The sequence below is a fragment of the Glandiceps talaboti genome, chromosome 10, assembly GCF_964340395.1.
Source record: "Glandiceps talaboti chromosome 10, keGlaTala1.1, whole genome shotgun sequence".
Taxonomy (NCBI): domain Eukaryota; kingdom Metazoa; phylum Hemichordata; class Enteropneusta; family Spengelidae; genus Glandiceps; species Glandiceps talaboti.
The window spans coordinates 2,941,988-3,061,794 of NC_135558.1; the positions used below are offsets into that span (position 1 = coordinate 2,941,988).

Here is a 119,807-nt window from a genome sequence, read left to right on the forward strand (position 1 = left end):
AATAAATACACTCTGTAATTACATACTCTATGACAGTCCTAACTTGAGAAAAAACTATTTTGGAATCTTACTGAAGCAATCATTTGACTGACTACTTTATGTAGGCCAATTTAATAATAAACTTAGCTATAGGTATATGTCCTTGATTTCTTTAAATAATCAACCCTAGGTATATGTACTTGTTTTCTTTAAATAATCAACCCTAGGTATATGTACTTGATTTCTTTAAATAATCAACCCTAGGTATATGTACTTGATTTCTTTAAATAATCAACCCTAGGTATATGTACTTGATTTCTTTAAATAATCAACCCAAGGTATATGTACTTGATTTCTTTAAATAATCAACCCAAGGTATATGTACTTGATTTCTTTAAATAATCAACCCAAGGTATATGTACTTGATTTCTTTAAATAATCAACCCTAGGTATATGTGTATATGTACGTGATTTCTTTAGATGACCAACCCTAGGTATATGTACTTGATTTCTTTAAATAATCAACCCTAGGTATATGTACTTGATTTCTTTAAATAATCAACCCTAGGTATATGTACTTGATTTCTTTAAATAATCAACCCTAGGTATATGTACTTGATTTCTTTAAATAATCAACCCTAGGTATATGTACTTGATTTCTTTAAATAATCAACCCTAGGTATATGTACTTGATTTCTTTAAATAATCAACCCTAGGTATATGTACTTGATTTCTTTAAATAATCAACCCTAGGTATATGTACTTGATTTCTTTAAATAATCAACCCTAGGTATATGTACTTGATTTCTTTAAATAATCAACCCTAGGTATATGTACTTGATTTCTTTAAATAATCAACCCTAGGTATATGTACTTGATTTCTTTAAATAATCAACCCTAGGTATATGTGTATATGTACTTGATTTCTTTAAATAATCAACCCTAGGTATATGTACTTGATTTCTTTAAATAATCAACCCTAGGTATATGTACTTGATTTCTTTAGATAATCAACCCTAGGTATATGTACTTGATTTCTTTAAATAATCAACCCTAGGTATATGTACTTGATTTCTTTAAATAATCAACCCTAGGTATATGTACTTGATTTCTTTAAATAATCAACCCTAGGTATATGTACTTGATTTCTTTAAATAATCAACCCTAGGTATATGTACTTGATTTCTTTAAATAATCAACCCTAGGTATATGTACTTGATTTCTTTAAATAATCAACCCAAGGTATATGTACTTGATTTCTTTAAATAATCAACCCTAGGTATATGTACTTGATTTCTTTAAATAATCAACCCAAGGTATATGTACTTGATTTCTTTAAATAATCAACCCTAGGTATATGTACTTGATTTCTTTAAATAATCAACCCTAGGTACATGTACTTGATTTCTTTAAATAATCAACCCTAGGTACATGTGTATATGTACGTGATTTCTTTAGATGACCAACCCTCCATAACTCTTCTCTGCATATAAATATTGCACAACTGCCGCACTCCCATACATTGCATTGGCATATACCACAGAGAGATTGTGCATATACCTTCACACATACCCACATACAAATAATACATTTACCTTCACCTAGACAGTTTATCACTTCTACTTTGATTCACTTTTCTCATCAAAGATTTCACACTACTGCGATAATATACCTGTTTGCAACAATTCCCCTCCTCCCCCTCCCAAATGCTTATACATTAGGTACTACCGCTACCATTATATCAATTTGTAAAGAAGACAACATTAAAAGGACCAATCACTGCTATCATATTATATAGTATTTTCCACAATATTCATTTTCTGTAACTAACCAATCAGAAACCAGATAATGTGATTATCACCTGGCTGAGAGCTGACTTTGATACACTACTAAAACATAGTGTATACTTGCTGACCAATCAACAACTCATCTACCAGAATACAACATTGTGACTTGTCAGCTTGTCAAATATAAACAATGTTAAAAAGACTTTACAGTGTCTTTATTGACCAATCAGGATTAAGGGCCCATACTGTGTATTATTGACCAATCAAGATTATGGGCACATACTGTGTATTTACTGACCAATCAGGATTAAGGGCCCATACTGTGTATATTTACTGACCAATCAGGGTTCACAGCCCACTGACCAATCAGGGTTCAGAGCCCATACTGTGTATTTACTGACCAATCAGGGTTCACAGCCCATACTGTGTATATTTACTGACCAATCAATGTTAAAATGCCATACTGACCAATCAAAGACTGTGGCAGAATTTAGAGCACATACCAGACTCATCATAACAAGACCACTGGAAAATTGCATGTAACATTATTTAGGGATGAGTTTATAATTACTCAATTCGTAATCTTTAAAAGTTTTCAAAGAGAGATCAGTTTAAACTACCCAATAAGAGTTAAGTTTAGAACCATCCAATCAGAGACAAGATTTGATACATTGACCTAATTGATTCGTGGCCATCATGTGAAACTTTATAAACTTAGAGACAAATTTAAGAAAAGCTGGCAAATAAAGACTATGATATTAAAGAAATATACAGAAATATTTAATGAGTACCGTATAGTAGAATTTAGGGTACATATTACTAGGTATTATATTGGACAAGCAGACCTTATAATCTTTTAGTAAATATATTATATATGATTGTGCAATAATAGTAATAACCCATTGGTGGTTATAATGCATAAACTGTACTACGGAACAAGCCGAGTTTAGTTTTCACTTGGATGACACAACACCTTGATTAAACTATTATAACGATGATGTTATAACTATGTCCCTATTCTTAACCCTTGCCCATGTTAAGTCAATGGCAATGTTGGTTTCAAGTCAATATCTTTGCTATTATCCAATTTTGGGGGAAATGTTTCTTCACTTTTCACACACAACAGGGCAAGCGATTGGAGCCACCACCAAAAATTCCAAAGATTTTATTTCGTAATGCTTTCAATGGAATTTAAATTATCTTCTTGTATTACTAGCGCAGCTGATGACATACTAGAAGTCTCCTCAGCATCTTAACATACAACTATTGAATTAAGTAATCCAATGGTTTGTGTTTTGTTAGACTCTCTCACAGTCCTCGAAGCTTCGCATAAATAGCTAAAACTTGGGTTGTTTTGTATGTATCTACTGCATAATTGTACTCATAGGCTAGTATCCCAGTATCCCTAGCCCTGTACTGTGCGCCCTTAATCGATCACATAGGGCTAACATTTTGTTGATGTGTTAGCCCTATGTGATCGATGAGGGCGCGCAGTACAGGGCTAGGGATACTGGGATACTAGTATACATGCAAGTACAATTATGAAGTAGATACATACAAAACAACCCAAGTTTTAGCTATTTATGCGAAGCTTCGAGGACTGTGAGAGAGTCTAGTGTTTTGTCTGAATATCATACTTGCCTTCTGTCAATAGCAAAGGATGGTATTAAGTATATGTAGACTACTACTTACTATGTAACAAATATTACCCCAAAATCTTACAAACTCAGCCATAGGTCCTTTCAATAATCTATTCTTTCTCTTGTTCATCAATATATCCTTTCTCCTGATTCTCCTCTGTTGGTTCATCTCTTTCTTGAAGTTCAGTTTCCGGTGTTGTGTCACTTTCTGTATCAGATTCTTGGTGATGACGAGGCGGTATTTTGTTTTGGCGCTGCACTAATTCAGGTTCACCTCCATAGATGGAGTGTAGGTATGTCCACATATCCTCTGAGATCTGACCACAGTCTCCATCTATGACAACAACAAACAATCAGACATATGTAAGAACAAACAAACAAACAGATATATGTAAGAACAGACAGTCAGTCAGACATGTATTAGTATTACAAATCAAGCCTACCAACACAGGGTAAGTTAAAACCCAAAATCTGAATCTCACTTGCTGGCAATAGTACTATCTTATCAGTAGGATTAGACAGAATCAATATTTTGTTAAAGGCTGTTCTTCTCATCCAAATATTAATCCTAATCTGACATAGCCAGCTGCAGGTATTTACCAGGGTTCCCTGCCAAGTTACAGTGTAAGGTATGAAAGTGTATGCATGACCACGTATTTCCCAGGGTTCCCTGCCAATTTACAGTGGAAGGTATGAAAGTGTATGCATGGCCAGGTATCACTATCTGCCAGGGTTCCTTACCAAAGTTATAGTGCAAGGTATGAAAGTGTATGCATGGAAAGGTATCTACCAGGTTTCCCTACCAAGTTACAGTGCAAGGTATGGAAAAGTATGCATATTTTACCTGGCGAACCCCTTTGTAACTAGTGTTATCAAATCTTAGGAAGACCGTTGTAATATTGATACTTACCATTTTTACGATACCATTGTCCTCCTCTGTTGACAGCTATATCGGTGTTATCAATGGGACCAGGTGGTTCTGTCAAATAAATATATACATGTCTGTTACTAGGTGTATGTGTCTCTTACAATGTATGCTTGTCTGTTACTATGTGTACATGTATGTTACAATTTCGACAGTCTTACAATGTAGACATATCTGTTACAATGTAGACATGTCTGTTACAATGTACACATGTCTGTTACAATGTATACATGTCTGTTACAATGTAGACATATCTGTTACAATGTATACATGTCTGTTAATATGTAGACATGTCTGTTGCAATGTATGCATACATGTCTGTTACAATGTAGACATGTCTGTTACAATGTAGACATGTCTGTTACAATGTAGACATGTCTGTTACAATGTATACATGTCTGTTACAATGTAGACATATCTGTTACAATGTATACATGTCTGTTAATATGTAGACATGTCTGTTGCAATGTATGCATACATGTCTGTTACAATGTAGACATGTCTGTTACAATGTAGACATGTCTGTTACAATGTATACATGTCTGTTAATATGTAGACATGTCTGTTGCAATGTATACATACATGTCTGTTACAATGTAGAAATGTCTGTTACAATGTATACATGTCTGTACTATATACACATCTGTTGCAATGTATATAACTTACAATTGGCAAGTTGAGAACATTTAATTCGTGTGTACAAGCTATACAAAAGTTTGTCTTTCTAATATCATTACATGTTGTGTATTTATTTCCTTATTACAAGTTAGCATAACTTACCACGTTGCTTGGCTTTGACAAATGCCTCCCATTCTTTAAACCATGACATACTTAGAAAATAAATGACATTGGTGTCTTCTTCATGCTGGAAGATGTTGTTAAGCTATGGAGAGAAATGACAAGGTGTTATAGTATAGCATTGGTAATGCACACACACACATATGTACACATAGACAAACACACATGCAGACAGATATACATATACACACCACACGTACGTATACAGACAGCTATGCAGACAGATATGCATACACACATATATACACACTCACCACATGTACATATACATACACACACATATGTACACATAGACAAACACACATGCAGACAGACATACATACGCACCACACATGAGTATACAGACACACATGCAGATACATATACACACACATATATACACACTCCCCACATGTACATTACATACACATGTACAAGCTCAAGCACTCATACTTCAACACATACACATACACATACACATACACATACACATACACATACACATATACATACACAATCATACACATACACATACACATACACATACACATACACATACACATACACATGCATGCAAACACTCCTAATAGGACATACACACATAAATTCACTAACAGACAAAACTTCACTCACACACATGAAACGTACTTCACTTACAGACTACAAGACTATATGAAAAGTTCAAAATCATTCATGTCATTCCATACATGCTCTATTTGATGGAGTGAACCAAAGACATACAAATAAATCTTAAACAAACACTAAGCTGTAACATACTTGTTGCAAGGAATTACATGGTGTATGAAAACAATTGATAAAATACACATGCAAACTTAAAATTTGGCAACAATATTTTATTATTTGGAAGTTAGTAAGGAAAGACAAATGCTTTGAAAAGAAAGAAAAACAAAATACAAATGGAATCGAGAAAAATTTGAAGAAATTTATGGAGTAAAATTTAACAAAAACAAAAGAAAAATAACAAAAATCAGTGAAAATTAATGAAATTAAGTAACAGAAAAGGAGAACAAATTCTTAAATTCTCTAAATTCTGTAGACACTACCGGGGTACTAAAGATATTATATTTCATAAAATTGATGGCCTATTTATTCATAATAATTTATCTTTCATTACACAAATAATTCATTTTTAATAAATAAAAATATATTCACTGGCAGTTATTTTATTTTCAAGCAATGAACATTTACTGAAAATACTACTAACGATCTTTCTAGCATACTTTCTGTGATATGTCCTTTCCCTATGTCGCACTGTTCATCTATCTTGTAACAACCAATTCTATTTGCCACAAGGTCTTTAAAACAATGTTATTGATTGGTCAGATTGTAATGATGTCACTTTGAATAATTAATGTTCACGGATGAATATCTTCTATCCATATAAGTAATCAACCAAAAGACATCTTTGACAACAATGGAGAAATTACTCTGACTACAACTTAAGTTCATAAACCCCTTCAAATTTCCAAAAATTCATGTTATCATTCTCAGTAAACAAACACAATCATTCCATGGCCACACAGAGTTTCTATTTCTACAATTTACTAGTTTTCACCTTGACAAATGTATCCAACTCTTCTTTACGTCTTCTCTCTAGTTGTTCTAATTCAACCTGACAGGTTGGACAGATGTACAGATGATTAACAGCTGGACCACCTCCAAACCTAATGAAATATTGTAAACAATTTATACAAATAAATATATACAAGTAAACAAATAAACAATAAACAAGACAACAAATAAGTCTTCATAGAAGACATAACACCCCACCGCCTAATACCTTTATTTATGTGTCACTAAAGCATGGAATTTTTTTTCTAAAGTTGATGGGGCTAGTAAGTAAGTAAGTAAGTAAGTAAGTACCTACATACATAAGTACGTATGTACGTACGTACGTACGTACGTACGTACGTACGTACGTACCGTACATACGTACGTACATACATACATACATACATACATAGATACATACATACATACATGCATGCACGCACGCACGCACGCACGCACACACACACACACACATACATACATACATACATACATACATAAATAAATAAATAAATAAATAAATAAATAATTAAATAAAATCATTATATTTATCACCATACATCAAGCATTCTGACTGAGTAGTCACAGAGGGGTATGAAATAAAATAAAATAAACAATCCCCTTAATTTCTGTCATCTAACAATGTGTACTTCAGTTTACTGTAGAGGACCAATTATGTGTACTACAGAATACGATCCCATGTTGCTTCAAATTTTTTATATAAATATGCAATCAATAAGTCAGTTTTTAGAACTTTGTGTTTACATACCAGTAATATTGTACATGAAAAACTCAATTTTTATCTCTTATTTCTATTTGTACTGTTTTTAATATCAAACTGCAAATGTGGTGAGAATTTTTTTTTTAATATCTGGTCACTAAGGACATAATTCTGATGAATACATCTACTCACTTATTGTAGAGATATTCCCAAACTGGTTGTGGTAAAGAAATGACTAAATCATCCACATAGCTAGCTTTACTTGGTGGTACACCTAAATGGAATAAAATATAGTATATTACACAAAGGCCTTAAAGTATCGGTAGTAGTACAAAGGCCTTGTAGTATCGGTAGTAGTATATATAGTATATCAGGGAAGAGTCATAGTCAAAAATGCAATAAGGAACTTTTAAAAACAAGGGAAAATACAGTTTTGCATTTGTTGGATGTGCATTCACAAAAGCAATTGTATTTAGTATTTTGGGCAAATGACATTTTGTAGAGCCTCGGTACTTCATTTGCATACCTGGTACATGTTTGTTGTACAACATTTTCTTTTACTAACACTGACTTTTGAACATTGATGATTCATTCTCAGTATCTTGCATAATAACAACTTACAAGAAATCATAAACAAAATACAAAATTTAATATAAATCTTACCTCCATGTTTACAAAGGAAGTCGTTATTTGTAATTGGACCTGGTTCTGAAAAAGTGTTGAATTTGTTCAACCACTGTCTTGACACAAAGAACTGAAGTAAACTTGGCTGAAACAAAGAAAATACAAAATAGGTAGTGTTACTTGAATGGTGATTAATGAAGACCTCATACTGTTAATCAATATTTAATAGACTATGTCTAGATATGGAAGCCAATACTAGCAATACTAAAGACTGTATGGGATTATGAGACGAGACTATCTTTAGAAATGGAGCCAACACTAGCAATACATACAGTGCACTCTTGGATATGCCAAACATTTCTGCCACTTATTATCACTTTAAATATCAAAATTATCATGCCACATTTGACATATTTTGATTAAAGTTAAATGTGTGAGTAAAAGATCATATTATTGTTATGCTTTAACAGAACAGATCACCAGGCTTACCTCCTCTGTGTTCTGCATGCCTACCACTTTCTGCCTTTCTTTCAGAGCTTCAGGGGAATTCTTTCTGAAATTAAAACAAAACAAAACAGAGATATTAATTTAGAGTGGATAATATGCTGACAAATATTAACTTAAAGATATTCTTTAAACTCCAGTAATTTATATACCATCAAACTTACACCTGTCAACTTACCAATAGACATAGACCTTGTCATTGGTTACCATAGTCATGGACTTCAGAGATTTACATATCATTACAGTTACACCTGTCAACCTACCTATAGAACAGGACATAGGCCTCAGCATTGGATACTGTTGAGTCATGGACTTCAGTGACATACATATCATCAAACTCGTACCATTCTCCACCTATAAAGTTCTGACAGTAAGCTGTGTAGTGACCACCTGTACAAACAGACCACAGATTAGTATTATATATGGCATTGACTCAAGATAGTCAAATGGTTAGAGTGACTGACTCACAATTTGTAACCATAACTTGGCCAATGAGATGACATGTTATTTCAAGCAATACATTACAGGAAACCTCAATGTACGAGATGATAGGGTTTATCCAATGAGATGACAGGATGGATTAACCAATGAAATAATAAGGCTTATCAACCAATCAGATGACATACATGATGGATTAACCAATGAGATGACAAATAGTTTCCACCGATGAAAGGTTGTGTACTTACCACCAGCAGTTCCATGGTGACAGATAACACTGACTAAATCATAGGTAGTGCACTTGGACCCACTCTCTAAAAATACATCAAAACATGTACACAGTTAGACAATGTGGATTAAAGTGCAAATAAATATAGCTGAGCTCATGACATCATCTTTTATTACCAAAAGCTGTTTAAAATGTTTTAAACATAATCTTCTTAGCGTAAGTATATAAATATATAAATACTATTCTTGTGGTGTTGTTGTTGTTCGATTCAATATTTTGTACATGATTATCCTGATTTTTTCCATTGGAGGATTTGCAAAATCAAGTATATAAAACTATTTTTTCTTGACATCCCAGAGAAAATGCATCATCAAAACTTGTGTTCTTTTGACCTATCAGTAATATTTCTGTCAGTCTGCAGTTACAAAAAATCTTTATATAAACCATAACACCAAAGTAAAGCGTTTTCTGTATGTACCATACGTGTTTATAGCATCCATATCAAGTATAAAAGTACACTGTTTCATTTACTAATTCACCACATTAGAAAGGCCACATGCTAGGCCTGTAAATAAACCAATTGAAACAGTATACTTTTATACTTCATATGAATGCAATAAAGGGGGGTAGCACATAGAGAAAGTGCTTTACTTCAGCGTTACTTGTTGTAATTTCAGTCTTTGAAGTGTACGTATTTCCTGACGGGATACAGTTTCAGTATAATGTAAAAACACAGATTAAATTCAGAAAACTTACCTGGTGAAAGGAATGGTTTCATATCCAATCCTTCCATTGGGAATGACACAAAACTACTAATTTTCGAGGAATACATCATTTCATGCCGGAATCTCTTCAGATGGATACATAGTATCTCAGGTAACTCCATGACTTGGGACATTTTGACGCCATTACGTAACCTGGATGGAAAATTACCACAACTTATTAATCATATTTCAACTCATAACTTCAACAATTTAATTGCTCATCTCATTTCAAATTCAACAGAATCACTCAAATTTTTAAAACTATTTTTTTTACACTACATTTTGTCAAATCATCAACATTTCTAAAATTACATGTCAAACAAAGGAAACACATGATATAGAACAGTGTTCATCCAGAGTAGATAACACATACTAGTATGAGGTTTATGCTGCAGAATCCCATTCTATTCATATCCAAAACCTAACTCTACAACTCATTAGTATGAATACAAAATGTGTATGTATGGACTAGGGAGGGGGGGGGGCAGGGGGAAGGGGTCTGACACTGATCACTGAGAGGTGATGTTGATAGAAAACTAGGCACTAACACATGTATACATGGATTATTACTAGTTTAAACAGATCAATTTTGCATGGGAAAAATTGTCATGTCTTTGAACAATGAAACTAGAACACAATAAATCATGAAATGACTTACTTATTACACTTCTAGGGCTACATATTAGTGTTCATACTTTGTTTAATAAGCTTACATACCATGACATATTACCCTGGCAGTTGATATCAAGCCTTTGGTTTTCTAAGATAGACACAAACTAAACTATTGTTGCAACATGTTCATACAACAGTGATATAAGCTATTGACTGAATGTTGGTTTAATTACAGTCTCAGTAGGGAGGTGTCTCTGAAAACTAGTTTATTTAGAGTTCCATGAATTTGCAATGCTGTTTTGGGACTTCCAATGTTTACACTACGTTGATCACAATGGCACAACAGAGGAACTGCTATCACCCACTTTTGTAAGCTTCCACATTGAAGAACAATAGATTTAGTTTGTGTCTATCTTATTCTTAGTAAATGTGAAGGCTGGAATACCAGTGTTGTAATAATATCTATTTTATATAGGGTTTGGAAGGTGGAAAACAATAAATTATGAAGTAAACTTACTTTTTACATTTCTCACAGCTGTACATATTGTCTCCTTTCAAATCATCCGCTGCAAAGAATGCTGCCAGACAGTCTTCTAATGTAACATGTGGACCCCATATCCATCTAATCAAATAAACATCAAATATTACTGGATCAAAGTCTCTTAATCTCCTTTCTTCATATTCCATTTTGATATGCATATTTTTGAAATAAAAATTACCATCTTACAGTCTTGATTCACCATATGTCGAAAGAAGTAATATCTGGTATTGTTACCAGCTATGTATATTCAAGCATAACATAATTTGGTCTTATAATCTCAAAAGTTTCATCGTGGTCACTGATTGTGACCTTTGACACCAACACTGCTGAAAAATATAACAACTTTGTGTTCAGAATGGAAATCTTCTTTTCTAGGTATATAGGTAAATACAAGGCTATTTTATATACTCGGGTAGAATCTAAAATCAGACTGTCGTCGTCCATGAAATGCATTGAGTGCATGTTGATGTCTAAAGTGGTTGTTAAGAGTCAATATTATGGTAATTCCTCCTAGAGTTTATCAAGTCATCGTTCAAATGACTGAATACTAAAACCGTAGACTGTGGCAGACTGTTCCAAGTATTCTGTACAACACTTACCCTTTAAACCAGTCAAACATCCATGAAAACCAACCCTGTGTGTTATATGCATCTGTACAACTGCCAACCTTCATTGGTGTATTCTGTACAGCATGTATACGTGCTAAATCATCTTTGCCTGTAAAAGTTTTTTAAAAAAACATCAAAGTATAACATTATAAGTAAGAAACAGACCTTTCAGATTTAATATATAGATAGATTATTCTCATTGACACAAAGGATAAAGAAAACTTTATTTCTATCAAAGTTAATTTTTTTTCCAAACACAAAGTTGAAAATATTATTTATACCTGAAATGTTTGACAACACAATTCAGTCTTCATTATTCAACAGATTGACCCACAATTCGGAGTTCATGACCTTACTAACATGTGAGCATAATAAGGGGTCAAATGTCAAAGGTACTTGATTGTTATAGCAATATTTCACCATACAGAAGTTGTTCCAGGATGTTGCCTTTCTCCAAACAGATATACTAACCGTGGCACATTTATCAACATATGTTACATTGTGGCAATCTTAAAATAAACAGCAAGATTGCCACAATGTAACATATGTTGATAAATGTGTTAGTATATCTGTCTGGTGATGCTATTCAAAAACAAATACTACAGGTTGCTATATACAATATTTTCAGGATAGCTCATTTTAAGTTTAACTACAGAATATCATTTCCTTCCATCTGGTAGACATTTTTGATGAATGATTTCCTTATTTCATCTGCTGTGCAGCTTTGAAACAATGCCTTTTATAGGTAGCTATGTATTCTTACCTGGTATAGGCAGTGAAAGATAGCTGTGTATTCTTACCTGGTATAGGCAGTGAAAGATAAGTATGTATTCTTACCTGGTATGGGCAGTGAAAGATCTTGAAAAGTTTCTTTGGTACTTGATAACTGAAAGGAATAACACATGACTTATTTGAATGATTCCTAAAATGATGGTGCAATGATGCAAGAAGGTCTGAAGTACCTAACTTTAGACTACTAAGTTTCTATGTTATTCAGTCCTCAGTTACTTTTTTACATTAACATATTAGACAGATCAGAGGGTGGGAGGGGGTTGAGAGTGGGGGAGAGGCTCAGACTGGGGTTGAATACTTAACTGGTAGAAGTACATGCTAATACAATACAACAATCCTCTACCTATAATCCCCAAGTCTCCACATCAACTCAGTCCAATGGTTTCTACATTACTTTTTAAATATTTTTTTGCCAACTTGATATCTTACAGAAAGTTTGAGAAGACAGACATTTACAAGAAAAAACTGTGGAAGACACCTAGTGATTAGACACAGAGTTATTTGTACTCACTGTATCACATGTCAGACATTGCACTGAACTAAGTATCTTTCCATCAAACACATCAGATATAATGCTTCTATATGTGATCGGCTTTTTCTTCTTCCGGTTTCCTATAATTGAGATCAAAAGACAAATTGAAAATATCAACTCTCTATGAAAGATGTAGAACAATATCTATGAATCGGTATATCTTAAAATATACTTTATTACACATTTTATTTTCATTTTTACATTATAAATAATAACATCTCACTTGGTTATTTTATGTCCATACATGACTAAAATGTTAGTCCAAGGATGAAGCATATTATGCTATATTTAAGTTACAAAGGATACAAAATTTATCCAGAAAAGTTTGAATTTTACAAAATGGATCAAAATATCAAGTTATATGATTGATAAATATGACAATGGTGGGTGGGTGGGTGGGTGGATGGATAGATGGGTGGGTAGGTAGGTGGGTGATGGATGGATGGATGGATGGATAGATGGGTGGATAGGTAGGTAGGTAGGTAGGTGGGTGATGGATGGATGGATGGATAGATGGGTGGATAGGTACCGGTAGGTAGGTAGGTGGGTGATGGATGTGTGATGGAATTGATATGTGTTTTATATAAAGGACTAACAGACATACACAATTAAACACTGATAAACTAACCTTGTTCCATTCTGTTCACAATGCCATCCCTTGCCGGACTTATACTGTTTTTTTCATCCATAGTTTTCACAGATTCTGTAGATTTGAGTGGTTTCTTCACATCACTGGCCTCAGTTACATTCTTCATGTCACAACTACATTTCTCACACAGAACTCGCTCCCCTGATCCCCCTGGCAACGCACCATCACATTCCACAGCATCCTTCACTTCTGATTTACTTTTTTTGCCTTTACTTTTCTTGTTGTTTTTCTTAGCTGGGCTGCTAGCTTTGGGACATGCTCTGTCATTGATACAATGTTCACATATGTAAATATCAGATGGATTGATGACATCATGGACACCACTGAGGTCATGTGATCTTGCATCATCATCTGATAGGGTGGCTGAATCACGTGACCTTTGCCTTCTATGACTTTGAGGTGGTACATGTATTTGTGAGTCATCATCATCCTTTTCACTGTCTTTCAAGAAAACTGGTTCCTTCAGCTCCTCATGCATTCTATCCATTAAACATCTCAAGAATTCTTGCGTATCCTGCAAACAGCAAATTATTGATTATTTTCTCAAGCAAAGATTCCTGTAAACTTTTTGGGGGCTGAACAAAATTTAGCTAATTAATATACACATACGTTTGCTAAATGTGAGACAGACAGAGACAGACAGACAGACAGACAGACAGACAGACATACAGACAGATGGACAGACAGACAGACAGACAGATCAGAGTAAACTGATAAATATACAAATATGACCATTTACACACACACACACACACACACACACACACACACACACACACACACACACACACACACACACACACACACACTGCCTTTTAGCCAACAGGAGTAAAAAAAAATGTACTTCACAAGAAAAGAAATGACTAACTAGACACAGTAAGTTGAGGAAAGACAAATGAAGGCAAGTGAAATGTTAGTAGTCACTGTATACAGTAACCTACCTGTTGTGCAAATCCTCTAAACATTGGGTAGACAAGTTTCATACCATGAACCAGAGTTGAAGGTACCACATAGCTTGGTCTGAGAAAAGAATGTTACATTTTACATTAAGTTAAATCTTTGAACTCAATATTAATGATCTTCACATTGTATATAAAATCTGTCTAGTTGATGTAATAAATTATTGGCAAAAATAAATTGTATGCAAACATTGTTTTGCTGACCTTGTTATTAATACTGGTAATAGGTTTTATTCATTCTGAAATTTGTTGACTGGTCGCCACTGATGAGCACTCAAGTGCCTCAGTTTTAGAGCAGGGAGAAATGGGAGTATCCAGGGTAAATCTTTGTTGTTTGGTAGGTCAAACTAAGCATTACCCTTCTTACATACAGCCCTGGTCATTTTTTTATAATCAAACCAATCCTGAAGAGGTAAGAGGCAAATGAGCTAACTGCTTCATCACCAACAACCCTTTAATATCAAACTATAGAACAACCTACCAATTCTATTTAACACTGTCTCAATTCACATTTACATTGTCAACTTACCTTCTACTATCCCACATTTCCATTGTCAACTTACCTTCTACTATCCCACATTTCCATTGTCAACTTACCTTCTACTATCCCACATTTCCATTGTCAACTTACCTTCTACTATCCCACATTTCCATTGTCAACTTACCTTCTACTATCCCACATTTCCATTGTCAACTTATCTTCTACTATCCCACATTTCCATTGTCAACTTACCTTCTACTATCCCACATTTCCATTGTCAACTTACCTTCTACTATCCCACATTTCCATTGTCAACTTACCTTCTACTATCCCACGTTTCCATTGTCAACTTACCTTCTACTATCCCAATTTCCATTGTCAACTTACCGTCTTCTATCCCACATTTCCATTGTCAACTTACCTTCTACTATCCCACATTTCCATTGTCAACTTACCTTCTACTATCCCACATTTCCATTGTCAACTTACCTTCTACTATCCCAATTTCCATTGTCAACTTACCGTCTTCTATCCCACATTTCCATTGTCAACTTACCTTCTACTATCCCACATTTCCATTGTCAACTTATCTTCTACTATCCCACATTTCCATTGTCAACTTACCTTCTACTATCCCACATTTCCATTGTCAACTTACCGTCTTCTATCCCACATTTCCATTGTCAACTTACCTTCTACTATCCCAATTTCCATTGTCAACTTACCGTCTTCTATCCCACATTTCCATTGTCAACTTACCTTCTACTATCCCACATTTCCATTGTCAACTTACCTTCTACTATCCCACATTTCCATTGTCAACTTACCTTCTACTATCCCACGTTTCCATTGTCAACTTACCTTCTACTATCCCAATTTCCATTGTCAACTTACCGTCTTCTATCCCACATTTCCATTGTCAACTTACCTTCTACTATCCCACATTTCCATTGTCAACTTACCTTCTACTATCCCACATTTCCATTGTCAACTTACCGTCTTCTATCCCACATTTCCATTGTCAACTTACCGTCTACTATCCCACATTTCCATTGTCAACTTACCTTCTACTATCCCACATTTCCATTGTCAACTTACCGTCTTCTATCCCACATTTCCATTGTCAACTTACCTTCTACTATCCCACATTTCCATTGTCAACTTACCTTCTACTATCCCACATTTCCATTGTCAACTTACCTTCTACTATCCCACATTTCCATTGTCAACTTACCTTCTACTATCCCACATTTCCATTGTCAACTTACCTTCTACTATCCCACATTTCCATTGTCAACTTACCTTCTACTATCCCACATTTCCATTGTCAACTTACCTTCTTCTATCCCACATTTCCATTGTCAACTTACCGTCTTCTATCCCACATTTCCATCGTCAACTTATCTTCTACTATCCCACGTTTCCATTGTCAACTTATCTTCTACTATCCCACATTTCCATTGTCAACTTACCTTCTACTATCCCAATTCCCATTGTCAACTTACCTTCTACTATCCCACATTTCCATTGTCAACTTACCTTCTACTATCCCACGTTTCCATTGTCAACTTACCTTCTACTATCCCACATTTCCATTGTCAACTTATCTTCTACTATCCCACGTTTCCATTGTCAACTTATCTTCTACTATCCCACATTTCCATTGTCAACTTACCTTCTACTATCCCACATTTCCATTGTCAACTTACCTTCTACTATCCCACATTTCCATTGTCAACTTACCTTCTACTATCCCACATTTCCATTGTCAACTTACCTTCTACTATCCCACATTTCCATTGTCAACTTACCTTCTACTATCCCACATTTCCATTGTCAACTTACCTTCTACTATCCCACATTTCCATTGTCAACTTATCTTCTACTATCCCACATTTCCATTGTCAACTTACCTTCTACTATCCCACATTTCCATTGTCAACTTACCTTCTACTATCCCACATTTCCATTGTCAACTTATCTTCTACTATCCCACATTTCCATTGTCAACTTACCGTCTTCTATCCCACATTTCCATTGTCAACTTACCGTCTTCTATCCCACATTTCCATTGTCAACTTATCTTCTACTATCCCACATTTCCATTGTCAACTTACCGTCTTCTATCCCACATTTCCATTGTCAACTTATCTTCTACTATCCCACATTTCCATTGTCAACTTACCTTCTACTATCCCACATTTCCATTGTCAACTTATCTTCTACTATCCCACATTTCCATTGTCAACTTACCGTCTTCTATCCCACATTTCCATTGTCAACTTATCTTCTACTATCCCACATTTCCATTGTCAACTTACCTTCTACTATCCCACATTTCCATTGTCAACTTATCTTCTACTATCCCACATTTCCATTGTCAACTTATCTTCTACTATCCCAATTCCCATTGTCAACTTACCTTCTACTATCCCACATTTCCATTGTCAACTTACCGTCTTCTATCCCACATTTCCATCGTCAACTTATCTTCTACTATCCCACATTTCCATCGTCAACTTATCTTCTACTATCCCACATTTCCATTGTCAACTTATCTTCTACTATCCCACATTTCCATTGTCAACTTACCTTCTACTATCCCAATTCCCATTGTCAACTTACCTTCTTCTATCCCACATTTCCATTGTCAACTTCTGATAACTTTTACAGACTGCTGGTTTGGAGTCCGTCTTGACAAAACCACCACAGTCCAGAAAGAAATGACACAAAGGAGGACTGCAAAATACAATGTTAAAATAAACTATTATGATATGCTCTTATCTTATGTATTTGTCCTATTTGTAATATTCTTAAGGAGGTCTGAGTACTATAAATTTACTGTCACTATGTTGTCAAAAAACTTTTACTTTTACCAATGTTCAGCCATTAAGTTCAAAGGTCGTCAGGTATGCAGATGTTGGTGAAATGCTGTTTGTACATTGACAAACATGATATGCCAAGTCACCTTCACTATATATCTATCCCAAGTTACAACCATCATGTTAAATCTATCTTACATGCATGACTTCACAGTTCACCTGATGAAAAAAGTCTTTGTAAATCAAGTAAATTTCTGATCAGAAGCAAAATATTTCTTCCCACTGATACAAATTCTTGAAACTTTAAGTGCATGAGTACCAGGAAGCAAGGTGAGAGGTATGTCTCTGTACATCCATTGATGCTCACTGCAATCATGGGATATGTTGCTTGAACATGTCTAGTTTTTGAAAGCATGCGACCCTGAGATTCCAGTGTGTGCACATGAATCAGATGCCTTGCTAATGCAATACAGTAATAATGCAATGACTAGATATACATACCAGTTGGAGAGTGCTTGCAGGGCTGCATTAAGGTAACATGTATTTCCCATATTCTTCAATCCAGTAAGTCCTACAAACACAATACAGAGCAAATGAGGACAATAATAATAATAATAATAATAATCTTTATCTATACTGGATAGTTCTTTAAGCATATAAACACTTGTCTCCCAAGAAGTTCTTGGGAGACAAGTGTTTATATGATTAAAGAACTATCCAGTGTCCAGTGAGGGCCATCCCTCATGGGTTCATGTTAATGCAGGAGGAAACCGGAGTACCCAAGGAAAACCTGCATTGTTTGGTAGAGTCAAACTGAACGACACTCTTCTTACTTACAGCGTGGTAAATTTAATCGAATCCTGAATGGGGTTCGAACCCCGACCGCAGTGGTAAGAGGCAAGTTGTTTAACCACTCGGCCACCGACAACCCTCATTGAATTCAAAACATCTGGTTATCTAACAAATCACAGTGAACAACTCTATACATTACCAGTGTATATCAATACCAATCGATCATTTGTCACTAGACTATGTATCAGTAATGAATTATTGCAGACATCAAACTATGAGTAAACATGACAAAGGCAAGTATATGTACAACTGTGGACTCACCTCGTGGTTTAATGTTGTCATTGTCATCTAAATCAGAATCATCATCATTATCCACTGTTGATGGAGGAGGAAGAGGTGGCGGCAGTGATCTATACCTGATAGCGAAATAATAGCATATATGTCATGTTTTATCTTGAAATTCTAAATTGTCAGTTTTGGTTAAAAGATTTGTTTTATCAACTATAACAATACAATGCAATGTCCAAGTGTCTGTGTGTCTGTCTGTGCATGTTTGTCTGTCCATCCATCTGTGTGTGTGTGTGTGTGTGTGTGTGTGTGTGTGTGTGTGTGTGTGTGTGTGTGTGTGTCTATGTGTCTCTCCATCTGTCTGTCTCTGTAAATAGCTGTCCTTTCTTTCTGTCTGTATTCCAATCAATGTTTATTCGTAATCTCTCCGTATGTCCCTGTCTCTTACTCTGGCTTGCTGTCTCATTTCTCTGTATATACACATACTTTTTTATACCATTGACAGGTCATTATAGGGATTACTATCTTACCTGACTGTTGTTTGCTTTCTCTGTTCCAAGACAGTCTTAAAATCTGGGTAGTTATTCCTAGGAAACACTTCAGTTTCACATTCATAACACCACACTCTCATTGTGGTCAGATTAATGGTCAATGGATGGTCAGTTTTCTATGGACAAAACATAACTTGTCAGATTAATGGTCAATGGACAAAACATTGGAACAATAAGTAACACCTTCAAAGTAACATAACAGTAAAGGTTACTCTAACTACAATGATTTAATGTGATTACCACACAGTGGCAGGCTCACCATGGCAACAATTTAACATCATATTTACTAACAACAAACTAGCAACTGTTTGTTTTGTTTATATAATAATTAATCCTATTATGAAAACCTGTGCAGGCATTTATGGCCACATAAGTACAAATGTAATATCATATATTAAAGAAGCTAACACAACCTGAACAGTTTGAGTATACAACAATATGCAGTCTTTGATGATGATAATATCATAGCATTGATACTATTTACACAGTCAGCAGAACATCAAGGTAGAATGCACCTATCGATAATCTTTCATTTTCCCATAGAGTTAACATAATATTCGGCGGCCATATTGGATTCTAAAATGATTAAATTTTGATATCATTTTGATCTCTTTTTGAAAATTTGTATGATGACCCCTGACCTTTTCCCTTGACTTAAATCAGAATGGCTTGGATTATTATTGTACAAGGTAACAGCAACATTTTATGGCTTCATATCTTATTCACATACTAAGTTCACATTACATCATTTTACACATACTTTTTATGAAGCTTACCTTTGTATGGTCAGTGCTGTGATCAACAGCTGATTCCCCACACCCAACATATCCACATCCATCCTAATGAAAAGAAGAGGAAATGAAACTTCTTCAGCAACAACAAATATTTATTGTTTCCAGAATATGACTGTGAAAGTGGTTAGATGTTGCACAATGACAATAACAATAACAATAACAATAACAACAATAACAATAACAATAACAATAACAACAACAACATATCAACGTTGCAAACTCATTGTGAGAAAGGGTGTCACAAAAGTCAACAATAAATAAAATACATGAGTTCTTAGCCTACAGACTTAGCTATTTGGCCTGACAATGGCGATCACCTGAACAGCAAGTATGTTGTGTCAGATATCCAAGTCTCTGGGCTAACAAGATCTCTTGTACTACCACTTGGGATTTAGAAACAGACATGTTTACATTTGTAAAACAAATCACTTGTCCTTCAATCCTTTAATGAGCACAATGAGATTAGTAGTGTGGACACTAAAGAAGGCAAGTGAATTCAAATGAAAACTTATACTCACAGAATCACAAATTTGCTCTAAGCAAATCCCACATTTTCACAAACATCTCGTGAGCATCGCCAGGGGTGTACTACAATGGGCTATTCTCAAGTGTAGAAGTCTTATCAGCTGTAGTAATTTACAGCTGGGATTTTGATGCAAGAAAATTGATTTGTTTGAAACAAATCTCTGTTTCTACACCCCACATGCTTCCATGATGAACATACAAAATGTGAACTAGTATTTTTCATTAAACCATGGAAGATATTTTGTTTATAAAAAATATCAATCAACCTGTCCTAGTCAGTCTAAAGATAAAATGATAACGTATCAATCACCCTGTCATTGACAGTGTAATAAATGAATATCATACCTGTAAACAGGCCCATAGATTTGGTCCTCCAGCATCACATGATTTGCAGCTACCCTGTGGGATTGTAAAAAGACACGATAGGTTACAGTATTCATAGTAACTGTCTGTCTTGACACTATGAATACAAACTATGCTAAATAACACCTAAATAGAATCGTTTGTATTCTAAAACTGTTTTTGTGAATACTGTAATATTTTGTACAATCAATTAACCAAACATGTAATGTTTTATATGAAATATTGCATTTATAACAATATACGTAGTGCAATGTGGTAAACACTTGTCTTTAGTCTACTGAAGTTATTGACAGGATCGAACTGAATTATAATGAGAAATTGTTTGCTGTATTGACCATAATATTGATGGGACCTCGTAACAATGAACACCTCTTTCTCAAACTTTGACAATAATTTCAACAACAAAAGCTATCTCCTATATGTACATCTGTTTAGTAATTATACATACAATTGTTGTTAGTTGTTTTCTGACTGTGTAATCAGTGTTAATTTGAGCAACTACAGTCACAACATTTTTTATGATATGCAATTCGATCCTTTTGAAATTGAGTGGCTAGACTCGATTAGTTTTCCAAAAACTATTTTCTAGTCTCTCACCCACAACTTGAAATCGTTTTCCTTTTGGATGTTATCATTTATTTCTTTTCTGTATGTTTATTTCTTGTGGGGAATAAATTTCAATTCAATAATTAGATATGCATCACACAACATATAAAGTTGTAAAATACTATCTTCTCTAAATGGTTTATTTCTATGCTCAACCTAGCTGTGTTGACATGTTATAAATTATATACATTATATTGTATGCATATAAACTGTGCATTCTGCCATTGCCTCAGTGAAGACACACAATTGACATTTCATGTTGAAATATTCATATATTTGTACAACAATTAGATATTCCTTGGTATTTTCCTTCATTTGGGTATCTTTACAGCAATTAGATATTCCTTGATATTTTCCTTCACTGGGTGCGGAAAATGAGGAAAACACAAGTGGTGTACATGCAAGGGGAATTATTACTATGAGTCAAAGATGAGTGGTGACAAATCCCTTATGCCAAATATATTTTCTGGCTTAATGAAGAAAAACATTAGGAATTATATAGTTATACCCGCACAAGCATAATTCATGGAAAATTGGGAAGAGTTAGGACATTCTCACTTTGGACATTTTTTAGCACCTCAAAATAAATGACATAGCATTATTCTTTGTCATGACATAGAACATCCACTTTATTAATCCTATATTTTTACTCAATGCATTCAACTTGGCTAGTGTGTGTGTGTGTGTGTGTGTGTGTGTGTGTGTGTGTGTGTGTGTGTGTGTGTGTGTGTGTGTGTGTGGTAAAATTCCTATTAATCCTTACCTCAGCTTTCTGTTTGAAATCATCTTCAGTTATTTCACCAACTGTTGTTACATGGGGACAGTTACTATGTCCACTCATTCTTCTATGCCAATATTAGCTGTAAGAACAAAACAATATTTCCATTGTTATTATAAATTTACCTACTTTGGCTAAAGGCCTAAGTAAGATTAGGATTAGGATTAACATTTGAGAGAGATAAAAAAAAACACTTGTCTTGCTGAACTTACTGGTCCCATCACAGGGGACAGCCAGCATGTAATTGATTCACCAATCAATCTATTAATTGACTGATTATTTGGTTGAACAATAGATTGACAGAATGATTAATTTTTGTGGGGAAATAAAAAAAAAATGTGTGTGATATTGATCAACCGACTGGTTGATTTTTGTGGTGATATAAAACATTTCTTCCTTCTTTCCCTGGCTACCTTTCTCTCTTTCAGCTGTATCTCAGACCACTCTTTTCAGTGGTCTGAGGCTGTATCTCTCTTTATTGACTAAATAAAGTCATCTTGTCCATTCTTCTCCTCTTATCTGAATTAAAACATCCCTAATCTCAAAATTACAAGTGAGATCAGTTACTGCAACAATTTGCTTTTTTATCTCTTATCTTCTTGTAGATTATCTAAACAAACACTTTATGGTGTGTAAACTAGTATTAACTCCCCCTCCCCCTTGGGAGGGGGGGGGTCATTGCACATGCATTGAATCATCGGGCTATGACTATACACCTTTGAGTTCACTCCAAATACTAGAAGCTTCTTCATGGTGCTGATATGTGCTAATTATCTACTATTTAATAATATAATTATGCTTTGTGAGGTGCACCTAATGTTTCATTTTTAGAATCTTGAAAAACATACTTTTAACAGCGCGGAATGATCCCTGTGACTTAGACATTTGTGTAATTTTATCACATTAATACTATTTTATTTTAAATTTAATAGAATAAATTAATACGGCCAAGTAAATAAAACAAAATAATATAAAATGTAATATTACATGTGTACATCTGAGATATAATTGAATTTAGTTTTGCTCTGTATCGAGTCTATTTGTCCTTTGTGATAGGATAATGGCTGAATTTTTAATTATGGAAAAATATACCATCATATGTTAATATATCTCTTCATTAACATAACTATAAGGTTTTTAAAGTTATAATCCAGAAAAAATAAAACTTCGATGTTGAGGTGACATGAATATTGCTATGTTTATCAATATGACTGGTAAAATCACACACAATAACATTGATACGTTGTATCGTTACATTGCATATACATGTGTGTATGATGACGTATCATTCTGTTCTGGATCATTCGATGAATACGACGTTCACTTTCACAGACAATGAAGGTTCAAGGTTCAAGGTGAAATAACGAACTCTGCGATACTTTGGTTTAGATGTTTCCTATATTATTTGGTGACAAACAATACCTGACTCGGGCTTTGAAAAAAAAAATAATTTCTGCCGTTTCCGTAGAGAAAATATGGAAGGAGGTACGTTTTAATGAAATATCCATGTTCGTCACGTTCATTGTACAGATATGGAATAAACTCACCTCTGGAAGCCGTACTAATTTTCACACGATTATCAAGACCCGTGGAATACTCCTAAATACAGCGAATTATAAGAACAGCTTCATAATCATTCGAGTCATGCCAACAATCATGGCGAATTTCCTGAATTTGAAGTCACCGGTCGAAGGTCATATAAAACGCCCTCACATTCACAAGCACGAATCTCGTAAAAACAAAAGAAACAAAAAGGCGATAAATGAACACTAGTGATCAAGGCTATGTGAACAATGACTTTTCATTTGTTTTTGTTTGTTTTAGTACATATATAATATATTGAGTAATTTAAAGGAGATGGGGAGGGGGGGGGGGGCACACTACTCCAGGAAATACTAGTAAAGGTATTTTTTATTAAAGTTATTCACCTAGTTCTCGCTCGATTGCCAAGTAGCACCAAATTTTATAACGCCATTTTATAAACTCCTTTTCACATCTGAAAGCGGAGGAAATCCTTACTATACGTGCAATCTAAATCCAGAAGACAATTCGTTGGAAAGGCGTTCGCCCAGGAAAAAAAAACTAACGTAAAAGACGCAATAACGATGGAATAAAGGTAAATACAGGAAAAACAGCCTATCTAACATCAGATTTTAATCAGATTGCGTCGTGCCGTTCCTATCCGCCCTCATCGACCTCCTCGCACCTACTCTTCTCAAGAACTGTGACGCCAACTTCAACTTCAAAAGATTTAGGCCCATACTGTATTCGTGGGAGGGGTTGACCGATATGTGTGGGGACGCCCACCACGATATGTAACTTACAGACTACGAGGTTTCATAATAGTCTTAAAGCTTGTGCCATTTTTTAATTAACTTGAATACATTGGTCCATTTCACATACTGTACTAACAAGTACGTGTGTGAGTGTCTGAACCCAAGCCAAACTCTCATTTCGAGATTCTTATCTATATTGTCTGTGTCAGAACAACATCGAACATGTATGTAGTCTAGTTCCTATATATCATGCGTTACGATTGCTACCATCATCTGAGTGGAGATGATGGTATACTTATCGAAACGTGTTGTGTAGGATATAGGAACTAGACTAACATGTATGTATATGGGGTATCAAATATTAACAACCGTTACTAAGTATATGATGTATTGCTGTGACCTCTGGCAACTCAAAGCTATGACTTATTAGTATCAGTAAGGACTGTCCTCACATGATCTGTAGGCCAGCTGCACCAATTCCCACACTCCTGCACCTTTGATGGGGCATGTCAACGATAAAAGCTGTATTCTGTGGGGATCAAACAAGTTTATAATACCAGTACAGTACCTACGTTCGTCAATTCATACAAAATATTATAATATAAACACATCGTCGTAATATCAAGATTTATTTAGTTCCATGCCCTTCCATGATAATGATTGTCTCAAGTTGTTTGTTCCATGGTCGGAAAAAAAACACCCTTATTATATCAAACCATTTGAAGCTAATAGCGCAAACTAATCACACATAAATTTAAAATAAAAACTCGAAACTAAAGCAATTTTGATCAATAGCTATATACAATGATTGAGCAAAAGTAAGCTAATTTTTTCTGAAAGAAAAATCGTAAGGTAATACAACCTGAAAATAGGTTTTCCCGTCATAGGTATCAAAGTAGATAGCATCTCGTAAACTAAACATTATCATGCGTGTATAACTAAATAGTCATGCATTGGATGAATAAATATGAATTTACACAAGATAAGATAATTTGTTCATCGACAATTCCATCAATGAATTGACTACACGTGGACCAGTCATTTTACACACAGTGTAGTTCGTTGTTCTTCTTCTAGAATTCTACCATCACAGCAGTCGTCGTTGCTTCACGTACCAGTACACCAATCTTATGTTTTCTTGACGAATACATCATCAAATCAACACGATGTTCCAAACACACTTTATCTTAGTTTCTCTGGTTATTGTCAGCTTTCACTTAACGGAGTGTTTTCAAAGACCTCCTCCAGAAAAAGAAGATCCTTACAAATATAGAGCAAAGGGTAAGAAATGCAATCTTTACATAATAATAATACAACTTCACTCGTTTTTTGTTTCATTTATTTTCCTAATGATATTTTTTTTACATGACATTATGTATTATATCTATACACTACTAACAGTAATATGAAATTACATGTAATCATATCAAAGCTATTCTGATATCGATATAATTTCTTTCTTTTTTAAAAACAAACAAACAAACAAACCGACGTTCATTAGTAAGATGTGTATTAAAAGAAGTACCTTTAAGTAAACATATATATGCAAGGTATCTTACAAAATTGGACAATTAATGTAATGAATTAATAAAACCCATATGGCATAATGTAAACACAACTAACAAATATGATTTCTCCAGCTGTTACAAGTAACCATAATATGGTAGTCATTAGTACAAAATGTATCGGTAATTAATGGATTCTAGTTATTGATCTGTAAGGTTTCTAACAACACACATACACAGACACAGACACAGGCACAGACACAGACACAGACACAGACACAGACACAGACACAGACACAGGCATAGACACAGATACAGACACAGACACATACAGACACAGACACAGACACAAACACACACACACACAAACAAACAAACAAACAAACAAACAAACAAACAAACAAACAAAGACAAACACGCACAAACAAACAAACAAACACACAGACAGACAGACAGACAGACAGACAGACAGACAAACAGACAAACAGACAAACAAACAAACAAACAAACAAACAAACAAATAAAAATACAGAAAAACAAACACAAACACAAACACAAACACAAACACAAACACAAACACAAATACAAACACAAACACAAACACAAACACAAACACAAACACAGACACAGACACAGACACAGACAGACAGGCAGTTGAAAAAAAATTGAGTACAAGACTACGAGAGACGTAAATAGTCAACCTGACCTTATTGCCGTGTGGATGATTTTATTGTTTGATTTAAATCTATCAATTTTTTATGTCTTAATATTTACTATTGGGATTATTACAATGACCCACAATCTTTGACATACATTCATGCATATAATTCTACACACATGGCTGTTTCAAAATTACATCTTAGTACACGCTGATAAACTCACATTTATTATTTAGAGACTCTTGGGTTATAAAATTGCAAAAATTGACAATTTATATCTTTAGATAAACAACTCAATCTACTATGTTTCTTTGTTTGTCCTTTCAGGTCATATACTGACATCGAAAGATTTGAAGAAGATTCAAGAAGATGATATTTCATTCTGGTCGGGGGTCAGAGGTGAATATGCAAATACAATGTAATTTCTGTTTGCCAACTGAGGATATCATGACATTTGTTTGTCTATGTGTATGTGTGTGTGTGTAATTGTATGTATGTATGTATGTATGTATGTATGTATGTATGTATGTATGTATGTATGTATGTATGTATGTATGTATGTTGTATTGTATTGTATTTTGAGATCGTAATCTGTACAGTTAAAGTTTATAAATGTTCTGTAATCATAGATATGTCCGGTTTCCTCATGCACTAACACTAAATCCTCCACCTATATATGAATTGGGCAATGCCTGTGGGGATGGAAAATTTAATTTAAAAAAAGTTATAATTGAAATACATAATCTATTATATTAGATTCTGTTAGAGGTGGACTTCCAACAAAATCTTGAGACAGTATATGGAAAATGTGGTTATGAGATTATTAATTTTAAGAATAGAAATGCAGTTAATTTTCACACAATTCTTCTTCACTCAGATTGCCAAGATGTGTACGACTCAGGTCACCACGAAAGTGGAGTTTATGCCATCACACCAAGATTCAAAACTGGATCTTTGCTAGTGTATTGTGAGATGGATACAATCCATGGACATGGGTGGTTGGTGATTCAACGGAGAACAGATGGATCAACAGACTTCAATGCACCATGGCTTGATTATATGGGAGGATTTGGTGATATACTCAGTAATTTGTGGTTGGGAAATGAAAATTTGTACGCCATCACGAACGCAAATAGACGACAATATGAACTTTTAGTCGATTTGAGTGAATGGGAGGAGGACGGAGGGGAAGATCTTGAAGCTCGGTATAGTTCATTTCGTATTAGCCATGAACGGTACAGGTACAAGTTAAGATTAGGCAAATTCCTTGGCGGGGCTGCAAATGATTCACTAAGTTTTCATAGTGGCGGTTATTTCTCAACTAAAGATGCTGATTACGACGATTCGGACAAACACTGCGCTGAAAGATACCAAGGTGGTTGGTGGTTTAGATCGTGTATTGAATCCAATCTGAATGGAGTTTATCATGACGATTCCAACGCAGAAAGTGGTCGAGGTGTTTATTGGTATTGGCGCAAAAGTCGCTACAATTATTCCTTCAAATATTCCGCAATGAAACTGCGACCAGTTAAAAAATCCAGAAAATCACAAAAGAAGCGGAAAGATAAAAAGGTATCAGAGTGAATTTAAGAGAACACATTTGCTGGTTGGATAAAGCAGTCTCATCGTGCAACCCCATTGAGCAAATCAAACTTTCAGATTTTGTTATATTAGAATATGTTTGAGTTGACAGCTTTTTCCTGATTTGGGAATCTACGATAGAATAGAACGAATAAAACTCTGAACTGTGTGTATGGCGGTGTGGGGCGGGGAGGGGAGGGGAGGGATGGGGAGGGGGAGACGACTCAAAATCCAATCAAGTTGGCTAAGCTCTAGAAATTAGGGTATTGCATTAAAATTGCAAAAAGTAGTTGAAACTCGTAAACTGAGTGAGTTGATAGTCTTCATCACTGTATGTGTATGCACGTCAGTGTTTTTTTTTACCCGAAAGGCAAGTTCAAGTTCCATCGCGTGTGTGAGTAAGTATGTATTTGTATATATCACTATGTTTGCAAACTATTTGAGCAGATTTCCCCTTTCAGTTCAAATCCTACTCTACTCTACTCTACTCTACTCTACTCTACTCTACTCTACTCTACTCTACTCTACTCTACTCTACTCTACTCTACTCTACTCTACTCTACTCTAAATAAATACATAACCCATACATGGATGGAGGAAGGGATGGATGGATGGATGGATGGATGGATGGATGGATGGATGGATGAATGAATGAATGAATGAATGAATGAATGAATGAATGAATGAATGAATGAATGAATGAAAACATTAATTTGCTGAATTGTGTATGCTAGCAGTTACAATATATACAACATTGATGAAAACGTTTTCATCTGAATATATTTATTATATTTTTGTTAAAGAAAACGAAATTTCTCATAGTTATTACTAAGTTGTACATCAATTTTTAAATGTTATATAATAGAACCAAACTTCACCACACATTCATTTTGATAATATAATGATATGACAGTTCTTAAAATTTGAAAAAATAATTTCGCTATTGGTGGCAGAACTAAAAACAACGACAATAATCTGGTATATACATCATCACATACATATCGGCACAGACACTGGGTGATCACGAACCCTTGAAAGTCGAGCGCAGAGTCGAGCGTATATTGATCATGTATATTGATTGTTGAGCGCCCTCACATCATCACTTGGGATATCTCGGGTCAAAGGTTAATCAATACACGCTCAAATGAAAAGGAATGGAAAAGTACCTGCACCGTGATAGCTCGATTTGTGTGAAGTACTCACTACACGAAAAGTCGGCTCGCTGATCCCCTGTCTGGTAGATTCGCTTTGCATTAACAACGGTAAGTTCTTTGGTAATTTTTAAAAAACTTTTCCTTGTACATGTAAGCCGTTTGTGTCCGACATCCAGGGATTGTCGGAAGTAAAAGTGTATTTTATCCGCACAACTTTGCAACAACACGACGTGGCTTTCCGTTCGCTTGCAATGTCCTAACAGCCACGATATTTCACTCGCATGTCAGTTTTGTGCCGTGCATGCATGCAAGTGAGTGTATTGAGTCTGTGGAAGTTTAGCAGTGTGATATACATTTTCCCGATAGCAGCATCGGACGTGTACATGAAAAATGATAGGCGCACCATTTGCTTCATCTATTTGTCAACGTTACATCGAAAGACACTCTGTCAATATTACATTTTCGAACTCTAAATATTCGCATGAATCAAATTGAATTACGAAAAGGCCATACTATCATGTTCGAAGTGTGTACTTGTTACAGTCCAACATCGATGTCGAACGTTATTGATTTTTACTTAGACACTTGCTAGTAATATTATAACTTCGAGAAAGTGATTTTTGATATGCGATTGGGAAGGATAGAGAGTATAATTAATTTCATTTGCTGTTTTTGTAAGATTTTGACAAGGGTTTAGTAACACGTTTAGAGTACATTTACATGTAACACGTGGACAGATCCAAAAGTATCTTTCCGTTACATTACATTACAATTTTTACACTGTCGAAGTGCTTAAATTTAACACAGTGGTAACAAACGATTTCGAAATGACAATTTTAATGATTTATCATATTAAACTTACTGGCATGAAACCGTTAGATTTGTCCTTATGATTGTAAGTGACAGATTGTATAATAAAACAATAGACAGGCCAGCATTATCAGTAATCATAAGTTTATATCTCTTGTAACTTTTGCAAGGTTACACAATTTCTGGCATTGAAATACTAGACAATAGACAAACAAAATGAATAAAATCTCAGACGTTTGATCGTATTTGAAGGCTAAAGCTTCTGTAAGTTGTAACCGTTGAGTTCAGTTTCAAATGCAGATAACACTGACTTTTTTACACAACTAGAACTAGGTCAAAACTAATGGTACAGGTATTAAAACATAAGCCATTGGCACTAGATCTAAAACCAATTTGTAAAACTCAGGTGCTATCCCTACCTTTACCTTATGCAGTCCACAAAGTCAGCCTTGTAATGGGAATACAAATATGTCTTGTTAATAGTCAGTCCATTTTTCTGCTTTTTTTTTTTTTTTTTAAAAACCACCTCATTGAAGATGGGGACAGTCTGATTCAGGAATTGGCTAGATTTCGTAATTCACCCATGTTTAGTTCATTTATTGTTTTAAAAAAAATGTTGTTTGGGTTCTTGTCAATGACATGAAAACAAAATACAATACGACAATAAACGAAATCTAGCCAATTTCTACATCAAATTTTACATTGTAAAGAGTCTGAACTTCGCACTTTTGTTCTGTTCAATTTTACTTTTGACAAGTTTTAGTACAGTGATGTATGATTTTCACTTGGCGCTACTTGAGCTTTGACTTAGTTTTCACATTTCTTTGCACATGAAAAAAAGTGCTATTCTGGTAAAAGCCATCCTGCTTTAGTTAAATTGTATTCCTTCTGTGCGGTCTTTTGTAAATGAATAAAGATGTGATATTCTGTGTGGGCATAACAAAACATGAAATTTAAAATGCTGAATTTTATAAATGCTGGAATCCACTGGCATAAATAAAAAAATCTGCTCGCATGTTGCAAGCTTTGTCACGGATGTCTGTGACAGAGTTGTGTCCTAATCAGGGTAGCATGACATGGTGCTGTCATGTAATGTAATTGTTTCCTCCCATTGACTCTATTCTTTGAATAGTAGAGATAAATACTAAAACGTGAACTTTGGATATGAGTCAATGGCGCACTAGGTCGTGTTATAACTTATATTTGAATTAATGCAGCTCACGATCACTTGGTTCTCTTGTAGAAATTTGCTGCCTTCCTATTCACAAACTTGTATTTCATTTCTATTCTCCGAAGAAAGTCTTTCCAAATGTTAATTGCAAAGCTGACATAAGGAATTGATCAACAAATGTTCAAAACTTCCTTGATCAGGTGTTCCTGTTGAATAAGCGTGATCTCTCTGACAATTGAACAAAGTCAATTTATAAACAAATCTGAACCTGCGTCATAGACGATAAGAGTCTACATGATACAGAATGTCTTCACTATAGCAATGGTTAAAACAAATGAGTGCGATAGATCAAATATAGATTCTAGGCTAGAGTACAGATATATGTTCTGTATTGAAGGCAGGCATGACGATATTTAGGGTTTGTATAGGTCAAGTACCATATACCACATCTCCTTCAAGCTACTACTAGAACAAACCATTTATAGTTGATACTCGCCTCCTAACACCTTGCCCATAGCAAACCCCCATGATGTAATGGTTTGCTCCACCAATGATTCCTCCAGCTGCAAGGACACATGACTGACCTGTTCATTTGTAGGTCAGCCTACACTTGTGTGGATCCATGTATCGAAAACACGTACCCATAACCCAGGCCCATTCCTAAAGTTTATCTGTAGTTTAGGCCTGCTTGCTGGCAGGATTTACTACCACTAGTTTCCCCAATTCTCTTTCATGAACATGAAAGGGAATGACTTATAACTGGCCACAAATTTCATATAGATTGGATTGAAACTGTGATGGGATTGTTTGGAATATCAAAACTTGATGGTAAATAAGAGTCAGGAAGTGACAATAAGAATACAGGAAATGACAGTGGACTAGAATTACTCAATGCAAGTTATTAAATAATACCAGTATTATTCAATTCATAGTCATGTTACTCGTTAGTGTTTAGTAACATTCGAGTCTATGTGGTCCAGAAAAGCTTTCCATTTCCTCCTATCTTAGGTGAGAGATTAGCCCAGAATACAGTGACGTGAGGATTTTTGGATATTAATACTTTCCCTTACTACACTTGGTAATTTGCTAGCAGCCATTTACTTATGACGTTTGGCTAGAAAGAAGATGCAACTTCCTATTGGGGTTTAAATTTTTCCCGAAATTCCTATCTTAAGATGACGTTAGTAGTGTCATCATTCAAACCAACTCAGAGGATTGATGTATATTTAATTTTATCATTCAATTTGGGTTGCATGTCACTGCAGGAAATCATAATCTAATTGTAGATTTGAATAAATGGCTGCTAGCAAAATGCCAGGCATGGTAGAGGAAAGGTGCGAGCTAAAATTTTTCACTTGATTGGATTCTAAGCTAGTCCGGAGCTATATACATATGAATGTGCTTTTAGTACTCAATAGCCCATGCTGAAAACAACTTGATTTAGGGTACCTATCGAAAGTTTCTAAAACTCCAACTTGAAAATTTCTGAAAGTATCCTTCAAGTTAGCATGTGACTCAAATAACGCAAACAAAAGCAATTTACCTGAGGTAAAAAGCCAACATTGCCATATGTAGGATGCCTACGTGTTAACAGAGCTGATGATATGTATACAGACAATACCTGTAGGCTGTACTGACCATGGGATTACTTGCTGTGATTTAGAATGATGTCAATAGGACTAAGTAACCTATGATGACACACATATAGCAGACAGTAAGTCTTGCACGTAGTGTCTAACACTAGCTGACATATTATGTCCTAATCTGATTGTGATTAAACAAAGTTAGACCATTGGCTATCAGAGTTTTGCGAATGTTTGGAGCCGTGGTAACAAAACAAAGTGAAGTTATAGGTAAAGGTTTATTCTTGCCTGCAGACAGACCGACCTTTGTATGAACTGACTAACTGATGGCATAGGTACAGGGGGTCACTCATAATCAGCCCTATCAAAAATGTACTTTGATCGAATCATGCAAATAGTTGCAGAACATTGATAGTCATGTGAACATGAACATGATGAAGTGTTTGAAGTAAACTATGCAAATCATACACACGTACATTCACACATACTTGCATACAAGCATATACACATACACGTACACATACACATACACGTACAACACATACACTGCACACATAGCTCATAATCAGCCCTATCAAAAAATGTGCTTTGAATCATGCAAATAGTTGCAGAACATTGATAGTCATGATCCTCATGAACATGATGAAGTGTTGAAGTAAACTATGCAAATCATACACATGTACATGCACACATACTTGCATACAAGCATATAGTCATACACACACACACACACACACACACACACACACACACACACACACACATACACATACATACACATACGCTGCACACATAGCTCATCATGGTGACATTATCGTGATTCCTAATCCTACTTGCCATATTAGTTATTCCAACTATTGTGATTTCTTACAGATAAACATGACTGATGTCAAATCTGTAGTCGTTACCTTGGCAGCAGGCTCTGCCCTTGCCTTGGCAACAAAACAGTTACTGTCTCTCTATAACAATGGTACAAAGGTGGTTGCCAAACCCAAGAAATTTCCTCCAGCTTTTGGCCGTGAGATGAGAGATCAAGAGTTCTTGTTGGATAAGGATGCAGCCTTTGTCAACCACTGCTCTTGTGGTACAATTCCAAGACGTGTGATGGAGACACAAAGATGGTAAGTGTCGATTAGTACAATATGATCATCAAACGTTAATTGTGACAATGATGTTTTCAATAATATTTGGAAACCATGACAACAGGAAGGGATGTCGGGTAAAATTGACACCATAGCATGCTTCCTCTGTATGGATTGAAATTCATAACTCAAAGTACAACACAATAAGGGCCTAGCTAGAGGCTTGACCATTGCTGGCTTGAAAATTTCATTCAATATCAAGCCAGTAGGGCACTAAAGTCTCTCGGTGAGGTCCTAGCTCTTACCAAGTATAATGGCTACTCCACATGTACTAATCAGTATGACTTTCATACTTTATACATTTGGTGTGATGAATTAAGATAATAGCAAAACAGAATCAACTTACAAAAATGTGTTACAGTAAAAGTAAAATCTTGTGACATCACCTCCAAGTTAAATTAATGATGTGAAAAGTACTAGCTAAAGAACCTGTTCAGCCGACCATAGACGTGATACAATGTCATCCAGCAGTGTGTAGGCTTGATAGAAACAATAAAATTCTCATTTTAAAGTATAATAAAGTGAAAGGAAATGTTACAGATAGACTTAATTTTGTGTTTAATGATGCTTGACTGTGAAGTAATGTATATCATGAATTGAAATCAACTGTCAACTATAGTGGATACATACAGTGACGTAGGCAAGTAAGCCAAATTATCCAGTAGTGAAATAATTTGTAGATTCGGTCATACTTTTGGCTTAGTGGATGTAATGGGATGGTAAATATAATCTAAGATTTCTGATAAAAAAATTACAAATTTGTACAGTCAGATAACTTGGCTTAGTAGATGTAATGGATGACATGGTGTCTAGATCTTTGATAGAGAAATGAAGCTTTCAGTGCATGTATAGTTATATCCTTGGCTTTGTTCCACTACATGGCAGTACTCTGTATTCTCAAAATTCATTTATTAAGTACTGTGTTCTTAGCTTTAGTGCATACTGTATAGCTTCAAAACTTAAGTGTGGCAAATTTTACTGATATTGGCTATAGTTAATTGCACATAAAAAAGAGGAATTTTGCATTTAAATTGAAAGTGGGGGTTTGGTCATTTCTATTCATGTTTACACTTTTGCAGGATGTTGTACATATGAAATAAATATGACTCGTGTAATATGGTGAGTGTGGTTGTGATGGTCACTCTCAAGTTTCATACAATTTCAATAATAATAATAATAATAATAACATTTATAGAGCGCCAGTATAACAAATAGGGTTTGCTCAAAGGCGCTGAACAAAACTAAAAAGATGAAAGGAGTACGTACTGAAAAGGGATAAAAGTTAAAACGTTCAAAGTCCCACAAGTTCAAAGTTCATAGATAAAAGTAGCAACCAATGAAACAAATTAAAACTAGGCATACGCCTTCTTAAAAAGATGAGTCTTCAGTTTTTGTTTAAAAATGTCAATAGAGTTACAAAGTCTAAGTTCTGTTGGCAAACAATTCCAGAGTTTAGGAGCAGCATGTGAAAAGGCACGTTGACCGTAAGACTTGGTGTTAGCTGACATTTTATATGGAATTACATTTATATGGAATTTTTTTTCAATGGTATAGGCACAAGTGCTGTGATAGTCAATGAAGTTATTTTGAAAATGTTTTTATAGCCAATTTAAGCTTTGATCCATTGATTAATAACTTCTTCATTATTTGCCAGTAAAACAGATTGAAGTACAGATGCTTAGTGACTCCTTGACCAAATAATGAACAAGACTGAAATGGGGTTTAGTATTATATCAAAATGACATTCTGATCTTGTTGGTTTTCAACTGTAGGTTTGAAGATGAAGCAGAGAAAACACCCGACTATTTCTACAAACACAGAACAATAGATTATTATGAAGATGCCCTCAAGACTATTGGTGATTTTGTTGGTGCCAAAGCTGAAGATCTGGCTTTTTCAAACAATGTAACAACAGGTAGGCTAAGCCCCTCTCTCAGTCCACTTATACCCACCCACCCACCGACATTCATGCTGTGGACCTCGCCTAGTCCAATGTACTCAAGTTCATTCCAGCTTCTCGAGCTCCCCATCATTCAATTTATAAAAATAAATCACAGATTTGTATTGATCACTTGAATGTGGAATCTCATTATAAACCGACTTTGGGAGAATTAAGTGATGTGAGTGAAGGTGTAAATGGTAATGATTCCATATAGGAACTAGACTATGTGAGTGGAGGTGTAAATGGTAATGATACTGTATAGGAACTAGACTAGTGACGTGAGTGGAGGTGTAAATGGTAATGATACTGTATAGGAACTAGACTGTGAGTGGAGGTGTAAATGGTAACGATACTGTAAGGAACTAGACTATGTGGGTGGAGGTGTAAATTGTAAAGATACTGTATAGGGACTAGACTGTGAGTGAAGGTGTAAATTGTAATGATACTGTATAGGAACTAGACTGTGAGTGAAGGTGTAAATGGTAATGATACTGTATAGGAACTAGACTATGTGAGTGGAGGTGTAAATGGTAATGATACTGTATAGGAACTAGACTATGAGTGAAGGTGTAAATGATAATGCTTCCATATAGGGACTAGACTAGGTTTTGGTGTCAGAAAATGACAAATACAACACAAGGCATTGTGGGAAAACGATGACTTCACCATTCATAGTTTAACCTAATAGAGACATGAGAGAATGCCTTATGTCTGTAGTGTAGAGTAGAGTGAGCTTACTAATTTAATTAACCCTTTGTCTATGTTACAGGATTGTACATGATACCGTGCAATTCAGATTTATAAATATAATAAAACAGAACTCATTCAAGCATTTATTAATCATACATAACATCTTCTAACATGCCAGTGGTTAATTAACTTTTTTTTGAACTAATAAAAATGATTATTATAATTGGAGTCATGATACATAGCTCAATGATATACACTATTGATCTATGACCGCAAACTCCATACAGTGATCTATGCAGAATACAAGGTATTGACAGGTAATGTTTCAATACCGAGTGGTAGATACCTAATGCATACAAATAGAACTACTGTCCATTTTAATCTTTGGATATCAAAATAACCAAATGGGATATTTTACACCTGGTTTCACTTCTTGTGGAGCACTGTTTTCAATAAAGATGTATTTTGATTTGAAGATTATATCCTAAATATGTAAATGGAAATACTAGAGAAATTTGAAAAATACACAATATTTTACAACAGGCATTGACAAATTACACAGTGAGATTTTGTATCAAGTGATGTTCTCTGCATTATCAGAAGCCTTCATGGTGCATATATATTTTATCTGCAGGTTATCAATGAAGTGTAAAGATAAACAGTGTAGGGATGTCGAAATACTCGTTTTCATTATTAGCTATCAATCGAGTTCTGAGACCCAAAAAATTAGTCTAATTAAACTGATCAGTTGTGAATTATCTGTAATTTCACTCCACTATAAATGGAGGATTCTGAGATCAGAAAATAGCACTCTAGTAATGGTTAATTATTATGTTTTCATTTTCAGCTATCAATGGTGTTCTGAGATCCAAGAACTGGCAGGCAGGTGATGCACTCCTGATGACGAATCTGACCTACCCTGCTGTCAATTTCACTGGCTATGATGTATGTGGTGATGAATCTAAAGGTATGTTGGTGTGAATCAACCAAAGAGATTATAGACACACATTGAAATGCTTACTTTTAATACAAGACTTGCATTGCAGTGATATCACAAACACGGTATTCCACGGGCATTCAACAATTTTTTATAATGGAGAATTACCAGTACAGATGCACTAGTTATAGCTAAATTTTGATGTTACAGTATTTTAATATATTCAAAAGTTGTATGTTGATGAACACCATTCAAACATTACAATCAATCCTCACAGTTCAGCATACAGATCTATGAGGCTTGGGCTTCAGCTTGGTCAGTATAAAAGGTTACACACTGACCTACATGTAGGGAATGCATTACATTTGCAATATTGATTAGCCATAGGTTACTTTATTCTCTTGACATACATCTGAAGGTCAGTAGTGGTAGTCATGTATGTCTGTTTTTCAGTGTCAAAAGGTCACAGGAATAAAATGGCATTTATCAACAGCTGTAATGCATAAGTTTCATATTATCACATGTCTGTATATCAGTACATGGGTAAGAAGTTAATGATAAAAATAACAGGAGTTTTATGGAGTCATGGAGAATTCAAACCAACAACTAATAAAAAATTAAAACCAGTGAGGGACTTACTGTTTAGGATTTGAGGATAGGAAGTAATACAGGGTTCATGTAGTCATGGACATCCCAGACAGTCCAGGTATGTCAGACCCAGTGACACTAAAAGTTTGCGAGACAAAGTGTTAACAATGGTATAGGTAAATATAGTCAATATATCCTAACAGATCATTTTAGTTTATGGACATGTGTTCACTACCAATAGCTGTAACAATAATATTATCAAAACTTTGTTGAATCTTCTTTCCCCCAAGTAATATTTAAGACATGACATTGATAGCATTTAGTACTCCACTACTTAGAACATGGATGGATCAAAACATTACATTTCTTTCCAATTTATCGTTCCAAAGTAACTATATTGTACTGTCCTGTTGATTCTTGGAACCATGAACAATTTATAATTATTCTCCATCAAGAACACAATTGTTTTAAAATTTGTGGTCAAAGCTAGATATGCCTCAACAACCTAGTAAGTAATAAAATGAATTGCAGTATCACTAATGTTACTTGTAAAAGTCAGAAAATGAAGTTAGTCATAGCAAATGGTGAAAGTCATAAAAAGATGAAATGTAATTAGATGGGTTTGTGTGTCTGACAGCTCCCTGCTGTGATAAACTGAAATCTTGAAAAGGTTATTTTATTAATGCATCTATGAATGAATGAATTGGAAAAGTTAAATATGTCCATTGATTCATATTTGATTGATAAATAGGTAATGTAATTTTACATTATAACGAAATCACAAAGATTTCAGTCTGTTTGTTTATGACAGTTCAGTCGGAAATTAAACTTTTAATATCAAATGTGTCAATCATTTTTGTAACATTTTAATGTCTGTTATGCTTTTCTTTGAATAGTAAGGTTGTCAGTATTAATAAATAAAAGGGAAATTACTCATACAAATATGTAACCCTTTGTTCAGCAGTGAACTAATAGAATTGAAGTCTTAAAACTAAGGTGACATTTCTATTTCCTTTTATCCCTTTACTGTCATCTTGACAAGAAAACCAATTTCACAATTTCTAAATCCTGAAATTAATGTACATGTGTAACATTCAGTCTGGTCTAGTTCCTATATGTCACATTACGATTACTACAGAGATCATCTCCACTCATGTCTGGTGTGTAGGTTTGATAAATATGACAGTGATTGTCAATATTAGAATCATTCCTATGTAAATTTCACCTTCTGTTTCATCAGTAGCAGTATTCAAATATTGATGATACTAACTAGAAATAAATTAAAAGATATGGTAAGTTGGATATGTGAATTTTGGTCGATTTATTCAAAACATTGAAACATAATACATAGCAGGTCACTATTCAAATCGTCCTGAATTCAATAGCTTTTAATTTTATTGGGGATGTAATTACAAAACTGTCACTCACTTACTTGTTTGTTATAATTTACTTCCATGTACCTTGAAATATAATGGAGTTGTCCTTGAATATGTAAACATCCTTCATGAGAAAACTCAACACCTCATATAATGAATTACCCGTAATACAAATATTTTTGCTGAAAGAGATATTCCTATTTTTGCCAACCCATATGACTGTTTTGGTTAATATGTATCAGTTGAATCGAATACATATTATGATAATTTGGCAAAAAAAAAAGTGCTTTTTTTATCCGCAATAATCTCAAAATGACATTGTCTGGAAAATGCAAAGAAGAATCTTCAAAGTAATCCACAGTCTTCACCATTAGTGCTGTCCACACATCTTGCATACACAACCATTCTTGTAACTGAGTCAACAGCAACACATTGATGTGAAACTAGATGTAAAATGATAGGTTTCTGGATTCAAATGTAACTGTTGAATAAATAATAAGCTGTCTAGAGCTGTCTAGTCAATCTTAACATGAAATGATGCAAGTAGGAAATCGGAATTGTAAACTCAACAGGGATATCATGACAAGTCAAAATGTATTAGTGAACACGACAGGTACAATGTGTTGACATGATATGATTTGAGAATAAAACAACACATTATATGATATATATGATATATGATATAAAATAACAAAATACAAGAGTTTAGTAGTTAATTTTGATAATTTGATATGTATATGATTCAGTACAATATTTTATTTGGTATGTATTATATGGCATGCATTCTTTATTTCCATTTATTATAGAATGCACTTAAATTAATTGTAAAGAATGCACTTAAATGAATTGAAAATCATTTGGTATGTACTACTCATCAATGAAAACAAAAACAAATTGATTTTGAACCAAATAACTTGCTGCAAATAAAGACCGAGTTGAACCATTTCTAAGTCCAATTACATCAATGTCCACATTCCAGGTAGATTTAGATCATGATAGGTACATTGTATTTACTGTTGATGTCAGAATCACTGACATACTTGTACTATGCATAATTTATGCTATATAGTAAAGGTGCAATGGAATGTTCTGATATGTATCATGTATTCATGCTGTTATTTCCTATCGCCATTGGCAAAAATTCATATTCGGTATTGTTTGTTGAAATACTTGTGAATTTCATGATGACATGGTATATATGTTTGTGAGAAGTAACATCACAAAATGTAGTGGCTATTTTGTCAATTTTATGTTGTGAGTAATATCCTATATTACTTACTTAAGAAAACAAAAACAATACAATATAATATCTGCAATCAGTCAATGTACAAAATGTAACTGTACTTCAAATTTTATACTGTAAAGTTACGATTTAACTCTCTAATGTGCATAGTGAAAATTACATGTTATTATTGGCTCAGAATATCAAGACCAAGTCCCTGCTGTCTCGAATTGAGTTTATTAGAATGCAAGTAACGTAGGCCATGGATTCCAAGTTTTAGTGTAATCTGTCACACATGATGTAGTAGTCTTTCAACTGAAACCATCGCATCTTGGTTGTTTAATATTCCTAATACTACCCTGGCTATAATGAGCTAGTCTCTAATATTGCATTGCTAATAAAGGTATAGTAGTGTACAATCTTGCAATAAAGTGTCACACTTGATTAAGTAGTATCTTGTTTGTAACTTAAGTTACTACTGTATCAGATAAGAATCCCATGGCAATGGCAATGGCAATGATAATGATCATGGATTTAATCTAGGTCTGTGTGATGACAAGTCATCAGGATGAACCGTACTTCTTTACAAGAAAGTCTTTTAGATGTTTTACAGTTGACGTTGTGTTAATCATATCTAGGTCTGTGCGCTGACATGTCTCCATATTTTTTTTATATATGGGAAAGTTATGATGTTAAATTTGGCATGCATTTCACATTGTCACATAGTAGTTGTACAATATGTGTACAATACATGCATAAAACCATGTAGGTAATACAGAGTTATAGAAACACTCAAGTGTATACAATTATATCCTGAAAATAGCCTCTACAGAGATAATGAAAGAGGATGTACCAGAAGGGCTATCTTTTTAATTTGATTAAAAATTTGTATTGGATAAAAAAAAAAATCTTGTAGTATGAGTCACAGCATTACAAATGTAAAAGTTTGACATGATTCAATAAAATGAATGTTTATGTCTCATATACAATTTATTTACAGGTACCAAGATAGTGTATATGTGTATCATGTGTATTTAATAATATAAACTGTTATTATTCATAGGTACCAAGATAGTGTATGCCAAGATTGAGTTTCCCATCAAGAACAAAGAACAGATCATTCAAGTATACAGAGATATACTAGATGCAAACCCAGACATCAAAGTAGCTGTCATTGATCATATCATCAGCTATATGACATTTGTAATGCCAGTCAAAGAACTAGCTGAGTTGTGTCACAGTAGAGGTATAGAAGTCATCATTGATGGAGCTCACGCCCCTGGTCAGCTTCAACTGAATGTACCTGATATTGGAGCTGATTACTATGCCGGTAAGAATGTCAATCAAAACTGTGACTGTCAATCACTATGATTGACAGCTGTACTTGACACATAGCCATGTCAATAAACCATCATGATTTGATGGTGTGCGTTACTGTAAACCTGGGAATTTTTCGCTGAAGACTTATTTTCGCTTCTTTCGCTGGAAAACAAAAATGCAAATATAAGTAGTGACTAAAATGCCTTCTTCTGCATGAACACAACAATGTACCAGTCTGGTAATTTGTAAAAATTAGTCTTTGAGAACTAGCTGAAGATTGCAAAATAGCAAAATTTTGTAGTAGTGAAAACATGAATGTATGTGTACACCTGTTTGCACTGTTCATCGGCTGATTTACTTTGATCATATATTTGCTATTTCTGGAAAGCTAAACACACAGAAAGATATATCACTTTTTAGGAACATACATCAATGTGATTAACACTTCCAATTCCAATCTGCAGTATTAGAATTCCTTCAGTGAAAGATAAAAATATGGAAAAAAAATTTCTTGAACTTTTGCAGGAAATATCTACAAGTGGTGTTTATCTGGAAGATGTGCATTTCTGTGGGTGGATCCTAAACACCAGAAAGGTGTGAGACCAGTTGTTACATCTAATAACTACCAGAAAGGTTGGAGAAAGGAGTTCTATTACCAGGGAACTAGGGACTACACTGTCTACCTCACAGCTGGAGAGGGATTGAAGTTTATCAATGACATAGGGGGTCTGGTAAGTGATGTCATACAGTGACCTGAAAACTAATTGTAGATGAAATCAAATAATAGCTTTGGTTTGTAAATTTGTATTGAACTATGAGAGATGGTCATAGATGGTAATGGGATGATAGTGTGTCACAGATGGATTTTTTTTTATCTAAAAGTCTAGAGAGACTGAATCCATGTTATTTGTAAGCGTTGAAAATATTAAATATCAGAAATTGATTTGTGTATGCAATTCAACATTGCTAAAAAAAAAATTTTATAAGTAACCGCAAAATAGAAAAAATGAAAATTAGCTATGATTATGCTGTTTTCAGTCCGAATCTTCACATGGTTTATTTTGGTTTGTAAATTAAAATATGATTCCTCAATCCAGAGTGAACTTAATTCTGAATCAGTATTTCATACTAAATTCCCGTTTTCATTATTTCCCATCTTTGTTCCCATCTTCAGAATGCCCTGTATGGTTACATCACACCCTTGGTAGGATGGGCTGCTGATATGCTGACCAAGGCATGGAACACCCAACGTCTGAGTATTCCTGAAGATATGCGGGCACCATTCATGGTTGTCATAGGCTTCCCATACACCACTAGACACCCTATGACTGGAGAGGGCAGTGTAGCAATCATGAGAGATCTGTGGGAAAAGTACAAGGTGCAATGTCTTGTGAATGCAGAGGGTGGACAGTTCTGGTGTCGTGTTACTGGGCATGTGTACAGTAGCCAGGCAGACTTTCTGAGGTTAAAAGACGCTGTGCTGGATTACATCAAAGAGGAATAAACCGTTGACAATATATGATGAGATATCTCTGGAACTATAGATCATGTTTATCAACTGGTTAGGATTACTAATTGTAGCAAGGATGTAAACTGAAATCCACCATTGCATATCATACATATACCATTCTGCATAGTGTGAATGCACATGATTCCAATAGAAAAGTAAAATGTACATGTTCAAATACATGAACTTGAACATAGGCATGTATAATGTAAAGACATGTAATATATGCATTGCAACCACAACTCGCAATTATCCACCAGACAAATAAGAAAAAAACCCACATGATTGTGTGTGATAACACGTGTATATGCACATGCACACATGCTTGCACGGATGCAAGCACACACACACACACTTTTACAAGAAACAGAAACAGAAATAGAAACAAAAAGCATTTTTCAGGGTTGAATATGTAGGCTGAAGTTCGATGGAGGGACAGACCTTCACTATAGCAACTAGTACTATACAAATGAAATATGATTCTGGTAATTTGTCAACGTAGTGCTGATACCAGTTTTAGTCAAAATACAGGTTTGGGTTGCTAGCGAATGACTCAAAAGTTGACCCATGATGAATCATGGTGGAGGGAAAAGAAATCTACAAATTTTATGGTGCTGGATTATTAAAATGATTTTGTAGGAGATGGGTATTTGATTGGGTACCTAGTACAAAAGTACCCAGGTGCCACCAGGTGGTAAGATAAAAGCACCTGGTTTAGATATGGTAGTATAAAGTTATATGATATGAGAATCAAAGATGGCTTTGATCTTGTCATTACTGTGTATTTTTTGTAATATTTACATTAAACTGATAAATACAAATATGTTGTGTACTATACTTCTTGCCAGTATATTCACTTTTTTTACCATTTTACTTAAGAAATACCAGTAGATATTCAGTTTTGAACCTCGGTATACAAACAAGCAAGTGTATGAGATATTTCATTGCATTATAGACTCATTTGAACCCAGAGAATATTATAACTTTAATGTACTTGATACAACCCATAACAACAAAGTTAAGCATTTTCTGTATGTGCCATACTTGTTTATAGCATCAATATTAAGTGTAAAAGTAAACTATTTCATTTGCTAAGTGACCACATTAGAACATTAGAAAGGCCACATGCTGGGCCTGTAAATAAACCAATTGAAACAGTATACTTTTACACTTGATATGAATGCTATAAACGAGTGTAGCACATAGAGAAAGTGCTTTACTTCATTGTTTCTTGTTGTAGTGTTACTTAGATGTTAAATCAATTTATTTGAATGTGTTTCTTTAGATTTGCAGAACTATTTTCCCTTTTGTCAAGTGCCTTAACTCTTAATTTGTTTACATTATTTTACGGTGAACAGAACCGACTGTATAGTTACAATCTATGTTCTGTAAAATGGTTGAAATCAAAGGATACTAGTATATTCATTTTTGCTGAATATCACATTCAGCTGTCCATCTCAGAATTTATGTCTCTCTATATGGATATGATAGAAAGTTTTACATGAAAGTCAAGTAAACGATTCTAAACTATTTGTAGCATTCGTCTTGCTATGATTTAGACAGGGAGGCTTGCCTACTCGTATGTTACTACTTATACAAATGAATTATTTCTTGTATTGAAAAAAATATTACTTTTATCTGTACAAATTAGAATTTATATGAATGCATGTGAAATGTAGTTAATACTGTATGAGTTTATTACTTTCACTTTTAATAAAATTATCAAAGCTAATACAAGGGATCTCTTTTACAATAAGTTTAATAGAATCTTTGTAATTATTGACACTTTTGTGCCATGTAATACTGCCACTACTTATCTACCCAAATGGTCTTTTTTTCCTCTCTTTACTTGTTAATGTTTTTAATAATCTTACAGGTTATATACTTAATTCATTTTTTTCATTATTATCGCTTAAGGCACTTCCTTTTTTGATGCGTTCTTTAAAAATCTTTGAAAGTTCTGGGATTCCACACTTCTGATTCAAAATTGTGGAAAAAGTTAATTTACATCTGAAAAATCAAATTAATGAAACGGTCGACCACAAAATAATAAATTCCTAATAATGAAGAAATAAAGTTTTGTCAAAAAGACAAATGACTGATTGTCACAGGTGAGATGCAGATTTACAACAAAACAATCCTGGAAAATGACAAAATTACCATTAAACTTCACGAAATGACTTGAAATTTAAGTTTGACTGATATGAACAGTTGATAATTGAAGGATTTATAGTCTTGGCTCAGCCAATATTGGGCTAACAATGGTATAATTACCTCGCCAACAGTTTTAAGACATTTCTTACTTTATTTACAAGAAGTATACAAAAGAAAGATTTTTTTGAGGATGGATTGCTTATGAAGTCAAGTTTTTCGAACTGAGATACTGTTTTTACATTATACATTTATCACAGGAGTAGGTTTTGATTTCTTGGACAAATACAAACCTTACACTAAAATGGGATTCATTTGACTGAAAAGGGAGGGATACTTTGACATGCTATATTTTCAATCCTGGTTATATTCTAAATGATAAAAGCTTGCATTCTTGTAAATTATCATACATGTATTTCATAAATAACAATAAAGATGTAGCTTATTTTGAGTGAGATTAATCAATTGTCTATTGAGTTTCTATGTTGTGGTGTGAAAGAACGAAAGTCTCCTCATTTTTAGCCCTCTGGTTTCATTGATTATAAGGAGTGATTCAACAAGTGTCTAAAACTGCATAACAATGAGTCCTTCAGTCTACATGGCGTTTGTGTGATGAACAAGATGAATTCAGTATCTTTTGACTTCGTATTTGTTGGTATGTGATGTGTTATAAATGTGCTGACTTTTGTTTTTCGTAACTTTGCTGTATCATTCAGAATCATGCTCTCACTGCAAACTTCTCTCATAATCGGGTTGAAACGTGGCAGCCATAACCTGCATAGCTAAAATTTAGAATATTTATGGATCAAATATTTGCCAATCAAGTCGTTCACTTTGCTGGTCTTGAATTTGAATCCAAATCACCTACAATTCAATTCTGTTTGCATGTACACTGCTGTGTTCATAAACAATTAAGTCCATTGTCCATAAAAGTCACTACCTGACTGGATGTCATCTCCCATATGGTCTGATATGTTGTCTTGATCACCTGATCAAAGAAATTACAGCTTTATGACAACTGATAATAATGAAAGGTGAGAAGGGGTGGTCTAGAAGTAATCTTTGACCACAAGTGTTGGCTGTCATCATCTTGACTTGTCAAGGGAACAGGTACGTGTCATGCAGTAGAGGAAGATAACACACAAGTTCAATGAGATTGTGGCTGTAAATTTAGAATTCTCATGACATCTGTGTACATTAGTTATGTGCCAAGCCAAATGTCTCACCTTGTATTAGAAATAGCCAGCCAACCACTAGAGCATAGTGTACCTTATAGTGAACTTTAGTATTTTGTCCAATATTCAATCTTTGCCATTGAAATGAAATTGAATGGAAATCTTGACGAAAAAATTTGTTAATCCATATTATGTTAATTAAGGGGGGACATTTTTTTTTATATGTATTTTATTATTGAAAAAAAAAGTTAGGAAGTATTTTAGTCAGTGTAATAGTTACAAGATTGAGACGACACATCTTCACTATAATTACAAATGATTGGAAACTAGTTTGATATATTGAATGAAATGTTATTTCTTTTTAAGACAAAGTTATGTCCCTGTGGGTAGTCCACTAATACTGTCACTTTTAAGTTACTTGTGGAGCACCCAATTAAAATAAAGCTTTGTCCTTGTGGGCTCCACTTATACCATCACAACTTGTGTAGCACCCAATAACAACAAAGCTTCAGTCTAGGTGCCTATAAGTCACATGATATCCCATGCCCTTTGTTCACTCTGATTGGTAGAAATATCACAGTTCAGTACAAGAAAGACTTCCTCTGACATTATTTATTTTCAGTTGTCAAAAAATACAGTACAATAAGCCAGTAATTTGATGTTGATACTGCTTTCTTTTTTTCACATTTTCTTTTATTTTAACGGTTAGATTTAGCAACACGTTCCAACTCATCCTTCTTCTTGATGGCATAAGAGTTTGAAGAACCCTGTCAAGGAGAAAGAAATACGAATGTGATGAAAATGATACAGAAACATGTCTGGATATTACTGATCTACAAATCTTATAAACAGCGCCCTCTAGTGGCATGTTTACAATGTTATACTGCCTCCATGTGATTACATTGTAATGTTATACAGTGTCGCCCTACATCAACTATCCAGCTTCTTAGTCCATACTCAACTGAGAGTCCAAGATTCTTAGTGGAATGTTCAGGAAAATTTCTGAAGTAAGACAGGAAAATCCACAAAAATATAGCGGATACTTGGAGAGATGTGTGATACAAGGAGGAACACATTTGAAGAAATTAATATAATGAATCTGTCAAATTTAGGTTTTCATTTAATTATTTGAAACAAGACACTTGCGTCATTTTTTATTCCTTTTAGTAGTCAAGATGTTGCACTTGCAGATCTTCCTGTTTAATCACTGCTGAACACTGGTCTTTACCCTCCCCCCCCCCCCCCCCCCCTTCCCGTTTTATTCTGCATTTCTTTCCCCATAGATTATGATATATTTGAGTCTATATTCAGAATCAACACAAGATAAATCCTAGTTTGAATAGATTACCTTGGCTGCATTGATAAGTTCATCTGACAGACACTCAGCAATGGTCTTGATGTTACGGAATGATGACTCACGGGCACCAGTACACAGTAACCAGATAGCCTGGAATCAAACAAGTCAAATGTTAAAGCAAAAATATAGCTTCCTTGTGTTTCAACAAGATGGTGTCCACCTTTCCTACTGATACTGTATTTCCATGGACCTTATACATTTGATTTTGAAGCTTTCATACTTCTTCCCTATAGAACAGTAACATTAAATTAAATCCAATTTCCATGGAAACAAGACTTACAATTGAAAACCAGCACTTATGGCATATATCAAAGTACCTCACTGATACTGGGACACTTCCTGCAAATTTTCAGATGATGTGTAATATCTTTCATACCCTTGATTGACAGTTGTCGATTTTCAGAAGGTTTTGTTTTATCCACGTACACTGGATGGAACGACAATCAAACTGTATCATTTGCACTAAAACTTTAAATAGAGAAAGAGCAGTTCCTTTGAAAGGATAACTTTAACGTCAATACAATACGCACCAATCTGATTAAAATCCGATGTAGATGTCGGCTAATCATTCTACATCAGAGGAGGTGATCAGGCTAAAAAATGTAAACATGTACCAAGAAGGTCAATTCAGGCAAAATAACGAAGGTAAAATAGCAATGAACGATTAGCCGACATCTACATCGGATTTTAATCAGATTGAATACGCACAATGACATGATTATTCTAAAGGCAGCTAAATGAATTTATCTGCAATAGTTTTACCCAAATTGTAATATGTTATACTCAGTCTACATATGAGATAGAATAACTACTACCACATAATTACAGACTCATTTACATATTAATAACTATTCTCACCTGGTTGACTCTCCTGAGAGGTGACACATCTACAGCCTGTCGTCTGACGGTACCAGCACGACCAATACGTGTAGAATCTTCACGTGGACCACTGTTAATGATGGCATTTACTAGAACTTGAAGAGGGTTCTATAAAATCACAAATAAAGGAAAAATGTAATTTTAAAATATGCTGTATTTCTAATAATTGATTTCGGACTTAAAAACTACGAATATCATATGAAATGTATCACACTGTGCAAGATGAGTGGTATGATGGCAGACAAAATATACTGCCAATTTCTTAGCCTTGATAACTGCCAATCAGGGCTCATGGGGTCGCGATGACAACCAATTAGAGACAAGGTACCTCGGGTCTTGATGACAACCAGTCATTGCTATTGTACTTACCTCTCCTGTAAGAAGATGGATAATCTCAAAGGCATGTTTGACTATTCTCATGGTCAACAATTTCTTGCCATTGTTTCTACCGTGCATCATCATAGAGTTGGTCAGACGTTCTACAATGGGACACTGTGCTTTCCTAAATCTTTTCACTGCATATCTACCAGAACTGTGAGGCAGATATTTAGCATATTTTTCTTTGACTGCGATGTAGTCCTGTGAACAGAGATTTATTTCAATGTTAAGATTCAATGCATGTGACACTCAGTATCAAAGATTTGTATGTGAGATTATGAGACAGCTTTGAACTTTGGCAGATTTTACCCACATATCATTCTTACACTAACTTAGCCACAACAGAGTAGCCCAGGGCACAAAACAAGCCAGCTTTGGGTTTAGGTTCTGTTTCTGTAGTTTTTATATGCTCTATAACACCAATGACACAAACAAAAATGTCAAAAGTGTTTTAATATAAATTTGCAACCTTTATGTATTCAAAAAATTTGTAAAAGGCAAACAACATATTTCATGGTGAAAGAAAAAGTGGGTGAAAAAAAGACAATGCTGTGTATGGCAGTTTGAATTTCTAGCATACATGCATAGATTACCCACAGCACACAGTATGTTTCACACAAAAAACGGAGAGTATTGTACGGCGATTATATCTACAAATTTATTTAGACCAATATGATGGTGTATGATGACAAGAAAAGTGAATCCTTACAGTTAAACTGATATCGCTGACTTGGACATCATCACAGCTCCATCTTCCAAACAATTGTACTTCAGGTGCTTCAGCTACTGCAGGGCCAGTCACTGCTGGTTCATCCCAGTTTTCTGTCATGGTGACTACCTATGAAAGTGACACAAATATTTTTTGTCATTTACACTACTTCACTAGTACATATAAGATCTAATGTGTAAGACTGTTGATTTAATTGGTTGCCAAACTATGTTCAATGTGCTAATCTTATGTAAAATACTGTTTGTGATATGACTGGTCATCATGTGTTGATCACAAATTGACCACAGACCTGACGTTTAACTTTTGTTATTTTGTTGACAAAAACACTGTTGTTGTCCACCAAGATTAGAGGCTAAATCCTGCCATTTAGTAACTATTTACTTGTGAATACTGAAATGGCCTAAATTGAGGTATTTCCTGGGTTAGGCGTCTGTCTACTAGTATGCATGTCCTGAAAAGTGGAAGGTTTATTTGCAACAAACAACCCCAGAATAAATCTGGTTTCAGTGGCACTGCTGAGAGTTAGTACATTGAACTTGTATATTGATTCCCAATCCCAGTGTGTTATTCCTAAGGACAGGACCTACACTGTAATTTTCATTCCTTGACAAAAGTAAACTGTTGAATATTTTGACCTCAGATGATAAACTTCCGAACTTGTATATTGATTCCCAATCCCAGTGTGTTATTCCTAAGGACAGGACCTACACTGTAATTTTCATTCCTTGACAAAAGTAAACTGTTGAATATTTTGACCTCAGATGATAAACTTCCCGTTAAAAAAAATTCTTGTTGATGTAAACAGTCCTCCAGCAGTTGGTTAAAAGATTGTATAGTTTTCGCTTTATTTCTGTGTTATTTTCGTATGCTTTAGTTTACCATGCTTGCTATGGCATGTTGTTATGCAATAAAGATTGACTGTATAAATCACGATACACATAAAACAGATCCCAAGACTTGGACCTGCAGATGAATGAAGAATGTTTGGGGAGAGGAAAAACAATAATCCTTTCAATCTTGTCAAAATATAATATGTGCAAGCTACAGACTTGTTGGAAAAGAGACTTTATGAATACCATTGGACAGAACTGTTGGGCACAGTGAAACTCACATGGACTATATCTCTGATCTCACATCACTCTGAACAGTGAACTGGTCATTGATCATTGGTGGCCAAATAAAGTTGTTTCAGAGTACACGTACTGCATTATTGACTGTGCTAACGTTTGGAATCATAGTTGATTAACTGATTTATAGTCAGTTTTGCAATCCTTATTTTCCAATTTGTTTACTTATTTTATCTTTCATGAATGGGAAACAACGTGTGTCTTCACGAACATGGAGGCTGCCATATTGGATTGGGGGTCCTGGCGCCGACGTTGAAACATTAAGTTGTTATTTTTTCTTCTTTAGAAAGCTCATTCGGGGGGAATAAATCGTGAGAACAAAGTAGACAAAGCAAACTTCATAAACTGGTCACCCAATCCAAAAACTATGGTCATCCTCTCATTTATTTTGACCTATAGTTGGGAAACTATGATATAACACAGTACCTGCTTGTCAGTAGGGCCAAGGAAAAGACCTAATGTACGGGTTTCACAGCCTATCACACAGGGTAAAATTACACGCCGCCTACCGACGATGTTAGAAATCGTATGTGTAGCGCCCTCAGCGTCATGAAAAAGGAAAATTGAGGGCAGTGTCCTTGATTCGCAGACGTCCTCATCTCATTCACAGTTGTGAACACAAGCGTCATCGCCGTACAACAACTATACACAGGTTTTCAATCACTCTACGGTAAGTTCTCTGCAATTCAGAAGACGTGTTGTGTTTCCTGAAATTCCTGGTTTGCCAGATTTGGGATTTCATGTGTGGAGAAGTATGAATGAAGTTCATATGCACACGACGATCATTCACAATCACAAGGAGTTTGTTTACAAATTCACAAAATGAAATGGTAATTTGATAGTACTAAACGTCCTATAGAGTGTTTGTTATCACGGCAAGGTACAGCCGAGACTGGTTAACCGTTGTTTAAAACGAATACAATCAGGTTACACTAGCATACACTCTTGTCCACAGTCACACCCTCTGTTGCTAGCTTGCAAATCAAAAATTACTCTGCAGTATAATAATTTGTACATATTATCACTCTGCAGTGGACATGGTGTGTCACACTGTGTATGTTTGTATTTATCATGTGACAGTACGCATTCCCTTGGTATAATGTACATGTTCTGTGTTATTATTTTGAATTGATGACCATTGTGAAGGATAAAATAACATAATTGAAAATGATGTACAAATTACAATATATTTGCTAGTCCTGCTGGCAGACGCGTAGGCGGTGTATTGGACGCGATACTGACTCCGAATTGAGTCCCAACTTATTCTATCTGCAAGCAGGACTATTGATACAGTCACTTCTGAGTTCAGATAATCTGTCTATAGTAGTATAGTGAAGTCCAAAAGACTATGTCCTTTTTTAAATGTTTTACTAATTCAGTACAATCTATGATAAACTGTACAATATTTACATTTGAACATGTGTGTTGGTGGAATTTTATGTTTGTCAGCAAATAAATAAATGCACATTTTTAAAAAAATGTATACACATTTAGGTAATTGTATATAATACAGGAAGAAAGAGAATTCCTTGCAATTTTTACAGGGAAGTAAAACAGTGATCTTATTTCTTAACACGTTAGTACATACACAAAGCGTCTACAAATTAATAATTAATGTCATAGTATAGGAAATGACAGTCTTATATAGGTTCTTTTTATTTCAATATATAGTAGTTACTAATGAATGATTTCAAAATTGATGTTTTTGGTTCAGTGGTTTGTACACAAAGAACGTAATATTAATTCTCATATTTGTCTAGACACAGCACACTGTCTGATATGTGTAACGTGTAACTACAAATATTCTCCAATATTTTCTTGCTAAGTCAAGAAAAGTACAAGTGACCTAAGGGGTCATGTCAAGATGATTTGAGAACCCAGTGGCCTGTAAGAATACAAAATTTAGTTAAAGAACTAAGGTAGAAATACTAAAAAGTTTGTCTAAAATTACCCACTTGTACTAAATTTCATAAAAGTAGTAAAGTTTTGTCACCAATATCAATATCCTAAATTATTTAATATTTAGTTTTGCCTTTTAACAGCTAACAAACATTTCTTTTTAGAATAACAAATCAAAAGAAGGTAGTTCCTCAAGTACCAGGAAGATATTTGTCTTAAAAATAGGAAAATGTCATATGTTAATTTTTCCATGTCTCATAACATCAAGGCTTGTGATATCAGTATATTAACAGACATGCAATACAAGGTACTATGAAACAAAAAACAATCATTTCCTGAATAGTTGAATGTCAGAAAAAAATTGTAACAATATTAGATATGTACAGTTTGGACATAATATGAGTGACATATTGAACAGAAAAATATTAATAGCATTAAATAGTGGTCAGCTGTAACTTTGGAATTTGTCATTCTGACAGAGATTATTGACCAAGACAGAGATAGATCAAAAGCTCCATGTTAAAAACTGTCAACTGCTTGAATGTGCATTATAACCTTTGTAAACCATAAATAGAATATGTAGACAAAAAAATGACATTTTATGATACTGCTACACAAGGTGTCACACTAAATATTATCAATAAATCCAGGTGATTGACGGTTGTAATAAAGTTTAGTTACACATACTAAATATGGTGAATTCTTTCCTCGTAATGAGTAATATTTTAATATAGCAGTGATGTCACCAAATTACAAACACAGTGTCAGTTTGGAAGTACAGCATAGAACCATGCTACATGTTATGTACACATATGTAATTTGTTTCATTGTCAAGCTTGTTTATTTCAAACTTAAGCCACATGCCAGACTGCCTGTCATTACCTAGACTAGTCCAGTCCTTATACAGAATCATTACAATTTACACCTCCACTTAGAGACTGACCTCATTGGTATCCAGACTACCGGGTAGTTGTTACCTGTCGAATACATGTACATGTAAGGGTATTGCATTACATAGTACATGTACAAAAAAAACAACTGGATGCCAACGTGGTTTCTAACTAAATAAGTGAAGGTGTAAATCGAACTGATGCCGTTTAGGAACTAGACTAAAAAATGAAAATATAAATGTGTTCATCAAAGCTAAAAATTTCAAATGCTTTCCCTTTTCTTATGAGAGACATTTGAGTTTGTTTAATGTAATTTCTTCAGTTGTTGCTTTAATTCTTTTGTTATTTTTCCCTCCACATAAATAGTTGATACCCATTGGAGACATCAAAGTACAAAGTATCCACAGTGTACTTTGATCACACACCAGTCATGGCTGCTAGGTCTCCATTGTGGAATAGAAGTTTTCTGTATCAGGTATGTCAATGTTTTATTATCATAATTTTCCTTACACAGTTGGAGAGTTGGAATGTCAAGATTCAACATGGTAGGGTCCTGAATCCAATTGAAAGCAATAGAATAAAATCAGTTCTATATTATGTACGTTATGTATATGTATATAATACAGATTTCTATGATGTCCTCTAAAGTGTACAGTAAATCCTGCATGATGTAGATGTGGGGTTGTGTTTGGTTCACTGTCTGTCCATAAACTCAATAGTTTCAGGTAGACACTTTCAATTGTGGTTATACATGTAACTATACAACATTTTTCATTAAAATTATGTGTAAGTGTCAACATTGGTTACAAATGATAAGAGAGATCTCCATGGATAAGTTTGCAAAGCAGTGGCCATGATACAAATGTACTAATCTTTATGAAGATCTGCCTTATCAAATTCTTACTGACTTAACAATCAACTTTTGGTTTGTTTGATCTTTGACAGCATCAAAGTTGTCGGTGTCATTCCCTGTCCATACAGTAGTTGATATTATAGTATGACAGTGCTGGGGGTAAATTGCAAACTATGTCTAACTGCTCTCAGTAAGAATAAGATGCAAATGACCTAAGATGATTTCTATTTGTCAATACATTGGGATCAATAGATGATTTCTATTGGTCAATACATTGGGATCAATAGATGATTTCTATTGGTCAATACATTGGGGTCAGTAGATGATTTCTATTGGTCAATACATTGGGATCAATAGATGATTTCTATTGGTCAATACATTGGGGTCAGTAGATGATTTCTATCGGTCAATACATTGGGATCAATAGATGATTTCTATTGGTCAATACATTGGGGTCAGTAGATGATTTCTATTGGTCAATACATTGGGATCAATAGATGATTTCTATTGGTCAATACATTGGGGTCAGTAGATGATTTCTATTTGTCAATACATTGGGATCAATAGATGATTTCTATTGGTCAATACATTGGGGTCAGTAGATGATTTCTATCGGTCAATACATTGGGATCAATAGATGATTTCTATTGGTCAATACATTGGGGTCAGTAGATGATTTCTATCGGTCAATACATTGGGATCAATAGATGATTTCTATTGGTCAATACATTGGGGTCAGTAGATGATTTCTATCGGTCAATACATTGGGATCAATAGATGATTTCTATTGGTCAATACATTGGGGTCAGTAGATGATTTCTATTGGTCAATACATTGGGGTCAGTAGATGATTTCTATTGGTCAATACATTGGGATCAATAGATGATTTCTATTGGTCAATACATTGGGATCAATAGATGATTTCTATTGGTCAATACATTGGGGTCAGTAGATGATTTCTATCGGTCAATACATTGGGGTCAGTAGATGATTTCTATTGGTCAATACATTGGGATCAATAGATGATTTCTATTGGTCAATACATTGGGGTCAGTAGATGATTTCTATTGGTCAATACATTGGGATCAATAGATGATTTCTATTGGTCAATACATTGGGGTCAGTAGATGATTTCTATCGGTCAATACATTGGGATCAATAGATGATTTCTATTGGTCAATACATTGGGGTCAGTAGATGATTTCTATCGGTCAATACATTGGGATCAATAGATGATTTCTATTGGTCAATACATTGGGGTCAGTAGATGATTTCTATTGGTCAATACATTGGGATCAAGCTCTTTAAGATGAAAACACAAAGATAAAAACCATTGAACCAGAAACTCTTAATTAATGGTTACAATCAATCTAAATCAATGTTGAAATATGCAACGCAGTTTGATACCAAAATACCAAAATTTTAAATTTTAGTACTTTCCTGACAAAAAACCCCCAAATGTTAGTACATCTCTGATAACATTCCCAAAATTTAGTATCCCCCTGACAAAAACTCCCCAAATTTAGTACATTCCAGTCAGAAAATCCCAAATTTTAGTATCCCCCAGATGCCAAATGAGATGGCAGCAAAATAAATGAAGATTAATTTCTAGAATTTTCTATCTGTGTGTACATGTGTAGTCTAACATTCACAATCCATGAAGTCACCCACATTTTGATTCGCATGATTTAGTCATGAGTGAAAGTAGAAAGTAACTGGAAGTTAGTATACAAGGTTTATTTGGAGAGTCTGATTACAAGTGTTCCACTTCATGCTTCAATAGGTAGCACAATTACAAAAGAGAAAGTGTAATGCTTCACTAGGCTGATATAATGAGACGAGGTACAAAGTTTATACATACATGATGTCAATTTCATGCCCTAATTAGCATAACTGGTGTCAAAGTTCACTTTGAATCCCATAACTGGTGTCAAAGTTCATTGCCAATTAGCATAGCTATTATCAATATTCTGTTGTGGTAATTCCTTCACAGCATGGTCCAAGAAAATTCTGGAACTAATGTATGTTGTACGCAGCCATAAATGTAGATGTAAACTCTGGGTTATAGACTCTGGTAAAATATTCCTAAACACTTTGTTAATTGACCTAAATTCTTCCTCAGGATGAGTTTGAATCTCATCTGTAAATATAATGAATGAGTCAATGATATGCATTATATCTTTAAATAAAACAAGTACATGGCCATTATTAATGTATCATAGATTACACAGTGCATATAGAGATAATGAATTATACATGCAATATGCTGCATAGATATAGATTATTAATATGGTAATTGATGGCCTTGCCTCAAAGTCTATATTATAAGATAAAAGTGAAAAAAAAATCAATGGCATGACGTGTCATACATGTAAATATCACACATGTGTCTAGGAGATACCATAATTTATTAAATCAAACAAAATAACCAAATCAGGTTGGATCATAGGGGGTTGCAGAAGGGAGGGGTGTCAATGCTGTCATTTGAAATTTGAAGATATTAAGGTGTCAAATTCAAATTACATCAATGATGAAGTTTCGGCACAGACTGAAACGGAGCACTCTTTTCAACATTCGAACGCGAAACAAAACCATGTTTGGAAGTGAAGTGTTATATGTTTTTCGATCGCCGAATGTACTTTTTAATTGGAGATTTAGGGTGAACGGAAGGTAATTTCATATGAGTTTCAGAAGTCCTTGCGAAGAAAATAAGCTTTTAATACTACCATGACTTAAAGAGGAACTGTCTTATAAATTTTAGACTTGATGAAATGTATCAACAACCACACTCCCTATATTGCCGGTCAAGCAAAAACATTAATGTGCGAAACAGAAAAGTTGGAGTCGGCCATATCAAACAGATAAAACCACACCCAGTGTCTGATGCTAGAATTTCATCTTTCAATCTACTAAATGTCATTGTTTAACTTAAGGCTGGTTGAGGTAGCATAGTGGCGATGCTAAGAGGTTACCAGAATAGAACGCCAACGAGGGAAAAACCACTTAAAACATTGATTCGGAACTTCTAAACTACATCGAGGCCATAAAAAGGGCTGATTACATGAGTTTGCAAACTATTGCATGATTAACCGTAACGTCTGAATACATCCGAAACTTTCTACCTGAGATAACCCTCCAGGTCATAAATGTCTGTTTCTACACAAGTCATCCAAGTTGAGTACCCCCCCCCCCCCCCCCCCCCACAAACAAGCAAAAACGTTTTCATTTAATTTTCTCCTTAGTTGCTTTGATTTCGACTGCTTGAAATGAAACTAACATGACACTTGGAAACTTTAATTGCATTATTTCAAAACTATGACTTGCATTTTATCTGATCCGAGCCAGGGGTAATAATTGTAAAGCACTTTGAGCATGGCGTGGGAAAGTGCTATATAAGAACCCAACATTATTATTATTATTATAATTATTATTATTCACATGAAATTTACATACTGACCATAATTCCATATCGCCATTAAATGAAGTACTTTGTTTGGGTTTTTTCTTTGTTACTATGGTAACCAGATTTGCTATACAGATTGATTGTATGTTGTTTTGGAAGCATATCGATAGGTCAGCAGTGTCACCAGAGCTAGAAGGCGATTGATGACGTCAAAGCACTAGGTCAATAATTTGATTGTTTGTGCGCATTTTCTCAAACCATTGATGTCTCATCGATGCTAAAACTATGTTTGTCATTACAAGCAAAACAACAATGATAATTACTAGAAACCATACAACCGATCATGGAGAAAAAAAGTGAAAAAGCTACTTCTCGTATTTAAAAATGGGGATATGACCGTATGACCAGTTGTGAAGAATCGACAGTGTAAAAAATGCTCCTTCTTCACTGGGCCACAACCGTGCAAAGTTAAACAAGCTCATTTTAATTTTTGTTAAAATTCAACAATATTTCTTAAAAGATTTCTGTCAAAAATGTCTAAATTTAGATGGGGTATGGGCTACAATTTCAATTCTAGAATTTAAACAGACGTGGTGACCCACTATTATTTTGTCATTGACAAATAGCTGGTACAATACACATACAACAATAAAAATAATCTATCATGGACTTTTATCCCTTTTGCAGTTTTCTTACATTTTTCTTTAAAAATCGTAAGGCAGCTGGATAATATAACATAGCATTTTATGAAATAATGAGAAGAAATTACAAACAAATATATCTGGATATAATACACATTGCACTAAAATATGTAAGTTTATAATATAGTGTAGTAATGACAGTTTATAGAGAAATATTAGAAACACAGCAGTACAGAATCAGTTGCTGTACACATATACATCAGTAATACGGCTAGTCTAGTTCCTATACAGTATCGTTACGATTTATACCTTCACTCACAGCATAGTCAAGACCCTGATGAAAGGTGTTAATTATGGTTCAGCCCCACAGTGAGCAAAGCACAACAGTACATGTCACTAGTAATAACGGGCTGTTGTCACCGCTCATTAAATATTCATTTGGTACAGCTGTTTTCACGATGTCCAATGTCCAACCAGGACTCCACCGCCAGTCCGTTTAAACTAAATCAGGTGGGGACGCAACAACATAATCATGTTTATATGAATGCTGTAGGAAAGAACACAGGAATGCCATCCTTGTAATCTATCCTGGGGAGAACACTGATGTTAATACATTAGTGAAATCACACTATATATTGCGGTAATTTTAACTAAGATATCAGAGCCACTTGTCATGTAGTCTATACAGCAATATACAGCATATATTTTATGATGACATACAAATGAAATTCCACTATTTTGTTAGTTTAGATTGAAATGTCAAAACCACTACCCACTGCACAGATGTTTAAATTTGTAACAACTTCATAGATAATACACTAGTGAAGAAAATGGAGCCATCTTGTGAAATGAGAAAAGTCACATATTATAGAATTCTACTTCAGACTGTCTGAGCACATGAAAGGAAAACAAGACATTTAAGTGATAATTGGTAACAAAAAACGTAGAAAAGAGATAATGGACTCAAAGTGAAACACTCAAACTGTTGCCAACATGTATTCATTCAGTCCTGATGCAAACATACAGATAGGTATAAATAGTTGTGGGAAACCAGCTGTCAATAACAAGGCTGTACTGTAGATAAACTGTTGGTAACTATATAATGTATATAAACTACTAGTATATATACATGTTGATGTACTAATATACTCAGACCACTATAGATTGTCTATAGTGGTCTGAGACCAGTATACAAGCACATGCAAACATACAGATAGACAGATAGATATAAATACATTTTGTAGTTGTGGGAAAGCTGCTGTCAATAGCAAGGCAGTACTATATAGATAAACTATTGGCAACAATACAATGTACACAAAACGACTAGTATATATACCATTATAACGTAACAGCTTTGACTTGCATTTCTACTGAAACATCAAATGATTAATAGCCTGCATATACATTCCACTGAAACTTCATTACATATGTATTTGGTGTCATTGTCTCAGATCTGATATAAATACGTATAAAAATAACAGATATATCTGACTTGTTTTATATCTCAGTTAGCCTGGAATCCATGTGGAAGGTTTGGTTTTAAAATCCACGTCTGCATGGATTCCAGACTCAGTAGGCAAGTACAAATGTAGGCATTGTTTTGGAAAATTATCTTTAAAAAATTCCAAACACCATTCAAATTTTGCTGGTAATTTAAATTATCAATTACAGCATATTATGTAATTCTAATGGGAAATCTAATTCGTACATCAGATCATATGCCAGTATTTGTAGCTAATACTCAGGCAATTAAACTGACATGTTCGTTGAACTTTATTTTTTTAATTACAATTTGAGATGACAAAAGAGTATTTCATTATTACTGAAAACAAGGAACATACATCAATAACACCACAATAATTATTATAATGAAGAGACAATAAAAGAGGAAACAATTATAAACTAATACAGTAATTGGTGTGAAAATTTATACTCTGGCTCCTACACAGTTCAACCATAGGCCCTACCCTTCATGTAGGGTCTGTGGTTCAACCGTGGAGGTGTAACCGTAGGAAGATCCTTGCTACCTCCATGGTTGATTAGTACCTGTTCCATTGAAGAATGGACCGTAAAAGAGCTAATATTTAGGTTGATTTCCAAGGGTTCTTGAATACATGAAAAAAAGGTTTATGGTCGGCATGAAAAACTAGGTGGGGTCGGGTAACAGGAACCAAACAACTTTTTTTATTTGGCCTAACATGGGATTTATCGTTTAGTGTGGATACCAACGTGGTATCAAATCATCTCTAGAGAGATGTTGACATTCAATGAAGGATAGCACTAGGAAAGTATAGATGAAACTATTGTATTTAGATTTTGCTAGCCTGAGGATTCCACTTGTCCTTTGTCCTAAAATCTTTAGAAAAAACACAAGATATAAAGGAAGTTGTACGAATGTGAAATGTTTTCTGTTCTTTTATTAGTGTTCTAAAACCTTATCAAAACAGTAAAGTAAGAATTCCAACATCAAATTCATGGTCAAACAGAAAAAAACGTGTAAAAATAAACACTACTTTTGTTATAACAAGTTCATAATGTCTTTACTTACATCAAAGCTTGTTTACTTGTATCTATGGGGGGTTTGTATACACTTTGTAACTCCCTCTCTACTCATCACCAAGCGTGCAAATCCCTCCTTACACTCCCTACCTCTCACCAGGTGTGTAACTCCCTCCCTACAGACCCCTCACCAGGTGTGGAAAAAGTAAAGTCTGCCTATATATGTATCAACTGGACTTTGGTTTAAGTCCCCCCCCCCCACTCTTCATGGAGTCTCCCTGTGACATATACACACATATACACATTTACTCCCCCCTCCAAACATACCACACACACATACATCTGGTATGGGTAGAACAAAGGGCAACCTTGGTGTATGTTGACATACTACTTCACAGACAAGTAACAATTGTTTGTGGTTTGTATTCACAGTGAAGTACATTTGTATTACATAGTGCACTGATTGTATAACATAGATACAAGATTTACATTGAACTGTACAGCTGCCATTGTCTTGTCAGTCTATTGTATCTTGTATGAAGCACATGTTAAATGTTTTCATTGACAAAACAATTGGTTCTGCCATAGACCTAGAGTTCTGCTAATCCAACTTTACTTACAGTTTTAATGTTTGTAACATGTTTCAGAATTATACTTGTTAAAAATGTTACCATACGTGTTGCAACATTAATGCAGTATTTTATTGTACACACAGGTATATTGTAAAATGTTACCCATACCTGTTACTACATTAGTACAGTATTTTATCCCACACACTGGCATGTTGTAAGTGAAAGGAGTCTGCACTGTCTATGATACAATACAGATATCGACAGTTAATTTCTCAAGGCCAGAACAGTGTCTCTGATTTGGACAAAAAATATCTAGAGTCAACCAAGGGGAATGTCCACCAACGTAACAATAGTTATTAGTAGTTTGGGGTACATTGATGAGTCTAGCTCTCAAGGCATAGACCACATGGAGGAAAACAAATTATCCAGACTTCAACCAAGGCAGGGATGGTCCACAAATTACCAATGTAACCATCCGTACAATAGTTAAAGTAGTTTGGGGTACATTGATGATAGATTATAAGTCTGTCAAGGTCAGAACACTGTCTGTCACAGACTCTGTCTACTATCCACAGTGCCAAGTAACCACCTAAACAATAGTTTGGGGTACATTGATGATAGTCTCTCAAGGTCAGAACATTGTCTGTCACACTGTCTACTGTCCACAGTGCCAACGTATAAAACCACCTATACAATACTTGCTATTTAGACATGCTCTAAGCCAGCAGACAAACTGAAAAGCCTAGCAATTATTAGCCTAGAAGCCAGGCAGTTTGATTGATTGCCCCATGAGAAAATTAACAAATTCACATGGATTCCAGGCTAAGCAATGAGATAGACATGTTGAGATAAGCACAATAAAGATAACACAAAAACACCCTACATTAGTACATACATTATTGTCTGCTCTGCAATTTGTTAATGATAACAAAAATAAAATAAACGAAATACATGTAGTATTGTATCAGCAAACAGAGTTATAGGGTCCTGGACTCCTGACTAATGTGATGTGTATGCTTACTGACACTTGTAATTACAGCGAATGTATTTGCATGAAACTTGTCTCATTCCTTCTTATGGCAAGCAAGCACACCTGCTTGTTTTTAGTGGGTTTTAAGTCAGTGGGGCTTCCTCTTTCACTCAGCATGCTCTGTACTTATATTGACACTATATGAACAAAGCACAAGTGAACTGCATTGTAAGGTTTGTGAGATATTAGTATCGACATTACTGCTATATGTTGTCATTTGTAAGGTCACTTGGGGTCATCGAAGGTTATCGTCATCTAAGAGACTCCCTGGTTTGTACATGTATGTATTACAGTTTCTAGGTTTCAGTGGGAGTCTGGATATTTAGGTTTCTATGCTGTCCAAACACAGGTGATGTACACACACTTAGATGTAGCTGAGTACATATTATTTGCATAAACTCCATCTTGCCCCTACTTGGTCTCTATGACTTTTGTAATCTAGTGCAGAACTCCACCCTACTACTAGTATATACTGGTACTTTGAATATTTCAATATCAGTCATCACATAGGATTTTTAAAAAAGTCCACAGAAATTTCATGTATTTTTTGCATGAAGGTACATGTATATGATCATAAAGTATTTACAAACCCGATAACTTACATATAGCTTGCCTTATATTAAATACTCCTAGACACAAGAAGATTTATGTGACATTGTAATTTTTTGTATATATAAATGACTAAAATGTCCCTGTGGACCCCTGCATACAAATTACAAGAGAAACATGTTTCCCTGCATGTATGTGTATCCCTGGATCTGTGACCTTGCAATCACTTCTTCTACCCACCAGCTTGTTATGGTGGCCATTCAAACTGAATAACATAGCCACATCCCCAAACCAAAAGCTGTTATCAGAATATCATGAATATGTGTATGTATAAATTTACATAACATTTGCATTGAATGTAAATTTTCACACTTCGTGCATTGCATACATTTACATTTACATGTACTTGTTAACTCCTGTGTTTGTAGCAGTTACTACTTAGATATGCACATTCACATAAGGACTTCATTTGAATAATTGAACAGGCTGACTTACGTAATTGCTCACTATTGTGACCAATCAGCTTACAGGGATACTTTCAAACCTTATTACCCATTTGATATAGGGTTCCACAACAAGCTGGTAGGTAGAACAAGCACTAGTACAATAGTCAAAGATCCAGCAACACAGAGAGGCCCATTCTCGCAAACTAGAGCTGTTTATTTCTTCCACCTCCGGATGGCTCGTTTTGGCGGTGCTATAAAAGAGGCCATGGTTTGTTACGATGAGAAAGGTCACATGTTTCCATGTGACTGTGTAACACTGTACAAATGTAGGTTTTATCACACAGTTTATTGCTTTTCTTTTCATATATATCTAGACTAAGACCTTATAAACAACATTTAGTTGAACGTTTAATATCACATCAATGCATTTCATTAACCTTTGACCCGCCTTTGAGAATTGATATATGGCGATATGCTGGATAGCATAGAATAGGATAGATGTCACAGTTAGATCCATAACTGAATATGATATTGATACATGTACATGTATTACTAAAAGGTCACAAATGTCTACAACCTCACGACTTTTCATGATTGATTTTATAATATACACATGTAGAGTCATTTACATTTACATTGTTTTTCATCGAAATAAGCTTAAAGGGATGCCTTAATTTGTAGAAAGAAAACTACATTTTCATTATCTATAAATCTTACTTTTCATGATTATCGTGTAAGAATACATAGAAATACATGTACATGATGTATATATGCATGTATATAGTTAAAACTAGCCTGGAAATTGGAATCCATGCAGATGGTGATTTTAAATTTAGTATTTTCTCCATCACGGCGAGAGGGGAAAACATAAATTAAAATCCCTGATAGCCAGGTTTCTAGGCTAAGTTAAAACTACACTGCCAGGAGGAGACATGTTGTTACCATGGAGATATAACCACTTGTACTTGTCTGTGTTGTTACCATGGAGACATAAAGGGAGTTATTCTTCACTGTGTTTTTCGTCCAGTTTGTAACAAATCACCTTAATCTTTAGTGTTTGAGAGATGAAAACAAATCACGTTCCACTTTTTGTCATTGACTGTTAATAGCAAGTTGTATCATCCAGTGGCTATTTGAGTATTTCACATATGTTTCATTTGTGTTGCAAATTGAGGACAAAAATTGAAGTTTTCTATATTATAGGTATACAAGTATTGATTGTTTAAGGAGTGAAAACATTAAAAAAAATGTATGTCCTTACTTTGTAACAGGCTGTCAACACATAAAGGTGTCTGTATGACTGCCTGTAGTAATTGAATGTCTCGCATACATGTGCATTGGGGGGGGGGGGGGGCATACATGTATGCTTCATTTGCATGATTTGTGGTACAATTGAGGACAGAGACTGATGTTCCCTAAAGTGGTCTAAAATTGTTGAGTGCATGATGGCAGCATATGCTCCCACTGTGTCATAAATTGTTTATGTACATTGTAATAAGCTACATGTATGGCACTACTATCAAAGTGCTTTTTCACAATAAATGCTACTTCTCATTTGCATGCTGAAATGAAAGGAAAAGTGAAGTTTCCTTATAACTATACAGATTTAAAATTATTGAGTGTTTGAAAGGGGGAAAAATGTATGTTCTCACTTTGAAATAGATTCTATAAGCTCTGGCAATGTGATTGCCCTTTTCAATTTACAATATGTTCTTTAATTGGTGCCAAAATTGAAGTTGCTTTCAAAGATTGAGTGTTTGAAAAGAGAAATGAAAGCGAAATGAATCATATGTTCCCCATTTGTCCATTGTTGAAATATAAAACTGGGGGGGGGGGGGGGGGGGGGGGGGTACCAGTGGCCAGCTCTGGTTGGAGTGTGCAGCCAGTGCTGGAAACCCCAGTCCCCATTTTAGACCCATTTTGACCAAAAATCAATACCCCAATTTAAACCATTACAGGTTTTTAGCACAATTGAACTGATAAGGTTCAGTAGTGCTATAGGCATGGCAAAGTGTCTGTTTGTCTGTCTGTCTGTCTGTCTGTCTGTCTGTCTGTCTGTGTCTGTGTGTGTGTGTGTGTGTGTGTGTGCGTGTGTGTGTGTGTGTGTGTGTGTGTGTGGATGCGTGTGTGGATGTGTGTGTATAAACAACTTAAAGTCAAAAACTGCTGGACCGATTGCTTTGATATTTGGTGGTCATGTTACTTGTGGTGTCTAGTTGGGAAATTGTTCAAATGAAAATGATTGCATCAGAGATGTGGGTTTTGGGTAAAAAAAACCCTATAATTCCAAAACTACTGAGCAGATTGGGCTGAAAGTTAATAGGGATGCATCTGTGGGTGTATAGATGAAGAAATATTAAGCATATAATGATCTCATCAGTAATATGCAAATTAGGTGTAAAAATGTGAATTTTGGTCAAACTTGGTGATATGTTTCTGGAAGTGTTCTGCAGATTTTCTTCAAAATATTTTGACACAATTGGCTCTAGAAACCATGACAATGCCCTTAGCAATAGCCAAATGGCAGTATATTTTGGTCAAATAACAACATCATCTGATAGGCAAGTGAGTAAAACATTCAAAAAATATATGCAAATATCCCTAGCAACCATGACCACACCCATAGCAACAACCAAACGGTTGCGTATTTCACACCACCACTGTTTCGTGAGAATGGATAGATTTACTCATGAAGTATACCAAAATTGAACACTGACAGACTCTTGAGTGGGAATTTTAATTTTAATCTCATTTTACTATTTTGATAAAGGAGAAAACTTGTATACTATCATTAGTACAGTCTAGTGTGACATTCAGTTTGAGTTCATTGGTACTGTGTATCACTACAGAATGTATACCCACTGGTAAGTATGTTGACTGATGTAGTCAAATTATCAAATCAAAATAAAAGATGTCTAAATTTATCAATAATTGACGTGATTGAACTACTAACACAACATAAGATGGATTTCCTGTGTGCAATATAATATGAGTAATTAGCATGTTCTTGTCAAAGCTGTTTCCACTTTGATCACACACATGCTGACTTTGTATATATATGTAACATTAATATGAGACTGATATCAGATATCATATATTTGATACCAGTGTATTGATCCATACTGACAGTCCATTGATTTTTTGTATTGAATAAAAGACATCTCTAAGGCCAAAAAAAAAATATCTGGTTCTGGTCAGGGTAAACTTTCTAAAGTGGTGCGACGACGCAAATTTTTTTTTTTTTTTTTCCTTTTTTTTTTTTTTTTTTTTTTTGCAAATAAGTAAATACACAGTTTTTGACACTACATACTCTGTTCTATCATATGTATATCTTGAAAAACTTCCCTTTTCTTCGAAGCAGTTTTGGCTTTGTATTTAAGCAGTCTTGGCATGTAGGGTAGCTTTCAGCTACTTGTTCTCCAGATATCAGGAATAAATAAGGAGCGGGAAAGCAAAAATTATCAGAAAAAAAAGGATCGACACGAGGGTATTCAGGGCACGCGCGTGCTGACCAGAACCAGATATATATTTTTTTTTTTTTGCCTAATACTTGCATCTATTGGATAATTCATTCTCTTGATGCGTCGCTGTGCCAGATGTTATATCTGCCAAACTGAATTAAACATTTGGGATAAATAAAGTTATTGAATTGAATTTAAATGTATGTCAACATTTGTCAGGAAAAGAATTGTCAGAGACAGATGTTTCAGTGCCCTGTTTTCACATACAAGCCAGGATTACTAATTTAGAGACATGTATGGTAGGATTTGCTGTAAGGTACACCGTGATATGGCGCCCTCAGGCATCAGCCAATCTCTTTCAAGATCAAGGTGCAAGGCCAATGAGGGCCATTAAAGCAACAAGAAATACAGTCAAGCTTCTTTTGATATAGGATCAAATCTTTCTATTGATATGTAGCTCTGTCGGTCAACTGTTTTTGACACCCAAATTAAAGGCCAATATTGGTTTGGAATTAGTTTTAATCTGTATTTATAATTCTAATGGTAAGATCGTAGTAATCCAAGACTGTGGGATTGAAGCTTTGGGATTTAACTCTCATCTGACATGGGCCTTTATCAGTGAAACTTAAATATGAATGTATTGAATGGTTATATATGTGATTTTAAAATATTATCCTTGACAAGGACAGGCATACTTCGTCTAGTTCCTATACAGTATCGTTACGATTTATCCCTTTTTTAGAAACCACGGTTAGCGTCCAGACTAAGTCATACTAGTGATAGCTTGCATACTGTGACCTACATCAAGGGTATTACAGTACTGTTAATCTATATACAGGGTCAGATGTTAAGTGGAGACCAATTGTAACTTAATTTAAAGTGACAGTGATATGCACAAAGACAGATTGATCACATTTTAGTGTGTGTGTGTAGACACTGAGTGCATGATTACTGACGATAATTCCTGGCCTCTTTATCTCTGGGAAGTAAAGATAGGTATTAACAATGGATTAAGGAGAAGGAAAATGGAATGTTGGGAGGAAGGAGTACATTAGGGATGGACTGGGAAAGAGATTGGAAGAAATGACAGAAGTAGAAGGAAAAATCAATAGGGATAGAGTTCTGGAGATAACAAGGAAATGGGAGATGAATTACAAAGAATAAGAGTGGGGCTCGGAAGCATGAAGTGAGTACATTCGTGTGTGAGGGAAGATTAGGTGAAATAAAAGATTTGGGGAGACTGGGGGAGACTATAAATGTATGCGGGAACATCTGGTGAAAGAAAGGTTTTGTTGAAAAAGAAAGTACTACTGTATGATGGAATGGGATTGGGATGAAAGAAAGAGATTATAGGGTTATGGCAAGAGAGAACTGTTGGGAAGAAGAGAAAGAAAAAAACAGGGAAAGAGAGAGAAAATACAAATAGAAGTGAGTGGAGAAGGAAAGAATTGAACTTAGGGAATACTGATATTAGAAAAAAAAAACAAGGAAGGAACAAAAATTGTGTGCTAAGTAGATTATGTATATTGCTGTGTACACTTTAATATGCCTACATTGTACATGTAGACTTGAAGGACAAATGGTACTACACTATTTAGAATGGTATGGATATTGTTCTGCATGGCAGCATCATAACTATAAAATATAATCATTGCCAGTGTCCTATCTTATAGTCTATACAGTATCGTTACGATTTATACCTTCACTCACATTGTGGTTAGAAACCACAGTCATCATCGCAAACCACAACCATTTTATGGTACTGTTCTTAAAGAGCCGGTTCCTATTTTCAAAGAAATAATAGCTCTGGTTTGCGAGAATGACCACAGTTGGCATCCAGACTATCTATCTTAAGGTTGTGTTAAGGTTATTTAGAAATAAAGATTCAGAATGTGTGCTGGTCAATCACAAATGCAGTCATGGAGTTACAGTAGTTCTAGAAAATGGAAGGAAAAGTTGTCTTTTTTTGAAGTAATTTTCAACACTGTTAAATTTGGCAAAGGATGTCATAACTTAGATGCTTGTCAGACTCAAGAGTCCTTTATTTTTACAATCCTGTCTCTTTATTTCACATTTAGTCATAATTTACACTCGTCTGGCATTTATATATTATGTTGTAGTAAGTTTCACAACACACAGTTTCATTGCAATAATAGAAAATGAGACTACGACATGATTCAGCATATAAATAATCCTCAACACTGAAGTTGTGTTCCTAAATCACTGTGTGTGTGTACACATGTAGCTGAAAGACCAGAGTACCACTCATAACTGTCTTTTAACTGTCCATACATCATACTTGACATGGACATGTGTTGTTACATTGTATTGGTATGAAATAAGTGTGACTCTGAATATTGATGTCATTCATGATCACTATTGGTTGGTGCCATATGTATGCGTAATCTTAAATTACCAGTAAACTGTTTTTAGCAGTCTATACATCGTACATGACATGAACATGTGCTGTTATTTGTATGAAATAAGTGTAAGTATTGTTACATGTTTTGCTGTCATTCATGATCACTATTGGTTGTGCCATATGTATGTAATGGTAAATTAACAGTTGCTGTATTGTGACATTTTGTCTATGTATTTACTATATATATGCTTGTTGTATTTAAGTAATAAATTAAAGTGTGTTATAATTGCAGCATAACTGCAGTTATTACATATGTACCAGTAATATCTGTATAGTGTTTGAGGGAATTATCAAAATGTAATGATACATACATTGCATTTATGAAAAGTGGTATTCAAATTAAAGAGAATAAGGAACAAATTATTAAGATTTAGAGAAAGTATGTTGATGAAAAGTGGGGAATTTTAATATTGATTTTGTAATGAATAAAACTTGTAGATGCTCTTGTACTAAAACACAGAATTGGTTCACTTGGTCAGCTTGTCATGTGACATAACCAGTGAACTTCAGATAACCTTTGACCTCAGTTCTGTGGTAATTGGACTTCAAATAGGAATTTACAAATCAACTGTAAATTTGTGAATTAAATTATTTAAATAAAGTTTGATTGAATCTCATATGGGCTAGATAATTACAATTTCTGACCAATTCCTCCATATATACTTAAAATGCATGTCATTGAATTAATTATCTGTAACAGTCATTAATTAATTTATCTAGCATAGTGTCATAGATCTGAGTGATTAGTTGCGCTAATTAATCATTCATTAATTCATACTGTATTTAATAATTTAATTTCATAATTAAATGGACTCAGTAATTTTCTGGCTATGTCATTACCATGATTATGTTACAAACAGTGAATATTTAATATGCAATATATATACGTACCCTGTGATCAATGTTAATAGAAATTTACTATATTTCAAATACATCATGATATGTTCTTGTTTTTGAGTCCTTTTGTTGAAATATGTATGTTTATTGTGAATGTTCCAACAGTTTTTGCAAAGAGCATTGTCAAGTTTTATCACAGTGCCAATTATACTAGTCGAATAGCTTGTCGTTATACGATAGCTTGTCGTTATACAGCGCTAAGAATGCCTTCTAATAAAAGAGTCATTTTTTTGCGGATCAAAATAATGAATACTGGGATTTGTTTTGAGTCACCATATTGTAGGAAATAGGGAAGCCAAATGTTGGTGTCACTAGAAATTGATACGTGGCAGTGATGTATCAATTTAATTTACTAGTAAAATACATACTGTTTAGTTTGTATGTCAGGCCTTGGTGCTATAAAAATAAGTGTTGTTTATTTGCTCAGACCGTTAGACCCCTTAGTCTGAATATAGATGATCACCATGATTGAATAAAAATACAATAGACATGGTGATGAAATATTTATCGACATTATCACATTCTCTCTGTATAGCAAACAAACCTCTCTGATATTTAAAAAAAATTAATATCATAGTTTACATTTTTTCTTTTGTCATATATTGATTAGATGCTGTAGTGAAATTGTTTAAGTAATATAAACCACCCCCTGGGAATGGTATACCACTCGGTTTTGACCAGTGAATGAAATATATGCACTCGCTATTGCTCATGCATATATTGAGCTCACTGGTCAAAACCGAGTGGTATACCATTCCCAGGGGGAGGGGGGGGGGGGTTTATCGCTATTATATTATACCAGTATATTGAAAATATTGGAAACAAGATAACATTTTCTGGTTTTATTTGCACCCCATCCCTGCACGGACTACAACGTTCGTAGACGAACAGTGAACATCAAAATTTGGACGTGTGCCAACTGTGCATTATTGCTCATTTTAGATGCACTAGTTCCATGTCTAGACCAATCAGATCTCTCAATTTGTGCCATCAATATAGTAATATAATATACTGATATTTATAATATTACATCCTACATATTTTTAAATATCATATTTTGGTACATGATTATGACTAGATCAATATCTGATATCATAATCTGATGTGAAACCAGATATAGCTTGTATGATATCCTTACCAACAGTTCAATATCAAGTTATACCTAATACTTGTTAGAAGTCCTTTATAATCATTGTTATATTTGAGCAATTTGACGTAAATATTGCTACACATAGTCCAAATATTGCTACACTGTTCAATCATATTCTGATTTCGAACAAAGTGTGAAAAATGTACAAAGCTTGTTTTGTATGCTGATATCAAAGTGAATAATAATTACTTGTAGTCATGTAAACACCCTATCATGACAATGGTTTAGTCCAAAACTACAGTATTGTAGAAATTGATTGGAGGTGGAAGTAAAAAAGTAGTTGATTGGTTGACAGACCCATACTTGCTATAATAGACCTCAGTTTACAAATTTATGATGTGTTCAGAGCAGTACTAGAAGAGTTACATTGTGATACAATGTAACAATTTCATCATTTTAGGTTTTGACGAGAGAGGATTTGCCATGATGAGACCACCACAGCCAGTAATCCTTGGGTGCCTTAACTGTATCAAGTACATCATTTTCTCTGGCCGCATGGTAAGCAAATATTTGTTACCATGGTAACATGCAACTCAAAATTTGTAAGGATGTGTAGGGACTAGGTTTGATAACAGTAGCAGTTGTTTGACTATCACCACACTGTTACAAATCTGCAGACCTCATACATGTACCGATATGTACATGTATACTTCAAATTGTAGACATATTAATAACAACAAAATATGTACATGATTGTATATTTAGGAAGGATGGAAGTTAATTTATAAATAACTCCATATTATACTCCAAAAACTTTAATGTAAGTAACCGAAACAGAGCCAATGGCATTAAAGCACAACTGCATACTTTATTTGTTCTGAGAGGATCTAAGTTGATGTAATTTTGGGTGGGTTTGATAGATGGGTTATTATGTGTTTTGGGTGGCTTTGATAGATAGGTCATTATGTGTTTTGGGTTGGTCCAGCACCTTAGAAAGGCCACAAATCATTCTCAGTGATAACTACTTCTACATGTACTTCTGTTGCTCTTTCTGATGACTCGGTAATACTAACAAGTATCACACCAAGTTACTAATGACTCGGTAATACTAACAAGTTATTATACCAAATACAGTGTGAACAAAAGTTTTGCAGTAATGTTTCTCTCTTCAAGTTCATAGGGATGACTGACCTACTTGTATATAAAATTGCAAGATTTATATTATTTATTTTGTACAATACAGAGTATGAGACTGTCGACAGTCATTCGTGCCTTTTTTGCTAGGTTCCATCTAAAATGTACAAAGTCGTCGCCTCACTCCATAGCACTGAATACTAATGCATACTGATAATGATATGAACAGCGAGTGCCGGAGTCATGAACGTAGCTCATATCATTATCAGTATGTTGACAGTCTAAGTAGTAAATTATAGTTAGAAATACTATACATACATGTACTGCTGAAATCATATACGTCACATTATCATTGATAAAATAAATTTATATTAACATTCCATTTATTGAACCACAATAATTTCATATCTTATTTGATATTTTGAATAAAAAAAATTACTGTAGCCTTATCAATTATGCATATTGTCATTAATGTCCAATAATTATCACCACCAATTGTATTGTAAAGCCTATAAATTTGTACCTGCTATGATTTTGTCTTGTAAGTCATGAAAACATAAAATTTGACCATGGTATAGTTTTAAAGGTCACATCACAAAGTAAAGATCTTCCTTATCCATTCATCATTCATATTTGATAAGTTTCATTTCTAACTGCAGGCAGCAACATATGTACAATATACATAATCTCCCTATATACAATGACTCAGTACCAGCGACTTACACGACACAGATTTCACTATTATATTTAATTTAGCAATCTAAAGACAGAGATACTACCATCATGTAGGCATAGATAATCTACTGGTAACTGGACCCATGTTGGATTTTGTATGCCTACTGTGGTCTTTTTAATGTTGTCTGTTGAAATTTTTACAGGATAAAAGTCACACTCTAGCACATACATGTATAATACATTAGAAAACTTATGTAGGAAGGAACAGGTGTCCCTGCAACATGATAGTTTGTGGTTGAATACACATATACATGTGTACGCATAAAGAGACTTAGTCTTGTGTAAGCACACAGACTTTGTCTTGTGTAAGCACAAAGAGACTTTGTTTTTGTCTTGTGTAAGCACAAAGAGACTTTGTCTTGTGTAAGCACAAAGAGACTTTGTCTTTGTCTTTGTCTTGTGTAAGCACAAAGAGACTTTGTCTTGTGTAAGCACAAAGAGACTTTGCAAGCAAGACAGTGATATTTAATTGTCTCACATATAGCAGCTAGACCCTAAAGCATTTGTGGCAAGGACATAGTCAAAATCCACCAACGCAAAGGTTTCACTATTAGTATTACAGTGGTAAACACATACTTCGAGGGTATTATTTTTCATTGCATCAGCAGAAAAATGTGCTCCGGATTATAAGAATACATTTTATGCCATTTGTGAAACCTTTGGAGAGTTCTCCATTAAATGAGATATGATTTATTATGTTTTAAAAGTTGGAATAATATAACAATATGAAACAAAATTAACTACAATATCCTTAAAATCTACAGAGAGTTCCATTTAATAAAACTATATATTCATACACTTGCTGCTGCTATTTACAAAGTATGCTACTGAAAAAAAACCAAAACACATTTCCACCGGATTACATCTTGTACTCATGTATACTGATAGATACCTAATCAAAACACCATACAATGTTGTTTGAATCAGCCATATGTTTCCTGATCAATTAGCGATATAAAAATGCACACATAAAGTAAAGGGGTTTGTAAGATATTAAAGATACAATATATTAGTCACACTACCCTATCAGATTATACCACTTCAAACAGAAGCCTGATAAGGACTGATATATCAATCTAAAAGCAAAGCTGATTTTCAAGTTCAGTGCACATCATGTATCATACTGTGTAGTTAGATCTGTAATTACAATGTATTGGAAATGTGAAGGTCAGTTTAGATGTTTGCTAGATGGGCAGATTATGTGTCTTCTTCAACAATGCTATCACTACAGCAAAGTTAATAAGTCAAACCATAGACCCTCCACCCGTCAAACTAACAATTTTAAAGGGGCACATGCTGAGTTTAGACTGTTTTTACTTTGGTGGGTAAAGTAAAATACTTTAAATAAAACCATGGCTAAACTAATCAAGTATAATGTTTACAACGATTCATGTAGCCATGACGTGTCCCTTTTTATTTTTTACCAACAATCCAACCCATGCGTTGTTCACATAATGACAGGGGTTTCTGCAAATTTGTTGATACCTACCAACAATTATGTCATCAAATCTTTTATATATTACATTTTTGTATATCTAAATACAGGATTGATTTCTACCAGTATAAGTAACGAATGAGTGTGCTTCAGTAAGTAGAATGCAATATGTAACACTTCGTAGGCAACAAAAATTGTGTCCAAAAACCATCTAAACTCAGCCTGTGCCCCTTATAATAATACAATGTTACCATAGTTTATATTGTCTATACACCGTCATGTATGTGTTAACGGACAGCTACAGGATCACATTATGTGTCTTCTTCATGAATGTTGTCACAACACCACATGCTGTCAAACCAACAACTTGAAATAATAATACAATGTTAGTTTACGCCAGCTAAGATCTACTGGTACAATTGTATATCATACATGTAGATGTTATTATAGTGGCATGATCAGATAATATGTGAGGCTGTTCTTCATCAATGTTATCAGTACTAACACTACAGTGAATGCAAACAAATCAGCTTGTTAATTGTATTGTTAGTGGTTAGCAAATACAATGTACTACAAGGCTACTTCTTACACATGTACACATTCTGCTAGCTCTGTAACAATAATATTCAATAGGGGCTGGGTTAGAGAAGCTACTGTGAGGTAAATTGTTATGAATTGTATTTATTTATTTATTTATTTATTTATTTATTTATTTATTTATTTATTTATTTATAGTTAAGTATTAATATTGATGAATTTATCACATTTCTGATGTGTTTGAGATGCCAATTAAAATAACTAGCATATGCATTGGTTTTTGCAGTTTAAGGTCTGTTGTATCTTCACTGTTAATATTATGTTATATTATGCTGTTATGTCATGATATGCTGTGGTATGCTATGTTACTTTATGCTATGTTCAATATGAGACTTATGTTGTGTTATGCTATGTTATGTTATGTTATGTTATGTTACATGTATGTTACAAGCCTGTATTGTTGATAATTTTGTTATGTTATGGTATGTTGCATTATGTTACTTCACTTCACATCACATCACGTTATGTTATTTTATGTTATGTTATGTTATGTTGTGTTGTGTTGTGTTGTGTTGTGTTATGATGTTGCATTTTATGTATGCTACCATGCATATTCACTCTGCTTACAATCACAACCATTTTGTTCATGTCTATGACAAAATACTTTCAGTCTACCTGAGGTTCATAGTAATTTACTTTACTAATTCTTTTTAGTTTTAACCCAAATTGCGATAACGTGTACATATACAACACCTCTATACAAATGTAGGTTCCCCTCACTGTTATCAGTATCTTAAAAATTTAAGAACACTGCAGAGACACTGTGATCTCAGTATCATTGCAAACTAACAATATCCAAAATCAATAAATAATCCAATGTTGGCTTCACTCTATTGAAATTAATCTACTGAAATGTGAAAATCATTAAGTGTCTAAACTACAAGAATAAAATGCACTATTAATAATTACATTATTCCCTGGACATTCTTACTGGTGTGTTAACAATAATGTTGATAAAAAATTATCATGTTCTTCATTCGCGATGCATAACAAGGTTCTTTATTATATCTCTAGTATTTCCCAAGACTGAGGTAAATGTAGATTAATTTCCAGAGCATGATGATATAGAATTATCTAGGATAATTAAAGTTTACTTTAAAAATTATATTATAAAATTTAATATGCCACCATAACTTCATCATTTGCAGATGATTTGAATTCTTTCATATCGTATGTACACACACACACACACACACACACATACATGTACATGTACACACACACGAATGTGCAAAAAAACGCACACATAGACACACATTCAAGCATACACATAGACACATACATAAGCATACCCACACTCACATATACATGTACACACACACAAATGTACAAAAACACGCACACATAGACACACATTCAAGCATACACATAGACGCATACATAAGCATACCCACACTCACACATGTACCCATATGTACACACACACGTGACATACATATACATACCGGTACATACATTAGTATACATGTATATATACAATGTATACATACATACATACATACATACATACATACATACATACATGTACATATAGACACAGGCACACACACACATACACACATACATACATACATACATACATACATACATACATACATACATACATACATACATACATACATACATACATACATACATACATGATACATACACACATACATACATACATACATACATACATACATACATACATACATACATACATACATACAATGTACATACATACTTCCATACACACATGTTCTTGTTATGGTGCAATAAGAAGATAAAATCAACTGGAGTTCTCCAGTCATTTGCCTTGTTTCTCAGCATTGCTTTTGTTATAAGAAATTTACCAGAGTATTCCAGACCTTCCACTAGTGTTCCCCTTCAAAATTGTAATGGGAACCTGTACAAATATTATCATATTTCCCTTCTTTTATTACGGCAGTCATCAATTATTTTTCAAATGTCAACTCTTGACTACATCTGCCATAGCAAATGTGATTTGTCAAAATGTAATACCATACAAATATAGAGTAGTAATACTTGTAGACAGTGTTTGACAAACTCTATTCACTGGATTGTAATTTTGTTGACTGTAAGTATTATAATATTAGTCATGAGATAGATAGATGTAAGTAGATATTATTGTTTGTACAGAGAAGCTTTGTTTTTTGTCTGTCTGTCACTCATTTGTGGAGCCAATTGTTTATAATGAAGTGTGCATGCCGACAGTCTGTTGAACTATACATTCATTTTATATTGCTATGTACCAAAATCAATGAAATAAAATTAATGTATTTAAGACAAAGTTTGGCAAGTGACACTCTTCGTAATTTGTAATCAGACTGATTCCACTGTTACAGTATCCTGCCCATCAGACTGATTCCAGTACCCTGCCCATCAGACTGATTCCACTGTTACAGTATCCTGCCCATCAGACTGATTCCAGTATCCTGCCCATCAGACTGATTCCACTGTTACAGTATCCTGCCCATCAGACTGATTCCAGTTACAATACATGTATCATGACTATGAGAATGATTCCACTGTTATTTAGACTACATTTTCTTATGTGATTGTGGCCAGTTGCCTATTAAATATATACAATGCTGTGCAGCAGCACATGCAGTTATGTGCATCAGTAGTATGATAAAGCTTTGCAGGAGGCCGTGAGTTTTCATTAAAGAATAAACCTCAGGCATGTTCTGGCTTCCTTAATAATATTTAGAAAACTGAAGAGGCACCTATGTCCATAAGGTCATATGTTCTGAATATTGGTCAGGCTGTTGACAAAGAGTGAAGGCGTCCAGGGAACAATTTTCACGTTTTTGTTTGGAACAAAAGTCTACTTTTTTATTAAACATGGGTGAATTTTAATTTGAAAACTTTAAATTTTGGTCATAAGATTTCTGTAATACTGTCCACAAACATATTTTGTTATACAGTGATATAGAATAAACCCTAGTGCTACCCAAATGAAACGATAAAATTTGAATATTGAATACAACTACACCACAAAAGATCAGACTAGAGAATTTAAACCTTAACACTGAGCAATTGTTTTTCTTCAAAAGAACCCTTGAATAAGGCATAGGTGTTTGACTTGTCATGTCATTCGATCAATTCACATTTCTTTATGTAGACATTGCTATATGTATGATCACAAGATTGTGATTCACAATCACATGTATGTATGATGTTACGAACTTTCTAGTGAATTGTAGAACCGTAACCACATAACAGACACCAATAAACTGCACATTAGACATTAGTGTTGTGAGGGGGGGGGGGGGTGTCTATGTGTTTGAATGATGAAGACTTGTTATTTGTAAAAGACTGTTAGTGTTTGATCAGTCAATTCCATCATGCATGTTGCATGCATGTATATATGCCTCAACCTTAGGTCTCGATATAATATTTCCAAAGCACTATACATTATACTGTAGTGTACTGAACTGTGTTGATGTTTGATCTAATGCTAAGGTGTTGTACACGACTGAATCATTGATAATCAGATCAAACTTTAATTCAACTTACTGATATTGTCTTATTAATACATCAATCATACAGTATACATTGTACATCTTCTGTGAGTGTGAATTCAATCAATCCATCCATTCATTATGTAAGCAATATAGGTTTGACTCGTGAGGCTAGGCACCATCAATATAATGCAGTCCTTGCAGAGTGATGATTTCTACTTTATGTTAGAGCTTTGTATCTTGTAGTCTATGTTATTACACACTTTAAAAATAGTGTGTCAGTTGTTAAAGAACAAAGGGTAACAATAATGATATAACCAATGCTAAGTCACTACACACGATTTGATAGCAATTGTACTTTAAAAGGTCTAAGATATAAACGATTTAGAATATTCAGGATAAAAGATTGTTATAAATGTTAATTCTTTCAATCTATTAATCAAAGCATGAACAACTTGAAATTTGCCTGATGTCACGAGTCCATAACCACACCCTAATTCTTGTATCTAGAAGCATAGCAAAATTCTATGCCTTAATACTTGTCAGATGAGTATCAAATGTAAATACTTCTCTGTACTAATCATTATCCTATCAAAAATCAGTCATACAAAATCATAATCTCATGCAAACTTTGTAACTATTATCATTTCTATTTTAAACATGAAATCTGTAAATAACTCTCTATTTGAATTGATGTAAAAGTTTTTGCCTGAAATGATGATATTTAGATTGAGAGAATTTTTTCAGATGTGTAATCTACAAATATTTGTAGTGTGGGATCATATCTACTTATAACTTTTCTTTTCTTTGCTAGACCAGTGAACTATATACTCATAATTATATAGCCATTGTTCAGATGTCTCATTCTCCTAAAATAAATAAAATGAGAATGTCAGTGTCATACTTTAGACAAACCAACTGTTAGACCAGCATGTTACATGGACAAATAAATGCTAACTATTTTCATTTATACCAAAATTGTTACAAAAATAACTAAAAAAAATTCCTACATAACAGGAAACAATTTAGACAAATACCTGTAAAATCTTTTACAAAATAATGTCTATGATGAAAAACTATTGCCAACCATATAACAAGATGCTAGTAACCTGACTATTATAACTGATTAAATCATTCCAGACACTTTTCTCTCTTATTTTCAAAAAATCTTATGTGTCAATTTTTGGCATCGTTGCAAAACACAGCCTCCTTTACGGCACCATTGAAACGTGCTGTCCAGATTATTTCGTTCAAAGTGTAGCGGAAGAAGTAACAGTTCTGGTTTGTGAGAATGATTTTTGGTAACTTTTTAATACAAGTGGTTTTTATTTGCCTGGTTTTTGTAACAATTTGAACAGGTTGACTGAAAAATATATCCATGTGAAATGGTGATAGAGCTTGTCAATGTTTGGCAAAAGAACAACATTACTGAATCAGATAGCTAAGTCTTTGGGCTAATATCCTACCCAGCATTGCAAGACTTTGTGACCTTACTTATATAGATTACATTTCTCATCAAGTCACTAGAGTAGATAGCTTGAGGAAGGTTTTGGCGTTTTGATAACAATCACCTTTTAAGCACATACTACAGAGTTGGCTTTGTTTCATTGTTTAAATTTCACATCTTACATACATGTGTGTTCTCTTAGTATTAGTATATGTACTTACTTAAAGGTTTTACTTAGGTGTATTCTGAATGCAGGCTTTACAGCCTATACATGTAGCTCCAGATCCAACTGTTCTGGAATTCTGTTCTGCTTGAATTCTGCTCTACATGTAGATGTATTATTCTTGTATCATAGTGTCTAGTCTGGATGTCAGTGTGGTTTCTAACTAAACCACTGTGAGTGGAGGTATAAATGGTAACGATACTGTATAGGAACTAGACTGTGAGTGGAGGTATAAATGGTAATGATACTGTATAGGAACTAGACTATGTGAGTGGAGGTATAAATGGTAATGATACTGTATAGGAACTAGACTATGTGAGTGGAGGTGTAAATGGTAACGATACTGTATAGGAACTAGACTATGTGAGTGGAGGTCTAAATGGTAACGATACTGTATAGGAACTAGACTACGTGAGTGAGGTATAAATGGTAACGATACTGTATAGGAACAAGACTATGTGAGTGGAGGTGTAAATGGTAATGATACTGTATAGGAACTAGACTATGTGAGTGGAGGTGTAAATGGTAACGATACTGTATAGGAACTAGACTGTGTGAGTGAAGGTATAAATCATAACAACAATGGAATTGTGTTAAAACCAGAGTTTTGATGACGTTTTACATTGAATAGACTGATTATGCAAATGAATGAAAATGAAAATATTCCCAAGTACATAATATCGCCACAAGCAATAACTATTCATGCCATAGATAGCAATACATGTACAAATGTAAGTTCACAGCAGGTAGTAATGTTTATTAATATTATTCCACTTTAAGGTTGGATATTTGGACCTCATGGGTGGAGGGCCTACAGTGTTGACTGCAACACAAACAATTTCATACTTGTAACTATGTATGTATGTATGTATGTATGTATGTATGTATGTATGGATGGATGGATGGATGGATGGATGGATGTATGTATGTATGTATGTATGTATGTATGGATGGATGGATGGATGGATGGATGGATGGATGGATGGATGGATGGATGGATGGATGTACGTACGTACGTACGTACGTACGTACGTACGTACGCACGCACGCACGCACGCACGTACATACGTACGTACATACGTATGTATGTTTGTTTAGACAGCATGGCTTTCAGACCACAGGAATAACAATAAAATGATTACTTTCTACCACTGTAGCTCACAGCTAAACTATGTAGGTGGTAGAAATAAACTACATGAACATAATCCACTTCAAATATAGGAGTATAGTAATGTGCTTCTCCTGCACTAAGTGAGCAGAAAGGGAGACGGAGTGACAGAAGTGAAATTTGCCTACAGCTAAACCAATCTCATATCTGGAATTGAATGATAACGTCAACTCCATTCAAGCTGAAAATTACCACCAGATCTACTTTATAATATAACAGAAATAAAGTCTGAATACCATCATTTCCTTAGAGGGGGTCTTATTCAGTGTACAGGATGCCTAGGTCTAAATACCACCATTTCCTTACGAGGGGTGGGGGGTGGGGTGTCTTATTCAATGTACAGGGTGCCTAAGTCTAAATGCCACCATTTCCTTAGAGGGGGTCTTATCCAAGATGTTATGTATATTGAGTATATATATTATATTATATTATATTATATTACATTATATTACATTACATTACATTACATTATATTATATTATATTATGTCATACACATACAAATTTTGTTCTTTTCCATTGTACCGGTGAAAAAAACTTTTTCCTATCTTCAGCAATAATTCCAGATAAACATGCATGTTATGTTAGCGCTACATTTCACTTGGACACAACAGAAAATATTTTATTGTGTGTTTGACTGAATAACTGCAGTTAGATATATTTTTAGTTATAGATTAAATTGACAACAAGCAAACAAGTAAATCAGTTTTCAGCTCTGTCAATGGAAACCCTATAGTTGGACTACACCAGTCTTTCTAAATGTAGATGTAGTAGGTTGTAGAGCAATAATAACTATTAATAGTGCCAGCTGTTTAACAGAAAACAATTGGTCAATCTACTATACGTGTACCATGCTGTGGAACCATACCACCCTACACAAAAGTCTTTGTTGGAACATATCATAATCATTTTGCAAAACTTTTTTGACCGCGAATTATTTTAGAGTGTAAGCTATGTCATATTGTTCAGCCCTATCAGGCTTCTAACCCACTATAAGATATGTTGTGTTGTTCAGTCCTATCAGACTTCTAACCCACTATAAGATATGTTGTGTTGTTCAGTCCTATCAGACTTCTAAAACCACTGTAAGATATGTTGTGTTGTTCAGCCCTATCAGACTTCTAAACCACTGTAAGATATGTTGTGTTGTTCAGCCCTATCAGACTTCTAAACCACTGTAAGATACATTGTGTTGTTCAGTCCTATCAGACTTCTAAAACCACTGTAAGATATGTTGTGTTGTTCAGCCCTATCAGACTTCTAAACCTCTATAAGATATGTTGTGTTGTTCAGCCCTATCAGACTTCTAAACCACTGTAAGATACATTGTGTTGTTCAGTCCTATCAGACTTCTAAACCACTGTAAGATATGTTGTGTTGTTCAGCGCTATCAGGCTTGTAAACCACTGTAAGATATGTTGTGTTGTTCAGCGCTATCAGGCTTGTAAACCACTGTAAGATACATTGTGTTGTTCAGTCCTATCAGACTTCTAAACCACTGTAAGATATGTTGTGTTGTTCAGCCCTATCAGACTTCTAAACCACTGTAAGATATGTTGTGTTGTTCAGCGCTATCAGGCTTGTAAACCACTGTAAGATACATCATGTTGTTCAGCCCTATCAGACTTCTAAACCACTGTAAGATATGTCGTGTTGTTCAGCCCTATCAGACTTCTAAACCACTGTAAGATATGTTGTGTTGTTCAGCCCTATCAGACTTCTAAACCACTGTAAGATATGTTGTGTTGTTCAGCGCTATCAGGCTTGTAAACCACTGTAAGATACATCATGTTGTTCAGCCCTATCAGACTTCTAAACCACTGTAAGATATGTCGTGTTGTTCAGCCCTATCAGACTTCTAAACCACTGTAAGATATGTTGTGTTGTTCAGCCCTATCAGACTTCTAAACCACTGTAAGATATGTTGTGTTGTTCAGCGCTATCAGGCTTGTAAACCACTGTAAGATACATCATGTTGTTCAGCCCCATCAGGCTTTTTACTGGCTGATAGTGTGGCTGCAAATGTCTTTATCTTCCGATGGATCTATTATTGATCTCAATAATAGATCCATGATCTTACAGACTACAATTGTTTAAGGTCAGGGTTTTATTCATAGCATTGTTATTTTATCAGTGGAGCCTTAAGGATTACCTGTGATTATTCTTTAGTTCTGAACTAACTTTCTCTCTTCTACTAATCAACTGTTCTTCAGACTTAAAATTTAATCCTAATCCAAACTATAAATTCGTGAATTTCAGATTAAATTTCTGGCTGTTTGGCACACCTGTACAGTGTTCTCCCACTGTAGAGAAAGCATGTTACAAACACCGTCCTTGCCATCTAGGCCGCTATGCTTGGCAGGTTTCTACTGTGCTGTGTTCTCCCCACAATAGAGAAAGCAATGTACAGTACAAACACCATCCTTGCCATCTAGGCTGCCATGCTTGGCAGGTTTCTACCGTGGTTCAAAAGTGTTCTACCCTCTTTGAGCTGTAGTAATCTTTGAATGACAAAATCATAATAATACTTTCACATGAAGAGAAATGATGGATCCTCAATGTACATGTGTGTATGTGTTAAAATAAACATGTCAGAGTTTGTTCCAGTGTTGAAGACATGCATAATTTATGATGATCACTATGCAAATCAATATGCAAATGACCATGTTTATTTATATGTAAATTAATATGCAAATGAGTCACCATCCTTATAATCAAGCCTGGGGAGAACACTCTAGAAAAAGTTGGTCAAGCGCAACTAAATAATTACACTTGTACAATCTATACCGAGTACAATCTATAGTTTTTACCCAAAGAAAAATTCACACAACTTACAACATGTATCATACTTTGATGCCTGTACTGACTGATGACACTTACATGTATTATCTTTCTGATTCTGTCTGTTTAAACATACATGTGTTACAGCAAATAGCAGTTTACCATCACCATCACCATGGTAACGGCATGAACAAGAACATTTTGTTCGATTATAGATTGTAAAGAATGAAGACAGGCTAGAGACTGACAGAACGTGAATCAGTTATAACATCATCATTGTGTGGATGTCAAAGAAAGCTTAACAATAAATAGAGTTATTCACTGTGAGAGAATTGAATGTATAATCAAACATACTACTTTATGTGAAATCGATATTTCAGATTGTCCTGTACGTTTTATGTTGTGATGATGAACAGTTCCATGAAAACAAGTCAATTCCTATGTATTAGTCTGAAAGATTCGGGCGATCCTTCCACTGATATAATGCACTCTCTCACCAGTGGTTACACAAGCAGACAAACGACTGGACCTTTAAGACTATATAACTGTTTGTCAACTTTTATACAATGTACTGCTAAGAATATTATGTATAGTAGTTTGAAATTAGTTTCTACAATATTTACAATTTTATGTAATATTCATGATAAAGTCATGCATTTTTAAGATATGAAAACAAGTATTCATATCATGTTTATTATATTTTTATGGTAAAATGTTTTAGTTAATAAATAAAACAAGATATTTTGTTGTGGAAGTGGTTGTAGTTTTAGGACATTTTTATGGTAATGAGCAATTATTTTGTTCTGAAAGTAACATAGTAGAAATGTCATGATATTTTTGTGGTTGCAGCTATAGGAAATAAAACACATAGTAGTATTTATAGACTTGCTAACTCTCCAGGCTTCTTTTATTCGTGATTTCACTAAAATAACTATACCGGTATGTAAAAACACAACTGCATTCTTTTGTGTGAAATGATAACCTGAGTGAGTGACTGATTGTGAAACGGTCAGGTGAATATACATATAGCCCTTAGGAGACTACCTGTAACTATGAAATAATACTATAAAAAAATCTCCCAAGGGACTGGTGCTAGTCTAGATGGCATATAGTGTTTGGTGAAAATAATGTATATACTGGTACATGTATTCAGTATTTTTATTTTTTATGGATGTCTATCTTGTCCTGGAAATAACACAATATGTTCAGTGTATTTGTGTTTTTTTGACGAAATATTAACAAGGTACAAAATATTAACAATGTACTGGGAAGTACAGCAATGTACGTGTAAATATACATCACGTCAAGTTCTTTCATACATGAAGTTCCAGCATCAATATTGCATGCAGTGTGTTCATTTGAAAGTTAAAAGAACTATCCAAGCTGATAAAACATTGTAGACCAAAGGAACATAATTACTATAATGTCAGAGAATGAATAAGAATTAATTAAGGAGAAATCCTCGGAACAGAACAATTTAGAAATATATTTAATAAATAATGACACTCTCTGACATTTACTGAATGTGGCTTGTTTTATTCTCTTACGCTTGTCAGAAATGTTTGTATCACAGGGATTAATATATACAATACATGTACTCTTGTGAAGTGTTCTAATTTGATAATGATGTGTCACACAATTTAACATTACAGTTTGTCAATTAGAATGAAGCAGTATTATTAGTAAAGCGTGTTCCTCAAACTGAGTGACATTTATAATAGCTTTGACTTTGCCTAGATATGATAACCAGAAATGAGATATGTTTTATGACTTTGCCTGTTAGTGACAACCAGGAATGAAATATGTTTCATGACTTTGCCTGTTAATGACAACCAGGAATGAGATATGTTTTATGACTTTGCCTGTTAGTGACAACCAGGAATGAAATATGTTTCATGACTTTGCCTGTTAATGACAACCAGGAATGACACACGTTCCATGCCAATTAAGACATATAATGAGTGTCTGCAATTGATCAGACTAAAATACATGAGAGTCTCAACCATCTGTGTTTATTGTAATCTAGAATATTACCCAGAAGAAGGCAGTTTGTGTATTGCCGAAACGTTGGTACTAATAAAGATCGTCTGAGGTTTGTAGTAACTGGTTGAGTATGTCCATCATTTTCACCTCATAATCTTGAGTCAAGTCATATGAGATTTCCACTATTTTCCCTGCTCACATCAAGGAAAGGTGGGTGATAGCCAATCATATGACTTGACTAGGCTTAGTTTATTGATTCTTGAATGTCAAGTTGACAATGTAACACTAAACAAGCAGACAATGTACTACATGTATATGATGTCAGCCATGTCATTACAGTCTGGATGCCAATGTGGTTTAAACTAAACCACTCAAGTGGAGGTGTAAATCATAATGATACCATATAGGAACTAGACTATGTGAGTGGAGGTGTAAATGGTAATGATACTGTATAGGAACTAGACTATGTGAGTGGAGGTGTAAATGGTAATGATACTGTATAGGACCTAGACTATGTGAGTGGAGGTGTAAATGGTAATGATACTGTATAGGAACTAGACTATGTGAGTGGAGGTGTAAATGGTAATGATACTGTATAGGAACTAGACTGTGAGTGGAGGTGTAAATGGTAATGATACTGTATAGGAACTAGACTATGTGAGTGGAGGTGTAAATGGTAATGATACTGTATAGGAACTAGACTGTGAGTGGAGGTGTAAATGGTAATGATACTGTATAGGAACTAGACTGTGAGTGGAGGTGTAAATGGTAATGATACTGTATAGGAACTAGACTATGTGAGTGGAGGTGTAAATGGTAATGATACTGTATAGGAACTAGACTGTGAGTGGAGGTGTAAATGGTAATGATACTGTATAGGAACTAGACTATGTGAGTGGAGGTGTAAATGGTAATGATACTGTATAGGAACTAGACTGTGAGTGGAGGTGTAAATGGTAATGATACTGTATAGGAACTAGACTGTGAGTGGAGGTGTAAATGGTAATGATACTGTATAAGAACTAGACTGTGTGGAGGTGTAAATGGTAATGATACTGTATAGGAACTAGACTATGAGTGGGGGTGTAAATGGTAATGATACTGTATAGGAACTAGACTATGTGAGTGGAGGTGTAAATGGTAATGATACTGTATAGGAACTAGACTATGTGAGTGGAGGTGTAAATGGTAATGATACTGTATAGGAACTAGACTATGTGAGTGGAGGTGTAAATGGTAATGATACTGTATAGGAACTAGACTGAGTGGAGGTGTAAATGGTAACGATACCGTATAGGAACTAGACTATGTGAGTGGAGGTGTAAATGGTAATGATACTGTATAGGAACTAGACTATGTGAGTGGAGGTGTAAATGGTAACAACACCGTATAGGAACTAGACTGTGAGTGGAGGTGTAAATGGTAATGATACTGTATAGGAACTAGACTATGTGAGTGGAGGTGTAAATGGTAATGAAACTGAATAGGAACTAGACTATGTGAGTGGAGGTGTAAATGGTAATGATACTGTATAGGAACTAGACTATGTGAGTGGAGGTGTAAATGGTAATGATACTGTATAGGAACTAGACTATGTGAGTGGAGGTGTAAATGGTAATGATACTGTATAGGAACTAGACTATGTGAGTGGAGGTGTAAATGGTAATGATACTGTATAGGAACTGAACTGTGAGTGGAGGTTTAAATTGTGACGATACTGTGTAGGAACTCGACTGTGAGTGGAAGTGTAAATGGTAACAATACCATATAGGAACTAGACTGTGTGAGTGGAGGTGTAAATGGTAATGATACTGTATAGGAACTAGACTGTGTGAGTGGAGGTGTAAATGGTAATGATACTGTATAGGAACTAGACTGTGAGTGGAGGTGTAAATGGTAATGATACTGTATAGGAACTAGACTAGTGAGTGAAGGTGTAAATGGTAATGAAACTGAATAGGAACTAGACTATGTGAGTGGAGGTGTAAATGGTAATGATACTGTATAGGAACTAGACTATGTGAGTGGAGGTGTAAATGGTAATGATACTGTATAGGAACTAGACTATGTGAGTGGAGGTGTAAATGGTAATGATACTGTATAGGAACTAGACTATGTGAGTGGAGGTGTAAATGGTAATGATACTGTATAGGAACTAGACTATGTGAGTGGAGGTGTAAATGGTAATGATACTGTATAGGAACTAGACTGAGTGGAGGTGTAAATGGTAACGATACTGTATAGGAACTGAACTGTGAGTGGAGGTTTAAATTGTGACGATACTGTATAGGAACTCGACTGTGAGTGGAAGTGTAAATGGTAACAATACCATATAGGAACTAGACTGTGTGAGTGGAGGTGTAAATGGTAATGATACTGTATAGGAACTAGACTGTGTGAGTGGAGGTGTAAATGGTAATGATACTGTATAGGAACTAGACTGTGAGTGGAGGTGTAAATGGTAATGAAACTGAATAGGAACTAGACTGAGTGGAGGTGTAAATGGTAACGGTACTGTATTGGAACAAGACTGTGAGTGGAGGTGTAAATTGTAATGATACTGTATAGGAACTAGACTATGTGAATGGAGGTGTAAATTGTAATGATACTGTATAGGAACTAGACTATGTGAGTGGAGGTGTAAATGGTAACGATACTGTATAGGAACTAGACTATGTGAATGGAGGTGTAAATGGTAACGATACCGTATAGGAACTAGACTATGTGAGTGGAGGTGTAAATGGTAACGATACCGTATAGGAACTAGACTATGTGAGTGGAGGTGTAAATGGTAACGATAGGAGCTTGACTACTTCATTACTGAATACTCTATTAAAAGTGTTTAAAAGGAAACTTAAAGTGAAACTGTCATGAATGCATTATTATAGGCTGGTAAATGTTGTTTTCTTTAAAAGCAGAATGAATTTGGTATTTTGGTGGATGACATTCAGTGAAACTCTTGTCATTTGCTTACATGTATCTTGCGTTATAGAAGTTGAGAGACTTGCAATGACTAGCTGGGCTGGCTTGACAATGTCATTTGCCCTACAATTCACACATAATGACATTGTGACGACAGATAGCCAAATCTCTGGGGAAATCTGGTGTTAAGTCTGCTAATAGTGAAGTAACGACAATGTTACAAATATAACTACACAATAGCAATAGAATTGTCATTTCTCTAAATGATATCCTGTGTGACAGATTTTTCCAAGTAATTTCCAGTTTCTACTGAATAATAGTTATATGCCTCATCAAGGTAATTGTAACTTTCCTGTCTTGCCTAGAATTTACAAAGGTATAATTATTCAAAACAAATTATGCAAAACAACAGTGCATGTTTACACATGTTGCCATGACAACATATATTGTATATATGATATATAATTTTTGCTAAGATTCTTTGTGCCACAATTATATTTTGAATTACATACATGTATTCACACAAGTGAATTTCTCTTCTTTCTACTTCTTTTGTAAATTATACAAACAGAAAGTAGTTACAGAACAAAATGAACGAAATGGACACAGTGATTTTGTTATAAACGGTATGTAGGTAAAATCTACCCGAGTTACCATAGTATTTTACCAGATTTCACCCCGGAAATTAGGTATAGAAATCAATATAAAGTTTATCAAATTTCTTCCTCTGTTACCAGGGTTACCAAACTTCAGCAAAACACTGACATATGAGAATTTTGTCAAATTGACAGTCACAATAACGATATAATAATGATTTCCTGTGAAGTTGAATAGAAAAATATTTTATGTCTGAGGAGCTTTGTCAGTGTAACCTCTGTTGACCACTGAAGAGGAAAAGTATGGTTGGTTTCATCATAGCTGCATTTCATATGCTTAGATCAGAAAACCACAAAAAACATATTTTCACAATCTTGCTGCTACATGCAACCTTTCTAAAACAGAGCAACAAAAATTGGCAAGTCTTGCTCCGAAGAGCTTTGCTTATGTTGGGGTGAGGCATCATGGGTAAGTTAAAGTAAACTATGTTTGGAGCTTCACACTTCTTGAAACCTTGTCAAACTCCTACCATTATTTACATACATGTACCCATGATGCTTTGCCCTTAGTCTAGAGCAGTTCTGACAGTAACTTGGCAGTTGTGTTATTTGTTAACCCACAACTTGTTCACTTTGCGCAAACAACAAAAGTCTACTTCATGTACTCTGTTGTAATACAAAGTCATATGGTGAGCTTGTGTCCTTGTGAGCGGCGCCCCTCTTATATCGGCCAGTGCTATATCACTTGAACTTCATTCATCACCCAATGTCGATAAATGCATAACGATATCAAGATACATCTCTTTGCAAGAGCTGTTAACTTTTTGCAGTGATCTACTATTGTTCCTGTTGAGCGCCATAGTACAATTTTTATGTGGTATTGGATTTTCACACTATACAAATTCTTTTGATTGATTGATTGATTTGTGAAGTCACAGAAGTTTACCTATAGTCTAGACGCAAAACCTTGTATTAAGTACAGGTATATGTCCATTTTTGTATGAAATGTCATTGTGTTCACCCTAGGATAGATTGCAAGAATGATGGTTAATTTGCATATTGATTTACATATAAATAACATGGTAATTTGCATAATAGTTTGCATAGAGATCAGCATTTAAGTGCGTGTCTTCAACACTGGAAGAAACTCTGACATGTTTATTTTAACACATACAAACATGTACATTGGGATTAGCCATTTCTCTTCATGTGAAAGTATTATTATGATATTGTCATTCAAAGATTACTAAAGTGTAGAACACTTGTGAAGCACGGTACAAAGCTGCTAGGCATGGCAGCCTAGATGGCAAGGATGGTGTTTCCACTGTGCTTTCTCTGTAGTGGGGAGAACATTGGCCGACACATAAATAGTTGAGAGTACGATTTGTATCCCTTAGATCCATAGAAAGTTGTCTTCACCAGTAGATTAGTAGTCTCAATATTGATATTTTATATTTTTTATTAGAAATTTACATGCTTTCATTTCACAAGCAACAAAAAGTATTTCAAATTTTGATGATCTTGAGTATGTCATGTATAACTGACCATAATTGTGTCGTTGCCATAGTAACAGTAAATAATATTCCAGTTGCTCTATACATACATTTGTACATGTGTAGATGTGTTGCATGCATGAGTCATTCTAACATAGACTATGTTATCTGTCATTTACTATGTGATAAAGTTTTCTATAGTTTCGTAACAGAGTAACCGACAAATAACTCAATATCATAAAATAATGATTATTTATGTAAAAATTACAGTGAAAGAAACTTGTCCCAGTAGAAAAAGGTGAAATTAAATATTCATTTAATTTGGTAAGATTATTAGTTTGTAAATAATTTCATAGTGACTTGTGAATGTTTTATGAAGACAATGATGACATTTGGCTAGTATTCATGTGAAAGATGTTTGTCAGTGTATTTATCTATGTGTAACCCATAACAACCCAAGTATAGCATTTTACAATCTGATTAAAGTGCGATGAAATATACATGGCGCAATTTCTTGTTGTCTCCTACGTTTTCTGTCATTTGTTCTTTTGTGAGAGCTAGTTACATGTACATACATCTGACACAATGCCATAGGTTTTTCTGAGCCATGCGAGAGCGCTGAGTGAATTCACTTAGCCAATGAAAACGTGTAAGGTGCCAAAACATACGGGTACAATACTTTAGAGCGCTCTGTTCAAAAAGAGCTCCAGCACAGAGCACAGACAATGATGTTATCGTTATTGTTTGGTGATTCTCTTTTTTTCAATTTTGAACGTTGAGTGTTCTATTGTAAGACAGATTCTGGTTATCTACTTGTAAGTGTGAGATTGGTTTTGGGAAAACCTGTGGTATTATATCAGATGTATGTAACGAGTGCTCACATAAGCACAAACGACAGTAAACGTAACAGCCAACAAGAAATCTTGCCATGTACATGTACACTACATCGGATTTTACTATGCCCCTATCATTGATAGTGTTTCTATCAAGTATGAAAGTATGTTTCAACTTCTGCATGCTAAACTAAAGAAATATAGCAAATGAAAACATTATTTAACACTTGATGTGAGTGCTATAAATACATGTGGCATGACAGTACAATATCACATTACAATATTGGGTGTTTTGGCTTGTATGTGACTGTAAATTAAAAAGGAAGGAGAGGGAAAAAATAAACAGCTAGCAAGCATCAAAACCTAAACAGTCTCTGAATCTACTGAATATTAGACAATTTACATGTAGCTTGGATAATATTTTGAATCCTTTGGCGTTTTCTCCCAGTGTTTTTGGTAGGTAAAATCTATGTTAGTTCCCCAGTCAGTTTACTAGAGTTGCCTACCAGCGTTTTTAGCTGAGGGTGGTAAGTAGGTAAAATCTACCTGAATTCGCCAGTCATTTTACCAGGATTTTCTACAAGTTTTTTTTGTTTGGGGTAGTGAGTAGGTGAAATCGACCTTCAGGAGTGAACATTATTCAGTCATTTTACCACTGGGTTCCCTACCAGTGTTTTTAGCTGAGGGTGGTAGGTAGGTAAAATCTACCTGAATTCCACAGTCATTTTACTGGGTTTTCTACAATTGTTTGTATTTAGGGTAGTGAGCAGGTAAAATCTACCTGAGTTTCGTAGTCATTTTACCAGGGTTCCCTACTAAACTAATATAATTTAACTGATAATAAATATTAAAGTTATATGTACCTACAAAATTTCAGAATACTTGTAATATGATGAACTGTCACAGAACTGTCAAAAGGAAAGGATTATTTCTTTTAGAAGCTAAGCTTTTGAATTGATCGTAAAAGTTTCCTTTATTTATTAATTTATTGATTACATAGAAGTGGCATTTGGCATATTCTTTAGTATTTATAGAACTGTATTTACATTATTGTGTAATATGAAAATGAATGACTAATACATGATGAATATCAATATGAATTGATTATAACATTGTGAATTTACATAAAGTATATATGTAGCTTTGAGTTGATCAATATAGTTACAATGTATCTTTATTGATCATGTGACTGGGATGTGTATATCAGTATTACCATAGTCTACATGTAGATATGTAGCCACCATGCCATAGTAGGCTGGCTGGGAGGTTGACTGATATAGTATACTCAATGGTTGACTTCCATAAACCATCATTAAAACACCGGTAGAAAACCGTGGTACTAAATGACTGGGGAACTCATTTAGATTTTACCTACTTCCCACCTACTGATCACCTTTAGCTAACAAAAACACCTTTAGGGGACCTTGTAAAATTACTGGGGAACTCAGGTAGATTTTACCTACTTGCCACCTTTAATTTAACTAAAACATTGGTAGGGAACCCTTGTAAAATTACCAGGGAACTCAAGTACACTTTAAAAACTTACCATCATTGACAAAATATACTTGTAGAGAACCTGGGTAAAATGATGGGAAGTGAGCTACATGTTTTACCTACTTACCAATGTAACTGTCATTGTTCACTTCATACATAAAAAAAGTTATTAAATCAGCATCTTTCACTTTCCTGTTCATTATTGCATTGACATTTTATTAGTAATAGTGGACTAAATATAGGAATATTGGTTTATCTAAGGCTATACCTATTATTCATAGCAAAACTAACCGCTACAGGACTTTTATTAAGAAAAGAAACATTTTATTACATTAATGCATGTCTTCAGGCAAACATCCATCATAATAATTGTAAAATGAATTATGCGACAAGTTTATATATAGTTCATCACTTTCTAAATTACATTGTATAGGTATCGTATGACAAATCTTAATGATAAATCCATGGAATTATGATGTAATATGACAAAATTATAATAAAGTAGATATGGTATAATATTTAATAGCTCATGCACTGGCTCAATGACTAGTACACATGCATGTCCTATATACTATGTGATATTTTTTGGTGGTTTTTACCCAAGGATGCATTGCGGCGCAATGATTACGCATGCATGTTCTATATACAGTATTATAATATACCTAGTGATAATGCTGTGCCATGATCTCTAGAATCAGTCACATGATAGGAAAATAGAATGACTATTACATGGTCACGTGACCACCGCGCGTTCACAGCAGGTCAAAATGGCAGCTTCTGACAATGTCGTCTGCCACCGCGAGTTCACACGGCATGAGGTTTATTATAAAACACATATTGCCTGGCCTATATTCGGGCTATAGCACCCGTTCATTACCCCCTCATGACTGTGAGTTACCAGAATCACACGCTCGGGTGTAATAAACGGATGCTATAGCCCTCATGGCCAGGCAATGTGTGTTCACTATGTGCATTCTCCACGTGGAGGTCGTTATCTACAATATCATCGTAGGGCAGCGGCCTAGCGGGTCACAAATAAATCTACCCTGGGTGAGCTTATGGGCTTTGCCTAGTTTTGATATTATTGTGATATATGGTACAATTATATAACTTATATCATATAATATACAAATAATACAATATGGTATGATATGATATGATAGAACCAACTGATTTTATTACATTTGTTAATTCAAATATTTTTTATCATATTATTATTGATGAAGATTGGGTATTTGTGTTGTATTTTTAATTTATAAAACAATTTTATCATGGCTTCTTAGTTGAAATTTAAATGAAACAACATTGACAAAGTCTGTATTTGTAACTCAATAAATTGCAAAACATTAATAAATTGCAAAATGTTTGTGACACAAAATACATTGCAAAAAGCTAAAAAACTGTGTAAAAAGTTTGTGATTGTACGTACAATATCAAACATTTTACACAATTATTAATCTTTTGTAATTTATTTTGAGTCACAAACAAGGGCTTGGCATGTATTGTTTCACATTGATTTTTCAAGGAGGAAGCCATGATAAAAATTTTTTATAAATTAAAAATCAAAACTAAATAACAATTTGTCATCCATATCCCCACTTTAATAGACAGTTCATCACTGCTTGCAATAATCATGAGATACATATAAGTGTTTTAGTATCAATATATGAGACTGTAAAATCAAAGTTAGTTTTGTGTCATAACGCTCCTCATATAATTCAGCAGACTATGTATACTCGCATATAGCTCGTATTAGTTGGTAGAATCATACTTGGAGCATTATAGCATTGACTTGATAGGATTATGTATAAAAATCACATAGATTTGGGCTATATAGATATACGTACATAATCATTATGTGATATCCTGCAGGTATCTACATGTATATATGATATGCCTGCCATCAACAGTGTATGCTGTCAGCACTCATTGTCTATATATTCATTTGTTTGAATCGCACTGGAAGCAGGTGCTATATATACTCATTTGACATTTTGATAGATATTAATATTTTCAATACCAATTTTGTGTGGGTGTTTTACATGCATTTAATTAGGAGGAATACTGATAAATTACATACTCAAGATTCATTACTGTGTGGGAGTTATTTTCACTTTGTGGATAGACGGCAAACCAGACTGGGGAGATTTTTTTTAAATAGTATGATAACCTTTACATGTTTTGAGTTCGTTATTCATTAAACATTTTGAGAAAGGAAATGTGGTCAACTTTTTAAAAATATTTTTTCCCAGTTATTAGTAGCCTCGAAAGTGACCCAGTGATTCCATTTCTAGTTGATAGTGGAACTTAAAAGTCAATAAATGAGTTCCACAGATATTTAACCAAATTTCATTTGGTGAATTCAGTGAACTGTAAATGTGACTTGATTCACTTATTAATTATAGCACATTCCTATAATAGTTAGAAAACGTACCTTGACTGTCTTTGTGTTGCATTAAACTTCTGATCCAAACACAAACATGAAAAATGTTACCTGAAATTAATTTTTGACTGTGTACTTTGTCGTTTTGTTGTACACAGATAAACTTTCATTTGAAACTGTTTTGTCTTATAGACATAAATGATATTATCATATATCAGTTTTCTAAATAAAATATATTAACACATCAACCTAATTCAGTTGATTAAAGTTGAGATATAATTTTCTGTATTTCTTTATTTGAAGCATTTATTGTTATATGATATGTGGTTCACTTACATATATTAAAAGTGACATGTTTTATTTTCATTTTATTGCAGCCAAGAACACAACTAAAAGTCAAACATATCCTGTTGATATGGAGTTTTATATTTGTGTGTAGTTGGATTGGTTATCTCAAGTATTCTAGTTATATTGATTTATGCAGAGAATACACAGTTACAACAGTTATAGTAAGTACATGTACATTTTATCTCTCTCTGTTAGTCTGTACGTGTGTATGTCTGCGTTCTCTCTTTCTTTCTATCTGTCTACATGTAACTCTCATCTTTCTCTCTCTGTCTTTCTCTCTGTCTGTCTGTCTGTCTGTCTGTCTGTCTTTCTTTCTCTCTCTCTCTGTCTGCCTGTCTGTCTTTCTTTCTCTCTCTCGCTCTCTGTCTCTGTCTGTCTGTCTCTCTCTCTCTCTTTCTCTCTCTCTCTCTCTCTCTCTCTCTCTCTCTCCCTCCCTCTCTCTCTCTCTCCCTCCCTCCCTCCCTCCCTCCCTCCCTCCCTGTCCACACCACTATATGTGATGATCAAGAGATCAAAGGCTTTGATTGGTAAACATATTCATTTGCAGGTTTCCCAGATACTATATATAGTCTCCTAGTCTTTCTGCCTTACCCTTCTCATTTCCATTATTATTGTTTGCTACAAAAGAAAGTGACTACATATTTTTCTGTATATATTGTATTTGACAGTGTGATCGTTATCGTAAAGGTGTCATCACAGGTTCATTATGTGAAGAGTTATGTGAAACCCATACTATTGTCTTTGGTAGATGCCTATCACACTTTCCATCACAGCAGGTAAGTAGAAATGACCTTTGACATTTGCAAACTTCTCATCAACATGACCATACTTTTATTCTGATTCTAAATTAAAAGAACACATCGATCAACTTTGTCATCTATTGTTTATTACCTTATGACATTTGAGGGGCTGCAAAGACCATACATGTACATTACAATAACTACCTAATTGTATTATCAGGGCAGAGATGATATAGCCTTGGGATCATTCAGTAAAGTTTACCCTATTTTAGACCAAAATACTATACTGTAAAGTGGGTCCCATTTCAGATAGTTGATAGTTCTGGAACTCTTTCTTGGTTGTAACTCGGAGTTTCATGCATAGTGCGATCATCAGACAACTGGTTTCTACTCTCTGGGTGTGCTGTTTATATAGAGTGCAGACAATAGAAATATCATCACTGTTGTCTATGTGTTCGTGGGTTGGTGCTGTGTGTGTGAAGATGTTGGTTGTTATTGTAACTAGGTATGAAGTTGTCAAGCAGAGGTATAGAAAAGGCTGACCCTGAACAAAAGAATAATCCTATGATGTATTACTTTCAAAACCTGGTATCCAGTTTTTTTGGTCATCATACTGCAGTTGTACCAATCCCAGTTTATTTGATAAACTTGTTGTAAGCAGTCAGTGGTTTTTTTGTGGACTACAAATTATTATCTACACCGTGTATTTTGATAGAAGTTTCAAATCAAATTCCATTTGTATACTTATGTGACTGTTGTGTCTTTATTTCAGGTTTACTCCGGTTATATCAAGCCAACAGGACCAAAACAGAAAATCAAACATGTCATCATTAAATTCAATATGGAAAAATTACTGAGTTCAGACCCTATGGTACGTGAGTCGCTGTATAATAAACCAGAAAAAGGCAGTTCTATGGATGATTTCCGTGTGATTTTAAGCGCATATCTTGAAAGGAAACTTGGAGATGGTGATCACTCCAATCTGTTGACTCGTATTATTGGTGTAGCAGATATTAATTATGATGGTAAAGTCACACTGGCAGAAGCTAAAACTATGTGGGCATTGCTACAAAATAGTGAATTCTTCATGATGATGGTACTAAAGGAGAGTGACCATATTCCAAAATTAGAAGGATTTTGTGGTGATATGTTTATTGTAGAAGAAGCCATGGTAGATAGAGTATATGGTGTAGAACTACCAGGTGCTATTAATATGATGTTACCCAACAGTTATAAACGAAGTATTGATCAATGGTTTACACCGACATGGCCACAGAAAGCACATATTGCAGTTGGAATGCTGGAATTTGTTGAAGAGATCTTCCATGGACCAAATGGAAACTTGTATATGTGTGATTTAACAGAACATAGTGTTGGATTTACAGACAAACATGAAGTCAAAGTGATCAACTTTGCAAATCTTGTACCAGAGACCACACTAGCACAGATACTGAGAGAAAGACGCTGTACTCAAAACAGTGATTGTAGTTATGCAGAGAATTGTAATACTGTCTGTGACTCACACACACAACAATGTACGGGACAACTTGTACACCCTAATCTACAAAAAGTATGTGTCTTACTCCATACATTCCTGCTAAGAGGAGCGCCCTCAGAGGTCAAACAAGAAGTGGAGGAGGAACTACAGAAGTGTCTTTCACTCGACGCCACCAAAGATAATGACATACAACTTACCCACTCACTTGTTCTCAATTCTCTCAGAAGTACTCTCTGGAAACAAATATCAAATGAAAAATTTGACAACAGTAATAATCAGAACAAAAAGGGTAGATAGCAACAATGATACAAAGAATGGCTTCCTGTACAGATTATAAAGCATAATGATGAAGATAGGAAAAGTTTATATTTCCATAATTTCTCCAAAACTTCAACTAATTATGTATAGTTTAAATTGGATTTGTAACTCATAAGACTTATGTTGGGATTTTTCATTCTTTATGAGTGAATCACACCATTGTTTTATTAACAAGTGATGACAAAAATATTGTGATTGGAAATTGACACCAAATATTTAAAACCCTTAGGTTGAAAAATTATGATTAGTAATGTCTACCAGAGTACAAAGTACAATGTACAATGAAAACTAAAGACTGTCACCATATGTGTAAATACTGAGTTTATACCAGTGTCCTATATAACTTAGATATCGATAGTAAACGAGTACAAAAATCACACGAGTCTTCAACTAGTTTTGCACCTTTACAGACTTTTATCCAGAACTTTGATTTGAATTCCACAGTTACCAATGTTATAACATTATTCTTGAATACCACATTCTTTGTTCTTTTACAATTGTAGTAAAAACTGCATTTTGATTTTACCACTGATAACAGTAGTAAAATGCTTCCAATGTTGAAACCAGTGAAATCGTTCATATCTACAATCCATTTTTATTTTAAACTTTTGAAACCCTGTGTTGGCTGTTATTACGTTCTTTGTTGTCCTCATAGTGTTACTTGGCAGGTGTTTACTTCATTAAGTGTGTTTGTTTGTTTGTTTGTTTGTTTGTTTGTTTGTTTGTTTGTTAGTTTGTTTATGTTCATATATAGGACTAGAGAGTTAGAAACTAGTATGTAGTCAGAGCCATGCATAGAGACATTGCCAAGTCCAGACACTTCACAAAAAGTGATATTGACAGAAACAAAAAGTATAAAAGATGCCTTCAAACATTTCTCTAAAGCTACATTCAGATTTTATCCTTCAATACAGTCATCAGCTATTAGAGTACAACTGAAAGGTTTTAGTACCTGTGCCCAGAACAAGTCAATACATTGAATAGTGTGTTGAAATATAAACCTGTACATTGCAATCAAGTTAGGGAGTTGTGGATTAGGTTAGGGATACTATGTACATGTATTAGGTTAGGATATTGATAGGATGAGACCCCCTAATGTACATTCAATTTGTCATATAAGTATCACAGTTTTTGTGCAGCAATGTTCAGAGTATATTTAGATTTTATATCAGGAGTTGTATGTTTGTCATACTTGTTAAACCAGTGAAGGACAGAATTTGAAAACTGGATTTACTTATAAATATATAGTTATGGTTCTTCCTTGTATCACTACAACTAATAGATGAGTTGCTGTGCATAGTTGGGTTGCTACACATAGTTTGGTTGCTATGTTTAAAGTTTGGTTGCTATGTGTAAAGTTTGGTTGCTACACATAGTTTGGTTGCTATGTGTAGTTCTAGTGAGAAAAGATAACTAATTGCTACAGCTGAAAAATAGTTTGTTATACATAGATTTATAGGTAAATGAAAATAAGAATTGATATGACACGTGTTTTTTGTGACATGTTCATAAAAATGTACACTTTAGATATGATGTAGTGGACATGTGTTATTTGCTTATGATGTAGTGGACATGTGTTATTTGCTTATGATGTTCTGGACATGTGTTATTTGCTTTTAATAATAATAAAGCTGTGACTTTAATTATCAGAAAAATGAAATGTGCAAAAAAACATTAACAGTTTTAGTTATTGCAATATTAATATGCTGTTGTGGCATCATGTCATTTGCATTGTTTATCACAAAATGAAAACATAATTATTGGAGTGACAAAAAAAGTCTTCACAAAAGTGTTACATTGTTTATCACAAAACAAATCCTGTAATTACTTAGTGGAATGGTAAAACATTTTCAACAAAGAAATTTTCATTTGCATTGTGTATCACAAAATGAAACTTGTTTCTATTACTGAAGCAATAAAAGAGTCTTCTCAAAAGATGTTTCATTTTGTATAGTCAGTCTATCACAACATGAAGCCTGTAATTACTGCAATGGTGAAATGAAACCTGTTTCTGTTGATAGAGTGGTAAAAAAATTCTACTGCAAAAGTTTCATTCAATTTGTTTATTAGAATGTGAAACCCTTGCTATAATAAATAATGGAGTGGTACAAAGTTTGGCACAAGAGCATTTTATCTGGATCTTTTGTTATAAAATGTAACAGGGTAAAAAAGCATGGAGGCTACTGCAGTCTTTTGAATGTTAGCATTTTATTTGGATAATTTATCATAAATTGAGAAATGCAGAAATAATTACAGTACAAATTATTGTTATTCACCCTTTTTTTCCTAAATATCCAGTTTTAGAATTGCCACTCACACTGACACAACCATGCATTATGTTTTCCAGCCAAGTTTACAAAAATAATGAAGAATAATGAAAAGGACTTGTACATATCTTGTTTCTGAAATCTGAAGAAATTTGACATTTTGGCGTTTACTTCCAACAACAGTGATTATGGATAATATATCTGTGGCTGAAATAAATCACAGACTGAATTTGAACTTTGACCCCTACTGTTTTTGACTCAAAAACAGTTGAACAAGACAATACAGTTAAAGATTGGAAAGTATAGAGAATTTGATTTACTTATAGCATTACACTTCAATAAATTCGTTTAAAGTGTGTATTTTTTAGTAAAGTTTGCTGAAATGTAACAAAGTATACATTGACTACTGAAGTTACGCATTTTATGGAAATAGATTTGCCAGTGAGATGTCTCGTCTTTTGCATGCTAGTTACGTTGTGTATTAGAGAATAAATAAGTCTGTGCTTTTCTGTTGTAGACTTTTCTTTTGCTGAACATTAAAACTTTGATAAAATAAATAAGTAAGCAGATTCTACAATGTGTGTGTATTTGTTTGTTTGTTTGTTTGTTTGTTTGTTTGTAAACTTGTCAGTGTGGTTATGTTGTCACAAGGGAAAACTAACTGTGGTGAATTTCAGAGTTGTGAGATTGAGATTGAGTCAAAATCATTCAACAACAAATTGGCAAGACAAAAGTAAAGCACTGTACAGTTACTACCTCTGGTACAGACCCATAATAGTACAACCTGTGATACATTTGACATAGTGCAAGTTTCATACACCTTGCTGAAGACTACTCTTATTACATGCCTTAGTATGCATTTGCTATATTGCCATTGTTTCAGATACAAACATCTGAGATAAGTGCTGAGTGAGTGAAGTTCATAGTAACCATGATACAAACATCTGAGATAAGTGCTGAGTGAGTGAAGTTCATACTAACCATGATACAAACATCTGAGATAAGTGAGTGAGTGAAGTTCATACTAACCATGATACAAACATCTGAGATAAGTGCTGAGTGAGTGAAGTTCATACTAACCATGATACAAACATCTGAGATAAGTGAGTGAGAGGCTAGTGGTTGCACAACAATGATGGGCAATATACAAAAAAGTAGTATCTTGTCAATATTTGTATTTTTGCAAGACACTCACATTTTGAGCCTAGCTGGGTGAAATCTTAATTTAAAAAAAATCAATACATATTGCCCAATATGCAAATGTTCTTAAATATATTATGGGCCCCAATATGCAAATGTTCTTAAATATATTATGGACCCCAATATGGGTACATTGTATTAATACATGTACACCATCACACATAATCAATGAACATGATGGAGGTTGACTTGTAAACAAGGTATAGAATGTGATAAATCCTATGACCCATGTGATAAATCGTACAACCCATGTGATAAATCCTATAGCCCATGTGATAAATCCTATAACCCATGTGATAAATCTTATAATCATGTGATAAATCCTATATATATATATAATATAATTTACCTCTTACTGTGTACCAATACAACAATTTGTTAGCGTACCAAGATCACAAATACTTTTGCATTTTTCACAATATACGGTAAACCTACTTGCTACAAGAAAATTTTAGTCTTGAGCTAGATCTGAAAGACTAATTTTTACTAATTACCAGACTGGTACATTGTGTTAATGTATGAGAAGGTAGTTTAGTCAATACTTTTTTCTTTTGGGGGGGGGGGGGATTTTTGTTTTCCAGCAAAATAAGTGATCATTTCCAGGTTTACAATATAGCGCCCTCTGATGACAATATTATTTTATCTATTCATCACCAATTCCAATAATCATGATTTTCCTCACTACAGCCACCAATAGACCACATGAAAGGGAAATGTCAAATGCCATGCAACATCACAAACACACCGAATGTTAGAAAGAAATACAAGAGATATCATGGTGTAGTTATTAGATCATTAAATTATATGATTTGTAAACTTTTGAAAAAAAAATCATCACATAATACAGTCGTGAACAGCACCCCTCGCAGCACCCCTATTACACTACTGATGTACATGAATGGTGGGAGAGGGGGGATTAATGTACTGCAATTTGTGTATTGCAAATCATTACGAGGAACCCAGGATGGGGGAACCCCCGACACTCAACAAAATGCAAAACTGTTCGAAAATTCAAGCCGTTTTTATACTCATTCTAAATACTGCTAAATATTACCAAAATATACATTCTTTAAAATTCACGATATGCTCACGACTGTTGTTCTATCAGAGGAAAAAATAACAGCAAACAATAAATACAGTCTCCGAAAAAAAAGAATGCGAAACCTTTAACGAGAAACAAAAGAATATGAGAAGGTCATCGGTAGGGGTGTAGTTCCGTGTCATAATCACGTGATGGATAAAGATCAAAATGGCTGCTCAGACAACTGGAATACAGCAACTCCTTCAGGCAGAAAAACGTGCCGCAGAAAAAGTTGGAGAAGCTAGAAAACGTAAGTTACCATCGAATACTATATTTCAATCATCAGTGATCGATTTAGGTAATCATGAATGGGTAAAACCCATGTGAAATCGATAAAAATATCATCACATATCTGAGGTTGAGTGTCCATTACATTTTGCCTGTAGGTTGTACAGCCAATACGTAAATTATAAATAGAACCAAAATTTGGACAAATATTTCAGTTGAGGTGATTAAGTTAAGGTGATAGGCCAGTGTATGCTGTGTTCATGTACATCTTTACCCTTTATACGCTTTTGTAGTGCCATGCCGCATGCCACTAAAATATCTACAGATATTTTTTTCTAAAACGTAAAATATGAAAAAATACTGATGCAAATTTTTGCAAAATCATATCTATCATAGATATAAGTTGAAAAACGACCAACAATCAAGTGTCTAAAACTGTATTCATGAAATAAATTGTAAGGAGATGGCATATTTAAGGTGTTCTATAAGGTGTAATACTGTTGTAAAATGTGAACATTTCAAAGTTGAGCAGAGTACAGTACATCAGGTGACTGATAATTGTTATACATACTGGTACCTTGTGATTATGATATGACGACTTCCTATGTTAAATATACATATGAAAATTTACAAATGGCTGTGCTTCTTCCTCATTTTCAAGTATTTTCAAGATGTATTTCCATTCTTTGTAAAAAAAAAAAAAAAAAAAAAAAACAAGCTTATAATATGTAATGTTCAGAAATTTGTACAATTCCTTTGTATGACAAAAATGATAATTCTGAATATTGAAATGCTGCAATATCAAATCTATGAATTTGTCATTTCTATTCAGGAAAAAACAAGCGTCTAAAACAGGCCAAGGAGGAAGCACAAGCTGAAATAGAAGCTTATAGGAGAGAACGTGACAGACAATTTGTAGAGCATCAAGAGAAGGTGAGTTTTTCTATACCAAATCTTTGATTCAATTACATGTTATATTAAAGGTTGGGGTGGGGGTTAGGGTAGTTTCAACTGTTTGTGTATATCATGTTCAGAAGAGTTTCTCAGATTTCAACATTTCCATGAAAGATAAAAGAAGTAACAAAATCATGCCATATTTAAGATTACATAACATGTGCATCTGTACAAAAGTGATTTAGACTGTACCAGTACTCTGTATAATAAAATATTTTGAATGTGAAGGTTGCAATAGATTCTAATTACAGAGTGATTATATTCTTTGCCAATTGAGATAGGTGTCTCTCTGTAGAGTTCAAGGGGGGAGTTTCCTCCCATGGATATTTTTAATAATGTTGATAATGATGAGCACTGGGTAGCATTGTATACATTTGTCACTCGGACTGTAAAGAAATCATAGTATTATATTACATGTATATGATACCTATGTAGCATTTTGTATTATGTGAATATTAGGTTTAATGGGCTCACCATAGTGTTCAGAGAAAAAGACTAATGAAGTAGTAAATAAGGACACTTGACAGTAAAGAACTCCATTTAGTATAAACTCATGGAACATAATTTGATTTACTTATTATAAACCCATTTGTTCTGCCATTAGTGAAATCATTGCTGTAAAGTCATATTTCATTCAGTATTCATATCGCTAAGGCTTACAATATCGTTGGCTTTCTGAACGTGTCAGTAATATTAGTGAGAAAACATAACTGATGATATATCACAGCAAATATAAAGATACTTCATACAGGTACAGTCCTCTATAATCCAGAACTAAAGTTGAAGGTTCAAAGGTTGAAGGTCACCAGTCACTGTTGTAAATTGGCAATCCTCTATTATTTCTTCCACAATGTGTTGTAGTCAGTCACTGAGAAACCATAGACAATAGAGGGATGAACAAAAGTACCAGTGAAGAGCAGGGAGAACTGGTGTGATGTGATGTGATCTGGTTTCTGTATGTGACACAATCCTAGCTGTTGTATTTTGCGCATGAAAGTTTACTCTCTAATGATAGCCAAATTTTGTTGTTGTGAGTCAAAATGAGAAAATTGGCATTTATTGTGAGTCACGACATAGTAAGAGATAGGGGAACACTAAATTTTGGTGTCACTGTGTCTCTAGAAATTGTGTGCATCAGTTGCACATCAACTTGGCTTAGAGGGCACAGTAGTGCATGGTGAATATGTTTCAAAGTCACAATATTATCGCTTTCTTTTTTCAGCATCTTGGTTCTAAGGATGACAAAGCTAGAGAAGTGGACATAGAAACCAACCAAAGGATTGCTGAACTTAGCAAATCAGTGCAAACAAATCAAGAAGTTGTAATGAATAAGTTATTGTCTCTAGTCTACGATATCAAACCAGAATTACATCAAAATCTACGGGTCTAGATGAGAACTCACTCTCCACTCTCTGTATTGTCAACATTTACTGTATAGATCACACAGTATAAAAACCTATGCCTCTCCCATATTTCCATGCATTTTGGTATTACCCATAAAGCAAGGCATGATTGGATCAGTCCACAATTCAAGGAAATAGGGATGATAGCATCAAATCATGGTTTATAAGAAAATGTGTGTATGAACCCTAGCAAGGATAAATTATCGATATATATATATGAAGTTTCTAGTTGCAACTGTTATATTTTAGGAAGGTTAGGGGGTCATCTGTTGTAGTAAATAACAAGGTTGAGGGGTCATCTGTTGTAGTAAATAATAAACATGGCACATTCAAGTCTTATTAATGTAGAAAGTGTTGACAATTTACTGTAATAGAGATTTCATCTATGAGGTATGAACTGTTTTTGTATAGAACACATAGAGCCATTGAAATGTACAAAATTGTGGATTTGTACAGCATATGTAGGGTTAACAAAGTAGTTGTCATGTTTTTAGATTTGTGTGTTTAATACATACAAACATATGTACCTGTAAAGAGAAAAAGAAAGAAGACGTACTGTATCTGTACGGCTATATTTCTAATTGTACTGTTGTTTGGAGAACTGTTATGTGGGAATTGACGAAGTTGTGTGTGGGTATGTTGGTAATGCAATTTATTCTATGCTGTATGTTTTATCAATTTTTCCATCAAACATCGTGAAATGTAAGTTGATTATATGTTTATATATGATTATGTGAAATAGAGATTGATAGTAATCCAATAAACTATACCAACCATTCTACTGTTTCTTTTCCTTCCTAGCCTAATTGAGTGACTCCTCAAGAACATTGTATAGATGAGTGCTAGCATGTATTTATATATATATATATATATATATATATATATACCTCTGTGTGTGTGTCTGTATGTATGTATGTATGTATGTATGTATATATACCTATGTGTGTGCGTCTGTGTATGTATGTATGTATGTATGTATGTATGTATGTATGTATGTATGTACGTACGTACATACGTATGTATGTATGTATGTATGTATGTGGTGTACGTATGTATGTGTATGTACGTATGCGTGTGTGTGTGTGTAAATGTATTGATAGATGATAAATACATGTTGTATATCATCCTCCCCTTTGTGGAAAGGAATGAGAAAGGCTCCCACCATGGCTAGTACTTTCAGTCTAATGTATTTAGAGATGGATGAATACATCAAATGTGGAAACAATCACATAGCTATTTGTAGCATCAACAATTTATCATTATCATCCTCCAGTTGTATCTCATTTTTCCACATGGCACTGTAAGAGAACTAAATTTAATCTGAAGAATCAAAATATTGATTGAAATCTGGCTTAAAAATTCAAACTTGAAACATAATCCACCCGCCAATAGTCTTTTAATGTAGACCATCAACCCCGCCCACACAGTATGATTGACTTGTTTGATTACCATATTTCATGTCTACTATACATGACATTTCTATCTCTTTTTTGTATATACATGATTAAAAACCAAGGAGGAGGTGGATACCCATTGTAGATCTATAGTGGAAAGACTGCACTGGACAGTAGATGTTAGTCTGTAAGGTGCGCTGTGACGGTGCGCCCTCACACATCGGTCTCCAGAGAGGGGCCGATGAGGACGGAACGACACGATGTATCGGTATATACACGGACCAGGTCCTTGTATATACCGTCCATTCGTTTTTCTTGTTTGCAATAGACAAAACAAATGGACGGTATATACACGGACCTGTATCTTACAGTCTAAGCTGACGGAAATATGGTTCATAAAATCTCAGTTAGTGGTCTGAGATAAAATGAACCGTGCCTTCTCCTTGACAGATAAAGATAACACCTTGGAGTGGTGTATGTGCATAAGCTTAGTGATCAGGTTGACGGTGTTGCTGTTGATATTACACACATCACGTTTATCACTTACTGTCTTGAAAGAAACAATCTTAAATCAAAATCAAATTTCAATATATATGTTCTTTATTTGAAATTCAAGTATTCATAGCAAAATGTACAATTCAGTTATCCATTACCCTGTGTGAATAGATATGGTTAAAACTTCATATACTTCTAATTACATGTACATGATGTACTTGAGATCTACATGCTTTTTTAAAGCAGATTTTGTGTAAACTGTTTATTTCTTTGTCAGGTATTATAACTTTGTTTCATTTTCTTTAATTTGTTAAATTAATTAGAGTTATTATGTACAAACGTGGTTATTCTGGTCATTGCCAAATTATATCATTTTCATTTTCATCTATTAATTTATAAGCTACTTACAAAGGTAAATATCATAATGCAATATTTATAATTTTACTTTTTTAATGCAGATATTCTTCTTCAGCTTTAGTATTACTTTACAATTTTCAACCGAAAAAGTCTTTGTTATATGCACGATTTCGATGACAACAATATCGAGGTATTAAAAGTAATCTACTATAATAAACTAGTGAACTGTATCTTCACCGTACTGTTTAAAACACGTACGTGACAGAGGATGTTAACATAGTCTTTGTACGGTGCGTGTGTTGGATGGTCGACCTGGCAAATGTTAAGCCTTGTAGCTGAGTGGGTGGTTAACCTAGCAAACGTTCTTATATTTTTATGTAGTCGAGAGAACTTCAAAACTACAGTTTTATTATAAAGGATCTGCTTTGAGATGAAATCAGTCGGAAAGACATCGTTTTAACGAATTACAGCAGAACTGGTATTCGTCTCCACGTTCCCGGGCCATCACCAACTTAAGTTATTTAAATATGATAAAAAAAATAACAGAATGTGAAATTCCGATTATATACATATTACATGGCAAGATATACCAAAATCATTCCTTCTATGATTGTGTTTGGTCCCAACATTCCAATGTAACAATCATCTACAAATTATAGTCCATTGTTATGACCATGGCATTGTATTCTTAATACAACCTTTCTCTCTTTTGATCGTTCCTTATCTTTATATAGTATAATTATTTCAGATATATTTGGATTCAATTCCATGAATAGTGGTCTAAGGCTTAATATAGAATAATATATATACTCAGGTAAAAGCTTCAAATTTGTCCCGTATAATGTTTTGAAGATTCGCGTACCAATAAAGTTGTGAGATACTTTTGAAACTTTAAAATTTATGCGGCTTCATTTTTGTAACAGCGACCTCTTTAGACCGTTGTCATTTCTTTATTCAGGTGTCATTATAATCGTTCCAATGTTTGACATCGGTCGTTGTCGTTCTTCTGTCACAGTTACATCTCTTTAATTGGCTTTAATGAATAACATTTCTTCAAATTACTCTAGTCTTTGTAGTGTGTCGATGTCCTTTGTTGTATGTGATCATGGTTTACCGTATCATGTCACCAGGGCTCTTTTTAATGTCCTTTCATCCAATCAGATTCATCTTCACTTTCTAACTTCCAATCAGCTCCTTCCTTCTACATTATCTATGCATGATTTTGGGTTTATAAGTAGGCTTGGTATTATCAAGTTCCTCAGAGTTGTAGATGTGACCAGTAAGGCTACGACAATGCATAACTCCTTGAATATTTTCAGAAATAAAGCTACTTTCAAGTTCGAATTCAGTCCGTCTTATTACCATCTTGACACTTCTTTAAAGTCAATATTGTAGCACCATAATTGTCGTTTTGTCTTATGAAACCACATTTCCTCATAGTACTGCGAGCGGCAAAATTCTTCACTTTAACAAACGCAAAGACCTCTGAAGACGCGGACATTTCTAAAGCAAATTTTGTATTAATGACATTGATGAGACTACGTCCACGAAGTGCTGGATCTGTGAAAGCACGGGCCAATGTTCCATATTCCATACGTAAAACCCACGAGATTGGTGTATTTGTATCATCATATAGTGCGATATTTTCGTGATAGTGTAATGTTTTCGGATATATCGACGTGAATGGATAATGCGACAATTTCTTTTCAAGATACCCAGCATGTTCTGTACGTAGTCTTCCAATTGTATATTCCTCTGGCAGTTGTATTTTTGACACTTCTTGTGGAAGAGGCGACTTTTTATCAAAGAGATAGAAATTGTATTTATCTATAGACTCAAGCTTCAGGTCTACATTTGGTGCCATTTCTGTGATATTCCTTACTACGGAATCAGGAATAAACATGAATACGGTGTACAGGTTGTTTCTATCGATAACGCCATTCTGCTCCAGCAAAGTTGCCAATCTCCCACCATCGGTAGAGTAAGCAAAGTAGGCTGTGTTGTAGGGAGGTTTGTAGAAGTTATAGGCTTTACAGACAACGGTACTACAATATTGGAACTGATCCGTGTCGGTATAGACGTCTATACATGGCCAAGCATTGTTTGTTTGTACACTGTTCTGCATCATGTAATACACAGGGTTACACTTTGGTCGCCATTTTGTCAACCATCTCAATAACTCAGGTATCCTTCTCGATGCCACCAAGTTAGACATTCTCAAAGTACCACCAAACTGGTTGTTATGAATGGTCTAGGGAAAAGTTTGGAAACACATGCACACAAATGAATGTTCACCAGCCTCTATGAAGTTAGAACCCAGACAAAAAAACTTACAGAGGGTTATACATATATAAGAATGCAATAGAAGTTACACCTATCCTCTAATGTTGACAAACAGTGTATTGTCTTACAGTGTCCTCGATAAAATGTATATAATACACTGTACGTCTATTACACACACCCTAGTATATAGCCCAAGTGGACATCTAGGCAAAAAATAGAGCACTGATCTTTAAAAATTCGATATCTAGCGAACTATTGTTAAAAGCGTCTTGTGGGAATATATACAAACTCAGGAAGTGTTTTCCAATGAAATGGCTGAGGTAGATGTTTGAATGTATCATGTGTATAGGCCGAGGGTCCAGATGATATACACTAAGAATTCACGGCTTCTTGTTCTCGATAATCAGCATGTACGTCTTCTTTACGACGATCCCGTCGTTACTATTGACCGACACTAGTCTTAAAGTGGAACTAGTAAATACATTTGTATACGGTACTATTAATAGAGATTAAAATGTTACTACCATGACCAAATTGTGGACACTGGGTTACCTGTCGTATTTAAATCACTTTCTCAAAGACAATATGATACTGTGTTACAAGAATGTAACTGTATTTTGGCAAGATTACAAACCAATCAACTTACCTGTTTACCAGATTTAATAAAAGACTGCTAGCATAGACTATGTTGCCTTTATCCCAACGAAATTAAAAGTGGACTAGCCAATCACAATTGACTGGCCTTCTAGCGAAGTTAAGGTGTGTTTGACCTATTATGATCTGTAGAGTGGCCTAAATAGTTGGGGTGAAACTCCATTCTATAGAATACGTCTCTTAACTCGATAATAAATAGTCAACGCAAGTCGTCATTGAATACAGCTTTCCAATTACTAGGTATTTTGAATTACAGTAACTATAGTTTCTTGTTTGGGTTAGTATTTTGGTGATAAAAACAGTTGACAGAGCAAGGAGGCAGAGCTATAAAAATAGTTGGGCTCGAAACCAAAGAATAAGGCTGGGTCAGAATTTACGGCAGGGGAGGGCCTGGGGAGAAATTATTTTGGTCAAAATAAAAAATTCCCCCCCCCCCCCCAATGAACCTCAAAAAATTCATACCCCCACAAATGGGCCGAAGATTTTTCGTAGCCACCTCCCGGCTACACATATTTTAATATCTAATTATACTGTAACCCCCCCCCCCCCCACACACACACACACCCGCTCCACTTCAGAGGTGTACAGTATGGTACACACACATCACACACTATGAAGTAACTGTGGGAAATCAACTTCAGCGTCCATACATAACATGCAGAGAGATTTCTTTACAAACAGATGTTGGCTTTGCGAAAACTGTCTCATATTGGGATGTAAACATGTACCTGGAAATACTTAGCCAGCAGAGTTTTTTCTTTCAATCTTAATTCTGGGCAGAAATAGCATCCCCTATGATAGCTACTACATGACGTACTTGAGATCTACAAAGCATATTTGGTGTAAATTATTTATTTCTTTGTCAGGTATTATAACTTTGTATCATTTTCTTTAATTTGTTAAATTAATTAGAGTTATTATGTACAAACATGGTTTTTCTGGTCATTGCCAAGTTATATCATTTTCATTTTCATCTATTAATTTATAAGCTACTTACAAAGGTAAATATCATAATGCAATATTTATAATTTTACTTTTTTAATGCAGATATTCTGCTTCAGCCTCAGTATTACTTTACAATTTTCAACCGAAAAAGTCTTTGTTATATGCACGATTTCGATGACAACAATAACGAGGTATTAAATGTAATCTACTATGATAAACTAGTATCTTCACCGTACTCAGTGTTTAAAACACGTACGTGACATAGTCTTTGTGCGGTGCGTAGGTTGGATGGTTGACCAGGCAAATGTTAAGCCTTGTAGCTGAGTGGGTGGTTAACCTGGCAAGCGTTCTTATACTTATGTAGTCGAGAGAACTTCAAAACTACAGTTTTATTTATTTTTTTTAAATAAGGTCTGCTTTGAGATGAAACCAGTCGGAAAGACATCGTTTTAACGAATTACAGCAGAACTGGTATTCGTCTCCACGTTCCCGGGCCATCACCAACTTAAGTTATTTAAATATGATAAAAAAAATAACAGAATGTGAAATTCCGATTATATATATAAACATGGCAAGATATACCAAAATCATTCCTTCTATTGTGTTTGGTCCCAACACTCCAATGTAACAGTCATATACAAGTTATAGGCCATTGTTCTGACCATGGCATTGTATTCTTAATACAACCTTTCTCTCTTTTGATCGTTTCTTATCTTTATATGGTATAATTATTTCAGATATATTTGGATTCAATTCCATGAATAGTGGTCTAAGGCTTAATATAGAATAATATATATACTCAGGTAAAAGCTTCAAATTTGTCCCGCATAATGTTTTGAAGATTCGCGTACAAATAAAGTTGTGAGATACTTTTGAAACTTTGAATGATTCATTTTTGTAACAGCGACCTCTTTAGACCGTCGTCATTTCTTTATTCCGGTGTCATTATAATCGTTCCAATGTTTGACATCGGTCGTTGTCGTTCTTCTGTCACAGTTACATCTCTTTGGCCTTAATAAATAACATTTCATCAAATTACTCTAGTCTTTGTAGTGTGTCGATGTCCTTTGTTTAATGTGATCATGATTTACCGTACTGTCTTCCTTTGTTGTATGTGATTTACCGTATTGTGTTCCTTTGTTGTGTGTGATTTACCATACTGTGTTCCTTTGTTGTGTGTGATTTACCGTATTGTGTTCCTTTGTTGTATGTGATTTACCGTACTGTGTTCCTTTGCTGTATGTGATTTACCGTACTGTGTTCCTTTGTTGTATGTGATTTACCATACTGTCTTCCTTTGTTGTATGTGATTTACCGCACTGTCTTCCTTTGTTGTATGTGATTTACCATACTGTCTTCCTTTGTTGTATGTGATTTACGATTACCATACTGTCTTCCTTTGTTGTATGTGATTTACCGCACCGTACTGTCTTCCTTTGTTGTGTGTGATTTACCATACTGTCTTCCTTTGTTGTATGTGATTTACCGTACTGTCTTCCTTTGTTGCATGTCATTAATATCAATAATTAATTTTGATACATATCATTATCATGTCACCAGGGCTCTTTTTAATGTCCTTTCATCCAATCAGATTCATCTTCACTTTCTAACTTCCAATCAGCTCCTTCCTTCTACATTATCTATGCATGATTTTGGGTTTATAAGTAGGCTTGGTAATCAAGTTCCCCAGAGTTGTAGATGTGACCAGTAAGGCTACGACAATGCATAACTCCTTGTATATTTTCAGAAATAAAGCTACTTTCAAGTTCGAATTCAGTCCGTCTTATTACCATCTTGACACTTCTTTAAAGTCAATATTGTAGCACCATAATTGTCGTTTTGTCTTATGAAACCACATTTCCTCATAGTACTGTGAGCGGCAAAATTCTTCACTTTAACAAACGCAAAGACCTCTGAAGACGCGGACATTTCTAAAGCAAATTTTGTATTAATGACATTGATGAGACTACGTCCACGAAGTGCTGGTTCTGTAAAAGCACGGGCCAATGTTCCATATTCCATACGTAAAACCCACGAGATTGGTGTATTTGTATCATCATATAGTGCGATATTTTCGTGATAGTGTAATGTTTTCGGATATATCGACGTGAATGGATAATGCGACAATTTCTTTTCAAGATACCCAGCATGTTCTGTACGTAGTCTTCCAATTGTATATTCCTCTGGCAGTTGTATTTTTGACACTTCTTGTGGAAGAGGCGACTTTTTATCAAAGAGATAGAAATTGTATTTATCTATAGACTCAAGCTTCAGGTCTACATTTGGTGCCATTCCTGTGATATTCCTTACTACGGAATCAGGAATAAACATGAATACGGTGTACTGGTTGTTTCTATCGATAACGCCATTCTGCTCCAGCAAAGTTGCCAATCTCCCACCATCGGTAGAGTAAGCAAAGTAGGCTGTGTTGTAGGGAGGTTTGTAGAAGTTATAGGCTTTACAGACAACGGTACTACAATATTGGAACTGATCTGTGTCGGTATAGACGTCTATACATGGCCAAGCATTGTTTGTTGATACACTGTTCTGCATCATGTAATACACAGGGTTACACTTTGGTCGCCATTTTGTCAACCATCTCAATAACTCAGGTATCCTTCTCGATGCCACCAAGTTAGACATTCTCAAAGTACCACCAAACTGGTTGTTATGAATGGTCTAGGGAGAAGTTTGGAAACACATGCACACAAATGAATGTTCACCAGCCTCTATGAAGTTAGAACCCAGACAAATAAACTTACAGAGGGTTATACATATATAAGAATACAATAGAAGTTACACCTATCCTCTAATGTTGACAAACAGTGTATATTGTCTTACAATGTCCTCGATAAAATGTATATAATACACTGTACATCTATTACACACACCCTATGATATAGCCCAAGTGGACATCTACGCAAAAAATAGAGCACTGATCTTTAAAAATTCGATATCTAGCGAACTATTGTTAAAAGCGTCTTGTGGGAACATATGCAATATTTAATATGTAGAACCTCAGGAAGTGTTTCCCAATGAAATGGCAAAGATAGATGTTTGAATGTTTATGTATCATGTGTATAGGCCGAGGGTTCAGATGATATACACTAAGAATTCACGGCTTCCTGTTCTCGATAATCAGCATGTACGTGTTCTTTACGACGATCTCGTCGTTACAAGTGACCGACACTAGTCTTAAAAAGTGGAACTAGTAAATACATTTGCATACGGTACTATTAATAGAGATTAAAATGTTACTACCATGACCAATTGTGGACACTGGGTTACCTGTCGTATTTAAATCACTTTCTCAAAGACAATATGATACTGTGTTACAAGAATGTAACTGTATTTTGGCAAGATTACAAACCAATCAACTCACCTGGTTACCAGATTTAATAAAAGACTGCTAGCATAGACTTTGTCACCCTTAGACCAGCGAAAGTGGATTAGCCAATCACAATTGACTGACCTTCTAGCGAAGTTAAGGTGTGTTTGACCTATTATGATATGTAGAGTGGCCTAAATAGTTGGGGTGAAACTCCATTCTATAGAATACGTCTCTTAACTCGATTCAATGTAATAAATAGTCAATGGAAGTTGTCATGGAATACGGCTTTCCAACTATTAGGTATTTTGAATTACTAAAACTTTATGTTTGGATTAGAACTATAGAAATAGTTGAGCCTGAAACCAAAGAATAAGGCTGGGTCAGAATTTACAGCAGGGGAGGGGCCTGAGGAGAAATTCTTTTGGCCAAAACATTTTTTCGCAGCCCCCTTATATTTTGATGTGCAATTATACAGTAACCCACCCCCACCCCCACCCCCACCCCCGCTTCACCTCAGAGATGTACAGTATGATAAACTATATTATACACGAACTACCAGCGGAAATCAACTTCAACGTCCATGACATGCAGACAGATTTCTTTACAAATAGATGTGGGCTTTGCGATGTTTGCATTGGGATGTAAACATATACCTGGAAATACTTATTTTTTTTTTGAAACTTAATTCTGGGCAGAAACAGTATCCCCATGATAGCTAGTGGAGAGGGTAAGTAAGCATAGTTTTGAAAAATGAGTACATGTACGGGGCCATTTAGTGACATACAATTTCAAAACCATACACATTATTGGAAGCTACAGAGTACTTGAATATTGTCTGAGAGAGAGAGAGAGGGGGGGGAGGGAGAGAGAGGGAGAGAGAGAGAGAGGGAGGGAGGGAGAGAGAGAGAGAGAGGGAGGGAGAGAGAATTTTTTGACCAAAATAAATTCTCTCCAGGCCCCCACCTTCCGTATATTCTGACTCCAGTCTAAGTCTCGCGGACATTTTTTAATTTACTCGATAAATGACCGCTCCTGAGGTTTAATTTAGTTAAAATCGTGAGCAAAATATTTCGGTCACGTGTCAAGTGTGCATAGTCATTTTCTGAAGCCAAACCAGTAACAGGTGTCAGAACCCCCAGTTTGCACACTGTGTTGTGATAAATGGAGTAATACTCTAGGCAGGATTTAGACATGCGATGTCTTTGTGATGATATTTACAGCCACAGTACACTGTAACAGGTGGTTTTGTGGAGTGACCCAAGTTTCGCTACTCTAAGAATTACAGACATTTTATCTGGACTGGAATTGAAGTGAAAAGCAACACTTTTTGTGTTCTTATCCATTGATTAAAGGAAGCTCTGCTCAGAGTGTGTATATGGTAAATGGCAGTTACCAGCAGTGTCTATAGTACGTTCATCGCTATCATCTTCAAAAGTGCTTGTTGTAGACTTGCTAATGGTTTTGAACTAGTAGAGTGAACTGTGTGCACTCTTGGACAATATTAACTTTGAACTTTGTCTGAAAATACTTGGACTTGGTATTGCCCAAATGAACATTTTGTTGCAGTATCCAGTTGATCACATCAGTGAATAGGTCAGTAACCGTAAGTCAAACAAGTTTATGCAGCAAGTTATATTGTGTAGTACTTGTCATTTGCATTGTTTATGTGTGAAGTCAATACTTTGAGTTGAATACTCAGCGTTAGACTGGAACATACGTTGATGATATAGATTGTCAATACATGTGTGTGTGTGTGTGTGTGTGTGTGTGTGTGTGTGTGTGTGTGTGTGTGTGTGTGTGAAATTGTCAAATGTTTCATCTGATATTTATTCCTTCTAATATTATTTGGGGGACAGCGTTACTTGTTACTCATATGAAAATAATACACTGATTCCATCAGCTTTGAGATCTTCGGAGTCATTGCTGAAGTTTAGAAGCACAGTTATTAAGTTTTGTTTTCAGAAGTGCATGTATTCAACAGTGTGTTTGATATTTATACTTTGTACAACTCTATAAGTTTGAACTACATTATTCTAAATTGAGGGTGAGCAAGGGGTCCCTTAGTACGATTTACAGAAAAAATAACTATTGAATTGCAAATTCTGAAGATAAAATTCAATTTTTACATTTATGAAAAAACACAATTTACTTATTACAAATAAAATAAACCTGGAGTTTACGTTTTACAGTTATAACTGGACGGGCATTCTTATGCATCTACCACTCCTTGTAAATCTCATGACAACATATTAATGGTGAGATGAGCAGTCAGTGTCTCCTTACATTTTGACAAACTGTTTTTAACGACTGTTGAATATGTTTTTAGAGATCATTCTAAAAGCAGGAGATAAAACAATACAATTAGGCGGGAACTATAACAACGAAGAAGGGGAGGGACCGAGTGGATGTATCCCCTCTAGCCGTTGAAACTTTTTGAAATTTTGGGACCAAAAGTATGGACTCCCTTGGTGCTATATTGATGTATCATCTGATTAAAAAATATGCACTTCTGATCAAAACAGAAGCATTTACTTTATCATAAATTGTTAGGTCAGATCGAGAGTCAAGTCGACAATAATGTCAATAATCAAGTCCAGTAAAACGTAGGTCAAGCTCAAACAAAGTCAAGTAAAGGTAGGTCAAGCTCAAGCATAGTCCAGTAAAGGTAAGTAATGTCAGTAAAGGTAAGTCGATGCAAATCAAGAGTTAAGTCATGAGTCAAATGAGTTAATAAAGCATATATTGATTATTATTAGCTATTTTGTACTTATTTTCCACCTACATGAGTTTGAGTTACAGTATTCTAAATTGTCATATTAAGTCAAGTCAAGTCAATTGATTGGAAAGACGAATGTTAAAAATCCAATCTGTATGGATTCCATGCAAGAACGATTGCGTTCTCTTGTTGTTTCTTCAAAAACTGATAATCTACATTTTGAGTTTTAGTTTGCATGTTGAACGGTAGTTGCATACAATATTACATATTTTCTGGCATGTAGAACGAGTTAGTGCTAATACTGAAATGCCATCTGCTAAAGCAAGGGAAGAAATAAACC

At 34.5% G+C, this 119,807-nt stretch overlaps 6 protein-coding genes across 8 annotated transcripts; 4 read left to right on the plus strand and 2 right to left on the minus strand.

Annotated features, from left to right (window-relative positions):
• Positions 1-3,354: 3,354 nt before the first annotated feature.
• On the minus strand, positions 3,355-24,333 carry LOC144441397 (ubiquitin carboxyl-terminal hydrolase 20-like). Its single transcript, XM_078130963.1, has 24 exons — positions 24,201-24,333; positions 22,639-22,735; positions 21,252-21,305; positions 20,364-20,426; positions 19,567-19,703; positions 19,070-19,164; positions 18,458-18,527; positions 17,760-17,873; positions 14,636-14,714; positions 13,674-14,208; positions 13,025-13,125; positions 12,559-12,607; positions 11,713-11,830; positions 11,090-11,194; positions 9,953-10,113; positions 9,216-9,281; positions 8,793-8,919; positions 8,515-8,578; positions 8,065-8,170; positions 7,594-7,675; positions 6,685-6,793; positions 5,112-5,214; positions 4,317-4,385; positions 3,355-3,740 (listed from the first exon to the last, which is right to left on the minus strand). Exons 2-24 carry the CDS (start codon positions 22,714-22,716, stop codon positions 3,517-3,519), a joined length of 2,709 nt encoding a protein of 902 aa, XP_077987089.1. The 5' UTR covers positions 22,717-22,735; positions 24,201-24,333; the 3' UTR covers positions 3,355-3,516.
• A 1,762-nt stretch (positions 24,334-26,095) lies between these two features.
• Positions 26,096-28,677, plus strand: LOC144441259 (ryncolin-4-like). Its single transcript, XM_078130819.1, has 3 exons — positions 26,096-26,210; positions 27,421-27,492; positions 27,971-28,677. The coding sequence occupies exons 1-3, from the start codon at positions 26,096-26,098 to the stop codon at positions 28,675-28,677; spliced, it is 894 nt and encodes a 297-aa protein (XP_077986945.1).
• A 1,142-nt stretch (positions 28,678-29,819) lies between these two features.
• Positions 29,820-46,718, plus strand: LOC144441015 (uncharacterized). The gene is made up of 7 exons (XM_078130523.1): positions 29,820-29,936; positions 34,266-34,513; positions 36,307-36,449; positions 38,014-38,133; positions 42,353-42,619; positions 43,135-43,340; positions 43,784-46,718. Exons 2-7 carry the CDS (start codon positions 34,272-34,274, stop codon positions 44,111-44,113), a joined length of 1,308 nt encoding a protein of 435 aa, XP_077986649.1. The 5' UTR covers positions 29,820-29,936; positions 34,266-34,271; the 3' UTR covers positions 44,114-46,718.
• Positions 46,719-48,034: 1,316 nt separating this feature from the next.
• Positions 48,035-87,102, minus strand: LOC144440873 (small ribosomal subunit protein uS7). 2 transcript variants are annotated; one of them, XM_078130310.1, is made up of 6 exons: positions 87,099-87,102; positions 50,766-50,896; positions 50,048-50,257; positions 49,658-49,786; positions 48,791-48,889; positions 48,035-48,209 (listed from the first exon to the last, which is right to left on the minus strand). In XM_078130310.1, exons 2-6 carry the CDS (start codon positions 50,883-50,885, stop codon positions 48,141-48,143), a joined length of 627 nt encoding a protein of 208 aa, XP_077986436.1. In that variant the 5' UTR covers positions 50,886-50,896; positions 87,099-87,102; the 3' UTR covers positions 48,035-48,140. The 2 variants fall into 2 exon arrangements, with proteins under 2 accessions (XP_077986436.1, XP_077986435.1); XM_078130309.1 differs by lacking the exon at positions 87,099-87,102 and adding an exon at positions 52,340-52,360 and having other exon boundaries at positions 50,766-50,894.
• LOC144440872 (divergent protein kinase domain 1A-like) lies at positions 52,500-102,956 on the plus strand. 2 transcript variants are annotated; one of them, XM_078130308.1, is made up of 5 exons: positions 52,500-52,583; positions 55,069-55,177; positions 97,633-97,764; positions 98,272-98,379; positions 99,116-102,956. In XM_078130308.1, the coding sequence occupies exons 2-5, from the start codon at positions 55,133-55,135 to the stop codon at positions 100,136-100,138; spliced, it is 1,308 nt and encodes a 435-aa protein (XP_077986434.1). In that variant the 5' UTR covers positions 52,500-52,583; positions 55,069-55,132; the 3' UTR covers positions 100,139-102,956. The 2 variants fall into 2 exon arrangements, with proteins under 2 accessions (XP_077986434.1, XP_077986433.1); XM_078130307.1 differs by lacking the exon at positions 52,500-52,583 and adding an exon at positions 73,026-73,123 and having other exon boundaries at positions 55,068-55,177.
• A 1,905-nt stretch (positions 102,957-104,861) lies between these two features.
• LOC144440911 (V-type proton ATPase subunit G-like) lies at positions 104,862-108,070 on the plus strand. Its single transcript, XM_078130366.1, has 3 exons — positions 104,862-104,957; positions 105,768-105,868; positions 107,112-108,070. The coding sequence occupies exons 1-3, from the start codon at positions 104,876-104,878 to the stop codon at positions 107,277-107,279; spliced, it is 351 nt and encodes a 116-aa protein (XP_077986492.1). The 5' UTR covers positions 104,862-104,875; the 3' UTR covers positions 107,280-108,070.
• Positions 108,071-119,807: the final 11,737 nt, after the last annotated feature.

Coding starts and splice junctions, on each gene's coding strand:
- LOC144441397 (XM_078130963.1), bottom strand. CDS start 22,716: ATGAGTGGACATAGTAACTGTCCCCATGTAACAACAGTTGGTGAAATA. Junction 14,715..17,759: donor GAAATGTGGGATAGAAGAAG/GTAAGTTGACAA, acceptor TTCTTTTCTCAG/ACCAAGCTATGTGGTACCTT. Junction 8,920..9,215: donor TCACCATGGAACTGCTGGTG/GTAAGTACACAA, acceptor CTGTTTGTACAG/GTGGTCACTACACAGCTTAC.
- LOC144440873 (XM_078130310.1), bottom strand. CDS start 50,885: ATGACAGAAAACTGGGATGAACCAGCAGTGACTGGCCCTGCAGTAGCT. Junction 48,890..49,657: donor CTCTCAGGAGAGTCAACCAG/GTGAGAATAGTT, acceptor GTTTGATTCCAG/GCTATCTGGTTACTGTGTAC. Junction 48,210..48,790: donor AACTTATCAATGCAGCCAAG/GTAATCTATTCA, acceptor TCTCCTTGACAG/GGTTCTTCAAACTCTTATGC.
- LOC144440911 (XM_078130366.1), top strand. CDS start 104,876: ATGGCTGCTCAGACAACTGGAATACAGCAACTCCTTCAGGCAGAAAAA. Junction 104,958..105,767: donor AGTTGGAGAAGCTAGAAAAC/GTAAGTTACCAT, acceptor ATTTCTATTCAG/GAAAAAACAAGCGTCTAAAA. Junction 105,869..107,111: donor TTGTAGAGCATCAAGAGAAG/GTGAGTTTTTCT, acceptor TTCTTTTTTCAG/CATCTTGGTTCTAAGGATGA.
- LOC144440872 (XM_078130307.1), top strand. CDS start 73,049: ATGATGAGACCACCACAGCCAGTAATCCTTGGGTGCCTTAACTGTATC. Junction 97,765..98,271: donor ACACAGTTACAACAGTTATA/GTAAGTACATGT, acceptor TGTATTTGACAG/TGTGATCGTTATCGTAAAGG. Junction 98,380..99,115: donor CACACTTTCCATCACAGCAG/GTAAGTAGAAAT, acceptor TCTTTATTTCAG/GTTTACTCCGGTTATATCAA.
- LOC144441015 (XM_078130523.1), top strand. CDS start 34,272: ATGACTGATGTCAAATCTGTAGTCGTTACCTTGGCAGCAGGCTCTGCC. Junction 38,134..42,352: donor ATGTGGTGATGAATCTAAAG/GTATGTTGGTGT, acceptor TATTATTCATAG/GTACCAAGATAGTGTATGCC. Junction 43,341..43,783: donor TCAATGACATAGGGGGTCTG/GTAAGTGATGTC, acceptor TCCCATCTTCAG/AATGCCCTGTATGGTTACAT.
- LOC144441259 (XM_078130819.1), top strand. CDS start 26,096: ATGTTCCAAACACACTTTATCTTAGTTTCTCTGGTTATTGTCAGCTTT. Junction 26,211..27,420: donor TTACAAATATAGAGCAAAGG/GTAAGAAATGCA, acceptor TTGTCCTTTCAG/GTCATATACTGACATCGAAA. Junction 27,493..27,970: donor ATTCTGGTCGGGGGTCAGAG/GTGAATATGCAA, acceptor TTCTTCACTCAG/ATTGCCAAGATGTGTACGAC.